Source organism: Dermacentor andersoni, chromosome 6, assembly GCF_023375885.2.
Source record: "Dermacentor andersoni chromosome 6, qqDerAnde1_hic_scaffold, whole genome shotgun sequence".
NCBI lineage: Eukaryota > Metazoa > Arthropoda > Arachnida > Ixodida > Ixodidae > Dermacentor > Dermacentor andersoni.
In genome coordinates this window covers 148,785,830-148,930,008 of record NC_092819.1, presented here as the reverse complement: position 1 = coordinate 148,930,008, position 144,179 = coordinate 148,785,830, and the positions used below count along the sequence as shown (strand labels likewise).

Genomic DNA, 144,179 nt, shown 5'->3' with positions numbered 1-144,179 from the left:
AAGGGCCCCTAGGCAAGAAAAACGAAATGCCAAACACTTTGCTGAGTAGACCATAAGTATGATGGGGCTCCCCTTGTTCTCTTCCGTCCTTCCTCGTTAGCGCCAAGCGACCATAATTATGGTCTACTCAGCAATATGAACCGACTAGCCCAGCAACATGTACTTCTGGACAAATAATTTGTCGTCAAATCTTTCTTTTTATTTCGAAGACAATTATATAGGCACTCCAGCCGCATTTCTGCCGTCGCCGTAGGCATCGTGGTGAGGTTCCGTATGAGTAATAACGTGTGATGGTGAGCCATCGAATGCAGTTGAATCGCGCGTGCGCGAACGAGAAACGCGGCTCAGTCTTGTGCGCGTGTGATACCGTGTTGGTTAATTTAGTTGAAATACGTTGGCGGGCTAGGTGGTTTGAATCCACGATGGAATGTGTAAGCGCGACTGAACAAAGACGTAGAAAGAAGCAGACACCCTAAACAGCGCTGCCTTCGTGTGTCTGTTTATTTCTACGTCCTCGTTGAGTCACGCTTATGTATTCTATCGTTGTTAATTTAGTTAGTAGGCGAACGTTTACGTTTTTACAGCCGATAAAGCTACTATCCTTACTTCTTACGGCTTTCTACTAATTTCCTATTGCAATCGGTGCTACGCCTTTCCGGCGGAACTGCGGATATTTGGTTAATGGGTTAGCATTAGCAGTGTGAAAGTGGAAAAAAGTGTATTAATATGAAGCGGTATGAGCCTTCGAATAGAAGATGCAGAAGCGAAGGAACCTGGGTTCAGTAGAAGAGAAGAAGGAAGATAGAATAAAATGGCAGACAAGATGGACGCCAGTTCCATAGCAATACTTTCCGTCTATTGTGTCCTTTAACTAGGAACGCTACATTATTTTGGCGCAGCCGACAGCGGACTCCAACATGTGGTTGACATTTTTCCTTGAGGAGACCTCCGCAGAGAAGATCATCTTTTCGAGATACCAAGCTGAAGATAAACCAGCGGGGGAACTACCTCGCTAACTCAACTCGGCAGAACTCGTGAACCTGGTTTTAGAGAAGGCTTCCATGGACACTGCTGAACTACGTCGGAAGGGTGCTGTGAAAGTGAACTTGCGTCTGGCGATCTTCGACGAATTAGTTCTTCAACCGATGCGACGAAAGGACTCTGGATCACAGTCGTCGACGGAAGAGGTGAGTCTCATTTTGAAAGCTCTTTGGCTACAACAAGATGAGATTTCGCAACAAAACCAGCTGGTGGCATCGCTTATAAGCTCTTTAAACGCTGAGAAGCCGGTGACTAAATTTGTAGAACCCGATGCGTTCGACGGCATGTCTTCAAGTCCAGAAGGTTGGTTTGAAGTCTATGAATATGCCGCTGGGAAGAACAACTGGCACTCTAATGAGGACAAGATTACTAACATGCGTAGTTAATTAAGCGGTGTTGCACGGAAGTGGTATGATTTGCACATTATTGAAGATGCTGGCAACTCTTGGAATCAGTGGAAAAAAAATTCTTGACGGCATTCGGAAGCAACCCAGTGCAAAGATGGGACGCCGCGCTTAATTTCAAATTCAAGCAAGGCTCCCTCGTCGAGTATTTCTTTGACAAACGCCGCCTTTTAAAGCTGGCCGAGCCTATGCTTCCTCCTTCTGCCGTAGTAGCACTAATAATGCACGGAGTGCGCATGCAAGTACTGAAGCAAGTGCAAATACGGTCACCTAAAACTATGGATGGGCTCCTGGAGTGCCTTCACGACATACCATCTACTTCAGAAGAAAATATAAGCACTAGCTCAAGCAGTCACTTCACACGGTCCGGTGCGGATTGGTCAAGCCGTAATCAGCGAGAACCGCGCCGCCTTGCAGGCGGCACAGGGAACTTGCGTTGGCGCGCTCCCAGAGGTCGGTTGAATAACGTGGACCGCAAACCTGTCCCTCTACTCTCGGATTCTGAAGAGGCTCCGACGACAAAAAACTGATAAACAAGGGTGATCAGTCCGACCCGATGACCACAACTGAGACTGTTTATTTAACTTGCTCTAGCCTACTTCACATTCCTGTCAAAGTGGGAAACAGACATATGATGGCTTTGGTTGACAGCGGTGCTTCTGTGTCTATAATAAATGTCAAGCTGCTAGATGCAGGTCACCTGCATAGTGGAAGAGTACTACGGGTGCAAGGCTACGATGGAAAAGTGACAATGCATAATCAGTGGGCCTCAGTAAACATCGAGTTCCAAGGTCATGAAATAGAGAGTGAAGTACTGGTGATAGATGGGGTGACGTACGACTTTCTGCTATCCAGACCAGATATAAAGAAACTAAAAATGAACGTATACTGGGACGATGCGGTTTTAGTGGAAGGACTATCAAGGCAAGAGACACAGCCGGATAGAAAAGATAACCTGCGAGTTGTCAAGTGCGCGGAGAATATTGCAACGACCTATCCTGAACTGGTATGCAAAGGAACCTATCCACAAGCGATGACGTCACACAAGGTGCCTTTCGAACTAACTGACAAGACCGTCGTCCGAAAATCACCTTATAACTTGTCAAGAGAGCGCAAGATTTGGTTGAAGAAGGAATTGCAGGAGATGCTAGACGCCAATATAATCCGGCCTTCGGTGTCACCCTTCGCCTCTCCCATACCTATTGCGCCTAAAGAAGATGGAAATTTCAGGCTGTGCACAGATTACAGGGTTCTCAATCGACAGACAGAACTTATACCATTTCCCATGCCGAAGATAGACACGATTATAGATCAGACAGGTGGTTGCCGAAGTTTTTCACGTATTGACTTGTGCAAAGGTTTCTGGCAGATCCCGCTAACCGAAGAAACAAAAATGTACACTGCTTTCATCACGCCCTTCGACCTGTACGAGTATAACCGGCTTCCTTTCGGCTGGAAAAGCTCGCCAGCATGGTTCCAGAAGATTATGAACGAAGTCCTGAAGCCTTTCCTAGGTGTCTTTTGTAACGTGTACATGGACGATATTATCGTCTTCTCCAAAACAGAGGCGGAGCATCAGGAACACCTTTCCCAGGTATTAAATGCCTTGAGCTTGGCACACCTCAAGGTTAATTTTAAGAAAAGTGCGTGCTTTCAAAGAAAAGTTGTGTTCCTTGGAAGAGTATTTGATGGGACTACCAAAAGCACGAAACAAGAGTCCGTCGAGAGGATATCCCAACTGGTGAAACCATATGACGTCCACTCATTGCGTGTGTTTTTGGGATTAGCAGGACATTTCAAACCCTATATAAAGGACTTTGCCATAAAAACAAGATGCCTCACGCGCCTCACGCAGAAAGAAGTTCCATTTGAGTGGGATGAGGAATGTGAGAGAGTCTACCGTGATCTGGTGCACAGAATCTCTGCTGACCCTATTCTACGCATACCAGATTTCACTTTACCCTTGAACTGAATACCGGCGCCTCACACTATGGGACAGGTGCAGTCTTGTACCAGAAATGTCCAGAAGCATCCGGCCGAGAAAAGCGACACGTAGTAGGTTACTACAGCTACACCCTCAAGCCATCTGAAGTCAATTACATCACTACTGAAAAGGAAGCTCTTGCAGTCCTTAAAGCAATTCAGTACTTCCGTACGTACCTAGAAGGTGCGAAGCTTACTTTGTTCACCGATCATCAGGCCCTCACTCATCTCTTGAATATGACCCAACCTAAGGGACGTATCGCCAGATGGGTGAACTACTTGCAGCAGTTCGATTTCACCATCTCCCACAGACCTGGACCCCTTTTGACTGATGCAGATGCATTGTCTGGACTGATGATACAGGCCAACAACGAACAATCGGAAGAAATCAATGAAATTAAATTGTGGGAAGGCACTGAACAATTGATTTTTATGGAAAGTCGTTATCAAGTCCCGTCAACGCTGGTTTCCAGGGTGCTTTATTTGTACCACGATAGCCCATAATCTGGAGGACACGACGGATTTTGGCGCACTTGTGTGGTAGAGCGTCGTCCTTTTGTGCTTGGAGACTCTGGTTCAATGGTAACGTAGGACAAGCAATATTCCAAGCCAAGCTTTCATTGCAAACCATCGTGGACATTACTGGTCATGGCTTCTGGCTGGGAACGGCTGCACTTTTCTTGCCGAATAGCTCACACAAACAAGTATGCGGAAACACCACTGGCGTGGTCTAAATATCTGTAAGCATACCCAAAACTCTAAATTGGCCCACCCTCAAAATACAAGTTCGCTCGACTCCAAGAATTATGCCTTACAGGTAAGTCTTTATCGCAAAAAAGTACGCGAATTTATTGCTGCGGTACCTGCACGAAGCAGGACTACACGCATTTATTTCATGTCCTTTTCGCACTTTTTCTGGTGAATATAGCTCGCGCCAAGTCCCTCGAATAAAAAGAAGTATGTGAAGGAAATTTTAATGAGAAGGAAAGCTACAGAAGAATAAAAATAGGCTGGAATGCATACGGCACGCATTACCAATTTATGACAGAAAGGTCTATATCATTGGACAGAAGTGTAAAATCATTCCATTCTACTGCCACTACCATATGCGGCAGAAAGTTCGAGGTCTATAGGAGGCTTGAGTAGAAGTTAAGGACTACGCAAACACCTATAGAAAGGAACTTCATAAGCACAACAATAAGTTACAGGAAAATAGCGGTGTGGATTATAGAACAAGCGGGTGTAGCCAATATTCTAGTTCACATTAGGAAAGACAAACCAAGCTGAACAAGTTATGTAATGCGTAGGGTGGGTTAACTCCTGGTGTATTGAAGTTATAGAATGGATGAAAACAGACTAGAGACGCAGTTAACAACGGGTGAGAATCAGGTGGTGCCATTAAATTATGATGTTTTCATATATAAATGGGGTCAGCTGGCACAAGAAAGGAATAGTTAGGGATCGATGGGAGAGTCCTTCAACGTTCAGGGGACATAAATAGATTAATGACGATGATATGGTGGCTAATTGCGATAGAACCATTAGATTGGTCCATCTAACGTTATTCAAACTATTAATAACGGTGAAGCGCTAACCATATTTTGAGTAGCTGCCAAAGAATGATCTGGTAAATTGTGTGCTTTAGGTCAACTGAATTGAAACAGCGTGCTGTCGCGAAGGCAGATGGACGACAGGGGTCGCTATAGGGGACCTGCAGAATAAGTACAAAAACATAGCTGCCTATATTAGGCCACACATCTGCGGCTTCAAATTTCATAGAGCGTCTTTGTGGGTGTTTAGCAGTGACTGAGTTAGCGTTCGCAAAGTGGATTCAAAGCAATCAAGATCTGAAGCAGTGCGCATTGCTGTCGAAATACGTGTGTGCAAGGTGCAACCTGTTTATCCAACTGTAACTGTAACATCAATGCATTTTACCGCACGGGTTCAGAACGTATTTTTCAAACATGATTCTAAGCACAAGTTTCTAGCGAAAGGCCATGCTTTGGACACTGTCTTGGCTTACATTTCGCTGTTGCAACATTTCAGATAGTGAATTTAATTCAAAAATTGTATAGTAAAATATGGGTAATTATTAAATATGGTGCCACACTACATCACAGTTTGTCAATCGTGCTTGGTTATACTAAAAATGAATTTGCACCAAAGGCTCAGCTCTCAGAATGAACATTAAGTGTCGTCACTTGCTAGTCTCGTCGACTTCAAATATCTTTGTGGATGTACCTATAAGAGAATCTTGTACGTTAAGATAAACGACACTTAGTATGATGTATCGAAAATACACCTACTGATGCACGTCTTACCGAGTGTATCATTATAGAGATACAAAATACTCAAACAATATGTTAAGATAGTATCTAAGATTAATCTATCTTCAATGCTGCCCTGCCCTGCAATAAGTAGCCTGTGATGCAAAGCATGTATTCATCCAATGCGATTTTTATTTCGTGTCTGAAGCCAAGTTACACTAGAGTGTACTTTAAGCTGGTCACAATATATAATCGTGTAATCATGAGGGGCGCTCTTGCGAAATGGAAGGTTTATGTCATTGTATGGAGTGAAGAGCCAACAAATAATGCAAAACATGTAATGCACAACATTCTAGTGGCAATGTTCCTTGCAATTTTGTATTTGTTATGCTACTTACAAGCTAATGTTATCGATTTATTTTCGTTTTTTATTTGTAGTACTAAGGCGAGTGGGCTAAGAATCGAACAAAGATCATTGACAACATCAGAATACCAAAAATACGTTCAGGTGAGCGGTAAGCAGGAGTAGTTTGTACTAGGTTATGATTAGAAACAGTACTGTAAACAGTACACGAAAAAGACGCAAGAACAGTAACGCGATGCTTACTATCAACTGAACTAATTCATTTGTGTCGCTGCCCGCTTTTATAGCAGACACGCATCTTCATGTCGCACATATGTTGCCAGACAAAAAGAAGCATTACAAGAAAAAAAATGTAAAGGAAAAAAAAGATCGCGCAAAAAAGAAACTGCTGCTTCACATAGCTATCTTCGTTTCAGCGGAACCATTTTGATATCAGTTAGGGCAACGGACGGCTCTATTGCGTAATTTCTCTCGCCACCAGATCACGGTATCGGTACAGTACCTGCATCTTCTTAATCAGGGGCTGGCAATTAAAGGTTCGACAGTTTTCTGGCAAATGCGAGTGCCCCTTAACATTGTGCTGGTGTTTGCTGAGGCATTCTTCTTTATAACATCTCCCGTACTTCCAGATGTCGACACGCCTGCAGGAGAACGGAACCTCATAGATGACGGCGCATATGCCTGTAAAAACATCGGGGCATTCTTCATCTCGCCATGTCTTCATGAGGTGCTTTCACTCTTAAAATACGCATTTCAACTTGTGCCAATTGCGACCCAAGTCGTTTCAGGCTCAGAACACCGAGTAAATTATGTGCCTTGCAGCAGCGTTCTTTAAACGATGGAGCAGGCCAGGAACGCACGGCGACACCGGCTTCGTTTTACGTTTGGTAATTATGGTCTTGGACTAAGTACTTACGAATTTCACTTTTAAATCCTCCACTTCAACTTGAACTCCCCAATTTAACTGCATCTCCAAGCTTGCATCTCGAATTAAGGTCCTTGCGTGAACTGTATGACAAGAGACATTAAACTGGTCTCACAAAGAAACAGGCAACCACAACAAGTGGCTCCTGAATTACCGTTCAGCACACACTAAGCTGGTTAAAACCTGCGTTTTGAAGCCGTGAGTAAGAACCGCCTTGGCATTATATTCTGTTCACCGATGGCAATGAAGTGTCGTCTAGCAGCTACGAAAGCTAGGAAAGCCAGGCATGCACAGTGGCCAATATGTACGAGTTCCATATGCTTTTGAAATTGTTCAAAGTGGAATGTGCCATTATTCAGCTAAAGATTACGGTTTTCACGTGTAAAAAGAAGGCAGTTATGCCTTAAGTTCATGACCTCTCCAATCATTTGAAAATGGTCGTGTCGTGGTACTGAATGCATTTGATATTGTCAGAATGGAACGCATTCGGTTGTATTTGCTCAGAGGTTGGCAAGGACACTCACACTGAAAGCACCTCACAAAGACATCTTGGGGTTGGCTTGGCTGCCTGGCTATTAGGCTGCCCTCTCTCTTCACGCAACACCTGGCGCGCCTGTGCCGCAGAAAATGTTCCCCTCTGCCAACTAACTCCTTCGAGGCGCAGTCTTGACGCGGCATCTCAACCAATATGAATTTAGATGCCGTTTTTCGCTTGTCCAGATAACAGACAGGGGGTTTTTCGCTCAATGGGCCATTTGATGCTTTCATTCTAAAAGACACCAGCACAGTGGTGTTTCTTCCTTTTGGAAACCTGGCTTCTGAGTCTGGTGTGCCATGAAACTGCTGTAATGCGGTCACTGTCTCGCGACCAGTGCAACTCCAAAATCCACCGACAGGTTCCTTCATGTCCTCAGCAGTTAGGTAGCGCCAATCGAAGTACCGATTCTCAGCGTATGGAAGCACCGGCGCGCCGCGTTTCGTGTGTCGGAGGAGACGCGCGGACTGTTCAATAAATTTATTTGAAGCCGAGAGTTGGAGCACTGGTTAAGTACCACCCCGTTTGTAGTGAATTTCAATGAACCTCTTTGATGCCAACTTGGGTCACTGGGTATGTGTTAGTATGTGTGTGCCGCTATTTAATGAACATCTTTTACCACAACTTGGGTAACTAGGCATGAACTACCAGGAAATTGCTTTATTATATTGAAGAAAAATTTCAGCAGAACCCATCTCACGATGGCTGTCGACGGTCATCCGTTTAGCATTAAAGCATTAAAATAACATAGTGACACAATGTATTGCCACCGTCGAAACAAATTATGTACAACGCACCATCCAGGGGCAGCTCTTTGAAGCCTACACGTGGACTCTGAAATGCCTGGCACGCCGGTAATTGTGAACGTTCACAAAGATGTTATGCGGCAGATGGGCTTCTCTTGCACTTCTATCTCGACAGGCTGCGCCATCTAGGGGAGTTGACGAGAAGAGTGCGAGTGGCTTCTGAGTGGGAGTGGCTTCATGGCACGCCGCTGCGTGCGAAGACTGAGAATTGTTTCCTCCCTTGCTGCACAGCCACAGGCACATGCACATACCCAAATTGGGGCTTCAATAGGAGTAGCGGTGGTGAGCGGAATAGAGCCCACGTGAAAAGGCTTCCTCAGTGACAGCAACCCAACGCTTTAGGAGGCTGCGCCACAAATGCACTGGGTATGTGCAACTTTTCAAAGAGTGCTCTCACGACGACGGCTTAGCGATCTGCGCCATGAATGCACTGGGCATGTTCCACTCCCAGGTATCCCACACCTACTTTTGGTACATTAACGACATATTTATTGTTTTGGAACACGACACAAGAGCGTTAACCGACTTAATTAGCGATTTCAATTCCTTTGACCCGCGTATTAAATTTAATGCTCACCTAGTCACCTAGTCAGATCAACTTTTGCGATACGACGGCCTACATAGAAAATGGAAAACTGAGAACGATACTTTACCGGAAGCCTATGGATAGCCATCAATATTTAGACTACAATGGTCGTCACCCGCGACACTGCAAGCAAGGAATTTTTGTCGGACCAGCGAAACGAATAAGAAAAATCTGTAGCGAAGACCAGGATTATAACCACCAAATAAATGACCTTAAAACAGCCCTAACTGGAAGGAACTGTCCGCAAGTTGTTCTCGATAGAGCTTATGGTGTCGAGTCAGGATTGGAGAAACAATCGGAAGCAGCGAAGGAACAGCCTACACCCGTATCTGACAGACCACCAGCTTTCATAACAAAAGATTCTAATGCACTCCCTTACCTAAACAACATCCTACGGAAATACCACCCAATATTATCAAGTAACGAGTGCCTGAGAAAAGCGTTCCCAGGTGTGCCGAGGCTTACCTATCGCCACAACAGGAACATTAAAGACATGTTAGTGCACGTAGAAGTCAGCCAACATCATTCTCCCGTACAAAAAGCATGTTGTCGCTCCAGGTGCAAAACCTGCAAGCACCTTCAAAGTGACGTTAAAATAAAAAGCACCACAAATAATTATACACACGAAGTCAAATCTAGCTTCACTTGCACAAGTTCGTATGTGGTTTGTATGGCTGAATGTTTCTTGATTAAGAAACAACATATAGGTGAAACGGAACAATCAGTTAACGACAAATTAAACGGACAAATCGCGCGGACACCGATAAAAAGCTTCCTAAAGCCGTCGCCGAGCATTTCAACCAACCAGGTCATAACATTGATAAACATACACTCTACATCTTACAGTCAAATTTCTGTTCTGAACGAGAAAGAAAATACAGAGAATTATACCTTATCCATAAGTTCAAGACATCGCAACCAATAGGCATAAGCGTTTCAAGACGTTTCAAGGCGTTCATAAATGTTTTTTAGGATATATTCGCTATGCTAAATTTCAAGCTGTGGGCAACAACGCGTAGTTTGGTTGCTTAGTGGCCTTTTTCTTTCTCTATTTCTGTTTTCTTTCCTTTTATTTATTTACTTATTTATTTATTCCATTGCAGTATTTTGTAATTTTTTTTCACGAGCTCCGGTTTCTGCCGCTCCTTGTATTACCTCTGTCAGAGACACGACAGGCCACGACCACCAGCGAAACAGGCAACAGAGGGCTGCTGTGCAAGCCGTTGACCCGCCGGCTGACACATGGTTGTTGACACCTGATTGACAGACGGTCGTGTCACTGGCCTTGTGCACAGCACTCCTTTATTCTCAATTCTACACTCTCGCCGCTAGCACTCGTTCGCTCGTTGCCGCACCCGCCCGCCTTACGCTCTCTCCCCCTTTAGAACCACACATATATATACTGTGGCGAGGAAAGCATATGTCGCCTTGAAGAAGACAACTCCACTTCTCGAAACGTTGCCTCCTGCTTTCGCCTTGTTCTCGTTTACCTCATCGTCTTGAATTTGCATCTCCCGCCTTCCCAGTGCCTTTCCTGGGTTTAACTCCACCTAGCATTTCCTCCACCACAGTCATGTCGTATATCAACGCTATTGTTGAAATTAGCTGTCAATTTCTAGTATTTAGTAGCTTAATAACCTGCCAAGATGGTCACCAACCAATTAAGATGTCAAAACAAGGGGAACAAGGCCGCTTTGCGTGTTTTACGCATTGTTGGCGCGATGTGCAATGGTGATGTGCCGTTGATGAATAACTCACAGCCACAGCAGGAATTGGCCATATCCGTAAAAATGCTCTTTAGATGTGAGATGACGATGTGTTGCGTTGTTATAGTGTCAACATATATCAGTACGACATAGGCTTTTATTAAGCAGAGACGTTTACTACTAATGTGCCTCGATAGAGTGTGAACATTCATCGACACAACTGAGTTTTATTGACCACTTGTCGACTACATATCGAATACTGAATTTGTATTATTTTGATTCAATGATGTCGGCCGCATTTGTCGAACGTGTGCGATTTATTGGATCCTGTGTTACTTTAGAAAAGCTTTATCAATCTGAGGCAGTATGGGTGACACATCTGTCTTAGTTACCATCCTAAGAAGCACCTTTTGTACCTTGTCCTTTTATCTTTAGGCAACACTCAACATTTCCAATACAACAATTACAATATCGTTCATTTTGGATAGAAGATCCATCGTCATCGTTACTTCGTAGTCATTCCATCGTCGTCATGCCTTCGTCCTTATGCGTGGGATCTGCGTGCTCGAGCACCATAAATTGATGCCGAGTGCGGCGTTTCCTGTTGAACGCGTGCCCGGCTTGTTAGTGCGCTTTACGTGCACGTGTGTATGCTCACGCAAGAAAACCGTGCTTTCAACGCCAATGAAAGCTTCACTTGAACCGATTCTCACAGCGTGTAACATACTCATAATATTTTCTTTATAAATGTAGCTCTTAATGTCCTCGAAGCACTTGACAGCCAAAGTCAGTGCGTAGAGGAAGCCCCATATTAGACCAATATGCACATATGTTAAAAGCGACATTTCCTGTGCCTGGACATGTAGAAAAGCATGCGTTGACCAGCTAGAGGGTTGGTCAACAACGTATCGCCTTCTACCTAGTATAAAAGCGGCATAAGGAAGTGGTTCGCTGTGCAGTGAAGCTGCATTGATAGCATGGTAATGTTCACAATGCCATATGGAATGCAGTGGAATGCCAATATAGTGCCTAATTTAGAACCTAGAAAAATATACTCAACGATGAGAATTTGAAAGAAGGAGGATTGTCGGTCAACATTAGGACATTTTCAAGCCAGCTCTGTTCACTCCTGCAGCGGGCTCTGCAATTGAACTATAGTTGTAACTATATTGTATCGAAATATCTTGACATATACACGTAAATGCCGATCGAGTATCGTATTGCAAGAAATTATTGTTTGTCTTGTGTCTGTATCTCAAATACTTACTGGATCAGTATCTTGTATGTGTATCACTCTGCAAATTATAAGTCGCTTTGCCTTGCACTGTATAGCAGGCTATATCTATATCACAGTGGTTGTTCTTTACAAAAGCAGAAAAAGAATTTCGGCCGCACTGGGTCCAACGCTCTGTGGGGGTGCAGTTGGGCAGTGAAAGAAAGGGGGAAGGGGGGCCTAGACACCTACTATATTTGCCCTGTCTTCATCGTCCTCTACTTTCAAGCTTTCTGCTTCCGAAGTGCTTCTGGTGCCGCTAACCTTAGTGACGTCACTGGCAGCAACTGAAATTGATGAATGCACTCGAAAATTCGCAATGCTAAGTTGGGACTGCAGTTTTCGATTTCCAGTTACATTGATTGTGGATAATAGAATTGACTTGATCAAGGCAACCTAGGTCCGCATACTTTTGCTCCAGAAATACCTTTTGAAATGCCGTGGTAACTATGTGCGTCCTATACTCAATTGCTATTAATGAGTTATAAGCAAACAGTGTGTTCTCGCATATTAGAATGGGGCCAAGGTCTCTCTGAATGAGCTGCAAAAGTTAACGAAAGATTGACGACCTCAACCTGTGGGAGAATGACAGAAAAGGCATGGTTGATGAGACGCTTCAACTATCGGTGACACTTTCCTGTTTATGCAGAAAGTAACCAGGTGACCTGTTTTGTAGCATAGAATCTAAGCGCAGGTTCACTTAGCTCAGCTCCAGCAGTATACAGAATGCCCGCGATGCACAAAGCGTTATCCCGGACACACTGCCACGCTTCATGGGTTGCCACACAAAGTACCCAGCTATTATTTAATGGGTGCGATTCTTTTAATGTCTCAAAGCCACAAAGTTGGTTCTCAGACCTCCTGAATCTTGTTGGAGCCCCATTGCCCAGCGTGACGATAAGTGCAGCGTTCGTTTTTCAGACTATAATACTCTTGTTACATGGCTTCCCCAAAGCAGTGCTTGGCAGTATCGAACACACATCTATCCTACATAGTATCTCAGGTAAACTTTAGGTATCTTGTAACTGTATCATGATACGTCTGTCAAGGCGTGTATCAGTATCTGTATTTTCGATACACGAAAATATGGATCGTGTTTCTTAACATACAAGATAGTGCTATCGCAACACCACCGTGAGAAACTATAAACGTTGGATGAACTCCGCTTCTCAAGCTGATACTGCTGCCACTAAGCCACTGGAATAAAACTAAAGACGGGGACATTATTTTATCTTTCCGTCAGAGCACTCCAGGTTAGCCCGTGGCGTTTTGTGCCAAAACAATATGTATGAAATATTTTCAGGCTGAACAATATTTCTCGCACAAGAAAAATCACCTAAGGATTTCGCATTAATGAATATGTCGCCAACGACCGCTTTACGCGAGCAGTAAGTAGGATATGAAAGGTCATTACAGCTTCAACTGCTCTGTGTATACACGATGCCTCACAAAAACTGTCGCTACCAGCAGTGTTGCTGCTGTACACCTGTCTGGTGATCTTCGAGCTATCACAAAAACGATAGAAGTCTGCTTCCATACCGATTTGCCAAGGCAATCGTCTCGACGACGCTCTAAAGGATCCGTTCAGTCCGTTAAAAACGTCTAGAAAGGGATAAACGGTCGCGCATCGTCCCAAATGTCCGGCAGATATGACTATTTTAAGGAGTTCTAGAACCCTGCCTTAAGCAGGTTAGAAAAATACTCCCTTAAAAGGGGATTTTGTAAGACCATCCCAAGCTTTGAAAGATACGGATGGAATCCTTCTACAATGCGCATTTTCATAGCCGTTCTCTTTTATGCTTGTTTCGCTGCTTCTCTCCTGTCCTTCTTTCGTTATCCTCTTCCTCGCTGCGTTCTGCCAGCAGGTGGCCTGCAGGTTGGCGCAATACACCGTGCACATACAGCAACAAGATCTTTTTTATTATAAAATGTATGACCACTAGATAGAAAGGGTAGCGATACGCGTTTCTTGGTACATCTTGTACGTGAAGCTCAGAAACTACTTAAATTAATCACAAGTCAACGTGATTAATTGGATATCACGTGCTGACTGAACGTAAAGAAAGCGAGATAATCGCCATGAACAGCCGCTTTCAAAACGCACTTGCAAACCACCTTTGAAATTTAGGGAACGGAATCAAAGCAATCTCCTCACCAATGAATTAAAATGCACATGTAGCTCACAATTAACATTGCGTAACCGCTTCAATTAATTAATTAATATACGGAAATATAGACTCTCTAGAGAAAAACTACACACATGTTGATTGTAGGAATAAGTTGATATTTTGAACAGAATAATAATGTTGCACTGAACAGTTTGAAATCAGGTACTAAGATGAGCAAGAAAGACCACACAGACTAAATGTGGGAGAAAGCAGCCACACACACGGCAACAAAATTTAATGGCCGCTAATATGCAATTAACACATCTATAAGTTGCACAAAATAAAAATAATTAGAATATATATATATATATATATATATATATATATATATATATATATATATATATATATATATATATATATATATAAATTTCGTCATTTCGCTTTCCTTTCCAATGGAAGTAAGCACGGAAGATCGCCGCATGTTCCAATGTTTGGGGGCTGCTTGTGTTTAATGAAACAAAATATATATGTCCCCTCACTGGGAGGTAGTACTGACCAAATAGAGAACCGACACTCACGGAAAGCGGTGAACACGTAAGTTGTGCTTCACAAGCTTTTGTTTAACACACACACTCAGACTGAAGAGAAACCGTGCACAAAAGGTTGAACCTGTGTGAGAAGCAGGCCGTGTGTAAACGGAGGAACTCAAAGCATGATGACGCGAGAAAGTGTTGACTGCCGCACAGGGAGTAACTTGCTTTTGATGATTTCGGCGACGACGGACATGAATGATACATGCAGTTAGGCGCTGATAACTACAGCGATTTGTAGACCTTCCTTCTTGTACAGTGGCCTAGATCGCATTTACCGCCAGGTAATTGTAATCATACCCACGTGCGGCATAGTTGGCAGCACCTCGGCGCGTCTGAAGTCAAACCCGCATGGACTCATTTCGTGCGGGGTTTTCTCTATAATTAATGTATAGCGGTGTACGCCGCGCCTTCTGCGAGTGATCCTTGACAAGAGCGTCGACGGGAGAATCCCAGGCTATGCGAAGATTGCAGAACGTCTCGTCGTTCCGCGCGAAACGGGAACGCGCAACAGGGCCAAAGCGGGGGAAAACTATTGCTCAACCACTATACTGTCACTTGAATGGCATTGTTCGTCCTCAATTCCTTTTTTATAGAGAAACCGCGTTGGCCCTATGATCCCGTTCATGTAATAAGGGCAAAATTTGGGACTTCTAAATTTTACCCGTGCACAGATACCAGGACTATTACCGTGTGGTGCGCAGGCTTGGAAGCGAATGGCGGACACAGAGCTCGATAAGAGCGTGGTAGCAAGCAACAGCGGACGGTCAGCCCAGCCGAGAGAGGTGTCCACTGAAGGTTTGGCCGCCGTCCATTTCTCTCCTCGAGTTTTACTTTGAGACGTCCAACACGCGGAAAGTGATGCAGAGATAATGCACAAGAAGAAAGCGGCTACAAGCACAATGTGTTAAGAGGAACAATGCAGAAGCTTCAACAGATTGAATCTCCTTCCCTTGACTTGTAATCCTCAGGATTACCAGTCAAGGGAACGGCACAAGATTAATTTTAGACAGCTTTCGAAAACCTCGATGTTTAAGCAATAAAAGAAACGTGCGCAGACGTAAACATGCTTCTTGAGAAGTATAGGAGATTCCAATTATAATAAAGGTGCCTTCATGGCGGAACTTGCAGCCAGAAACACCCGCTATACCTCCCCCCCCCCCTCCGCTTTCTCCCGTGCGCCGTCTTTCATGTCCCCGCTGCGCTCCGCGCTCACTCTCATTCTTCGTTGAGCTCATTTGCTCGATTACGCCAACGTTCAACGCAGGAACGGGCGCCTAAGAGCTGCGCTGTCTAGGGTATGGCGAAAGCGTGAGAAGAAAAGCGTAGGGCCGTGCAAGACGGGCTCTTCGGCGGCGATCGCTATACGAGGTGGCGCTGCAGTAGCACACCGATGTCTGTCCACCATTGCTATGCGGAGAGCGCGTCCACCTGTACCATAAAGGGAAACAAAGCGCTGCATGAGCGGAAGTCTGTTTGTGGCGGCTGCTGTGAATCGCGCCCATGCGTCACCCACGTGTTGCCTCTTGCAATCTCCCAATTAGCGAGGTAGTTGCGCCACATTTTGCTCCGTTTTCAATGTGCCGCACGATACAGATTGTCCGCATCAGCCAATATATCGAGAAATGAAAACACATATAGATATTGCATTAGGGAGTATCGTAATCATCGGTGATTTTTTTACTCCAGAAAGAAACGGTACAAGCTCGGCCGAACCCGAAGCCTGTACAATGTCTCGCAGCGTCTTCGTAACATTATGCTACGAGACGAGGAAATGACTGGGTAATGAAAGCCGACCCCGAGGTTAGGGGAGCAGTTTAACGCAGCGTCCCAAAGGGTTAGCTACCACGAGGCGAGAAATGGACAAACCGACACGCTCCCGCTCGTGAAGAAGGAATAAATAAATTAATTCTCGTGGCAGAATGGAAGCTAGGGTGCACGCACGTGCTGTAGCTCCTGCTATGTTGGACGTGACGTACACGTGTCCGTCGCGTTAGAGAAGGGTAATACAGGCCAACGCCTTTACACCGAACTGCTAGGGGCCTCCTGAATCGTTCATTATAAAGGTCACTTCATTGCAAAGGTCACGCAGCGCACAGCTCACAAAAGAACTGGAAGTTATTCTTTTGCTATAGATGTCATTCCGTTCTACCCTTACAAAAATTTATATATAACGTCTATAGACAGTCTATAGATGTCTATAGACTGTCTATAGACTTTCTATAAACTTTTTTGTAAGGGTAGAGGCGTTCGTTGTACAGGCGCTCGACCATAAAGAAAGAAATTTCAACAAAAGCGGACACTCCAATAGAGCCCAGCGGCCGAATTGACTGTAGCACACAAAGCGGATGGTATTAACACCTTGCGGTTTCGGTTCTGGGCGCGCGCGTTTTGAACACCAGTAGGTACACGCTGCGCCGGCTCCGCTGCACGGCGCGGCATTTATTTTCTTTTCTATTTTTTCGTTTCTGCTGAACCCCGCGTGGCCTTGGCGTGGAATCGTTTCATTATTTAGTAGAAATAGTTGCGAACGATCTTTGCAAGACTGCACCGAATCTGTCAGGTGCAATTTCATAAAGAAAACGAAACACGTCTTCTGAAATGATGAAATGTTTATTTTGCTCTATAGAAATGCTCGTTCCGGGCTTCTTCTGCATTCATCCAAAGTTGTGGAACCAGGTGAGCAGCCGTCGTTGCCGTACGAAGCTCCGCCGGATGCCATCAGCTGAAAGAAAGTAAATTACAAGCATGTATCATTTTGGTATATTGAGCTAACAGGAGTATTGCGTGTAGAGGCGAAACGTGCGTCAGTGGTGAATGAGCGGCATAACAGATAAATTCACTTTTACGTACACTTCGCAGCAAAGACTCCTCCCAAACAATGCCATAAAATGTGAAGGAAACATCCGATAATCAAGCATCCCTCCTTTCCCAGGCATTATTTCCTGCACTTTAAGAGCACAAATACACGGGTGACTGCGCGTTTCCAAAACAACTTGGCCTCAGTCGTATGCAGGGGTGGCTACACAGGCTCAGCCAGGCCATGTTACACGCTCGCAGATTGCCTCCTAGTCGCACTCAAGACAGATTCATGGATGCAAAGGCTGTATTCAGTCGCTCAGAATACGTAAATGTCAAGTTCTTGAGCTCTTCCGTGTTATCTTTTACGCGTCCTGGCGGCGGAAGCAACGCTCCCGCGTTATCACTCTCGGCAATCGCTCGTCGCGTTTTCGACAGGCGTGAGTACCGAAATAAGGTATATGTTGTTGCAGGGCTATAATATGCGTCACAAACTTCTCCCACTAAATTTCAGCACACGCAAAAAAAACTCACTATGGCCGGCTTGCTGTTTTGCTAACAGCTTCACAAACCCAGGAGCGGCGAGCATGCCTCAAAATATCCCAAAAAGTTACCAAATGAATTACAATACTTTTTCGGGTCAGAGAATGCGTCACGAACTTCTACCGCTAAGATTCAGTACACGCGAAACTAACTGCGGCACAGAGCCGAGCTGCTTTTCACTAACTGCGCCACTACGCCGAGCGCGGCCACTGTTCTTGAAAAGTACTTCAAAAAGTAGCGAAATTAGTTACAATAATGTCTGGGGTCAGAGAAGGCGCCAAAACTTGTCCCGGTAAAATTCAGTACACGCGAAACTGCGTCACACGGCCAAGGTGCTTTTCGTCACAAAGCCAGGTGCGGCGAGCGTGCCCAAAAACTACCGAAATAGGTTATAATTATGCTTGCGCTCATAGAAAGCGTTGCAAACGTGTCCCAGTACGAATAATTAACTCAATTTAACTAGGCTTGGACGGCGGAGCTGTTTTGCGATAACTGCGTCACTATATAGGTTCAGTTTTGTGCAGTATTATAAGCCTAAATGTGCTTGAAGTGCGTCGTAGACTGTAAAACAAAATTCCTCACCCTGCTGTAGTCCAGTAGTGCAGCTGTGCCCTGTCGAAATGCAGACGGAACACAAAAGAACGGTGGGAGCCCCAAAAAAACGGGCTACATCCAAAAGAGCCGGGTGGCCGAGCACACGAGCTTCTCATGCGCAGCCGGCCTCGCTCACTCCTGTGGCTTGTCTGGCGCATGACGTAGACATGCGCGTCTGGCGAGTCGCTAGCTTGTTGCTAGGCAACGCAAGAAAAATAAGTCGCAAAGTGTACGTTCATTTACACGCAATACGTTTTTAGTTTTAGTGGGAAAGAATACAAGAATAAACCGTTGTCTGTAAGTGTATTTCACATTCCTTTTTTCTAATGCTCGTGTCAACTAACGGATGGAGTTGAAACTATGTGTGACGTGTCCCCTCTTGTTGAAATTTTTTCTCTATGGCTCGACTGCGGGTGGCAGAGAAGCATGCGTATGGTTTAAACATCGCTATTCAGGGGAAACGCTTACCGCTATTGGAGCCAAATTTTAGACGTTGAAGGCAACCTCTTATCGCCCATAACCACTGCAGCCACTCTAGGAACCTTTGCAGTCTTCTCACAAATATTTCGTCATTGTATGACTAACGAGGAAATCAGGGCAGTCTTCGTGAGAAACTTTGGCAGGAGCGAAAGATTCTTAGCTCAATATCTCCAACGCAAAGACTTTAAATAGAACAAACGCTACGTTGAAAGTCATTTCTGGAAAGTATGCGCTTTTGACAGTCGAAAAAACCACATCGTCCGCCGACCCTCATTTGTAAGGAAAGTCGCATTACGTGAACGTCACCGTGTGCGTGCGATGTTGTGATACGTGCAGTGACCCAATTTGCAAAAAAAAAAAAAAAAAATCACGCAGAAACTTCTCTAGGAGTTGTCGTGGTATGCGTAAGCGTTGTACCTCTTGCTGATCTCTATGCAGCCTGGTGTCATTACCACCATTGCGAAACTTGATCCTGCCAGTATAAAGCTTATGCACTCTTATGAGTTATCAACTTTATCGGACTACATCCGACCCTTATAAGCCCGCACCTGCCCATACCAACCTTATCGGGCATGATCCCACCCTTATCAACCTTATAGGACTTGATCCGAACGTTATCCACCGTTATCCGTGCTTAATAGCATTATCGGAATTAATCCGAACATTTAAACCCTAATCGCTTTTTAGCACCTTATCCATCCGCGTCGAACCACTATCGACCGTGATGAGACCCTTATAGCCCCTCATCACTCCTTATCACCCTTATCAAGTGATTGACTGCTTATCTGTCTGTGTTGGACGACATGACGTGCATGAACCCTCATAGATCGGTGGAATTTTTGTCGGTGAAGGAACACCCAGCGTAAGGCACATCCGGCGACCACCGAATCGCAACGGGGATGTGGCGTGTTTGACAACAAATATTCGCAAATGCGGAGTTTTTCTTATGTGTACGATGTACCAAGTCGGCTCTGCATGTGGTTCTAGAGATGCATGGTTCTAGAAATGGAGCGTAACCTGCGTTCCACGTCCTTTGGCTCACTTAAGGAGTCACTGCCACTTTGACACCTCTGGTATTTAATTATTTAGAGCGCACTTTAGACGGAAGTTTCTGGTGGCAAGTTCCGCAATTAAGGCACCTCTATTTTAATTGGAATCTCTTATATTGTTTAAGAGGCACGCTTACGTCTGCGTACGTTTATTTTATTGCTTAGGTATTGCGGTTTTCGAAAGCTGCCTAATACTTTTGTGACGTCCCATTGACTGGTAATCCTTCGGATGGCATGTTGCCGCCGTCGAAAGGAGGTTGAATCTGTTCAAGCTCCTGCGTTGTTTCTCCAAACACATTCTGCTGTTATTGTTTATTAACTTATAGCCATTTTCTTCTTGTGCATTATTTCTGCATCATCTACCGCGTGTTGGACGTTTCAACGTTAAACTCGAGGAGAGAAATGCACTGAAGTACTAAAGCGCCAAACAGACGACATAAGAAGAGACACGGACGAGCGCATATTTAAGCGTTCGTCCATATCTCTTCTTGTGTCGTCTGTTTGGCGCTTTAGTACTTCAGTAACATGTACCAACTAGCCCAACAAAAGTCCTGAGAGAAATGAACGGCGGCAAAGCCCTCAGTGGGCACATCTGTCGGCTGTGCTGACCGACCGCTATTGCTGGCTACCTCACTTGTATCGCGCTGTGTGTATGCCATTCGCTTCGAAGCCTGCGCGCCACACGCGTTTAGTGCTAGGATCTGTGCATGGGTAAAATTTAGAAGCCCCAAATTCTGCTCTTAGTACATGGATGGGCTTCATGAATGTCCCATTTCTGAGAGTCCCAGGCAAAATCAGCGAAAGCAAGTTACTCCCTATGCTGCAGTGAACACTTTCCGCGTCATCATGCTTTGAGTTGCTCTGTTCACAGACGGCCTACTTCTCACACAGGTTCAGCCTCATGTGCACGGTTTCCCTTTAGTCTGAGTGTGTGTGTTAAACAAAAGCTGGCGAAGCGCAAATGAGGTTTTCACTGCTTTCCGTGAGTTTCGGTTTTCTACTTGGCTAGTACTCCTTTACAGTGAGGGACACATCTTACTTCATGAAACACAAGCGGCCCCAAAACATTTGAGCATGCGGCGATTTCCGTGATTACTGTATGTTTGAGCTGCAGTGTTGCAAAGTCAGGACATATGGCAATAAGTGCACCTACTGGTCATGAGTCAATGATCTAAATTTAACATCCTAATGTGTTTCGACAAGCAGAAATTTGGGTACATTGTTTCTGATTCGTGACCACAGGCAGCGCAAGGACCCATGGGCAAGAAAAACAAAATGACAAAACTTTGCTGCGTAGACCATAAATGTTATCGCTTGGCGCAAAACAAGGAAGGACAGAAGGGAACAAGGGGATTAAGGCGCTCCCCTTGTTCTCTTCTGTCCTTCGTTGTTTGCGCCAAGCGACCATATTTGTGGTCTACTCAGCAATATGAACCTATTAGCCCAGCAATATGTACTTCTGGAGAAATGCTTTGTCCTCAAACGTTTTTTTTTTATTTCGATAACAATTTTATGGACACTGCAGCCGTATTTCTGGCGTCGCCATAGGCGTCGGCGTCCCGGTGAGGTTCTGTATGAGTGAAAGCCTGTTATGGTGAGCCATCGAACGCAGTTGAAACTCGCGTGCGCGACTGAGGAACCGGGCCCAGACCTGTGCGCGCATGACACCGTGCTTGGTAATTTAAGTAAATACGTTGGCGGGCTAGGTGGCTTGAATCAACGATAGAATGTGTAAGCGCGACTGAACAAAGACGTAGAAAGATGCAGACAACCAAAACAGCGCTGCTTTCGTGTGTCTGTTTCTTTCTACGTCCTCGTTGAGTCACGCTTACGTATTGTATCGTTGTTAATTTAGTTAGTAAGCGAATGTTTACAAGTTTATACGGCCGATAAAGCTACTATCCTTACTTCATGCAGCTTTCTACTAATTTGCTATTGCAATCAGTGCTTCGCCTTTCGGACGGAACTGCGGATATTTTGGTAATGCGTACGCATTAGTAGTGTAAAAGTGGAAAAAAGTGGATATATATATATATATATATATATATATATATATATATATACCGTATAAACGCGTGTAAGGGCCGCACTTTTTTTTACAAATTCGAGGGCCTATTTTCGGGGTGCGGCCCATACACGCGACATACGAAAAAAAAATTTTTTTTTCAAGTAAAAACAGACCAATAAGTGAATGCGCGTTTATTTACAATAATCCTCATCAATCATCACTATTTACAATCAGTCATCATCACTCGCGGAGTCCTCAGACTCCGAGCTGGTGCTGCATTCTTCTGGCTCATCACCCCACAAGTCGTCGTCTTCAGTTCCGTCCAAATCGTTGGAAATCCCGGTCACTTTGAAGCTGCGGGATACAATGTCCGTAGACACCGAATTCCACGCGGTCAAAATCCAGCCCAGCACAGTCGCGAGCGGTGCCCTCTTGAGCCGCCCGGTCGGAGTCTCATCGTGATCGCCGTTTGCAATCCATTCCGAGTATTGCCTCCGGAACTCAACCTTAAAAGGCCGGTTAATGCTCACGTCCAGTGGTTGCAGCACGCCGGTGAGGCCGCCCGGAATAACGGCCATGTCTGTGCGGATACTGCCCAGTTGTTTTTTGACTCTATCCGTCAAATGACCGCGGAAGCTATCCAAGACGAGCAGCGATCGTTTGGCCAACATCGCGCCTGGGCGATTCTGCCAAACGCTCTTGATCCAATCGAGGACGAGCTCATCATCCATCCAGCCCTTTTCTTGGGCTCGAACTACAATTCCCTTGGGGAAAGCCTCATTCGGAATCCTCTTCCTTTTCAAAATCACATACGGGGGCAGCTTCCGCCCGTCTGCAGTGACGCACAGCATAACTGTGCACCGTTGGCGCTCCGCGCCAGTTGTCCGCACAGAAACGCTCTTCTTTCCTTTAAGCTCAACTGTGCAGTTCTCAGGACAGTCGAACCACACGGGGGTCTGGTCGGCGTTTGCTATTTCCGACAACATGTAGTTGTGCTCATGGCGCATCCCGATCACGTACCTTTGAAAGTTCAGCACCTTGTCGGTGTAGTCGGGGGGCAGCCTCTGGCACAGCGTGGTCCTTCGCCGAAAGGATAGGCCCTTCCTCTTTAAAAATCTCCGCAACCAGCCGACGCTACCTTTGAACTCCTCGCGGGGTATGCTTCTCGCACGCGCCAAAGCTTGCGTCTTCACGCGCAGCATGTCCGTCGTCAGAGCATATTCATTGTTCCGCACTTCCATTGCGTAGCGGAACAGCTCTTCTTCGAGCTCAGGATATTTGCATGGCTTGCCTCGAAAAGCACGCCTTTTGGAGCTGGTGGTCTTCAACGCATCCTTCTGGTTGCACCACCTTCGGACGCACTTCTCGTCCACGTCAAATTTTCTACCCGCCGCACGCTTGCCATGGTCGAGGGCAAACTCCACTACCTTCAATTTAAAGCCTGCCGTGTAGCTATTGATATGTTTGCCCATCGTGCTAGAATGGCAACGCTCGATGGCAATTCGTGAAAAATAAAGCAGAGCACACACGAGAGCCGCAACAACAGCGTGCGCCCACGCCAACAACGCTGCTACAACTCGCGTGCCTTCGACAGTCGCAAAACAAAGCCGGGGTGGCCAGCATGGTGGCCAGGGCTGATGATACCGATGACGATATGGATTGCGGAAGCTCGCGGCAGAAAGAAAATATGATGATGATGATGACCCGCGACATCGGCGCCATCCGTGGGCGGCATCTGGAAGCTTCCGTGCGCGCGCATTTTGAAGGCTAATCACACGTGGGTCGTGGAAAGTTCGGGGTGCGGCCCTTACACGGATATTTTTTTTTTTAAATATTTGCTTCGGGAAGTTGGGGGTGCGGCCCATACACGGGTGCGGCCCTTACACGCGTTCATACGGTATATATATATAGATGTATATATATATGTGAAGTGCGACTGCCGGTGTTATCCGAACCATATTGAGTCGCGCTTTTCTGGAAATGATTTAGATTTATCCAGTTTTTCATGGTCACTACAGGCACTGTACTGATTTGTTTCCGACAGGAGTCTGTGTTTGGACTTTTGGTAAATGGTGATGACCTGGTTACGCGTAGTTTGGCTTTCTCGCACTCTTTTTGCGGAATTCGAACATTGCGCTTGTCGGCATGATCACAACACGAGCAGTACCATCGGATCAGCAGTGCAGTAGCGGTGCAGCTCATTAGAGCAGCACGAGGAGGCCGGTACCTAGCAATGGCGGACAGGCTCGCTTAGCCAACCGGAAATGACGCACATGCATATTATGTAGTTTTTTCAGCCTATACCACAGGCCTATTATACAGGTATAACAGGAGTAGGAACAATAAATTAGCATACAGGCAAGTTAACATGAACAGTAGAAAAAGAAACACAACTAGAGCAGTCTATGTATTCGACAAGCTCTCTTCTGCGGCGAATAAAAACTCATTTATTGCCAAGGATCAATAATGAATTCTGGCGTTTTTTTGCGCACCGAGAAAAGCTACTTGAACGTGCACTGTGGCCTATTGCCATAGTGCACTGTTGCCTTGTTTTGGGACTTGAACTTTTGATTCTCTTTGGTAACATACGCAGGTAGTTATACAATCATACAGCATACAGTCATATAGTCACATTTGTTTCTAGCGTACTTTAAAATTTTTTGTCTAGTGATTCAGAAAAAGAGGAGGTTGCATTCGTGTTTTTTTTTGTGCAAGTATGTGTAGTTACAATATTTTGTTCAAAAAAAAAAAAAAAACATTCCAACATTCAGTACAAACACAAACAAACTACAAACAGAAACTTATACGAGTCCCGTGCAACTAAAAACTTTCTATACCCCGATATGTACGAGAGCGATATGTGCAAGCTATGCAAGTCTGTTAGCGCCACCCTTCAACACATGTTGTATACCAAAATAAGATGGCAGTCTCCCCAGAAAATCTACGGGCGCGGTGGTCGGCCGTGCTGCTCAGCTCAGAATTCCAAGACCAACTTTGGGCCGTCCAGCGAGTCAAGGAAGCCGCACGGGAGCAGTAGGTGCCAGTGGCCATCTAGGCGGCCCCAGGCCCGGGCCTCCCAATCGCCGGATTCCAAATAAATTTATCACATCATCACACAACATTCAGTTCTAATAGCCACTATGATTACATTAGGCACACAGATGCTCCAAGTTTATCAGTATAAGAATGAAGCCTTATTTTCTAACTTGCTATGAAGGCACATACCTGCATGAAAGGGAGACAGCACACGAGAGTGAAGAAACAGACCATGTACCCTCCACAGTTGCATTGGGAAACGCCGCCGCTCACAAGGGCATGAAAATCGTGTCAGCTCAGTGGTTTTCTCGCTGAGTAAACAGGGCCATCGGCATGGAATGTGCGATTCGCTGTCTCGTGGGCGGCTTGTGTGGTAGAGCGTCGTCCTTTTGTGCTTGGAGACTCTGGTTCAATGGTAACGTAGGACAAGCAATTTTCCAAGCCAAGTTTTCATTGCAAACCATCCTGGACTTTGTTGGTCATGTCTGCTGGCTGCAGGAGCGGCTGCAGCTTTCTTGCCAAATAGCTCACACTATACAGAAACAACTATGCAGAAACACCACTGGCGTGGACTAAATATTCTTAAGCATACCCCCAAAGTGTAAGTTGGCCCACCCTCAAATTACAGGTTCGCCCGACCCGAACAATTGTGCCTTACAGGCAAGACCTTATTGCAAGAAAAAAGTACGGGGATATATTGCTGCGGTAGCTGCACGATGCAGGACCGCAGGCATTTATTTGGTGTCGTTTTCGCTCTTTTTCCGTTGAATATAGCTCGCGCCATGTCCCCCGAATAATAAAAAAAATATGAGAAGGAAATGTGCATGAGAAGAACAGCTACAGAAGAATAAAATAAGCTGGAATGCACACGGCACGCATTACCAATTTATGACAGACAGCTCCATATCATTGGACAGAAGTATAACATCATTCCATTCTACTGGCACTACCATATGCGGCAGAAAGTTGGAGGCCTATAGGAGGCTTGAGTAGAAGTTAAGGACGACGCAAAGATCGATAGAAAGGAAATTCATAGGCATAACAATAAGTTACAGGAAGATAGCAGTGTGGATTAGAGAACAAGCGGGTGTAGCCTATATTCTAGTTCATATTGGGAGAGGGAAACGGAGCTGGGCAAGTTATGTAATGCGTAGGGCGGGTGAAATGGTGGTGTATTGGAGTTATAGAATGGATGACAACAGACTGGAGACGCAGTCAAGAAAGGGTGAGAATTAGCTGGTGCCATTAAATTATGATGTTTTCAGACATAAAATGGGGTTAGCTGGCACAAGAGAGGAATAGTTAGAGACCGCTGGGAGAGCCCTTCAACGTTCAGGGGACATAAATAAATAAATTATGATGATATGGTGGCTAATTGTGATAGAAGCATTAGATTGGTTCATCTAACGTTTCATAACGGTGAAGTGCTAACCATATTTTAAGCAGCTGCCATAGAATGATCTGGTAAATTTTGTGCTTTAGGTCAACTGAATCCATACAGCCTGCTGTCGCGAAGGCAGATGGACGACAGGGGTCGCTATAAGTGACCTGTAGAATAAGTACAAAAAACATAGCTGCCTATATTAGGCCACACATCTGCGGCTACAAATTTCATAGAGCGTCTTGTCTTTGTGGGTGTTTAGCCTGGACTGAGTTAGCGTTCGCAAAGTGGATTCAAAGCAATCAAGTTCTGAAGCAGTGTGCATTGCTGTCGAAATACGTGTGTGCAAGGTGCAACGTGTTTATCCAACTGTAACTGTAACATCAATGCATTTCACCACACGGGTTCAGAACGTATTTTTCAAACATGATTCTAAGCACAAGTTTCTAGCAAAAGGCCATGCTTTGAGCACTGTCTTGGCTTACATTTCGCTGTTGCAACATTTCAAATAGTGAATATAATTCAAAAATTGTATAATAAAATATGGTTAATTATTAAATATAGTGCCACACAACATCGCAGTTTGTCAATCGTGCTTGGTTATACTATAAATGAATTTGCACCAAAGCCTTATCTCTCAGAATGAACATTAACTGTGGTCACTTGCTTGTCTCGTCGACTTTAAATATCTTTGTGGATGTACCTATAAGAGAATCTTGTACGTTAAGATAAACGACACTTAGTATGATGTATCGAAAATACACCTACTGATGCACGTCTTACCGAGTGTATCATTATAGAGATACAAAATACTCAAACAATATGTTAAGATAGTATCTAAGATCCATCTATCTTCAATGCTGCCCTGCCCTGTAATAAGTAGCCTGTGATGCAAAGCATGTATTCATCCCATCCGATTTTTGTTTCATGTCTGAAGCCAAGTTACACTAGAGTGTACTTCAAGCTGGGGACAATATATGATTGTGTGATTATGAGAGGCGTTCTTGAGAAATGTAAGGTTTATAGCGTAGTAATAAGTGAAAGGCCACAATTAAGGCAAGAAACGTAAGGCACAAGATTTTAGTGACAATGCTCCTTGCAATTTTGCATTTGTTATGCTACTTACAAGCTAATATCGTGGATTTATTTTCGTTGTTTATTTGCACAACTGAGGGGAGCGGGTTAAGAATCAAACAATAATTTTTGACATCATAATACCGAAAACACGTTCAGGTGAATGGTAAGCAGGAGTAGTTTGTACTGGATTATAATTAAAAACAGTACAATAAACAGTGAATGAAAAATACTCAAGAACAACAATAACACGATGCTGACTATCAACCGAACTAATTCATTTGCGTCACTGCCCGCTTTTATAGCAGACACGCATCTTCATGGGGCACATATGTTGCCAGACAAAAAGAAGCAATACAAGAAAAAGAATGTAAAGGAATAAAATGATTGCGCAAAAAAGAAATAGTGCTTCACAGCTATCTTCTTTTCAGCAGAACAATTTCGATGTCAGTTAGGGCAACGGACAACTGTATTACGTAAGTTACCTCGTTCCCTTTTACGAAAAACGCTTAGGTAATTTCTCTCGCCACCAGATGACGGTACCGGTACAGTACCTGCATCTTCTTAATCAGTGGCTGGCAATTAAAGGTGCGAGAGTTTTCCGCCAAATGATTGTGCGCCTTTGACATTGTACTGTGTGTCCTAAGACTTCCTTCTTCATAACATCTCCCGTACTTCCAGATGTCAATACGGCTGCAGGAGAGCGGAACTTCGTAGATGACGGTGCATATGCCTGTAACAAACGCCAGGGCATTGTTCGTCGTGCCATATCTTCATGACGTGCTTTCACTCTTAAAATGCCCCTTTCAAGTTGTGCAAATGGCGACTCAAGTCGTTCCAGGCTCAGAACATCAAGTACACGAGGTGTCTTGCCGCAACCTTCTTTAAACGATAGAAAAGAGGCCAGGAACGCACGGCGACACCGGCTTCCTTTTACTTGTGGTAACGATAGTATTGGACTAAGTACTTAGGCATCCCACTTTCAGCTCATCCACTTCAACTTCTACTTGAACTCCCTGTATAACTGCCTCTCCAAGCTTGCATCTATAAATAACATCCTTGCGTGAACTGTATGATAACGGACCATAAACTGGTCTTACAAAGAGCAAGCAGCCTTAACAAGTGACTCCTGAATTACCGTTTAGCACACACTAAGCTCGTTAAAGCCGGTGTTTCGAAGTCGTTAGTGATAACCACTTTGACATTATATTCTGTTCACCAGTGGCAATGAAGTGTCGTCCAGCAGCTCACCAATGCCAAGGAATCCAGGTATGCACAGTGGCCAATAGGTACAAATTATATATGCCTTTAAAATTGTTGAAAGTGGATCGTGCCAATATTCAGCCAAACACTAGGGTTTCCACGCGTAAAAAGAAGGCAGTGATGCCTTACGTTCACGGCCTCTCCACTCATTCGAAAATGCTCGTGTCTTGGTGCTGAATGCATTCGATATTATCAGAATGGAGCACATTGTATTGTATTTGCGCAGAGATTGACAAGAGCACCCACACTTAAAGTACCTCACAGAGAGATTTTTTGCCTACTTTCCGGTATTTGGCTTGGCTGCCTGGCTATTAGGTTGATCGCAATCTCGCTGGATTAATTTGTGAATATAAATCAAAAGGTTATATGACGGTACCCGCTAAGTGGAGTATATAACCCTTGTATGCTGACCAAGTATGCCCATTCATGTTGTGTGTAACCAAAAAATTACTTCCTTGATAAAACCTGAAGAAATAAACGCTGCTCAGAGGCATCTCTAGAAAACGCCAACAGCTTTCTATAATGGTGAATTTGTTTCAACAGAATGTTTGATTCAGTTTATATTTTTTTATGTAGCTACTCATTTTGTGCGCTGGGTTGAGCTAGTTCCTGGCAAATCCTCCAGAATGAGCACAGCACGCTACGATTCCTTCGTGAAAGTCGTACCATGAAAGCAAATTAAACCAGCCGTTGTAAGGCGCTAAATAAGGAACGCCAGTCACCAAAGCTTGCCTTCACATAGATTCCAACCTGTGTGCTAGATATGAATAAATGTTTAAATTGCCGGTCACATTATAATGTGGAAGATACACAACAGAGACCTCATATCCCTTTTAACTAGTTTCAGTGCATTTTTTTTCACCTTTTTTCCGTACACATGTGACTATATCTATGACTTCCTCACCTGGGCTCCTAGACTAGTTTGGGAAGTCTATTTGCTCGGCGTAAGAGCGGTGAGGATGACGGCACGACGCGAGTCAGATGACGAAATCGAAATGAAGAAAGTGGAACTACCATGATGGCATCACCACCACGAGCACACACCAAGTGACCCGAACCGGTAGACAACGTGGATTATTAGGCAGGTCTAAGATGCTAGATAGGCAGACATATAAAAGTCGCTGAAGTACGCGAATAATGCTATTCGCATTAATACTTGCTGCACACGAGCACTCGTCGCTCCCTTTCATCCCAGTGCACAGATTTATGTCCTACAACTCAACCTTCGCAAAACTGTCACAACTTTACCTTCGCCCATTCCAAGGGTTATCCTAACCAGAAAATGGAAGTAAAATACTTAACCGAATGAGAAAGAAAAGCATGTCCCAAAAAGAGGAGGCAGCGTCAGTGCAACACCGGAGGATGCAATGGCGTCGTCGACGTGTACAAGCTGCAAGTCCAAACGAGAGCTCTCTGGCTCCAATTCCGCAGGTCTAGCAGAAGGTAGTTGAATCGGTATCAATAGATCTCTTCGAACCGTTGCTTCAAGCGAGCCGCGCGCTCCTGGAATCGAATGTATAGGCACGCTTGCCGGGGTGCACAGGGGCTTAGATTTTCAGCGCGAGTAAGGACAGTGCACTAAAATATCACCATCGGACTCTCTCATCGAAGCCATGGTGCGACATATAATCGACGCCCTGCAGCTGCAACTGCCCGGTATAAATACGTAAGTTGCGCTAACAGCGGCAAAAATTATGAAAGCTATAGACAGTGTTCTAGCTACACTGCACTAATTTCTACCTCTGCCCCCGAAGATGGCTGTGCTTCGCTGTCCTGTGAAGTGTGCGTGTACTCGTTGCACAGAAACAGTATGCTGTGGAGCCCTCGTCATCATCATATACAGCATACCACTACCTTCCTTCCTATTCACGTCCTTTCTCTGCTATTCCCCCAACCCTTTACCTCAGTATAGAGAAGCAGGCTAGAGGCACCATCTTTCTGCCATTAAAAATGATATCGCTCTCTCTCCTTAGTAAGCCGCGGTGATTTTGACGTCACCGCTTTTGTCACTCCGGACTGTTTGGTCCAAGGTTTACGACGCCATAAAGCAGTGTTCAAGCCTGCTATCTAGGAGGCGCTGGCTTAGCCCAGTGGGCGAGACACTCGGCCCCTTAGCGTGGGGTCGGAGGCTCGTAGCCCTCTACCGCAAATAGTTTTCCTTTCGAATTTATTCCGTTTTTTTAAATATAATTTCTTTATAGCGATTAGGGAAGCGTAGTTAAAACGGAGTCCAGAGTTTCCGCGGACAAGGAACGCGCGGATAGCAAAGGCTTCTGAGAGCGAGCGTGACGTGGCGTTGCGGCTATGCCGTCTCTCCTCACGCAACACCTGGCGCGCTAGCGCGGCAGCAAATGTTCCCCTTTGCCCACTAACTCCGTAGAGGCGTGGTCGTGACGCGGCATCTCAACCAGTATAAATTTTGGTGCCGTTTTACGCTTGTCCAGATGAGAAACGCCGGCTTTTTCGCTGAAAGGGCCATCGGATGCTTTCATATTAAAATACACCAGCGCAGTGATGTTTCTTACTTTTGGAAACCTGGCCTCTGAGCTTCGTGTGTCATGAAACTGCTGTAATGCGGACACTGTCTCGCGACCAGTGCAACTCCAAAATCCACCTGCAGGGCCTTTATTTCGTCAGCTGTTAGGCAGCACCAAACGCAGTATTGAATATCAATTCTCAGCGTTTGTTGGCGCCGGCGGGCCCCGTTTCGTGTGTCGGAGGAGACGCGTGGACTGTTCAGTAAATTTATATGAAGCCGAGAGTTGGAGCACTGGCTAAGTGACACCCGTTCTGTAGTGGATTTCAATGAACTTCTTTGCTGCGAACTAGGATCACTGGGTATGTGCCAGTATGCGTGTGCCGCTATTTAATGAACGCCTTTTACGACAACTTAGGTAGCTAAGTATGAACTACCGGGAAATTGCTTCTTCACATTGAAGAAAAAAATCAGCAGAACCCATCTCACGATGGTAATCCATTTATCATTAAAGCATTAAAGCAACATAGCGACACAACGTATTGCCGCCGTCAATACAAATTATGTACAAGGCGCATTCAAGCAGCAGTGCTTTGAAGCCTACATGTGGACTACGAAATGCCTGGCACGCGGGTAATTTCGACCGTTCACAAACGTGTTATGTGGCAGCTGGGCTTCTCTTGCACTTCTTTCTGGATAGGCTGCGCCATCTAGGGGAGCTGACGAGAAGAGTGCGCGTGACTTTTGAGACAAGAAGCATGGCACGCCGTTGCGTGCGAAGACTGAGAATTGTTTTCTCCCTTAGTGCACAGGCAGATGCACATACCCAAATTGACTCTTGAACAAGAGTAGCGATGGTGAGCGAAATTGAAGCCACGTTAGAAGGGTGCCTCAGTTACAGTAACCTAACGTTTTAGCAGGCTGCGCCACAAATGCACTGGGTATGTGGAACTTTTCAAAGAGTGCTCTCATGACAACGGCTTAGCGATCTGCGCCACGAATGCACTCGGTATGTTCCAACCTTCACAGAAGCTAACTTGAAGAGTGAGTATGTGCCATAGGTTGTCCCGCAAGCGAGGCAACAATTATGTGCGTTCATAGCCACCGGCATGCCATGCTTCTCCTGTCAGAGGCCGCACGCGGACCTCTCGGCAGCGCCACCAGATGGCTCGGTAGCTCCAGAATGAAGCGCGAGAGCGGAACCTGGATCGCGCGTGACGCGTTTCTAAGCATTTGCACGCACCCGCGTTCCATGCATTTCTGAAGCCACGCAGATGCTTCTCGGCGGCGCCGATAGATTGCTCCCAGTGTTCTCAGGGAAGCCTGAAGGCGGAGTGCCGCCTACAGTACAAATAGCATAGATGTTTCAACGGTGGCAATAAGTTCTGTCGTTATATTGATTCAATGCTAAACACATACCAACGACAGTCATCGTCGCAGGGGATCTGCCGAATTTTTGCACCTTGATCGGTAGCGTTGTTCAGAAAGCTTCCACCTTTCCACACTTTCTTTGTGTGCTTAGAAGATGGGGTAGTTCTTGGTGTCCTTCATGGAGCGAAGCAAGAATGACCCGTGCTTGAGTACCCGTGCAGTATGCAAGCCTGCAGATCTTGGTCTCTTCAGAAGCCGTGCTAATACCCGATGCGAACGCATAGTCCTCCAATTAGAGTAGCCATACTGGCCACTGTGGTCGTCGAATGTGAAGGGTGGCGGAGAGCGCAAAGTGGCGCTGTTGATTACCGATGCAGTTGTGGTAGCTTGCTCGGTGTTGGGCATTCTGACTCCATGAGAAGGTGTTGTTTGAAGCGTGGCTTAACTACAGGGAGCTCGCCAGCAAAAAGAGACTGCCCCACGCCGTTGCTGTGACTCGAAGAAGCCGGCCTTTTTTGTGCACGTCTATGCACAGAATGTTTCGTAAGCAAGTGCGCGGAATATAAACGGGAACATTTGAGCAAAAGTGATCTAATCTCTCAAGATTATCTTGTAAGTCGTCAAGTGTGCTGCCATATCCTGCAGTTACGGCGAGGCATAGCACGGAACCTTTTCTATGTAGCAGTGATCGACGACGTCTTTGTGCATTCTTTGCACAAAGGCGTTGTTTGCCCATTCCTGAATCTCACATGACGAGATATATTTGCTTTTAAAGTAAGAGAAGTGGAGAAGTATTGCATCTAAACATGGTAGTAAAGAAATGACCCCGGAAGTGCCACCTCTCTGCGATGAAGGTTATCGTCGAATAAACCGGTTTAGCACCGCAAGTTATGGTTGTGTTAAGCATTCTTAGATTCTTAGGGTACTTCAAGCACTTTCTGTGGGCTAAATGCGCATCCGTCCGTCCGTCCGTCTGTCCGTCTGTCTGTCTGTCTGTCTGTCTGTCTGCCTGTCTGTCTGTCTGTCTGTCTGTCTGTCTGTCTGTCTGTCTGTCTGTCTGTCTGTCTGTCTGTCCGTCTGTCCGTTTGTCCGTCTGTCCGTCTGTCCGTCTGTCTGTCTGTCTGTCTGTCTGTCTGTCTGTCTGTCTGTCTGTCTGTCTGTCTGTCTGTCCGTCCGTCCGTCCGTCCGTCCGTCCGTCCGTCCGTCCGTCCGTCCGTCCGTCCGTCTGTCTGTCTGTCTGTCTGTCTGTCTGTCTGTCTGTCTGTCTGTCTGTCTGTCTGTCTGTCTGTCTGTCTGTCTGTCTGTCTGTCTGTCTGTCTAAGCGTATTCCCGCAAACCATGGTACCTGGGCAGTCCATACGAGTATGGATAGTGCGTCGGGATTAGAGCACTGCACGGGCTTGGGACTAACCGAAAACCCGGGTCCGGCCCGGCTCGTGGGCTGGGCCAGACTGAGTAAAGTAGCTTTCATTGCGGGCCAGGGCCTGAAGTTTCGGTCTTTGAGTGGGACCCGGTTTTGAGGCGGTGGGCTCGGGTCGGGCCTTGATTGTTCTTTCGTACACTCTTAACCTGGTTCCACATAGGCAGTGCATACATTCTATATATATTTTCTGGAAGAACTGTTGTTTTAAGTTTTTATCTGGAACACTGGATTTGTTATGCTTGCTGCTGCTTCATTTACGTGGAACGGACGATAAGCAAATGAATCAGCTGCTCCTTCCAGTAACATTTATTTTCATGCGTCTGCGAAAACGTTCCAGTAAAGCATCTCACTATTTCGTTCTCTACTTTTATTTGCGTTCAATATTATACTATATTCAAAGTGTTATTTTGTAAACCCAGCAAAGTGGTGATGACATAATAACTATATTTGTTATTTTTCGTCGCAAAAGCAATGACAGGCTTCCTAAGCGAGGAACGTTCATGAAAACTGGCGCTGTTCACAAGAACAAAAATTCTGCATGGAGTTTAATTATTTAGATTCATCAGAGAAACATACTGTAAAGTGGCTCGTTTCACGCGGATTGATGTCAGTAGACCTATCGCCGTGGAACAATCCCGAAGGTTGTGCAATACCGGGCCGACCCGCGGCGAAGGTGAAGCAGAGAAGGCATTCTGTAAGAGTCCACGTAGTGGGCATGTCCATTTCGTCTGCTGTTGAAGTTCTTAGTGGCAAGGCTGGGGTGCGCGTCCGCATCAGCAAGTCTCCACAGCCAATCAGCACTTCAGCAGCAAACGAAATGGACATGTCCACTAGGCGGACTCCTACAGAATACCTCCGCAGGCTTCAAGGCCCTGAAAGCAAGAATTGCCAACATTCCAAACAGATTTTTGCAGATTGATGTAAACACTGCTGAAACATGCAGCGAGAAACTTACGAAGAGGAGGCTTATGGACGATTTTGAAGAGTGACATGACGTTAGACAGCCACAAGAACGACGTGATGAACTGGACAGCTATGTCCATGGCGCGGATGCTTGCAAAAATATTGGAAAGCTGCTCCACTGACCAAACTATAAGGAAGACGAGTTCTCCCGCCTTACTCCCCTTGCAAGCCAGATTCTGCGCGTCCCTGCGACTAGCGCAAGTAGCGAGAGAAACTGTAGCGCGGCAGAACGTGATGCGCGATCGCAGGACGTATTTAAAGACAGAGTCATTTGACAATTCGCTTTTTCTGCACAAAAAACATGTACGCGTAGGCAGGAAACTGAATTATGCTGCGAAAGACATATGGATTAAATATTTGCTGCGACATGACATAACAATAAACGTATACATTTTTGTTGTTTTTTGCTCTCCATTACGTCTTCCGATTAATAAACGCTGTGCACGAAGTCTTCGTTAACTAGAAGAGAGGGCAAGAATATTTTAATCGCGAGGAAAAAATACATGCGCTTCGATAAAAAGAAAGTTCGAGAAACAAGAGTCTGCGTTAAACGTCGCTTCTTTATATATAAGTTCGACTGTATTTACGATAATGGCTATGGTGTTGGGCTGCTGAGCACGAGGTCACTGGATCGAATCCCGGCCACGGCGGCCGCATTTCCATGGGGGTGAAATGGGAAAACACCCCTGTACGTAGATTTAGGTGCACGCTAAAGAACCCCAGGTGGTCGAAATTTTCGGAGTCCTCCACTACGGCGTGCCTCATAATCAGAAAGTGGTTTTGGCACGTAAAACCCCATAATTTTGTATGTACGACAAAGTCAATACATTTGGCTTTCATCCTGTGTTTCTCTTGCTATCGCAATCTGCTACTAAAGTGAGGACAGGTGCCAGAAACCATTCTGCCTCAATAAACGCTCCTTGTGCGTGCACTTCTAGTCAAATTTTTCCACCCTAACGACGTTTTGCAAAATTAATGAAGGGGAAAATACTTGTAAGCGAAGCATGGGCGAACAAAACATGGATTGTAGCGTTTTCAAACACCTTGCTCTCGACTGCACGTTCGGGCCTATGTCGGGTCTGATTTGTGGTCGGACCAGGCAGGGAGGGTAGGTGAATTTTTTTTTCCGGGCTGGGACAGGGCCCGGGTCTCGCTTTAAGTCACGAGGCCGGGTTCGGGCGAGTAAACCTTTACAATCGCCAGGCCCATGCCGGGCACGGATGGAGAATCACGGCCTGTGCAGTGTTCTAGTCGAGATGATAGGCTAAGGGAATAGGGTTCCAAACCAACCGTTACATCAACTTGGGTATGGAAATGTGTACCTATGTGTAGATCATTCTACCTATATGTGCTGTCTCTTCAACGAACCTCTTTGACGCCATCACGAGTCACTTGGAATGCCGGACCGGGTCTGTGACCTGGGCATCTGACCTGAGCATGCACTGCTCTTCAAGGAATCTTTTGCGCGTTTACTTGAAGCATTGTGTATTTTTCACTCTGTCTGTACTGCTCTTTAGTGAACCCATCTCCTCACCCTTTCGGCATTGCCGGCGGCTGCCCCCTGACGCAGAGCGTTGCCATTCATGGCATCGCTCTACGTGGCGTGGCGCGCGTCTGCGTTATGCCGGGTTATTCACACTTTGCAGATACGATGGCGCCGCCATGCGGATTTTCTCTGTAGCCGTACAACAGTGATGAGTTCCCAGTTCATGCAGTTCTCGCAGCGTTCCAGCGCTTCTTCCTCGGCGTTGGCGACAAACGATCGACGGACGAAAAATAACCACACGCTCGGGTGCTAAAACGCGATAATCGTTGGATATCGGTGAAGATAGGCCTGCACAATTTTTGCCAAGGTTAAGCTGTAGGATATAAGGAAGCACACTCAGAAGGGGAGCGACAAATGGTCATGTGAAACGAGCGTAAATCCGATTAGCATTCTTCGTACACTTCAGCGATTTCTATATATCTATCCGTCCAGCATCTTAGACCTACGTAATGGCCCAAGTTGTCTACCAGCTTGAGCCACTTGGTGTGAGGCCTTGTTCGTGATGCCATCATGGTAGTTCCATTTTCTTCAGCTCAGTTCCCTCATATGACTCGCATGATGCCGTCAGCGTCACGCCTCTAACGCCTAGCATACAGACTTCCCAATCTAGGCTAGGAGCACAGGTGGGGAAGTTCATTTGCTCGCATTTCATTTGCCTTTCCTCGGCAACCAGAGCACCATATTTGATTTTTTTTTTGCTTTCAAGATGTATCTTTAAAATCTAGCGACTATATAAAACGAATTTTTCATTTCGGCCGCCAATTTTTTAATGAAAATGACGAAATTGCAAATTGTAAGAAAACTGAACTATTCACACGTTTTATTTATCCTTTTTCCGGTGACTGCCTTTCAGCTGCTCACAGATTAATGTTATCCCTCACTGCAAGACGCGTCTGCATGATTTGCAACTTACTCGAATGTTATCGTTGTTTCTATCTGTTGTATAGGTTACCGCGAAACTTTGTGTAATCCGATCGCATGCGCGAAGCAAATAGTGTTGTGTTTTCAGGAGGGTATGTAAGCGCCACCGATTACGCAGGGACATTTTAGGAGTCATCTATGAAAGCCGACACGCTTGACACGCAGACGGAGTTTCGACGATCGCAGACTGTGGTCGCCGCTATCGTTAGGCTTTGAGTGTAACTTCCTTCTTTGGGCTCAGGTTCGCCCCAGAAAAAGTTGTTTCGGGATTCATAGTTTTGTTACTGTATTATTAACTCTTACTACAACGTGGCACTATAATGTTTATAACTCTGTATCTCAGCAATGAAAGAAAAATGATAAAACGATTCTGTAAAATGCGTTTTAAAATGCATTCACGTTTTCAGAGCAACATAGGCTACACCGTTCGCATGTGTGGGGTGGCCAAATCTTCAAGGAATGTTGAAGAAGAATTGCTGCTGGGTGGGGGGCTCAAATACCGGCGAGAACGTGCCGGTGATGCGGTTCTAATCATTCCCCGCAAAGCCTCATCAGCGGGAGCAACGGTAGCAATGGATGGTCGCTTCGTCGGGAAATTTCTTGTTCTTATCCTTTCCTTTGTCGCGTCGGCGTTTTTTTCCACTCGATCATAGTTAGACGCGTAAGCGAAGAAGTTCGTTTGCAGTGCAGCATGCGATTTAAAGGCATTTCACTAAAGTTAGGAATGCCTCTTGCCGCTTATATTGTTTTCCGCTTCTTTACCGCATTGCGCAAGCTAGGCAGCACGACTGTACGAGGGCATTGCGTTGCATGTTAAAGCTACTGAACTTTGCACGAACAGAAATTGTTGGTTTTATGTGGCCCGGTAAATCCTCGCACCAGATGTCGCGCACTTCATGCTTTTACATCTATTTTATGCCTGGCTTCGCACATGTTTAACTGTTGGTAGTTGCTTCATGCATAACCCTTGTTGATTCTTTTGAGCTGCGAGGTTTTCACCCTGCCTCGTTTGTAAAGGGTATAAATCACGCTGTGTCTTATCGGAATGATAACAAGCAAGGGCTTCGTTAACAACTTTATTCTTTTCGCCCGAGGGCATCTTAGATATCGTGTTTTTTGGGGAAATGTGTTTAGAAAATAGGTATTTCAGGGTGAGAATTGCTAATAGTTGCTGAATATGGCATTTTTGTTCTATTTTTCGCTGAAAAGTACGTGTCGCGATTGGGAAGTCATCACACCTCGATGCTGTTTGAGCAGACTTAACACGCCGAGTGATTTGTTTGTTTCACAACGTAGGTCCCTTCTTGCAAGTGAATTTCGTACTCAACTGAATTCTTTCTTATTATGCGCGCGCCTCATAGGACTAAACCCAGCCTTGCCGCCAGCGCTCATCTACTTTGACTGGCGCGGCTCTGTCTTTAAATATATCATGTAGCGCCTCTCTCTAGTAAAATTTAAAACAGAAAGGACTGAAAAGTTAGTCAGACTTTAGCTTTTTTCTTTTTCGAGCGGCTCCCTTGGGGAATTTAGAATTGCAACAATTGCAGCGGGAACGGCAGTTCATCGGCGTATGCAGCAGAATTGCATTGGTGGTACAGCGCTAACACCCGATTTTATTAACCCGCGCGTTTGGCGACTTCGTTGACTACACTCTAAAAACAAAGAAAGTTCTGGGCACTCTCTTTGAGGGAGTATTTGCTTGTCCCATATTTCGCTCTTTTCGAGAGTAGGTGGACCTTCTTTGAGAGAGAGTAGGGCAACTCCTCCTGACAGTTTCGTTACTCCACCGCAAGGGAGTGCTAGTACTCTTCCGCAAAGCTAATACTTCCCCACAGGGAGTGCTAGTACTCTCCCCAAAGGGGTAATAGTACTCCCCCAGACCGAGTGCTTCTACTCCGACCGAGTACTTTTCCTCCAAGCCGAGTGTTTCTACTCCCCCACACAGAGTGCTTGCACTCCTTCAGAACAGAGTGCTAGTACTCTTCCCAATAGTGTGAAAGCACGATGTAGATCCATGGTCACGTTTGAAGGGATTCGCAATAATTACATGTGGGGAATATTTGATTCCTTCATAAGCAGCTTCTGCACTTATGGTTGGTGAATGGGATGTAATCTGTAGTAGCCGAGTTACTCGCATGAAACATTTTCTCTCTTAAAAGGTCAAAATCTTTATGATCAGTAACAAGACTAACTGAATAATAATTTGAGAAACATACTGACAAACACATAAAATCATATTACAATGATGCCCAGAAAATTTAGAACACATATTGTAATAAAACGTAAGTATATTCTCTAAAGTTTCAGGAGTATTACAGTGTAGAAATAGCCTTTAATTTCAATTGGCGCCTTCTTTTCAAAAATAGAGTGTACAATTGAAAGTTAAACATAGAACAAACATGTGCACTCAAAAAGTATTGACATTGTGATCGAATTGAAATATGCGCCGCCATAGTGGCCAGCAAACGCATTTCTGGCACGAAACGCGTGCACTTATATGGCACAGGCTACCACAACATGAGCTGCTCTGCATGGGGCTGGTAATGTAGATAAATTGTGCAAGAAACTTTTTTGTGTGCCATATCCTAAGACCACAGCTCATTTGATAGCGTCCTGTACAGCGTATGGATGTTCCTGACTGAGAGTACAGTGCATTTAGAAATGTGTTGTATATACTGATGTAAGGCTGCAGGTCTAGCTAGCTTTGCTTATATTTCACATAAAGTTATTTATGTATGGGATGCACCCCATTGTTTCTAAGTGTGTCTTGTCATGGTTCTGCAGCAATATCCTGCCTGGTCTCAAACTGGTACAGAGGCGTATTACATTTCCTATTCGGTGGGCCTCCTCACGAAAGTAGTTTCCTGGTGCTGTTGGAATTAATCCAGTGCACTTTCTCACAAATAAACAAAATTAAATTTACAATATTGTCTAGTGTGTAGCAAGTGAGTATAAAACTGCAAGGAACATTGGCATTATTATCTTGCGCATCAAATTTCTTGCCATATATGGTAGCTTTTCATTCCCATTACGGTAAGAATGCTATACTTCTGAGGAGCAGCTTGCATAATTACATGATCAATTATTGTGACTCGCTGAATATGCAATCTAACTGAAGTATAGGATGGCTTCAGATGTGAACCAAAAATCAGATGTGATGAATATGATGCATCAAAGGCGACATAAGCATAAGTGCAGGCAGGGAAGTGTACGAAAAAGACAAATAAAAAAGCAAAACATAAATTGACAGTGGCAGAATCCTGTTTCACATATCCCTTTCATGCACGTGGATTTTGCATGCGACTATTCATACACTTGGACAATGAAGCAACTACCTCAAACCAAAGCTTTTTTCCTACTGGAGTGGTTAAGATGCGCTAAAGTAAGAAAAAACATTGCACTTCGCAGAATCTTCGTCTCAAATCTAGTACATATGTGTCTAGGAAGATTAATAATTCACTTCACTGCGCGCACTATCTTAAGTCCAGAAGAATTATGTCTACAAAAGCCATGAAACTAAGGGGCTTTTGCTTAGCACTATATGTTCACATCCGCCAATTGATGAACAAGTGTTCTACTCAGATGCTCTCAGTTCTTTGCATTGAACGCATCTCCACCTCTACTAGCTCTACTAGCATACTTCGTTGGCAAGTGGATTGGAAAAAACCACAATTTTATTTTTTTAAGTAATTTTCAATTTCAAGTGGCTCTCCGGCTTCTAAAACGTAAAGTGTGCACCACGGTGTACGCAGTTAAAGGCCTTCATTGCTCCGTGCTTTCGCTTTGGGAGGCACAAGCGGTTCTAATGAACTGGTTTCGTGAGCATGCACGTAAACGATAATGACTTCTTAAACATAGGATTCTCTTCCCCCAATGCTTCCCCTTTCTGGAACCTAAAAGGAAGCCATAATTCTAAAATTAGGTGTAAAAAATAGATAAAACGCAAGACATGAAAATCTGCCTGCTTCATGTCTGCATTTACAATACAGAATCACAGTGGTTTCTATTTGCACCCTTGCATTCACATGCTGTTAAATGTAAGCTATTAAAGCTGTTTAATGTAAGTAAGCACCTAACCAAGCATGACGTGTTGCTTTTTACAGTGAACACAGACACTGTGCTCATTGCAAGTATCTATAATGTCACTAAGCAAATGTGCAATTTCATTGTACCATTACATTTTTATCACGTAGATATATGTGTTAAGAGGCAAGACAAAAAGCAGTCACTTCTCACAACTAATCACATTGTTTAAAACATATTTCGAACTTTTTGATGAGACTGAGACTTTCTCCTATGTGTTTGTCTCCGCAGACGATACTTTATTTTAACTTTCGAATCAGACATTACATAAACATACCAGGTTAAGATGACTGCCTAGAGCATGTGACAATTTTCATCTTGGTGTGGCATACTGCATTTCGATTTTGTTGACATTTAGTCAAATGGTACACCCAATATACCCAAATTCTAGTTTTCTCGTCCAACTGCATGGCAATGTATTTTGATTCTTTGGCGTGCGCTCCTCTGCACTACGTGAAGTCGCGCTGGGCCGGCTCTTAGACATCCTTGTGTCCTTGCAGAACTGCCTTGCGTTATATAAAGCGGGTGCCTGAAAAATATCGTGTGCAAAAGTCAACACGAGCACATGGTGCAAACAACATCAAGACAGTCAACGTCATGACACTAAAAGAAAACCTTAGCTCTTAGTCTTACTACTGAAATGCATGCGAAACATCTAAATGACTGCAACAGTCAACTGTTAAACTAACTTTCATTTTTAGATTGAAACAAAAAAGAAATAACGGACAGTTCATCCTCGTTCGGCACCAATGTTAAAATACTCCTGCTAATAAATAGAATATTGGTCATTGTCAGATATCACAGGTCTGTCATTAGTCTGGTGTGTCGCAAACACTACTTGTGACACATCCTAAGCACGTGCCCAGTGTGCCCCCCCTGCACCATGCCTGGTTGTGCCACTGCTGAAGCCATAATTTCAAGATCATATCTGCGAACATGATGCTCAGTAGGGATGAAACGATGGTTCTCCAGTTCAATGGGTATGACTGGATGTGCCTATAAGAAAGGGCAACAAGGCTTGATATGGCAAGCTTGCCCACATTTCAATAATAACAAGAAAGTTCACTGCCCCTGCATCTAAGCTAACTAAAAGGCATGAACTTATTTTTATTTATGGGGTGCGCAATGGAGTTCATTTTGACAAACTCGACTACTGCTGAAGTTTCAAATCTAGCATTTTACATTCTTGGAGGCGTGTAAAAGTTGCAGTTAGACCGCAGTTATTAGTTTATTAGACCAACTCTTTGTTTTGTGTACGACCAACGACTGGTAACACGGAATTAAAGAAAAGTTTTATTTTGATACTTTATTTCTCTACTAAAAATATTAAAGTGATAAACACATTTTGATCTGCCATGTAGCATCAAGATCCACACATTAAGCTTGTAACCCCGAGAGGAAGGGTGATTTAGTTGTTCATATGACATAACTCTGAAACGCCAACTCATATTAGCAAATGCACAGGCATGTCCAAAATAATAAACCTATGCATAGCGCCCCTGCCATTGTAATTGCACACATCAGCCGTTATATTCGATGCCGATGCATAACTCGCTGCTTGACAACTCACCGAGTTCGTAGGCATATGCACCCTTTCATATTCGCACCGTGCTCGAAAACCGCAACAGGAGACATAAAATCAGACATATAATCACACCATTTCTATACAAGAGCAAAAACAGTTCAGCCTTAGGGCTAAACACCACGAGAGCGATTTAGTGCGCGACGGCTTCGAGCGACAAAACGGGCCGTCGCTTGAACAGATTGCTCGGTTTTGGAAATCTAGAAATCGTTGCTCGTCTCCCGGAAGTGCTATGAGCGATTAGCCAATAGCGCCAAGCCGGAACTGGATGTATGTCGCTCAAATACTACCGATTGTCACGCGGAACGAGTAAACGATTGAATTTTTATACGTGCAAGGATAAGAACCTACTGCAAGACCTTCGGAAATATTTTATGCTACTTTTTACAGTAAAATACATCAACTTGAGTTACTAAAGCACGCGTCACGCTAGTTTCAACGCGTGCTTACAGCCCTGATACCGGCAACACCGGGGAGGCGTCGCTAAAAATCGTGACGAGCAAACGCGACAGCCACCTTCGTCGCATCGCTTGTAGATGTCGCGCGCAAGATCGTTTATATATGGGGTTTATACGTTATTCAGCATAAAACATGGATTCCTCCTGCGTTTTGAGTGAGTTCAAAATAGCGCTCCCAATTGACATCTTGCAGCATGCAGCTGAATGCCTGCGGCAAAGTTTCTAACTAGCCCTGGTGCTGCACGTAACTTCCGTGGTCGCAGGTTACCAATGGGCGAAACACCGTCAAGCGCGCGGCTTATTTATAACGAAAGGATGCCGCCAGCAAAATAATGCCTTCTGGTATGTGACTCCTTATTTCTACTGCATTCCATACACAGTAGACTGCCAAACTGAATAAATTCAAACACACAAAACGCACGCTAAGTACGCTCCGCATAGGCTCGGAATCATGGGCTGGTGAACAGACCATTCCCCTCGCCTCACGTCTTATTGAACATACTGTGGTTCTGGCAGCGTTCGCGATTTTCAAAGCTCTTAGGGACAGCGGCAAGTGATAAAATCACATGCAGTTATCTTGACGACTGGCTTTTTCGATTGACGTTGAGAGACACAGCGCGCTTGCCTAGTCCTTTGTCAATCGCGTCAACTAAGTGCCACGGCGACTTCCTGGCGATAGCATGTCATATACGCAGAATGTGCACCTAAGTTAGAATTCACTTACCGTGAAGGATTTGTTACATCGAACGAATGACGAACGACTGTCGTGTTTTCGCGACGACGCGAGATGGCTGGCGCACGATCAACCTTGGATGGCCTTCGTTGCTGCTCGCTGGACGGGTCAGCTTTCTCCAGTGTTGCGTTCTTCCGCGACGTTGAGCGCGCGCGCGGTAGAGCAACTCCGAGTGAAAAAGTAGAGCGCTCGCTACGCGTTCCTTTGAACTGAGGCTGCCTGTTCTCTTAGAAGCAAAACGGTGTGTTCCTTGCTCAGCGTGCGTGAGTGATGCACCGCCATATTCGGGGTTTGCTTCCTACAGTTGAAGAAGATTACGCTACGTTTTGTTCTCGATTGCCGCAAGAGTAGAACGGGCGTTCTACTCTCGCTCTCTAAAGGGGAGAGTGAAAAGCACATTTCACTCTCTCCTTGGTGGCGGAGTGAACAATGCATTTCACTCCACTCGCCATTTTGAGGGAGTGAAACAACGCTTTGAAGAGTAAATCGGCCGCTTCACTCCTGCGATACCCTCTCTAGTTTTTAGCGTGTAGCGTACGCGTTTCCACCAATAAATTCGCATTTACTCTTCTTGAGGCGACTCTGACTGCAGTTATTCGGCAATGTCACATGTATTCATCGGCAGAAAAATCACTACGGCATATGCAGACATCGCATCGTGCGTATTTGTTTGTTATACGTTGCACTAACGACGGGCGCTTATTATTGAGGTACTGAAGCAGCATTACGGCAAGGGCAGAATTAAAAAAAGAACGATCGAGATATCGCATTACTCAACAAAATTTATCGGCTAGTTAACATGAGCGGGACGCACCTCTGTGAGATGCACCTGGCAGGTATGTGGACCATGTTATCCCAAACACCGGTAACATGGTGTTCACCCGCTCCCACAGAGGTCAGCGTCTTCCCTACAGCTGTCACCGCAGAAGAAGCAGTCTGGCACCCGAACAAAGAAGAAATCGCAGCCGCGATCTTCAGCCATCCTTGCTGCAAAGGGTTGTCGTCTGTTACTGCTCCCTCGCGTACTGTTGGAAGCGCCCGCTAGGTGTCTATCAGTGACGCCTCTATAGGCGGTGCAATAGTAGTATAGGCGGCGTCTGAGAGTTTGGCACGAGCAAAAGCTTCCTCTAAGCAGCTATATTTACCGCACCGCTTGAGTCTGTTCGCATGTTCGAAGGCCACGATACATTTACACTATACATGCACAACGTATGCTACGTCGAAGTACGCGCATTAAGAGCGAAAGAACTGAGTACTTCCCACGAGCAGCTGCGGCAACTCGGCCGCTGTATCCATTGATAAATTATTTGCTACTTTGTTCTATTTCTTGTTTTTAGCTTCTTGTTTTTTCTTTATTTTCAGCACACAAGTTATTTTCTTAGCTCTGCGCAATGAAACTTTTTAAATTCTTTTCCTTTTGATGAGATTTATTGACCGGCATACGGTTTTTGCTGCTAATGCGTAAAGCAGGGGATTTCTGCGGATCACCATAAATAAATGTTTCTTTATCTTATCTTGCACTTTAATGGCATCATCAAATCACCTACAGGTAACACATCAAAATCTTGGTTGTGGTCATAATTAAAGAATTCAAAGGAGAATGAAAGAAGAAGAGCGCCAATACGTCGCGTTCGCAGAAGAAGAAGAGGTTTGCCACCGGCTGCTTGCCTGCAACGAGCTCACTGCACTTACACTTTGGAGTATTTTTCGTTGTATCAATTTGGTCTCCCTTATCGACTTCTCAAGGGTGCTGAGGTTTGTCTTAGATCGCCATTAATTTGTGTACACCGGAGGCAAGATGAATCGTGTGCCGCGATGTTGCAATTTCATGTTATTGTTTGGTGGGCAGAATCTGCAATCGGTTGTGGAGTTTCGCCACTTGGGATAGAGTTTAGAAGAGCATTCTAGGATTTTATTATCAGAGTATAATCTTACTTCCGCAGGCTTCAGGCCACTTGCCCCGTTTCAGCGGTGCATGAGCCGCGCTTTGGAAGCAGTGACAGATACTGCGCAGGGCTCCAACCAAGCAGCGCATTTCAGCACGAAGCACTAACGGCGATTGTTACAAAGGCGTCATTGACTCAGCTTGAACGACACTGGCGCAGAAAAGATGCGGACGTCCGGGAGCCGACGATCTCCGGAGGCTGAATACTACGACGGCCGGCACAGACCAGATGCCCGATATGATGAGCTCGCTGGTTCTCAAGGACCTCTCTCGGGCCAGGCCTCTCCAACTGAAGCGACGGGTGTCGGAAGCGTTGGGCCCGCTTTCGGTCACGTCGAGAACTTTTTTACCGAGCCAACTTCGAGGAAAGGCGGTCAGCATGCAAGGTAGGGTCGAATGGCATGCATTTTATGCCTACTGATAAAAAAAATACAATAATACGACCGTAGTTCCGCATTGAGCAGGGTTGTTTAGACAGTGGTTCTCCTGTAATCGTGGAATATTTGGTAATTACTTGTTATACCTAACAAAAGCGCCATAAATGACAGATGGGTTCTCACATATGAGGTTTTCGATGGCTGTCTAAAAATGCGGCAAGCTGGAATGATGATAACCGCTATCCAGAATGACGTTTCAGCATTTTGATTGCTATACAAAATTGAGCGCAACTGCTTATGCGAAAGATCGGTATCCCCACCTTATGCAAGTAAATACGTGACTATTCGCTTAAATATAGATATTTGGTTACTCACGGTACCAGGAAAATTTTCGGAATGAAGTTGTGAAGACGTAGTCAGATACACTACAATTTGAGAGAAATTCAATAGTTAATGATGATGATAAATTGACGCGACTGTTGTCTATGTGCGTTTGGATTATATTGTGTCTAAAGGTTGTCCCTATAATTTTTGTTACCAATAGCAATAATTTCCTACTTGGGGTCATTGAGTCTGTTTATCTAGCCTCTTACCCCGACCCAGGAACTCAAATTGCCCAATAGCTTGGGAGACTAGGTGTTTCTCAATCCATCAAAACCAGCCTAAGACGAATGAAAAGTCCAGCTCAGAATCTTCTTGAACTATCACGAGGCAAGCGAATAATTTCCTGTCCGCCTTTCATATTGTTATGTGTGGAAGTACACAGATGAAAGATGCTATATAAAGGCTATTTACACTGATGTCAGACCGTCAGACCGACACTCGCTCGCTCCATGTGCACCGACCCACTCCGTCGTCGTCGTTCTCGCGGCGGCTCGTCCCTTGAGCATCGCTCGATGGTATCGTAATACTACCCCCAGGCGGCAAAAGCGCCGTCACGGTGCTGTTAAATATCCATGGCGCATGGAGAGTTGTAGGGTTTGAGCCGGGGGACGTGGACAATGTCACTGGTTGTCACAGCGGAGGACGTAGTGGGCGTGGCTAGAACGATTTCGTAGGTGACGTCGGTCACTTGACGGAGCACGCGATATGGGCCTGTGTAGCAGGAAAGCAGTTTTTCACACAGGCCAACTTTACGCGATGGTGACTGAATCAACACGAGGGTGCCGGGCACAAAACGGACATCACGGTGACGGAGGTCGTAGCGTTGCTTTTGTTTGCCTTGAGAGATTTGTAGACGAGCGTGCGCAAGTTGGCGAGCATGGTCAGCATGGTACACTGGAGCCAGACCGTCAGGCCGACACTCGCTCGCGCCAAGGGCACTGACCCACTTCGTCGTCGTTCTTGCGGCGGCTCGTCCATTGAGCATCGCTCGATGATATCGTAATAATAACTGGTTATTATTTGCAATTTTAGAAAATTGTACCCCTTTGACGAACATCACAATTTCTGACTTTTCAGTAGAGCTTTATATTATATTACTATATAGCCGGAGATATACTGCTGTGTGCGCGCTCGACTGCAAGGGAGAGCAACGACGTCACTACTTGGGCAGCCAGTCGCGTGCCTCTCTTTCTCTTCTTTTCGCGCATGCGCATGGGGTTGCGCCAGAACAGCTTTCGGCCTACAGGCGACAGACGGACGGCTACCCATATCGGCTACCCATGTATGATAACCAGCTCTGTATGTATTCGCCCCCTTTAATCCCGAGGTAGTGCGCAGCTCCGCAGGAAGTGGTTTCTCAAAAGCTTTTCTCATTGGATATTCCGTATATTCAAGTACACAAACTGAATTATTTGAGTGTGCATTTGACGTATCTTAAGACGCGTTGTTTCAATGTTGGTTAATGACGGCAACAACGAATAAACAAACGGGACACATTTCGTTCACATTCGTTTATTCGTTCACAAATATATATATACATATATACTGGACCACAACGAGGCTATCTCGCTTCCTAAATCTACGCCCAGGGGCGCATTTGCTTTGCGAATCCCACGCATATATTCTTTTTGGAGCTATATGTATATTTTTTCGCACCGTAGCTGGACCACGGCGTTGCCGGAACGGGCCGTGCCTTGTATACGTGTACTGTGACACTGTGTTTCTTTCCACAAGTTGCCGCTCTTCTGTCTTCCTTCTGGGCCCCTTCTCTATTGTGCCCCCCCGCCGCCCGATCCAACTTGCCCTCTCTCCCGCTACAACGGCAGCACGCGCACTGGTGCTGCGCAGCGACGGTTTTCTCCATCCTTGCCTCGAGTGAACGGGAGCCTAGCTTCCGCTACTTCCCGCCCCCTCACTCTCCGACTTACGTCCCCCTCCTCCTGTGTGATTACTTGTTTTTATTTCTTTTTATTTTTTTGTTTTCCTTTTTTTTTCACTGACCTTCTTGCTCTACATACATGGGACTCAGCCTTCCTCTTGCCCTGCATAGCTGCCAAAGGCAGCTGTAAATCTGCCAAAGCGCCGAAAATCAATCACTGTCACAACTGTCACTCTCGCTTTGATGTATCTGAGAACGACCGGGCACCCGGTCTGGTGTCTTCACTACCAGGGCCGAACTGCCATTTTTTTTGTAAACCCTGATGAATATCGGTCCACCGATCGAAACTGTTGAAATTAGATACTTGTTCTGTTTACTTTGTAGCACCACTCAATTTCTGTACGTTTGAAAGGTAGCCTAAAGAATTCCTCATTGCCTACTGTGTATATATATATACCCAAAACAAGTTGAATTCGGTGGCAACCCGCCATGGTTGCTCAGTGGCTATGGTGTTGGGCTGCTGAGCACGAGATCGCGGGACCGAATCGCGGCCACGGCGGCCGCATTTCGATGGCGGTGAAATGCGAAAACAGCCGTGTACTTAGATTTAGGTGCACGTTAAAGAACCCCAGCTGGTCGAAATTTCCGGAGTCCTCCACTACAGCGTCCCTCATAATCAGAAAGTGCTTTTATCACGTAAAACCCCATAATTTAATAAATTCGGTGGCTCATTATATACAACCGAATGGGTGACGTAAGCAGAGAGCATAAACGCTACGGTGGCGGCCGACGTTGCGGTTCGGCTTGGAATTCGTTATTTGTATTAGTAATGGCTCGTGATGAAGAGTACCCGCCGTGGTTGCTCAGTGGCTATGGTGTTGGGCTGCTGAGCACGAGGTCGCGGGATCGAATCCCGGCCACGGCGGCCGCATTTCGATGGGGGCGAAATGCGAAAACACCCGTGTACTTAGATTTAGGCGCACGTTAAAGAACCCCAGGTGGTCGAAATTTCCGGAGTCCTCCACTACGGCGTGCCTCATAATCAGAAAGTGGTTTTGGCACGTAAAACCTCATAATTTAATTTAGTGATGAAGAGTCAAGGTCAAAGTCCTTTCAGTATAGCTATTGCATGTTCCCTTGCCCAATAATATCATATTCTGTCGACGCAGAAGTTCCATCGATAGCGCTGGAGACCCTTTACGCTATTTAAAATATTATATCGTTCTCGCAGGTACCGTTCAACTTTCCAAGTTTTACCGCTATATATAGGGGGAAGGCAAACTCAAAAATAATTTTGCCCCGATGACGGCGCGGCTTTGCAACATTGCGTAACGGGTGGAGACGCTCACGTCCTTTATCGTCGGAGCAGCAGGGTGCCCGTTTGCAACAGCGCGTGTGCTGATCGTGGGTGAGTTATCGGAAGTTGTGACATCGTCATCTCGCAAGACGTATCCACAGCATTGTTCCCTTTTTATTGCAACAACAGGCTCAAGAAAGAACGCGATAAACGAAACCGTGAAATTATGAATGACCAAGCAGCTGGCAAAACAATAAGCGAGCGCGAAAGTATCGATGGCGACAAAGCGCGCATTTTTTCGTTGCGTATGTTCTCTTTATACGTGTTGCTCGGTGAATTGTCTCGTCCTGACTTCCAAAGCAAAAAAGCCTTGAAAATTTCATGCGTATACTACCGGCGCCCCGTGCTCTTTACGGAGACCCCTTTCAGGATGAAGCGTGCTGAAGGAAGAGCTGATGATTTAGACTTTCAGTCATAGTGACGTGCTTAATTCGGGCTTTGCTAAATTCTGAGGAAAACCACGAAAAGAAAGATCAAGTAGGGAGCCACCTCGTCGGACGCGCATCGTCAGCAGCAATCGTACTTCGATGACCCTGTGCGCCATCTCCCTGCCGCTGAGCTTGGTCAGATCACCCAGAAACCTGGCTGGAGACGTTCGAAACGATGCCAACCTACACTCACTGGAACTGTGAAAACAAGCGTCGTCACGTATATTCCTCTGGAAGATTCCTCGAAGACATGGTTCAAAAATTGGGAGCTCACTCTTGGGATCTGTTTCGCAGCAGCTTCCTGAACATGTTAACCAGCGTCGCTCGAAGAGAATGAGCTCAAGTTCTATTGGAAGTTTGAGTGCAGCTTTCTTACGAGAACATCACCCTCTTTGCAGAGGAAATAACCAATCTATTTCGCCACACCAATCCCGACATGACTAAGACAAATGACGTCTTCTTTTTCATTCGTGGCGTGATGCAAGAACATTTTGCCGTAACCATACGAAACACGCCAAAAACCTTTGAAGTTTCCCGCTGAGGCCAACAACATTGACAAGACACTGAAGATGCGGAACAGGAAGTACAATCCCTGTAATCTGACAACAAATTACGCCAACGTTCAAGCCGTAAGCACCGACGATCTGCATGAAACCATCAGAAAAGTCGTGCGAGGGAAGCTGCAAAAGTCGCTCCCTTCATCCCAGCGTCGAATGGCTTCAACCGTAAACATAGTCCGCGAACAGATCAAGCAGTGTCTGCGAGTTCTTTACCCACCGCAGCCTCAGCCGCAAAGTGCTGAGCTATGCCACCGTTTCCGGTTGTCGAGTTATCGCCGCAATTCCGTCGCCAGCCACCGCCGCTACTTGCACGCCCAACCATCACCCCGTGAAACTTCCCTCGGAAGACGGACGTTTGGCGGGCCCCCGACCACCACCCGCCTTGCTATCATTTCTGAACCCACGTGGGTTCAGTGTGAAAGCACCGTGCTCGCGACATGGAGGAAGACCACGAGATATATCCGACTACTTCGTAGAGAATGATTGGAGTCATCGAAGACCACCCTTTTTGAAGCCGCCAAGACCCTACCGCTCGCCGAAACGGCGGCAGTGCTCTAGCCCTTCAGGTGGAAGGTCCGTTAGCACATATCCGGAAAACTAAAAGCAACAACCGATGGATGTGGGGATGCTATTCATCAAAATGCCAAGATCCTCCTTCACCGCCTATGTCGCTACAGGAACAATCGCGACTACATGGCGATGGTACCCCACTATCCAGGGGATTTGAAGCAAAGAAAATGGCATGGAGACAGACCTTGGTGATGCGATGCAACATCACTGGGACAGCGGGATGCATCCGTGATCTGACGCTGCGACATATGGCAGAGAAAGGACTACCGACCTCGATGTGCTTCTCTACGGACACAGGAGCCGGCTACTCTGTCATAGTTGGACCCTTCACGGCCCAGTTTAAGAAAGTTAGAACTGGCATAGGACGGCCCTCAAATCCGTAGAGCTAGAGGAGACCTAATAACACATAGTGGAATTTGCACAGCGAGAATTACCACTAGTGATCGGACCTACCCTGCTACCTTATCCTGCAACAGTACTCTAGGGATCTGACCCTGGGCATGGACATCCAAAACCTACCAGGAGCAATTATTGACGTGAAATCCAAGTCGATAACGCTATCCAAAGATAATGCTGTCCTGTGTTTGAAGGTCAAGTTAGTTAACCCCCCCCCCCCCCAAAAAAAAAAGGAAAGAAAAGGAACAAAGCTGGTCGACCGCGATATCGGGGTCGCAACTGGAATTGTGCAATAAGGCGGTGGAAAAGCGCAGGTAATGGGGAAAAACTTCGGTCAGGAATTTGAACACTTGAACGAGGACATGAAGATTGCACGCATAGAAGTTGCACTAGTCAGCGATACGTTGGGCCTCTTGGATTCAGGTCAACTAATAACAACGGTCCGTATTACTGAACCACCCTTCGATATTAATCCAAGTCTTCCCATGCATAACCAAGCACAGCTCAAAGGTCTCCTTTAGTAATACAAGAACTGCTTCTCGCCTTCATCAGGGATTCGACAAACACCTTCTTATAGGCATCACATTATAACCGAAGAATGCGCTCGACCACTCCATTAAAGCCCCTACTGGAGTTTCAACGGGAGTGCTCCTGCGTGCAGCGCTTGCGCACTGGCGCCTCCAGGGGTTTCCAGCGTACGCGGTGCTGTTGCGGACGCCCGGCTAAAACTGCCTAGTGTCTTGTCCGACGTTGTCATGACAAGGTGGCGCTATGAAAACAATACAGGTTTAGCTACGCATGCAACCGTAGATAAAACGCTCACGTACTAACGTAGTAGCCTGTTGTATACATCCTAAGCACACTTGATGCTCGATAGTCTGTTGTTGCCCACTCTTGTTCGATGGCCTAAACGACCTAGTAGGAAGCGATATTGATGTTAGCGTAGAGAAGAAGAAAATAATCTGCGTCAGATAGTTCCTCCAGACCGCAAAACAACTCTGCAATAAGTCCATACGCTGCCGATGAAAATGAGGGGTTGGTACCACGACCAAAAAGAGAAAGCAGCGCAACGGGTCCTCTTGCATGCGCCTCTAGCTCTATTCCCGCCCTGAAGACGAACAACAAGCTAGCCGATGCTTTCGCTTTAACAAACGAGAGAATACACGTTACCGCAATTTGCACAAAACGTTGAAGGTGCGCCGACTCGTCCGGCATTTTCACAATAATGGCGCTCTTAGCTATAGAGGCAATTGCGCCACCTGGCCTAGCCTATACAAGTTGCACTTATCGCAAGGCATATGGTTTCATACAACAATTACTATAGGGAACTCTGGCGCTAGTGTCTTCGTCCTGCTGGCTTCAAACGGCTTTCCTGACTTTGCAAAGTCGTTATTTTCAAGAAAGTACCGCGTAATGCAAATTCAGTACACATTATTAAAATTGTCCGAAGGGAGGATTTGAACAGCGATGCTCTAGCACAGAAGCCCGATATTGAAACCATTACGCTAGGGACGCTTCCATGGACAAACGACATAAAACGCTTTTACGAATTTGTCGCGGGCACGCCAGTGCCCTGAGACACTTCAAGCGTTTCAATGTGGCAACCTCAACAAGCGGAACCGTTGCAATTAGTAGCGTTCGGGCGTGTTCGCACACTGCATCTTCTGCACTTCTAAAAGTATAGATTGCTCATCATCATCATCATTTATTATTCCCTTAAGGGTCCATTCAGGGACATTACATAAGTTTACGAAGTTTACAGAAGTTTACGACCATGAAGCCATACAAAGCACCATAAGCAAAGCCACAAGAACGTCTGAATCCGCAGGCACGATGATAAGGAAAATCCATATACCTCCCGTCATTCCCATGGTGGCTGAACGACTGCAGAGCTGGAGTTCCCTCTATCAATTATTGTAGGAAACTCTATGCCACAATGAATATTGTAGACCACACCAGGACATTTTGTCGACAACACCCACCACGCTTTGCCATGAGCAGTGCCTAAACCGATCTTTTGCAACGCGCAGCCCAACTACAGATCGATACAGCGGGGAATCAAGAAGGCAATTCAGCAGCGATGCCTCCCAGGAATGGGCTGCTCGATTACATCAGAAAGCCGAAATGCAGGCGTCAGTAACACCCGATGACTATTCGCCGCACCGTGATATGATATCTGAGGGCGCGCTGGAATCAGCTCAGTACGGTGGCCGCAAAGCCCTACCACCGAAGTTTTATCGTCCTACCGGTAAGTGTCTTACGTATCTGCATGCAGGATTACCACTGTTTTTTTTTTTGTTTCGTGGCTGGTTTACGTTTTGTCTCGACGCTGCTTGCCCGAAGAATACGTAGGCTAGATGAGAAGTCTATACAAAACATCTCAAACAAAGTCTACCGACGCTTTAGGTGCGCACTTTCGCTAAGCCAAATAATAGCACGCCTTCGTTGCTGATGTGCTATGGGCGGCATGTAGTTTTCACAAAAGAAAAAAGAAGTGCAAGGTGTTTCACAAGAAAAGCGAAAAATACCATCTAGGACTTGGTGAAGATGCAAGAACAGGCCGTTGTATACGTATAGACGAGATGTCATCTCTTTAATGGAAGCGCGGAGGTGTTGCTCTCCTCGGAAAGAGAGAGAGATAGAAAAAAAAAAAAACGTTTTTACGCAAACGTCCGGCCCTAACCTCCTCAGAGATGTATTAATGAGCCGACAGATCCTATTCTAGCAGATGGTCAATTGTAGTAACAAATTAGAGAGCATTTAGTCTGAATTTATTATGTTGTTATGCCCCTGTATATACCCGTGTAGTTTACCTCCATGCACTGACGTGGCTTCCCTTCTATTATAATATCCCTTATTGATTTCCTAAACAAAAATTATGAGCAATTCCACTTTGTGAAGGCGGATGACCAGCGAAGCTGTGTAGCACACGAGAAATAGGCGGCACAGAATTTGGAACAAAGATACTATCAGATTTATTGCCTTGGTTGGTGGTCATCGTGGCGAAATGTACGCGCACACATTTATTTTAATACATTTGCGTTCATTCGTGTAATACAATCGGTATATACACCAGAACACCGTGAATTCAAAGCGCGCCGCCATATTGATGAGCGCCGGTCGCGCCATCTATCCCAAGCGCCGCGAAGTAGCAGGCCTGGGCTGCCACGCCGGGAGATGCGACCCGGCGCGAAAGCGAAACTTGGGCTTTTTAGCTGGGCGGAAGGCGGGTTTCGCGTTTTTTCTAGCCTGTCATTTTCGCTGTCTCGATTCAATCAAACTTCAAGACCTCATGCAAGTCCGCAATGGCCAGACTGAGTGATGTGCAGACTGCAGAAGCGAATACATCGGGTAACCACGTAAGCACGTAACCTGTGAAGGATTTTACAGCACTGTGTTGGTGCCACATTTTATTAAAGCACGCAGAACATTGTCCTCTGCACTTTCAGTTTGGTCTTGTTTGTCATGGTCACTAGTGGGTTGGCCGCGTTTGGCAACCAACTGGCGAGGTCGTTTGACTGCCTGATTAGCAGACGCCTGCCCTTCACCACCTGCACATTGAAAACAATATATATGTTATAGTAAGAAGGGCTGTAGTTCTTTCCCATGTCATCACTGTTGCGAAGACATAAAGTCCCCTCAAAATGAAATAGAAAATGCACCAGGCCAATTGTATCGTGCAACCCCTTAAGAGTACAACATTAAGAACACAAGCCTACAGTACTCGAACAAGCAGCATGTGATGCTAAACCTGCACTCATTGGAAAATGAGGAACTACAGTAGTTATAATGTTCAACTACATGTGCAGTCAAAGCCCATATAACAGGGCGAGCATGACGGATGCAGGTTTTGTACAGTTGCACAAACCATGACAGGGCACATAAAATTACCATCCCTACTTAAAGCTGCATCATCAGGGAAGCCTTTGCTACAAGACAACAACCGCACCTGCATTCCAAAAAATTAGCCCCACCAGCTGCAGCTACCTGGTATCAGACCTGTTTCGCTTGTGCGAGGCCATATCGGATTGTTAGCGCTCCCTTAGAAAACAGTAAAAGAAACTGGTGAGAACGAGCAAAATTTTGTTACAAAATACAACAATAATTAAACACCTTATTTTCCTCGCCTTATGGACGGAAAAATTTTGCGCTTTGCCCTGCATAACAGCCCGCACGCAGTTAAGAGCTCAGGATGCTCAAATGAATTCGTTACGAATGACACCTGCCACACCAGCTCGTAAAGACAGGCGCGCTGCAAGAACGCCTTCGGCGACGAGCAGTCGTTGTTTACGTTTTTGTCGACGCATGCTACGTGACGAGCAGACTTCGTTTTACTTTCATTAGCAATAACGCTCACCAGATGGGCAACATACTATCGTTTACAACTTGTCGTTCACGCTTAATGGTCATGCCGTGCAGCAGCTGCAAGTATCGCTAACCGCAAACTCAACTGTTCCGCTTAACCGTCGGGAGCTCTGCCTGAATGAAAACACGGAAAGGCTTGCCTTCTTGTTATAGCCAAGGCGAAGCACCGGCGCGGGATTCTGCTCTGTGGGCTTGTCCTGAAAGTGCTCGGAGCAAACCTGCGTGTTACACATATTACGTTCGTAGGGCGCAAAGTTGAACGTGGCACCAAAATATACACAGATCGAATACTCACTCGTGCATTTTCACTGGGTTGGTAGTTCTTTCTATTCACTGCAGCTATCCACCGGTGGCGCAGCTTGTCATTCTTCGTTGCGGATGGAAATCGGTGCAGGCTGAAAACACCGCACCGGCACAAATCCCTACGTGTATTGTGCTCTTCGCAAACAGCGCTAAGCAACCTGCCCCTTTTCCGCTGGTTATTTTGGCATCCAAACACGACGCAACGATGCCCAGATGACTTCTTGTACTTTGGATTCGCGTGAACGGGCACATTTCCGCACTTTGGAGTCCTAGAGCTAGCGCTAGCCATGTCTGCTGGTCGCCGGCGAACACGCTTTGGCAGCCCAGAACAAAATGGCGCTGGTCGACCGGGCAATCCGGGTGCGAGAGTATGCGTTCGATTAGCCTGGGTGCGAGGCTAGCGTGTTCTGGTCTATACATTCGTGTTTTCATTTCGCATACGTTGAGGCAAAGAATTTGCGACAGAAATCACCGCACTGACTGGCAGTGGGCCAGTGCCGTCAGCGCCTTCGCACATGCGGGGCAGTATGCAGGGGCGTAGCCAGGGAGGGGGGGGGGGCTTATGGGGTTTCAGCCCCCCCCCCCCCGAAATTTTTTCGTGCTGTCCATGCACCGGCGACCAAAGCAACGCCCGGCGCCGGAAATTATTCTGGATTTTGTCTAGAATGTCTTTTTCACGCTCGAAAAGACAATTCACCGCAAAAATTGCGAACTCAAGCTGGATTCCGCGGCAACACCCATGCACCGGAAGTGACATAACGCAAGGAACCCCATCCGAGCAGAGTTTCAAGGGCGTTTTGATGGCGAACGGGCTCGCCGCGGCATCTAGCGGAGGCCGCGGAATTTACGGAGCGCATGGATGTCGATTCCGAAACTTTATGGGTATAAAGTTCTCAAACTTTTGATGTGAAAGGTGCATTGACATTTCCAAAGTTGTGCTTTAGATTTTCAATTCAGAAACTTTGTGGGTTTAATGTTGTTATAAACATTTCCCGCCAAGGTGCATTGACTTTTCTAGAGTCTTACATCGGAACGTACAACGAGACAGGCCAACTCAACACACCATTAGACAAGTTGACAAAGCACGCATCGAGGTCCGATGAGACGAAGCGTTGTGGTGGCTTATTTGTGCCGTCATGTCACACAAAAAAATATAAACATTATTTTTCACCTCCGCTCTAAGCATCCATGTCGAGACACTAAAGCCAGCCAAGGTAACTACGTTCTCATTTATTTTTTCTACTTCAACTTTTATTCGCGAAGACACTTTGAGCTGCTTCAATTTTATTGTTCTCGCTACCCGCGGGCTGTCAGAGCCAACCAGAGCGCATGCGTTTTTCGCGTGTTGCCCCCACCACCGCGCGGCGCACTTCGGTGCGCGTTCGTTTTATCTGGGCGAGTGGATTTTCGCCTGGCAGAGTTTTGGACGCTTTTTGGCTAGCGGACGAGAAAATGAAACAATGGTCGCTGGCCGGCATCACTGTGGTCACTCGACGGATTGTACCGCGTTTGCTTGAGCGCAACCTCTCCGGAAAGTCTTGCCTCGCCGGTTTGGGATACCGAGCAGCATGCGTATGGTTCTCAGTGGACCAAGGGTGCCACGTTTTCATCGATATTCCATCGGTAGCCACATTAGGTGCCCAAAGTAGGCATCCGATTGTAGCCAACATAATTTCATTTTCGTTTTTTTTCGTTTCGGTGCCCCCGCCCCAGAAAAGGAAAAAAAAAATTGCATTGTTGCGCCGGAGCGAATTGTCGCATCGTGAAAGTTCGATTTTGTTGCTTCTTCTTTTGCGGAAAGTAATGGGCCCCGGGACGCTTCAGTTGCCGGATACTCTTATTAAATTATTGCGATAGCAATTATATGGACACTCCAGGCGCATTCTTGCCGTCACCGTCGTCCTCATGTTTGGTATAAAGTCCAAGGGCGATAACATCGCGACCGCGGGCCGCATGCTGTATGTGCGAGTGAAAGCGCAGGGGAAGGGGGGGGGGGGGTGGAATGTGTGAGCCGTCGATGGTGGCTCAGTCTTGTGTGCGCAAAAGATAAAAGCGGGGATCAAGCGCGCCGCCTTCCGTCGAGCGCATTACATCGGGGGTAGTGGATGGAATGGGGTGGCATCTCGGATTCTGTGAATCTGTGATTGCGCAACATGTTTGTTGGCCTTGTTTGACGCATTATATACACAGATTTTTCTTAGATACGTAGATTTGCTGGAGACATATACGTATATATAAATATCTTTTTGCGAGGTTCTGTGCATACGTGCAGTGAAATTTGTTTCCAGTGACACTTTTTTGGCCTTTATCAAGCTGTATCTTCGCATTTGTACATTCCCTTGTATCTTCGCATTTCTAATGTACGAGGGCGAGTCAAATGAAAGTGAACCTACCCACCCCGTGCAATAATGGCTCGGTTCATGATATGCCAGGCATGCGAGTTTACAAAAGGGGCACACAAGGGTGAGGCTAAATGTTTTTTAATGCTCTCATACACTGGGTTGAACATGGCTGCGTGACGTAATGGATGCTGCAGAAGTTGAGCAGCGTGGTGCTGTGACGTTTTTGACAGCTGAAGGTGTTTCGCAAAAGGAATTAGTAACCGTATGGCTGCCGTGTACGTTGAACATTGTATTTCATTGGCCACTGTGAAGAGTTAGAGCAAACGGTTGAAAGAACGACGTGAAAGTTGCAAAGACGATCCAAGACCGGGTCAAGGCCTTTGTGGAATCACCCCTAACAAAATTCAAAAGGTTCATGAGATGATCAGACAAGAACGAGGGATAAGCATCGATGAACTGGCAGAGCGTGAGAAGTTCGGTTCACACCATAATTCATTAACATCTCGGTCATCGGCTCATGTGTGCGCAATGGATGCCCAAGATTTTGAACAACCGCCAGAAGACGGAGAAGTGCGGCGCTGCCTTGACTCATCGGATCCGGTATCACAATGAGGGTGGCGACTTCTTGTCTGCAATTGTGATCGGGGACGAACCATGGTGCCCTACTACGAGCCTGAAACACCACAGCAAAGCTTACAGTGGAAACATTCGAATTCACCATTCCCAAAGAAAGCAAAGGCCGTCATTTCCACCGGAAAGGTGCTGTTGACATCTTTTGCGATTGTCAGGGGTCATTACTGATAGAATTTGCTAAATCTTGAGAGTCTATCAATTGTTTCCGATATCGTGAAATGCTAGATCGGCTGCGTGTCGCAATCAAGAACAAAGAAAGTGGAAAAATGACGAATGGGGTCATCTTGTTCCACGACAATTCGCGTCCCTACATGGCTGATGTGGTTAGCACAAAAGTGGCAAAGTTCAAATGGAAAACGCTGCAGCATCCACCATACAGCTCACACCTGTCGCCTTGCGACTTCCCCATTTTAGGGTAATTGAATAAACAGCTCAAGGGAACCAGATTCGTTTAGACGATAGCGTGAAAAAGTCAGTTGCAGACTTTTTGAAGCAGCAACCCAAGGAGTTTTATGAGACGGGAATCACGCGACTCGTTAGTCAGTGGGACACAGGTCTAAATGCTCATGGAGACTACATTTAAATCAAATACTCCGTTTGTCACATAATCGCAATGGCTCACTTTCATTTGACTCGCCCTCATGTATTTTGCAAAGCTCTTGCTTTTTATTGAGACTATAATTTTGGCGCAATTACTCAGAATACACGACCGGTGACAGCTGCTCCTGCGCAATACATTGGAGCAAAGGACAGCGTCATTGAGAGTTTTCTCTGGCCGTTGCATATGTACAAAAATGTACAAAGTTTCATTAAAATATTTGTCCTCAGCTAATTCATTTCATGGCCTTTACATTTTTCATATCGACGGCATGCAGTGCGCAGCTGGTTTCGAACTGATATGTAGTTCTAAAGTTCGTGTGATATTTTCTTTACTTATTAAATAGAGAAAAAACATGGAAGCATTCATATCAGTTATTTCGGGCACAATTTTTGGGGACATACGAGTATATTCTTCTATAAAAAAATACACATCTTACTTGTTTTGACACTGCATAGCGTTCAATAATTCGTTTGTAGCATGTTTGGCAATGACAATGCAGTTATTATTCATGTATTTGATCCCTCGAGAAATTGTTTACGAGGAAGCTGTAGCTCGGGCTCAACTCCAACGTGGCCTATTCAAATACATGCAAAACGCAGAAACGCTTTTCTGAGATAACCCGTGGATCGCTTTTAATTCAATTTGTTGCATTTGAGAGGGAAAGTTAAATTCAATTGTTTGTTGAAAGAGAAATTTCGATTTAGGGCCTGAATTTTGTTTCAAATATATTGAAAAATTCTAACGTTCGAAAATATATATAAGCACGACGTTTATAAACTAATAGCTCTGCATCAAGAACAAATATCGTGGTTTTTTAAACGGCATCTATTATAACAGTCAACGCGGGAAATTTTCGTCTGTCAATTTGTATATTACGTGAATTGGTAACGTTGTGTACAAGGGTTCTGCGAAAGGCGTATTTCCGTAATACTAAATTTTTTTTTAGATTCACGTGTAACATATAAATTTTTCGCACTGTAGATGTAGTATTAGATGGAATTCACAGAAATATGATATCATTTTTCACTGTTGAGTTACAGAGTTCTAAACTTGATAGTTTCGTTTTCTGAAAATTTGTGATTGTGGCCAATTTTTAATAAAGAATTGACAACTAAATGAAAAAGCCGAAACCAACACTCACTAGAATTTAACTTGTCTTTTAAATGCAACAAACCTCGTCCAAGTTGGTGCAGTGGTTGCCTAGAAAAACGAATTCTCCTTCTACATGTGTTTAGATACGAGCACCCGAGCTAAAGCGTCCTCTTAAGGAGGAGGCCGAGCTGCAAGATGAGCCCCCCCCCCCCGAAAGAAATTTCTGGCTACGCTACTGGCAGTATGGCAATCTTGAATGAAGAGCGGCAACGGAGCCAGCTGTGGAAGAGGACGACGATGAAAGCGCGAGCACTGGCACGAGCCGTTGCTGATGACGATAGTTTTTTTTTGCTCGCACAGATTTGTTGACGGACACGAACAATGCACGGAATCCTAGCCACAAACAGCTTCGCTGTGAAATGCATGATGATCCGCTTAAGTATTGGCATGATAACAATCACTATGCTGGTAACAGCACTGTGGGGGAAGAGCGCGCAAATGTGTGCCCTGTTGTTTAATTCGTCGTCAGCGGCACGCAGATTAAGGAAACACAGAAAATTAAAATGAAAATTATAATCGATTTGTCTCATTTCTGCAGCAGACAATTTATACAAAAACAACAAATAGTGCTTACATCAAGCGTGCGAAGTGTAGTTTTGAACACCAGAAAGTTGAACCAGTTGATAAGAATTCACCTTAGAAAAAGGTGCGCTGATAAGTTTTGTGTCTACCTTCTTTCCCACCACAGGGAAATCTGTTATGGCAAATGTGTCAGTAATTTGTGCTGGATACTATATTTTCAACCTTTAAGAGTATCTTTGCTTCCCTTTGTATGAAATGCAAAAAAAAAGGTGCTGCAAGTACACTTACAGAATGTTCGGAAAAACCAGTTCATTATGATTTGCCAGAAGTAGTAGTTAGAAAAAAGAAAAACTTTTCTGATTGATGTGAGAATATTTATGGGACAATTCCAGTTAGCTTGTGCACTTATACGTGTGAAGATTACTCTGGTTAGCGCTATCCCTAAGATGCTAACTATGGTACGTGCCGGTTTTGATTGCCTGTTTTTTACCCCGTATATTTTGATCTTATTCCTTTCTAATCTTGTAATGCGAACAATACCAAGTTGTTTCATAAATTCTGTCGGCCTATACCAACGCGAAAATGTTTAAACGAATTTCAGAGCGATAAGTACAAATCATACGTTTACGCATCCGGGCACTTGCCACATCCGACATCGTTTGATCTATCCAGCGCTTGATTTCATCGAGATTTCTGCTGTAATGCTAGAATGAATTTAGGTTATAGCACTGTCTGCGCGACCACGTGGCATATTTGCAGTACAACCAAGATGGCGATGACGGGCAGCCGCTGCATTGCCTAAACTTTGTGTTGCCAGTTTCAAGCTACCGTCGGTATTGCGGTGCTAAATTTTTCACGCTTATTTCAAGGGTAATTTCTGGGACTGAAATAACGTTATCATTAGGTCTACAGATTATTGCATTCCATACTTGCAGGACTTGCTTATGTTTCAAGAAATAATCAGCAATACGCGCATAGCGTGTATTGCTGAGATGAGATATGCCGTATTTGCACGTAAATAACGCGACCACAAATACAACGCGTGAAGGAGCGGTCACTTTCTGCATTTAGGAAAAAGCAAAAAGCGAAAAATATCAGGAATAAAAAGCAAAGTTAAGCTGCAATGAAATAGCAGCATTGCATTTAGGCGGATGTCCGCGGGGCTTTATTCAACGTTACTGAGAACTGCTGTGGCGAAATAAATTGAGAAGACGTGTGCTGGAGTCTTTGTCACGGTCAGGGAGAACGACGTCGTCCTCCTCGACACCCACCAAGGTTATTCGACAAATAGCACTGAGATATACCTGCGACACAATCGAACACGGCAAAGCTTTTCGCGAACTGGGCGATGATCGAAGGCGCCACTTCAGAGACCGCTCGCATGGCGCTCCTGAACCACATCACCTATCGCCTTGTTCAAGGTTCCGACTAATAGGCCGTAACCACATTGATGCGGCACTAACAGCGTTCTAAATCGCGAGAAAAAAGATGGTGCTAAATGAGCAATGGCAACTCCAAGATTGCCTGCCGCTCGCGCGCGAGGCTAGGTGGCAGCGAGCGTGGGTAGCACGACGAGCAAGCAAAAAAGAAAAAAAAACAAGATACGCGTCATGTTTGTTCTAATGTAACGCCAGGCTAATTCTCAGGACAGAATTTCTCAAAAGAAAAAGAAGAAAGCTCGTGTTATGTTTGTGCCAATTCGGTACCTTTAGCCACATTGACGTGAATGCAATTTACAAACATAACACCTTTACTTCACGTGCGGATTCACGTGCGTATAACGGCCAACGCAATCTCAACACAAATAACAATAACAAAAGCTGTCGTCGGCCCTCTCGACCAATTCATATCAAATCATAAAACAAATCGAAGTCCAATGCATAGCTCCCACAATGGACGAACTACAGTTGCGCCAGCTCTCTTATCCGGTAGCCTTTATCGAAACACTCTTGTTGTTTCAAAGACGCTAGAGAATTCGCGTCTCTCGCTTATTCACGTGTTGGCACTGCTGCAGCTCGTCTACCTAGATCGTGGCCCGTGTCGCCGCCACGCAGCCCGTCGGAGTCTACAGGTGGAAGAATGTCGCCCCTCGAGAGCCAGTCGCGCACTCCGCGTTCCGCTTCCCCCAGGGAGCCCTGGATGAGCGGCGACTTTGGATCACGCACACTCCGACGCAGTGGCAACGTGACACCTGGCACTCCGCGCGGCTGTCGTACTCCTGCGGGCGAAACGAAAAAAGCTACGGTAAGTCGGCGGGTTCCTTCCTATTTGATTGAATAAGAAGCCAGATAAATGTTGCAATTACTCAAGAAACTGGCGGGCCAATTTAGCAAACATTGCTGCATTTCAACAAAAATGCGGAATTATAAAGAGTGACAGCCATGGGATAAATGCGTTAGCCATCAATAACATTGTGCATGATATGAGGAGTTCGCTTTCTTATTAATGCATTAGCATTATTAGTGTACTTCACGCACTTTCTAGGATCTGTCTGTCTGTCTGTCTGTCTGTCTGTCTGTCTGTCTGTCTGTCTGTCTGTCTGGCTGTCTGTCTGTCTGTCTGTCTGTCTGTCTGTCTGTCTGTCTGTCTGTCTGTCTGTCTGTCTGTCTGTCTGTCTGTCTGTCTGTCTGTCTGTCTGTCTGTCTGTCTGTCTGTCTGTCTGTCTGTCTGTCTGTCTGTCTGTCTGTCTGTCTGTCTGTCTGTCTGTCTGTCTGTCTGTCTGTCTGTCTGTCTGTCTGTCTGTCTGTCTGTCTGTCTGTCTGTCTGTCTGTCTGTCTGTCTGTCTGTCTGTCTGTCTGTCTGTCTGTCTGTCTGTCTGTCTGTCTGTCTGTCTGTCTGTCTGTCTGTCTGTCTGTCTGTCTGTCTGTCTGTCTGTCTGTCTGTCTGTCTGTCTGTCTGTCTGTCTGTCTGTCTGTCTGTCTGTCTGTCTGTCTGTCTGTCTGTCTGTCTGTCTGTCTGTCTGTCTGTCTGTCTGTCTGTCTGTCTGTCTGTCTGTCTGTCTGTCTGTCTGTCTGTCTGTCTGTCTGTCTGTCTGTCTGTCTGTCTGTCTGTCTGTCTGTCTGTCTGTCTGTCTGTCTGTCTGTCTGTCTGTCTGTCTGTCTGTCTGTCTGTCTGTCTGTCTGTCTGTCTGTCTGTCTGTCTGTCTGTCTGTCTGTCTGTCTGTCTGTCTGTCTGTCTGTCTGTCTGTCTGTCTGTCTGTCTGTCTGTCTGTCTGTCTGTCTGTCTGTCTGTCTGTCTGTCTGTCTGTCTGTCTGTCTGTCTGTCTGTCTGTCTGTCTGTCTGTCTGTCTGTCTGTCTGTCTGTCTGTCTGTCTGTCTGTCTGTCTGTCTGTCTGTCTGTCTGTCTGTCTGTCTGTCTGTCTGTCTGTCTGTCTGTCTGTCTGTCTGTCTGTCTGTCTGTCTGTCTGTCTGTCTGTCTGTCTGTCTGTCTGTCTGTCTGTCTGTCTGTCTGTCTGTCTGTCTGTCTGTCTGTCTGTCTGTCTGTCTGTCTGTCTGTCTGTCTGTCTGTCTGTCTGTCTGTCTGTCTGTCTGTCTGTCTGTCTGTCTGTCTGTCTGTCTGTCTGTCTGTCTGTCTGTCTGTCTGTCTGTCTGTCTGTCTGTCTGTCTGTCTGTCTGTCTGTCTGTCTGTCTGTCTGTCTGTCTGTCTGTCTGTCTGTCTGTCTGTCTGTCTGTCTGTCTGTCTGTCAGCGGCGTAGGCAGAAATTTTGTTCGAGGGGGAGGGGGGCTCACGCAGAGGCTCGGCCTCCTCCGTATAGAATTTGTAGAGGGACCAAATACATCATTAATAACTGTATTGCCATTGCAAAAGATGCTGCAAAGGAATTCTTGAACGCTGCGCACCGCCATGACAAGTGAAATATGTATTTATTCGTAAAAGAATATGCTCGTATGTCTAAAAAATTGTGCTCGAAAGAACTTATATCAGTGCTTTCATGTTTTCTGTCTATTTAATACGTATAGAAAATATCACACGAACTTTAGAATTATATCAGTTTGAAACCAGCAAAGCAGTGCAAAAATATAAAGGCCATGAAATAAGTTGAGGAAAAATATTTTAACGATACTTTGTTAACCTCCCTGCCTTTCTCTCATTTGCATCTCTCTCCCTGTATCATTCAAGAACCGTGTTTACATTTTTGTACATATGTAACGACCAGGGGAAAATCTCAATGACGCTGTTCTTTTTTAGAATGTATTGCGCAGGAGCTGCTGTCATAGGTCGTGTATTGTGAGTAATTGCACCGAAGTTATAGTCGCAACAGAGAGCACATATAAAAAGCAGGAGTTCTGCAACATATGCGAGGGCGAGTCAAATGAAAGTGAGTCAATGCGAATATATGACTAATAGCATTCTTTATTTAAAAGTATTATCCATGAGCATTTAGATGTTTGTACCACTGACTAACGACTCGTGTGATTCCCGTCTCACAAAACTCGTTGGGTTGCTGAATCAGAAAGTCTGTATCTGACTCCATCACGTCATCGTCCGACACGAACCTGTTTCTCTTGAGCGGTTTTTTTTTTTGTTTTCAAATGCTCCAAAATGTGGAAGGCACAAGGCAACAGGTCTGGCCTGTATGGCGGATGTTGCAGCGTTTCTCACTTAAACTATGCCAGTTTTGTGTTAATCACATCAGCGTCGTGGTGACGGGCATTGTCGTGGAGCAAGATGACCCCATTTCCGAATTTTCCACGTCGTTTGTTCTTGATTGACATACGTAGCCGATGTGGTGCTTTAAAATATCAGAAACGTTTTATAATCTTTCCAGGTTTAGCAAATGGCTGCTGACAAGTTAACAACACGTTTCCGGCGGAAATGACAGCCTTTGCTTTCCTTGGGGGTGGTGGATTCAGATGTTTCCACTGTAAGCTTTGACGTTGTGTTTCAGGCTCGTAGTAATAGCACAATGATTCGTCCCCAGTCGCAATTGCAGACAAAAAGTCGTCACCCTCATTGTGATACCGGATCAGGCGAATCAAGGCAGCGCCGAACCTCTCCGTCTTCTTATGGTGGTTCAAAATCTTGGGCATCCTTTGGGCGCACAATATCCGATAACCGAGGTGTTCATGAATTATGGTCTGACCCAAACCGTGACTGATGTTCACACGCCCTGCCAATTCATCGATGCTTATTTCATTCATCGGTGGTTCTTGTCTAATCAGCCTTTGCAGTTATGTAGGGGTGATTTCACGGTGGCTTTGGCACGGTCTTGGATCGTCTTTGCAACGTTTGAACCGTTTCCTCCAACGCTTCACAGTGTCCAATGAAATGTAATGGTCAACGTACACGGCAGCCATACGGCGACTAATTTCCTTTTGGGAAACATCAGCAGCCAAAAACTTCACGACACCACACTGTTAAACTTTTGGAGTCTCCTTTATGCCACGAGACCAAGTTCAACCCAGTGTACGAGAGCATTAAAGGGCCCCTCACCAGGCCGCATGGGAAATTTTGGTTATACGCTAGAAGTTGTTACGTGTCCTCTAAAGAGTGTACTGCCGCAGAAATTTTTCAAATCGACTCATTAATAGCAGAGATAGAAATATTTCACTGCCGCGAACCCATGATTTCAGAAGGCGAACTCCACTGTATATTGAGACTCTCTCCACTCGCCCCGTCCAGCCTCCGCAAGCGAAATTCCTTCCCTGCGTTCCCCTATGCCGGACCTCGAAGATCGTGTGACACATACGTCATGGGCACCGGCTTCACTTTTTTTTTTCTCCTCGCTTTTCTTTTTCGGCGCCGCGCACTTTCCCTGGCGGCGTTGCGCGCGAGCTGTTATCGCTTCGCGCAGCGCACAATTTTCGCGCTGTGCACAAGGACACATGACTAGCGCCATAATTCAGTGCTACACGAATACTGAGGCTGAACAAGCGGATCGCAGAACATGTTCACGTGCTGCAATACGGTAGAAAATAATGCCATAGTTCGGGTACCTGCGCACGTGACCGCACGACCGCGGGAACAAGCAGACGAAGCGGAAGCACATCTCTCTTGCTTCGGTGTGAAGTAAAAAAAAAAAAAAAGAACACGCAGACATTCAGTTTGTGTGCTTTATTATTTCTCTAAACTTTAGTTCGTCAATGCAAGCAACAGATCCCACAGAAAGCAGATGTTGTCTTGAAGAATTCTTGAATTCACATTTCACCACGAGCGACATCACACTGCGGACATCAGTACGTAGGCGCAGGAGCCCGAGTACGTCATCCTCCGGCTTAGAGCGCGGTGGCCACGACGAGAAGAGAAAACGCCGTTCAGTTTGAAATTTCAGATCTTTCCGCGGCGCGTAGCGATGTAATACTTTGCAGACACGATTGTTATCGCGCAATGTATGCTCTGCGCTTGTCAGACCTGGTCAGACCTGGCGAGGGGCCCTTTAGAGAACCTTTATCTCACACCTGCGTGCCACTTTTGTAAATGAGAGATGACTATGTGCAACGCGCATGTCTCGCACATAATGAACGGAACCGTTATTGCGCGAGGTGGGTTGGTTCACTTTCATTTGACCCGCCCTCGCGCATTAGAAATGCGAATACACAATGGAATATACAAATGCGAAGATACAGCTTGATAAAGGGCAAAAAGTTTCACTGAAAACAAAGTTCACGGCACGTATACACAAAACCAAGCAACAATACATTTAAATATACGATAACTCTCCCATAACTCTCCAACGTAACTAAGAAAAAGTCAGTGTATATAATGCATCAAACAAGGCATATAAACATCTTACGCAACAACAGATTCACAGATCACAGCCCCCCCTCGCTCCACTCCCCCTGATGTATCGCGCGCGACAGGAGGCGGCACGCTTCCCTCCGGCTTTTCTCCCTTGCGCACAAAAGACTGAGCCACCATCGCCGGCTCACCCATGCCCCCTTACGCTTTCACTCGCACATACAGCAGGCGGCGCGTGGTCACGATGTTATCGCCCTTGGACTTGATGCGGAAAATGAGGGCTACGGCGACGGCAGGAATGCGCCTAGAGTGTCAATATAATTGCTATCGCGATAATAAGTGTAATAAGAGGCTCTAAACTTCACGTGCTAAAGGCCTCGTGATAGCAGCATTCGCGTTCTGGACCTCAATCTCATTCTGATAAACACGCATGTCTGTTTCGAATACCAGCCCAGGTTCAAAAAGCAGCTAATTTCATACGACACTGCGCACTCCAAGCTGGTAAAAAGAGGAGTTGTCATGACTTGTCTAGAAGAAGCTCTAAATAAATCTTGCAACCACAAAGTAGAAAGCGGTTTCAATAACCAAATTTCAAGGCTACGCCTTGCCGGTTTCCCTTCACTCTTGATCTCAAGCGTCTGCGATAAGCTTCTTCAAAAGATAAAACAGGCAAGAGAGGGGACTAACAAAAAAAAGCCATTTGATAGGAAGAGATTACATGTGATTCCTTATTGGCACAGGGTATCCCACAACCTCAAGAAGGTGGCGCAAAGGCACAGTGTTAATCTTCTCTTCAGTGCACCGTGTAAGTTTGCCAAGATATGCCCTATGCTGACAAAAGAAAAACCCGCACCATGCTCTAAGAAACATGCAGCGCAATACACGGCTTGCAAAAGTAATGTCGTATATGAGATACCCCTAAGTTTCCAACATGTTTATATCGGTCAAACCGGACGGTGTTTTAATGAAAGCGCGCGTGAGCACAATTGGGCCGTAAATAACAATGCGGGGGGCCATCTGGTAGAATAGTGTAAACGTCACAATTGCTTTCCGAATCTTCGTGACAGGAGGTTTCTGTCACGGTCTAGAGATAGACTAGAACGGGAGATATTAGAAGTTTTCTACACTGCAAAGGCTGAGGGCACGTGCATTCCTTCAGTGGCGCTTACTGGAAAAGACATATATTTTCTAATGAGACAGGGAGGTCGTGATGTCACCATGGGCCATTCTGGGTTGTATCTATTTGAAATCCTGTTTCTTCAAAAATACATTTAGTTCGAAGTAGCGCCTTGTCCGTCACACATGTTCCTCTTTTAGTCCGCGTCTTCGTAGCGCTCTTTTCTTCAGGTATGAAAAACCAACTCGCCCACATCAAGCTTCTGCTGTTAACATTAAAAATAAAACACCCCCTATATAGCGCTGGTTCAATCTCACACAGGACCGGATACATTTTACGTGTTATTTTTTGTCATTGAAGAGCGGCACATACTCAGCGGCACACACCCAGCGACCTAAGTTGGCTCGAAAGAGGCTCATTTAAATGAGGCATGCACCTAGTGACACATACCAAGTGACTCACGTTATCGTCAGAGAGGCTCACTCGAGAGCTGCACGTATCCAGTGACCTAAGTCCTTCCAATGGTTGGTTCGAGAACGTTTCAATCAGCATAGCAGCCTGATGATCTATCCATTAGGCATAAACTATACCCAATGACACAAGCTGGTGGGAAAACGGTTATCGACCTAGATAGAAACGTACATAGACAACGGAAAGAGCGTGAAGTATCATGGGAACGCTAATCACATTTGAAATATTTTTGTCCCTGGCATATAGCAAAATATTCACTTTGTCCGCATGCGATTCAGCGCTGTTTTCGTCATGTAGCCTAGTTATTTGGTACGTTTTTGAGGCCCGTCTGAAACCGCGTATCAATGATTACAGGCTATGGAAGGGATTTTGTCACTACGCTTTCTTCAGGATATCGCGAGCTAATGCTTCTTGAAAGAACGCTCCCCTGCACAACTTCTGACAAGAAAATGTACAATTGTCATATCAATTCAAAAAGATGGAGGGATATGGAAGGCTTGAGCCGAATAATGACACTTGTAGTACGTATTCGACCGATCTTTGACCGCGAACATCAGCGTGCTGTAACAATGTTGACTGTTTTGTTGGGGTGAACGTGTATGCCGAGGCAATCCAAAAATGGAAGAGGAGAAAGTGGGTTTATTTTCACGTGGAAACGTGGTTACAGTTTCAGAAAGCATTACGGCAAGTGGTGCAGATATTGTGGCGCGCTGAACGAAAGCGTCTCAGTTGCTTTCATAACCTGATATTAAGCAAAGCAAAGTTCATATACAGTGAAACTTCTATAGGGCTCGCTTTATTCCTGTTGCCAAAATGTATTCGATGTTCCCTAAAACAATCAATAACATCTCGGCAATCCACTTATATTTCGCCATGTTTCTTTTAGAAATAGGATAAAAAAAATGAAAAAAAAATGTGCATTTGGAAACGTCCAATACAAAGGCTGCGATGCCGCAGTTACTGTCCAAGGACATCCCGACCACGTGAATATTTTGAGTGTCCCAGTAGTTTAGATTCATGGAAAAATCTCTTTGGCTGGATGAGTTCTATAAATACTGGAATATCCGGGTGGTCGTTTCAGAGCGCTGTGGCAGCGCTGCAAAAGTCACTGAAAAGAGCAATAAACGCTATCGCTAGAATAAGTAGGCTGCAGGTACGATACTGATGCAGGAACATAACTTTTTATCCAGTTATTCTTGAAATACAGCCTAAATTATGTTTTTAACCGCCTTCGTAGGACGGCGAGAACGCTCTCTAACGACAACCCCATAGTGCCTTAACATTTCGTCCAAACACCGATGTGTGCAAACACGTTCATCAAAACTCCTATTATCCGCGCATCAGCCCGCCATTTGGCTGTCGAGATCTCCTCGATCTACCGAAAGGATAATTAAGTATTGCAACTTTGACCTATTCAACTATATTTAAGTTTTTGACTGAGGCAAGAGTATTCCTTTCGCTTGTCATAAGTCATTCCCAGTTTCATTTGCCGCGAACTATATTGAAGAAGAAACCATATATTACAGAGAAACGCCACTAAGACGGCGCTAAACATTATGGTTATTTTAGCGCTTCCACCTGGTATAGTTTCATTGATTTTCTTTGTACTGCTTCCTAAAAAGGCTGCCTATGGAACTGGCATTATACTTTTGTTACGAGTGGTGCAAAATATCATAAGAAGCGCTATATTAGTTTTTCCTCGTTAGGAAATCTGACCTTTGGGTGCTGTTTCCATATTTCGTAGCACGAGATATTCCACAAAAAACTTAGTGCATAAATTGCCCAGTGAAGAATGGTCATATAGTGTGCAGCATGTTTTGTAGTCATTACTTATGATGCGTGTGCTGTACCGTTGAAACCAAGAGTGCCGTGTTTTAAGAGACAACAACTGCAAAGAATACCTCGCACAAGATGACGATCTCTCCAGTAAACTCATTTTGACTACGGATCTTATGTTTGGTAAATGAAAGAAGCGTTGCTGCAGGGCTTTTTACTCGCATAATTCTGAGCGCCGGGACGCTCGCCTTCGATCCAACGCGTCCTCTTCAGAACCTTCTCCCCGTTGATGCTGGCGCAATTCTCTGGTTGCTTGCGTTATCCGCACATTCCTTGTCCTCGCAAGCTCTCGACTGTGTTCTAGCTGCCCCTCCGTTAGGCGAAATCGGAAGCCACCAAGCATCTGAACGCCTTCGCATGAGCGCGAGAAATTCATAAGGGCGCCCTATGCCGCTTGTCGATACATGCGCCCGTGGGGTAATGGTATAGCCATATCGAAATTCTACAGTATCAATAGTATCAAAAGTGTACTATCAATATCGGACGTTGTGTGTTCCAATCCAGCCGTCGGATAATTTTAATGACGTTTATATATTTCCTTATAAAGCAATACTTTGTTAAAATCATGAGTCTGCAAAATCACGAAGCCGTTTGAAGCCAGAAGGACGAAGTTTAAGCAAATATATGTATTAACCGTCGCTCCCACGCTTGCTGACAAAATATCGCGTCAGAGGTTCGTCGGCTCACAAGTAGGTGGTAGTGTGCGTAGAGAATTTTGTGCATTCACAGAAATTCGCCTATTCAACCTTAAGTGCCGGTACGAGCTTTTTGGGAGAGGAAACAGATGGACGAACGCAACGGAGCAAAAATTGATCCAATGCGCCTAGTCAAACATTGTTTGGCATTAGAAAGGACATTTTGTTACACTACGGCACAGCATATGCATTCAGACATATTGACGTTTTACGAAGAAGTCGAAGAACTGTCATCGCTAATGCTTATGTTCACTTTGTTATAAGGCAATCTAAAATACCACAGGTAAACTTGCTTAGCGCACTTTTCTGAGCGTTGTTCTGTCCGTCTTGCACAAGAACGAAGCGTAGCTGTACCTTAAATCATTATTCGTTGCAACGACTAGAAGATGGACTTGTGCGCATTTATTCCGAAGAGCCGGCCAGTACTGCAACTAGAGGGCAAGAGAAATGACTGAAGTATTTCCTGACTTACCAATGGATGGGCTTACTAACTGGTTTTAACGTTATTTGCTCGTGCACGAAGTGTTATAAGATACAGTTTCACGCCTTCTATGACGCTTGTTGTTGCTACATGCGAGATATCTTACTTAACGAATGTACTTGAGGCCTTCGTGTCCCCAAATAGCCGAGACAAATGTGCATATCCAGGAAGCTTTGAGGATAGCATACAGGCAACCAAAAAAATTGCACGCCTGTGATATGCGCGAGGACAGAAGGCAGGAAGAATACATTACGTAGAGCGAGAATGTCATAAGGAGCCAACAAACATTTACACCAAGGACAACATAGGGGAAATGACTCAATAAGTGCATTAATGAAATGATAAATTATTGGAAATGAATGTGGATGGAAAAATAACTTGCTGCAGGTGGGGAACAATGCCACGTCGTCGCATTACGCATGCGATGCTCTACCAATTCAGATACCGCGGCGCCATTTCCCCATTCACACTTCCTGGATATTTATATTTCCTACTACAGCCCTTGGAGTGTTAGCCAGCGCCATTCCCATGTTACTCTTTTCCTATGGAACATCCTTTCTGCCGCAGGCAGATATGAATAATAAATATTGGGCCCCTCTGTTAACCCCATTTCTTCTCGTTTATTACATACGAGGGTCCCGAATCCGGCAACATTGATGCTTTCAGGTAGCACGTGTAGGCTTATTGACCTTGCCTTCACCCAAAAAGATAACGTACTCGTGACGCCTGCGGCAGAAAGGATGTTCCACCTCCGCTGCCAACATTTCTGAGGGGTGGCGTTGGCTAACACTCCCAGGGCTGTAGCAGTAAACATAAATAACCAAGAAAGTTGATGGGGAAACGGCGCCGCAGTAGCTCGATTGGTAGAGCATCGCACGCGTAATGCGAAGACACGGAATCGTTCCACACCTGCAGCAAGTTGTTTTTTCATCCACTTTCATTGCCATTAATTAATCATTTCTTTAACGCATTCATTAAGTACAACCCATTTCCCTTATGTTGTCCTTGGAGTCAATGTTTGTCGGCTTCTAAGGTTAATAAAAATCGGGCCCCTCAGTTAACCCCAATTTTTCTCGTTTAGAGCGAGAATGAGAGATGTGTTGCGTAATTTTAGTAAACACACCATGCCACCTGTCACCGTCTTATAGGTAGGATATAGGCTCTCGGTGTCCACCTGTCTGATCTCTATAAGGGATATTTAAGATTTCCATGCCTCTTTACCTTTTCCTCAATTTAGTTTCATTTTTTCTTTCTAGTAAAGTATTTTTCGAATGCTATGATATTATGTCATTTGATTTACCATGCGCTTCACTAAATGTCACAGTCCAAGGCCGCCAGTGGAGTCAGAGTCAAAAGTCGTTTGCACGTGCTTCACAGGAGACCGACGCCGCCAGCGCACCGCCGGCCAAGCCAGCTCAAGCTGCAGCGGCACAAGCCGACAGTCTGGCTTCCGACGAAGATGTGCGTACATAACGATTCTTTTCAAGGCTAGCTGCTTGATAAACTTATTGTTTTCGACGGGCCTGGTGATACGTAATGCTTCTGTTTCTTATCGGGGTATTACATTGCACTGTTTGATCAACGTTAGCTGAATTATTATATGGCATGCAAATTCGCGGCCTTTGTTAGTGTGTTGGCGCCTGCGCGACACGCAAGGGAGAGAGCTCTTTCACGTGTTCTAAGGGCCGTTTCTACTCCTATAACGTGTACAAACCTGGGAGCTTTTGCAATTGGCAAGAGGGCTCAGTTGAGCAGCGCACAAATAGCGTTGCTTGTATTGCAGTGGAAGTTTCACGAGCTAGCTTCTTTTCAATGTTATCTCTATTTTCAGAAGTATTAACAACTTCGCTTTCGACTAAAAGCTTATAACCACGATTTCTCTAATACTTGTTCTCAAGTCTAAAATGTCAAAATTAGAAACAACCCTACGTTTACTGTATCTTGCTATGATATTATGTCATTTGATTTACCAAGCGCTTCACTAAATGTCACAAACATTACAAACATTACACTGCCAGTGTGCCTAAAATACGATGAGCTTATGTTTGTTTTATTTGTTTTCTTTGCTAAGAACCCCCTTTTATATTGGGCTGCATAACACTTGCCGGTCACATCTGCACCAGCAATTCCAGTGTACCGGTGTTGCACCTACAAAAAAATAAAAAAGAAACAAAAGAAAATTACATGTAACCGCTGTATTTTGTCAGTATTAAATGACGGGACTAAAAAATAGAGGGTGACATCAAAACTTGGAAACAACCTATCTACTACGCACTGTGAGAAGGATAAGGAAATTATGGTCATTGGAAACGTCTGCGATGAGCAAGACTGCGCTATAGAGCTAATTTAAGCTGCTGAAATTGCTATTCGAGGTTAGGATAGGAAGGTTGATGTGGGTTGTGTAGTACAGAGCTGGCTTAGATCTATGCACTGTAATATTATTAGTAGTGTGCTTGGGTTATAGTCCTCACACACGATGTCAAACGCTGAATTCAACATTTTTTGTACATGATGCGCCATAATTCATTGCAATAATAAAACCTGTACTTATTATTTCGTAATGTTTGTTCGCGTTCTTATTTGCCGGTGATGGGTGATGGCAGGCGGGGATACAATCGGCGAGCTTAAACGAAACGCACATTCGTTCTAGACTACAGTATGGCCAACATCAGGGCACACCGAAGGCGAAGGCATCGGCGAAGCTGAGGGGCATATTTCTCAACATTCGTGGCAAATAAAATTCGCTTCCCTCGTGTCTTGTTCACCACGACGTCCAGGACGCGGCGATCCCTTTTGTGCTACCCGAGGACAACAGCGTGGGCTGGTTCCGCATCTGGGTTCTCTGCTCGGTGGCCGGCATTGTGCTCATTATTCCGTTCGGGCTGACCCTGCTGTCATACCGCGCGGCTTCCAGGTCTCACAAGTTTACGACCCACAGAGGCCACAAAATTTCTACGCCCAGGAGACACCCGACTGCCGCCAGCGGCCCGAACAGAGTAATTTGCTCCGATGCATCCTTGGCATGATGAGAAAGGTTTTGGTTCGGGCAGGATATCTTGTTTACCATTTGCTGTTTTCTTCGGAAAAGTTAGCAGAGGCGTTATATAGAGAAATATGTTAACATACTTCTGCACCGTAATTGGCATAATATTTTGACTAGGTTGTTGTTTATTAAACATTGGATCTGATGTCCCATTGAAACTTAACCTCACAAAAGGAGTTCATACTACTGAAATAGTTTACTAGTCAGATGACAGCGAAAAAGGCATGCCAGCTATGCTCAGAAATTTCGTGTTTCTCTTTTTCTGAACGACTCGTGGCTTTTCTAAGTAACTCGAGGCTTACAGGTGGAAGCACAAAGTTTTTAAAATGTTAGGATACAATTGTATTTTACAGCATAGTTTAGGTATTAAGTAAATGACACGTCACCTGCAATTTTAGGGCGACCGCGCTTGTCTGTTCTGTTCAGTGCAAGCCAAAAGCACAAAATGACGTACTGGCTTTACATTTTTTGAGTGAGACAAGTTGTCGCGTCACGCGTTCACACGCTAATAAACACAACCCTGCACCGACTTTTCGTAGCGTGCATATTGAGCCATGGTTTCATTTTGACCTGAAAAAGCAAAAAGAACTTGCCTCCCGAGTTCAGTATTGGACTGAGTCTTACCTGACTTACATTCATGACGTCCTTTCTATTTGCCGCAAAGTTGACAAAAAGGTGCCTGAAGCTGAAAAGCTCACCCGTATGTTAAAGGGAATCGTTGAAAATGCGCTTACTACGCTTGTGTTTACGGACATATATTCAGTACAGGAATTCATTTATGATTGTCGCCTGCTTCAAGCCCATTTCTACTTACTGGGCTGCAACCTCTAATTCGCTAGGTTCCCAGTCTCCAGGCCGCTTCACTACTTCGGACAGTAGTGCGCGCATCGTTCTTTGGGAGATGTAAGCTGCCTCTCTAGTTCCTCCTTGCATCCACAACCTAGATCCCTGCCATGTCACCGTTTTTCTCATTTAGATCATTGACCGTTAAACAATGGTGAGCGTCGGACCTTCCCTCGTATTTTACGGTCAACGAGCCATGCTATATCTCACTCGGCGCACCCGCTCAAGCCCGATGCCAGTGATCGACCGCGGTATCAAATCGGTTGAAACGACGCACTCCAGACGACAGAATCCCTCATTCTGCTGTGGAACAATCGGGTCATATCTCCCGTCATAGCCACAATTTTTGGAATTCACAACCTAGACCGACCTTTTAAACGATATCCCTCGTCCTTCCTGCGCTGAATGTCGCGCCGGTGCAAATTGAAAAAGAAAGAAATCTCTGATCTAACTTCTCCACCCACAAGAGCCAATCTCTCACGTTCGCCACACCTATGCGTTTTCCATTCGTCCCCGTCTCGTAGCTCGCCGTCGTGTGTGAACCGAGGCGATCTACTTCAGGTAACCAGCGGTTGCAGCTTCTAGGGGTGATGCCGCGATTACAACCAGATCAAAGTCTCTTTTTCTGCATGCCCTGACTCATCATGATAACTTGATCAGGGCGAAGGTGGATGGTATACAAAGAAGCCCATTTATCAGTCATGAATTCCAGTCTAGCCTGGAAAACATTGCTTAATGCATTACCAACTAGCCCTCCTATCCACCCTAATTGAAAACAATCTTGGAAAATAAATACTTTAGCCTTAGGGCTCATATGAGTGAGTTTCTAACTCCTGCTCCACTCGCTGTCATGCGCATCGACGATAGAACTGTAGCTGGTACTGAATGTGTACACCTCATATTAGCGTTACCGGACGCCATACTTATGTTTTGCTTTATGGCCAGGAGGACTGTCCTCGAAAACTTGTATTGGGAACTTGATTTTTTGTCGGTGCGTTCGACCCTTAGCGACTGCTTCGCTGGTGTTGTCCAATTCGCCCTACCGTGTGCTGTTGACCCCAGATACCACGCCGAGTTGGCTGCGTTCAACCGATCACGTTCGTCGACGTGGCCTCACCATGACACACAGTGAAATTTCACTCTGTCAACCGCTCGTGGATTGCCGTTACATCATGTCACCTAACACTACCTTTCTTTCCTCGCACAACGTTGCTTTCCCACACACGTCATTAGCATGAAGGAAAACATCACCTGCCCTCATGGGCATATTTCTGATCATGCCGTCAAGCACTGTCCCGTTGAATGTACGCACGCCAGCAACTACTACATTTTCGCCTTAACTAGTAAGACTCCGAGCTCTATCAATCTTTATTTATGTCTTACAACTGCAGGTGCAGATACTTTGATGCAAATTATCACTTCGGATCTTCGAGACCAACATACGCAGGCTCTAGGCTACCTTCCCACCCGCACCAAACAATTTTGATCTCAATGTCTGGTCCCTTATTAAACCTGCTGTTCGAAATCATCGCAAGCATACACGCGATACCAGCTCGATAGAAAGTCGGCCCTACCACTCCTTGCCTATTAAGCTCCATTTCATACAGAAGAAAGTTGAAGGTCCTTGCCCGGGACGTGAATGAACTGCTTCGTAGCCTTCGTAATACCTGTTTCGTACTCGTTGAAGAACCCCTGGTGCTTCTTTGTCGATATCGCCATTTTAACAATATCGCAAGCACGTCTGCCCACTGCCGTGCATAGATGCTGCTCTTAATGCCTGGACGGTGCAAAATATTTACCTTTAGTAGATATTAGCTCCGGGCTTTGACAGATTGCAGTGGACAACATCTACTGTGAAAATAGTGTTATTGTTAGTCCTGACAGCCTCTGTCAAGTCCCAGTGATGTTCTTTGGTTTACGCACTGCTCCGACTACCCTTGAACGCAGGATGCTCTGCTTCATCGGTTCAAATTGGCTATATACCTTTGCTACCTGAATGATGTCTGGTCTTCTCACCGACTTTAGCTACGAACCTCGAGCGTCTTTCCACATTTTCTTGTTCATCGCCGGTTAAGGATCCAGTTCAAATATTCTTAATGTCACTTCGGTCTGCTGGAGCGCAGTTGTCTCGTCGATTTTTGTGGCGTCACATCCTGAGATTGGAAAGATTGCGCTGGGCAAGTATTTCCCCACGCTGATCGGTGCTAACGACATTGGAAGCTTTGGGGCCTAATTTTCCGGCAGTGCCCGCCTCGAGAAAGACGCCGGTTTGCTAGGGTCTTTAATAAGCTACTGCGTTCCCTGAGCGTTCAACGCAACTACTTCACCGCTCTTTCTGGATCATTTTGACGTGTCCGCTACGACCGATGTGTTCCCTGGGCCAGTGACCATAGTAATGGTGTGGTTTTGTCCCAGCGCTAAAACGGATGCGGACGAGTGATTTCGTAAGGTAGCCGTCTTCTTGCACCTGAGGAGTGCGCATAACCCATTAGTAAATGAGGGTGCTTGCTCTCGTTGGGGAAGTGGGGAAGTTTTGTCCCTTATCGTACGCGCATCCGTGACCACACCGACCTCTGCTGGCTTCCGTTCCTACAACGTTCTGCTTGACCTGTCAGACAATGCAGTCTATAACTCATACTCAGTGCTATACAAGCTTAATCAATATGTCACGCAGCCATCCAATAAAAAGCGGAACACCTAAGGCTTCAATTCTCTCACCGACTTTATTTATCACTGCGACGATGAAGCAGCGCACATTACTGAATGAAGTACCTGGGCCTAGATAACGTAAAACTACTCTAGCCTGTTTATTATTCCAAATGGACCATTAGCCCTAGGTGACAGACCAACAAGGCTCGGGCCCATCCTATATTGGCTGCCTCCACGCGCATATTGGCGTTGCCCGAATCAATGGGATCATCCACGTAGGGCTCATGGCCAATTTTGAATAAATTTGGATAAAAATATTTTTTTCCTATCCCGGCCCGGGCCTAGATAATAACCATTACGCTGACGACATACCCATTTGGTCCAGTCAAAGATCACCTGCATGAAAAAACACATTCTTGAATGCAGACTAGATATGATGTTGCAATGCACCGAAACAACAGGAGTGGAATGTTCCCCTTAGAATTCAGGATATATCGTCATTACTGGAAACGTATGCAAGCCACCTTGTATACGTCCGGGTATACAATTCCGGCTTTACAAATAGTCATTCTGGTGAATAACAATATTTCCTCTAAAAAAAGAGATTGGCACTTGCCGGTTACAAATTATGGCGTACATCAATTTTTCAGGCACGTAGAATTCGAACTGCTATCATGTCACTGATAAGTATGCATATCATACAAAGCCTGTAATTTGGTCAAATGCACGTAAGCGAAGGTTGTTTTTCGTTGAGTGTGTCCGGCGTTTGGGTTCACTCAGCCGCGTTTGATAACAGCGATTCTTTCTTTCTCTTTAAGGTGCCGCTCATATACTACGATGACAAGAGCGGCCGACCTCCGAACTGTCAGTCAGCGAACTACTCTGACGTGAACGAGCTGGTTCTGGACTTGCCTGTGCCACGGCCAACCCAGCCTTTGCCGGACAAGATGTTCCGCAAAGTGTTCTGCGTGTTCAATACGATGTACGTATATTGCAGAAGAACAATGGCTGAAATGAAACGTATAGCACCTCATGAGCCGCGAAGCTGGCCGAGTGTCTCTAGTAGAAAGAATTCAATGGCAATTAAGCGGTAAATGCGAGAGATATGCGTTAGCATTAAGTCGCAGCTCTTTGAGGTCACGGATCCTTGGTTTAAGCTAACCAATAATATCGGTGGGTCCACCGACCAAGACTGTTGGGAACTGAAGATAATCGCGAGGTTATGTTTCTTGGCCTTCTAAATACGTGTGGTTCATTGGAAAATCCAGGGTTAGTTATAGTAGAAATCAGGCACATACGCAGGATTTTTTTTCGGGGGGGGGGGGAGGCCGGGGGGGGCAACCCAAGGTAACTTTCCTATGCACATGGGGAGGGGAGAGTACTTTTACAAGAATAGACGTGAATAATCCCCACCATTCGCCATGAGGACGCGTAAACCCTCAAAATGTATTTGAAATAACGTGTGTCTCACACATACGCCATTGAGATACATCTCTTCTTTACTTGGTAAAGAAAGAACCACATCAAATGGACTCGGCATGAAAGATATGCGCAGGAAGAACCTTGCCAAGAACAAGTTAACAAGCGAAAGTGCGAAATCAAGATTTCTAGTAGCGTTCTTTTAGTTAGCTCTGCAATAATTATAGAGAAATGTATATTTTCGGAACAATCACAGTTCTTTTGCATCCCTCGTTTACTGCTCTACCAAGTGCCAAAACCGACTCGTGTTGTTATTTGGGAAGTTCCGTAACGATGTGTGGTCACCAGTCCCATACAACCGCGTAGAGCGCAGGACGCTGCTTTTCTAGACGTACTGACCCCACCGCGCAAGGTTAGCGTCATTCAAAACACACGGAATTATTCTCCACTTCCGGCGGCGTTTTCTCTACTTCTTTTTTAAATAAAAAGATGTTAATCTATAATTATTTTCACAAACAAGTTTCGCTTTTCCTCCCTGTTTGGCTGTTGCCTTGGCTTTCTCTCTTAGTAGATCGCTAATTTCTCATCTTGCGACACATGTTTCCAGTTGCCAATTTTACAGGAAAAGTGCTGTACAATTAGGGGAAAACCAGACGAGCTAGCGGGTGACAGTCATATTTGCTTGGGGGTTCAACCGTTATAGCAGGGTCTGATAATGGACGCTGTTTCGCAATATGTTATTTTCCACCTTATCTAACCCATATCGCGGATATATGGTTCCCAATATCTGCCAGCGTCGCGGCGAGCCGTCACTCGAGAAAAAAATGAAGCAAAAGGAAAATTTAAACGCAACTGTCGTTTTCTCAGGCCACAACACGTTCCACGAGCATACAGACCAGCTGACTATGAACCTAACCCCTTTCGGAGTCCCTGGATCAGTCTAAATAAAGAAGGTTGAACTAGCGAAGCAACAGAGATGCGCGTGATCGTTGAATACATCGCGAAATAAAAATTGTGTTGGGCATTATAAATAAAATTAAATATTATAATTTAAACAATAAAGTAAGCCCTGCCTGCTGCAATAGATGATGACAGCTGAATTAATCTTGAGTTAATCGCGCGGTCACTGAATTGATGAGAAAACCGGCCTCCACACCCCAGGAGATGCTGATAACTACCGCCATCCAAAATGAGTAAAAAAAGTGACAACCGTTCCATGGACTCTGCGAAGATGGAATGGCAGCGAAAGCTGACGACAGTCAAAGCTCTCAAACGAAAAACAAAGTGTTTCACCTCCGCTGTGGGTCGGCCTGAAGATAGTGCAATATCGGGCCGACCCGCGGAGGAGGGGAAGCAGGCGGTAAGAACACTCCATACGTGGGCCGATCCCGAAGATATTGCAATACCGGGCCCACCCGCGGCGGAGGTGAAGCAGGCATTAAGAACGCCCCATACGTGGGCCGATCTCGAAGATATTGCAATGCCGGGCCCACCCGCGGTAGAGGTACAGTGTACTAGAATTGGGGCAGTGTGCTCACTGCCGTATCCCTGCACCGCGTCGCCGTGGAGCACTGAGCGTCGACTGCTCTGGCGCCCGCCAGAGGCGCTGTCGCCTGTTTCTCCTGAAAACTTCCCCTCGCTTCGTGTAGAGTGTGTTCTGTTACATCGACGTGCCGTCGACTGAAAGTCCCGCCGGCGTTTTCAGCAGTATCCTCTGTGCTTGCTCTGTGCTTGACGCTTCACTCAATGCGCACTGTGAGTGAGTGAGAATGGCAAGCCGCCGTCGAAATTACTACTTTGCACCCGGGTGCAGAACAAGCTACAGTCGCTTGAAAGATGCATCAAAGGCGTCTTTTTTCAGCGTTCTTCGTGTTGAAGAACGGCGAAAGGAATGCGGGAGGAACCTCAATCATGCAGATAAGACACCGGCTGTATCTTGCGCGGTCTGTGAGTTGCACTTCGAACCGCGATTCATAATTAGAGACTTCGTGCACCTTATAGATGGCAAAGAGCTGCGCATTCCTCGTGAGAAACCACTGCTATCAGAAAACGCTGTTACCACGATTCTTCCGAATTTACCACAGTACCTGACGAAAACGACACTGAAGCCCAGGAACAAAAGGAAAAGGTGTGAAAATGACAAAGCACCCGCGAAGAAAACAAGCCGATGCGCACTGGACAATAACCATTCGTAGTTTTCACCGGCTGCTCCCGGCGCTTCCGGGATAGACCATGACTCGGCGCAAGAGGAGGGCGTTATACGGCAGAGCGTCAACACTGTTTGTCGTTTCTTTTTGATTTAAAGACTCCTTTCAAGTATTGGAGTTCACATCAACTCCCCGACCTTGACGGAGTGCTTTAATGCACATCTACCAACCTAAAAGAAGGCGTTCTCACGTCCGATAAAGTAGTCGTGTTCCTCTGCGACAGACAACCCGATGTTTACTGCAAGGTATACATGAGGGGGCAACAGATTAGGAACTCAGCCTGAAATCTCAGGAACAAGCAGAGAACGTGCTGAAAAGCGTGCTCGGGCAACGTGATATAGACGGGGCAACGTGAAAATGTTTGCTTTAGTACAACACACTTTTGCGCTGCATGCGCCTTACCTGTGAAAAAAATAAAAACGAAGTGGTGGGTAAATTCGGCGTGGTGGTGCTGGAAACGCGGATGTGCGGTCGTTGTGGCGAAACCAAATTCGCAATTTTATCGATCGGCAGGAGAAAGCACTCGAGTGTCCCTTGCTATGGCGACTGCAGCGGCCGTATCAAGCTATTAATAGAACAGTGCTAATAGCAAGGTTAGTTCATTCGTGCTTCCGGTAACAAAACATCGCCAACCATCTGTAGATCAACCGCAACAATAGTCATTTAGTTCAGTGCACAATGCGAAGGTGCACTAAAAGAAGTTTCGTGCGTTGCACGTGGCGATCTGCTGCTTGAACGCCGAGATTGTAGAAAACATGAAAAACTACCCACCCTAACGTCTTGCAGAAGCATTCCTGTTACAGTAACCCGGCACCGACCAAAGAACAATATTCCTGGCGTCGTTTCTGACTACAACCCGCTAAACCTTGCAGACACGGAACTTTTTGAAGGGTGGAAAGGTCAACAAGTTATCAATGTTCAAAAAATAAATTTAAGACGGGGCAACACAGAGAAATTAAGAAAGCACATAATTCCAATATTTGCATCCAGCGAATCACGCGAGGCGATAGGCACTGGTTACACAAAACTAAGAGTGAGCCCATACCTTCATAACCCCCGCAGATGCTTCAAGTGCCAAAGGTATGGCTACAGCTCCTATACATGTGAACAACAGTTAACTTGTGCCAGGTGTGGTTCCAAAGTATACATATTTATTTATTTATTTATTTATTTATTTACTTATTTACTAATACTGCTGTCTCTATTTCGAGACACAGCAGGAGTGGATACAGATTTTAGTACATACAAGAGAAACGACACTAGAAAAGAACAGATCAACAAGTGATATGACTAGGCAATCGCTCAACAAACTCTGCAAGTCAATATGTGCGAAGCGAACCATCCAAACTGCTCGAGGTTTAAGTTGTAAGCGGAAAGAAAGAAAACTTAAAAGAGTCAATATGTGGCCTAAAAGGAAAGATGTTTAGCGGATGGCTTCGTCTGGTTGAACGTGAACTCGAAGATATAAAAGAGAAGGGTGCCTGAATGCCGGATGGCGTGTGAATAATCTTATGCAGCAAGATGATACGTCCATGTGTGCGTCTATGTTTGAGCGTCTGTAACGATAACATGTGGGCATGTGATGAAGGTGACAAGCTGCGATCATAACGACTATAGATGAATCTGATTGCTTTTTTTAATTGATTCCAAGTGGTCAATAGCACGCACACAATGAGGGCACCAAACAGTTGAGGCGTATTCTATAGTATCGGCCGAAGTAGTGATTTGTAAGCAATTAGTTTGCATTCCTTTGTTTCATTTTTTAAAGTACGTTTAAGGTAGCCAAGTTTCCTAAGCGCTTTTCCAGAGATGTGGTTAACTTGAGCATGCCATGTTAAATTATGCGGAAAAATAACACTCAGGTCATTTGGTACATAACGAGGGTCTCGAATCCGGCAACATTGATGCCTTCAGGTAGCATGTGGGGGTTTATTGACCAGTTGCCTTCACACAGAAAGATCACGTACTCGTGACGCCTGCGGCAGAAGCGATGTTTCACATCCGCCGCCAAGGTTTGTGAGTGGTGGCGCTGGCTAACACTCCCAAAGTTGGTTCTGGCAGTAACACAAAAATAACCAAGAAAGTGGAGCTTCCAACTGAGCTACCGCGGCGCGGTAGCTCAGTTAACGGCGATAAACATAGGGTAATTAGGAATGCTGAAGCTAATTAAAGTTAATTTCCTTTCCTTTCCTTCCTTCTTCTCCGCCCTTAAACTGGCTCTCTTAACTACTACACGCAGAGACAAAGCAACAGCGCGCGCATGCGATCCCATAGATGAGATGAATATATATATATATATATAGAAAACTATCAGTCATAGCTCTCGTAGTATAGCCCTCTGGGCCGTTTCCTTTTTTTTTTCTTTCGAAAGTAGTCCTATTAGGGTTATTATAATTACACGAAGGTATTTCGCCCTCGTCAGCAGCAATCCTTGAGACAGTTATTCTGGCGGCTAGCTTCCCACGCTATGCGTGCCGCCATTGCACCTGGTTAAGCTTCTCCTAGACGCTAGAGTTTTACTATGTCCGCGCAACCTTGAGCGATCGGAAAGCGCGTTTCCCCCTCTTGGCCGGCGGGGACGGGAGGCTTTGTTCCGGCCGCAAAGCCCTCCACGTCTCAGTAAGGTGCCTGGTGGTGGTCTCGTACAGACGATGCCCTCTCGGTGAGCGCAAATTTCCCCTCATCTTTTAAGAGGTTCAATACTTACAAGCATTTGTCTCGCAAACCATATTTATTTCAAGGAAATTTTCCACGTCTCAATAATTTCTCTCGTCGTATTCGAGTGCTGATTGCCGTGTTATAGTTTGTTAACGAAGCTTTCCCTCTAGTCTAAATATTTTAAGGCAGTTTTCCTTGTCTCTAAAGCCGCTCGAGTTCGCTCTTCGCTTCGGGCAGCCATTTTTCCAAAAAAGTATGCCTTCCAACCACGGAGCAGGAGCTGTGGCGCTTGAAAGTAGCCTGGGGCCTGACGAACCAACCGACTGAGCTATCTTTCCGGGCAACATCGAAGGGTCACGAGTTCGAATCACCTGTTATGTTCGTTTTTTTTTCGCCCCTTTTTCTTTCTTTTTTTTCTTTCTTTTAATGTCTTTTCCTTTATTTTATCACTGTACGGGAACCCTCCTAAAATAAAACAAAAAGAAAGATATATATCTTCAATTATGTATGGCCTCACATGTGCAGGTCATAAATACCAGGTTCTCTAGCCGAGTGCCATCCGTGCGGTATAACCGAGCTCAGATTGGTCCACCTTGACTGATCAAATAGGGCACCACTGTATATTAAATGAGGCGTACAACTCCTGCGGGACCCGCCGTGGTTACTCAGTGGCTATGGTGTTAGACTGCTGAGCACGAGGTCGCGGGATCGGATCCCGGCCATGGCGACCGCATTTCGATGGGGGCGAAATGCGAAAACACCCGTGTACTTAGATTTAGGTGCACGTTAAAGAAACCCAGGTGGTCGAAACTTCCGGAGTCCTCCACTACGGCCTGCCTCATAATCAGAAAGTGGTTTTGTCACGTAAAATCCCACAATTTATTTTTAAATTTAACTCCTGCGGGGACGGTAGAGTATCCGCCTCCCGTGCAAGAGGACCGTGATTCAAATCCCGGGCCGCACAATTCTCCACCGGAAAATACCAGAAAAAAACAACAACCGTGTGATGAGAAAATTGCACAAACAGGCCTGGAGTGCGGCCTGATCCCGGTGACCAGAACCGGTAACGCACTCTCTCACCAGAGCAGGATTGGCCACCCTGGTGCAGTACTTGGCCACAACCTCCTATATGAACACAACAATCAAACCCCGGCCCTCAGTCCCCAGCAGCTGCGAAGCAACTGACCACGGCGGCGGTCAGACCTGCGACGCTGCAGGGGGTGCTAAGAATCCCTGGCTCCGGACAGGCCGCCATTGGAATATGAACCTGGCAACGTTTAACGCTAGAACGTTATCTAGTGAGGCGAGTATAGCAGTGCTATTGGAGGAATTAGAGGGCAGTAAATGGGATATAATAGGGCTCAGTGAAGTTAGGAGGACAAAAGAAGCATATACAGTGCTAAAAAGCGTGCACGTCCTGTGCTACCGGGGCTTAGCAGAGAGACGAGAACTAGGAGTCGGATTCCTGATTAATAAGAACATAGCTGGTAACATACAGTAATTCTATAGCATTAACGAGGGGGTGGCATGTCTTGTTGTGAAACTTAATAAGAGGTACAAAATGAAGGTTGTATAGGTCTACGCCCCTACATCTAGTCATGATGACCAGGAAGTCGAAAGCTTCTATGAAGACGTGGAATCGGCGATGGGTAAAGTCAAAACAAAATACTGTATACTGATGGGCGATTTCAATGCCAGGGTAGGCAAGAAGCAGGCCGGAGACAAGTCAGTGGGGGAATATGGCGTAGGCTCTAGGAATAGCAGAGGAGAGTTATTAGTAGAGTTTGCAGAACAGAATAATATGCGGATAATGAATACCTTCTTCCGCAAGCGGGTTAGCCGAAAGTGGACGTGGAGGAGCCCGAATGGTGAGACTAGAAATGAAATCGACTTTATACTCTGCGCGAACCCTGGCTACATACAAGATGTAGACGTGCTCGGCAAGGTGCGCTGCAGTGACCATAGGGTTATAAGAACTCGAATTAGCCTTGACTTGAGGAGGGAACGGAAGAAACTGATACATAAGAAACCAATCAATGAGTTAGCGGTAAGAGGGAAACTAGAGGAATTCCGGATCAAGCTACAGAACAGGTATTCGGCTTTAACCCAGGAAGAGGACCATAGTGTTGAAGCAATGAACGACAATCTTATGGGCATCATTAAGGAGTGCGCAATAGAAGTCGGTGGTAACGCCGTTAAACAGGAAACCAGTAAGCTATCGCAGGAGACGAAAGATCTGATCAAGAAACGCCAATGTATGAAAGCCTCTAACCCTACAGCTAGAATAGAACTGGCAGAACTTTCTAAGTTAATCAACAAGCGCAAGACAGCGGACATAAGGAACTATAATATGGATAGAATTGAACATGCTCTCAGGAACGGAGGAAGCCTAAAAGCAGTAAAGAAGAAACTAGGAATAGGCAAGAATCAGATGTGTGCGTTAAGAGACAAAGCCGGCAATATCGTTACTAATATGGATGACATAGTTCAAGTGACTGAAGAGTTTTATAGAGATTTATACAGTACCAGTAACACCCACGACGATAAGGTGAGAGAGAATAGTCTAGAGGAAATTGAAATCCCACAAGTAACACCGGAAGAGGTAAAGAACGCCTTGGGAGCTATGCAAAGGGGGAAGGCAGCTGGGGAGGATCAGGTAACAGCAGATTTGTTGAAGGATGGTGGGAACACTGTCCTAGAAAGGTTGGCCGCCCTATATACACAATGCCTCATGACGTCGAACGTACCGGAATCTTGGAAGAACGCTAACATAATCCTAATCCATAAGAAAGGGGACGCCAAAGACTTGAAAAATTATAGACCGATCAGCTTACTGTCCGTTGCCTACAAAGTATTTACTAAGGTAATCGCAAATAGAATCAGGAATACCTTAGTCTTCTGTCAACCAAAGGACCAGGCAGGATTCCGTAAAGGCTACTCAACAAAAGACCATATTCACACTATCAATCAGGTGATAGAGAAATGTGCGGAATATAACCAACCCTTATATATAGCCTTCATTGATTACGAAAAAGCATTTGATTCAGTCGAAACCTCAGCAGTCATGGAGGCACTACGGAATCAGGGTGTAGATGAGCCAAATGTAAAGATACTGGAAGCTATCTATAGCGGTTCCACAGCCACCGTAATCCTCCACAAAGAAAGCAACAAAATCCCAATAAAGAAAGGCGTCAGACAGGGAGATACGATATCTCCAATGCTATTCACAGCGTGTTTACAGGAGGTATTCAGAGACCTGGAGTGGGAAGAATTGGGGATAAAAGTTGATGGAGAATACCTGAGCAACTTGCGATTCGCTGATGATATTGCCTTGCTTAGTAACTCAGGAGACCAATTGCAATGCATGCTCACTGACCTGGAGAGGCAAAGCAGAAGGGTGGGTCTGAAAATTAATCTACAGAAAACTAAAGTAATGTTTAACAGTCTCGGAAGAGAACAGCAGTTTACGATATGTAGCGAGGCACTGGAAGTGGTAAGGGAATACATCTACTTAGGGCAGGTAGTGACCACGGATCCGGATCATGAGACTGAAATAACCAGAAGAATAAGAATGGGCTGGGGTGCGTTTGGCAGGCATTCTCAAATCATGAACAGCAGGTTGCCACTATCGCTCAAGAGGAAAGTGTATAACAGCTGTGTCTTACCAGTACTCACCTACGGGGCAGAAACCTGGAGGCTTACGAAAAGGGTTCTGCTGAAATTGAGGACGACGCAACGAGCCATGGAAAGAAGAATGATAGGTGTAACGTTAAGGGATAAAAAAAGAGCAGATTGGGTGAGGGAACAAACGCGGGTAAATGACATCTTAGTTGAAATCAAGAAAAAGAAATGGGCATGGGCCAGACATGTAATGAGGAGGGAAGTTAACCGATGGTCATTAAGGGTTACGGACTGGATTCCAAGGGAAGGGAAGCGTAGTAGGGGGCGGCAGAAAGTTAGGTGGGCGGATGACATTAAGACGTTTGCAGGGACAACATGGCCACAATTAGTACATGACCGGGGTAGTTGGAGAAGTATGGGAGAGGCCTTTGCCCTGCAGTGGGCGTAACTAGGCTGCTGCTGCTGATGATGATGATGTTGTATTATTGGGCTAATCAAAAGCCACTAAGGTCAAATCAACAGAGCCTAATCAAGGATAATTAAGAGTACCCTGACATTTGTTAGACCGAATTAAACATTTATAATTATTTACAGATAGAAACGCGTCCTTTATAACTGTAACCAAGGCTAATTATTTATTAAGCAAATACCGTGATTATAAAAATAACTAAGCCTGAATAATTAACGAAATAATCACGTTTATTTACCTAAGCTAAATTTTACCTGAGTTCTCTCCTAAACCGCTCCGAATGACGTCAGGTTTATTCACGCTATGAGGGGAGCGGGGAACCAGAGCTCAGTACTGCAAAAAAATACGCAAATACTCCACTGCAGTTATCAGAGCGTACATAAGCCTACCCCCTAATTTAGTTTGGCCCACCTCCAAATTTCAAAATGGCCCACCTTTAAATTTCTCCAAAGTTCAAGTTCGCCCACCCCAATATTTTAAATTCGCGCACCCTAAAATTTATGTTGGCCCACCCTCCATTTTATTGTGGATCACCCCTCAATTTTAAGGTGGCCCAACCTCAAATTTATGCTGGCCCACCCCTACTGTAGGCTACCCGTGCATTTCTATGGACCTTTTGTATCTCTGTGGTTGTTCCCTCTAATCAATTTTTTAAAAATTCTTCCTCATCGCTTATAATACCACAAATTATCTACATTCACACGATTAAAATCATGAAATGTCGCAACTTCGCACATTACGCATCTTTGTGCAAATACAAGGCGTTGCACTTTTTAGCGTGGCGGACAGACCTTGCTGCGGTATTCGCCAAAGAATGCTTACACATTAAAATATGTTGGGAGGGCCTATTAACTACCGCGCATATGTTGGTCCTTCCAGGTTTCCAGTGTATCAGCGTACCGAGTGCGGTTTGCGAGCAGGCTCTCTTCTCGACAGCTGTCCCGCCTGTCGCGCCTCATTCTGGCCTGGGAGGCAGTCCGGCAGCCTGTCAGCCATGTCTGTTTATCTGGCCGCCAATAGATGGCGCTACAAGCGGACGTGATTCCCCTTGCTGCCTGTTGCTGGCGCTCTAAGCAGCCTCCGCAGAACACAGGCCACGCGCTCGCGTGTTCCCTTTCATAAAGGACCACCCTGTACGCAGCAGACGACGGAAGCCAGAAGCGTTCTCGGCGGAATAATCGTGCGCTTTGAGCTAGCTGCTTTATTCTTACTAAAGAGGAAAACTATTCGCTTTATCAAGAACATTAGGTTTAGTGCCTTCATTTCAGTTTCTTAGACAAAACGTCAAGTTTGCGACAGGTTACGACGGCAAAACGGAGCCATCCGCGCCATTTTGTACGCATCGCACCTACGTCATGCCTAGAAGAAGATGGCGGAATGTCCAGAATAGAGTCCCTGATCGTCTTTAGTACTGTCTGAAGCCGCCTCAGGTTCATTTCGAAATTTGTGACAAAAACTACAAAGTCATCCAAGCATACGAAACAAGTCTGTCACTTCGGTCCTGCCAAGACTGCGTCACGCTCTGGAACGCTTGTGGCGCAAAGTCCGAATGACATCGCCTTTAACTCAAAGAGGCTGTTTGGCATAATAAACGCGGTCTTTTCTTCATTCCTTTCGTAGACTTCAATTTAACAATGGCCAGGCTTGAGATCCATCCTCGAAAAGTACTTAGCATTGCAGAGTCCGTCAAATGCGTCGTGAATCCGTGGCAGGGTTTAGACGTCCTTCATTACGTTGTTCAAGCGGCAATAATCGATGCAGAAGCATATAGTTCCATCCTTATTCTTCACTAAGACTACAGAGGACGCCCACGGGCTTTTCCCCTGCTGCATGATGTCGCCACGCAGCGTTTCGTCGCCTTGTTGCCTTGTAGCTCCTCGTTCTCGCGTCGACACTCCGTAAATTCTTTGGCGAAGAGGTCGAGCGGTTCCTTCGGTTATCATGCGATGCTTTGCAAACGGTGTTTGCCGTATCCTCATTGACGTAGAAAAGCAGCCTTTGTATCGTCGGAGAAAACTTTAAAGCTGTTGCTTACTGCTTATGTGGTCGCCAATAGATGGTACAATAGATGGTTTTATTGTTTGTGCTCGCTACTACTGTTTGCGACTTTAATTTTTCTACATTCACTACCATAGGAGGTCCAGATTCAGTCTCTGACTATCGGACCTCCTTCTGTATACAAATGTTTTGTAATTCATTTAATGCCTAAATAAAACCACTTCTGACTCTGACTCTCACTTAAGGGAGGCTTGGATTTAAGCTGAAGGCTCATTCGGGAGCTATAGTTGTCGAGGTTGATGCAGCAGAATCCGAGAGGGCAAACGCATTGCTGGTTTCCAGAATTTCCTCGATGTATGCCATCGTGCGGCCCTTGTTGATGTGCATTGAACTCCTTATGTTTGTCAGCTTCACGCTCGCTTTTCTTTCCTGCAGTCGAGCTATCCCCCTTGCGACACACGTTTCACGATCGAGCAGTAGGCGTTGATCGCCTTCGATGACGCCGTCTACTTCTGCAGGTGTTTCAGAGGCGACGGAAATGGCAATGCTGGAGCTTGGTTGGATGCTCACTTGGACTTCGCGCACACTCAAGGGATGGTGACTGCGAGAAGTCTTCGGCGGTATCGCTTGATCTTCGGACAGTGTTATCGACTTTGACTTCAAGTCAATGATCTCTCCATGTTGGTTCGGTCATGGACGGTAATTCTTGTCGTGGAGATTCCGGTCGGTGTTATTAGGTGTCCTCCAGCATTCCAGATTTGAAGGTGTTCCAATGCAGTCTTTGCTTTCTTCAACTGGGCGCCAGTGGGTCCACTCATGACAGAGTAGTCGGCTCCTGTGTCCACTAAGGCGGTGACTGCGTGGTCGTCGATAAGCACGTCGTGGTCGGTTGGATGTCTTGCGTTGCAGTTTCTTCTTGGCGTCGGATCACGACTATGTCGTGTCTACCTGTGGCTCGACCATCGCGTCGTCAGGTCGTCTTTTGTCGGCGAATTCTTTGCTTTTATGCTTCCTCGGGATGGCAGCGTGTCGTTGCTACGTCGTCGAGCTAGATCTTGAAACGTCGTCGTCGACAACGGATGATATTCGGCATTTCGACGTACGGCAACCACACCTCCATAAGTTGCTGCCTTTAGTTTCCCATCTATGGGCTAGCAGAACGACGCCGGGCTGGGCCACTGTATGGTCGGCGCTGCGGCGACAGGTAGCGGCCTGGTGAAGGCGAACGGGACTGTCGTCGAGGGCTGCACTGAGTCGTGGTTAGGCAGTTCACGATGTTGCAAGCTAATTCACTTTGCTGCAGTCGCGGAGCGTAGACGGCGAACCCTTGTAGTCCCGTTTAGCGCTATAGGCTCCGACGGTAGACGAGGCCCGCTACGCTGCAGTGATAGCACAGCGGACGGTGGTGGGGGAATGCCAAACGTCGATCTTTCTTGGAATGCTGCGCTGGGTGACGGGTGGGCGTGCTGGTGGCGGCGGCGGTGTGTGATGTAACTGTCGTGTTACAGGGCCACGGTGCGGGCGCAGAGGGGTAGCGTGAAGGCGCGCGACGGCAGCGCAGGTCATTGCTTCGGGCTGAGGATGCAGCGGTTCAGGAAATTGCAGTGATTACTAGAGCTCTTGGCGGACGATGCCAAAAATTGAATCCGCCTGGGGCTGAGTCGCAGGGAACATCTTAGTTCTTCGCGCACAACTCTTCGTATTGTCTCCCGCCAGTGGTCTGAGCAGAGGGCTTGAAGTGCCGTAGATTCTGGCATTCATCGGCATTTGAATTGCCTGGTGCGCAATTATAACGTCTTCTCAATCGTCGTGGTCTGGGAAAGAAACTATGGGCGGATTTTGGGCGGGTTGCGCGTCAGTCCGGCGAAGAGTTTTTTTTTTACACCGCCCATGAGAAGACGCGCCTTCTTCCCCTCAGACATTTGCGGGTTGGCGTGACGGAAAAGACGAGTCATCCCTTCCGTGAATACCACGACGTTCTCGTTAGGGAGCTGCACTCGGGCTTGTAGTAGATGTTCGGCAGTTCGTGTTCTGACTACGTTTGTGAAAGTCTTCAGGAACTCGCCGCAGAACAGGTGCCATGTCGCTAACGAGTACTCTCGATGTTCAAAATAAGTCCTGGCGGAGTCTTCTAATGAAAAATAGACGCCACGCAACTTGTTTTCAAGATTTCACTTGTTGTAGGTTGAAATCTCCTGGAATGTCTCGAGCCGTGTCTCCGGGTCTTCCGAGAAAGATCCACGGAATGTAGGCAGCTCCCTGGGTTACTGAAGCACTACCATTGATGGCGACGTTGTTGTCACCATTGCTACTGACTTGGTGTCGATCTTTCTGGTTTACTCAGGTAGAATACCGTGCTCCGGGGGTAAGTTTCGTAGTCTGCGGCTTGCTCGATGATCCGGGGTGACACAGGTGTTGTTCTCTGGTTTCGGGCTTGGATCGAGGCTTTGCGGGGGCGTCCGGTGCATGAACGCAAAAGCACTTCCACCAGATGTCGCGCAGTAGTGACGGGGAAGAACACAGCAGCAAAACAGTGAATAACATAACTTCTTTCATCGGGCGGACCTGTACCCACAAAAGCAAGTACAGTCAAAACACAGCGATTAAATGACAAGTTCAAGATCAAGTTACAACGATCATGTCAAGCACAACGAGCAAGTTACAGTCAAAGAACAACGCAGTCGGCGATCGCTGGAATCTTAGCGGTCCAAGCGCGTCGGCTTTTATACATGAGTCGTCGAAGGTTCCAGAGTAATCGCGGGTGCCCGCTGTCTTCCATAAAGTACCACACAACTTGCGTCTCGTATACAATCAGATTACGCAAGGTTCAGTGACGACAGACAACGGTTAGCACTATAGATAACATTAAAGAAACTTCCGATACATGCAGGCGTGTCTTGCGTTGAACGACAACGTTGAACATTTGTTAGCTGGTGAAAAGTGCTCAACAGAGAAAGATAAATGAGTACACGTGTCAATACATCGCCTTGGTCCTCGTGATAACTTTGCATAGAGGTTTCACACTATGCATCCACCTGACTTGGAGTTTGCATTTCGGCATAGCTTATGGGCAGTGCAGTGCATAAAAACAAATATCGGATGAGAATATAGTTATTTTGTGGTGAATGAGCTTAAACATTGCATGATATTGCACGTTGCATAAGGATGCAAGTAAACACTACGCATTGGCTTTAGTGGTGAAGCGTTTATTTCACAGATTTACTAACGCTTCGCTTCAAATAGATTCCAACGTGTGTGTTAGATCTCCATTTTTTTCTGTTTCGTTATTGCTTAATTAGTGGACGATGGTACCCAATATGTTTAATTAATGTATGTATGACTGCGCCTAATAAAGTGCTTTGACACCCAATGTTAATGCGAGACATCCTTCTCCAATTACAGTCACATTTATTGCGAGCGGGAGCTGATACGTCTGATAATTCTATTGTTAGTGCAGCCTATCACCCTGTTTTCGTGCGCTGATCCGGGTAATAGTGCAGTTTAAAATTGTGATGCAGGGGCGACTCCGTATGTACCACTGTGTATGGGCACTGGGACTCTTGGGTATGCGCTATTTGTTTTAGTTCGCTTTCGATCTTATTTCTCCATTACAAACAGTGTATATTACCTATTTTAAATATAAGCAATACAGCTGATATTCTTTACAACCTCTACAATCTTCATACAATCTTCATACACTGCTTCGCATTACGCAGACGTGAACTGTAGTTCAGGCCAGCGATTCTTTAGCTTTAATTATGCATATCAATATAAATAGCACACGTTCCACATCAAGGTTGCAAAATTTCAGTGCATCGATTATTGCAGAAGCCTTCTATTGCATGTTTCATATCGAATTTTAACCACACAGCTGTCTGGCCACACCAGTTAGTGACAAAATTAATAGCACCCCTAGCTGCCGCTCTCTGGTATAGATAAAGATGCCAATCTCGGATGCCGTGCGTTATTTTGTTTTCTGGTAAAGCCTACGTTCGTGCTTCCATGCATCACCTGCTGTCTGCACTCGCAATGTCACATCAGTTTGTGCTGCTACCGGTGCATCTTTTCCCTATGCTCTGTACCGCGCAATTGTGCAACAGCTATTAGGCAGCACCCAGCAGCGAGCCCTTAAATAATGAAGAAAGGCGCATAGAAAACTTCCCGGCTATACTAAATGTTCACGTTGATTTTGGACATCTTTCTGGTGTTTGTCGTCTGGGTAAGCATGCCGCAGATATAATAATTTCTTTCACAGGGGTAAAATTATGCTGTGAAAAACACATCTGAGACTCTTATTGTAACCATCCAATCACAAGGTGCCGATCCTCCATTATTATTCCCAGGAACCTGAAAGATGACTGGAGGAACTACTGGGACATCTTCCCGTTTGACCACTGCACGGACATCATTGTGTACGCTATGTACATCAATCCGTTTGGGCAACTTCGCATGAAGCGTGACATCGTCATTGACGGCCGTCTTGGTCATCCGTTTGCTGTGGCAAAACCTTATCATCGAGGGATACGTTCAAATGTGTACATTACGTACGGCGGCAGCCGCGCCGACAGCCCAGCTATTGGCAAGAGCGTGAACGATCGGCAAGCCATGGGGCGGATTGTCAAGCACCTGCATTTGCTTGTCAGATACAGGAACTACAGAGTACGTATAGCATACCTGATAAAAGCGCCCATGGTAGTGAAACAGCGATTTGCAAATGATCCACACAAGGAAAAATACGCGGCTCATCTTCAGAGGCGGCCAATGGAAGGATAACCCGCGATGTAACAAGGGCTAACTCGAAGGCCTTCAATTATAATGCGTTCCTGCGCACTTGTTTCAGAGTAGTGAGCACTATTTCATCGACCCTGTTACGTGTGCCTAAGTGTCATTAGTCGGCTAGAAATATGGTTGAAGAAAATGAAAAGGCCTAATCTTATGTTACCCTGGCGCCCTTGTTGTGCCGCAGACACCCGCAGAAACTTTTAACCTCGTTTAAAAAAGCTCAGTCAAATATGATCCGCTGCCAACATGCACAACTGCAACTATTGGTAAATGCACTTACTTCAAAGTTGCCCTGCCTCCACGGCATAACAGCAATACGGATCCGCTATTCTGAGACGTCGCATAAGCGGGCGGGATCATGCCGGCACGTCGAAGCTTGTTGAACCGAAAAATATTTCTATTCACTTCTTCTGGACGCAACAGGGATGCCTCGTCCGTAAGAATGACAGATAAAGCTTTGGTGAGTACGAGAAAAATGCTCGCTAACCGCGCTTTTTAAGCCGCTCCGTTGTAGTTACCGATTCAGTGTTTATTTTGAAGCAGCTAGGCGCGTCAGTATTTCCGTTCGTGAGCGTACCGTAACTGTAATGAAAATATCCGAAGCATCACTGTTTTTCACACGCTACCTTCTTTTCACCTAATTATCGGACGGGCGCATGTGACGTTGCGACTAGCTACCGTGGCCATATCTGCAGTGCCGTAGATCTTAAAAGAAGGAAAAGAGAGAAGAAATCGAGGCGGGGTTAGAAAATATATACCGTGGGACTTAGCATCCCGACGCTGTCGTGGATTACGAGGGACGCAGTAATGGAGAGCTCCGGTATAATTGCGACGACATGGGGTTTATTAACGCGCACCCAAAGGATGACGCAAGCGTTTTTGTATTTTCGTCGGAATGCGAGAGGCGGGGCCTAGGCGCTTAAGCCATTGGGCTACCGCGGCGACTGTCCTCAAAAAAACGATTCAGCTGTTTGAGAACGTATAACCAGGCGTGATTTTGCCGGTGTATCGAAGCTGACAATGGCTCCATTCCTAGCCTTGCAAGTCGACGGCTCCGACGTAAAATGAACCTTGAATAACCGCGATTTCTCCATTGTGTCTTGTGTTACATTTGTACATGTGTATGATAATCACCACCGCAATGAGCACTTTGTGCTATCTGGAATGCCAGCAATTCGCGTATTCATGCGGAAACAACATTTAGTTATATAAAAAAATAAAAAAAAAACATGCCCACTGTATTAAAGTACACGCGCTGTATTAAGCAGGCACGACGCATTGCGCTGTGTGTCCGGCAAAGTAAGGTGCGCCAGCTAGTGCTTGCAAGCAGGTGAGATGGACTGCATGCTTGCATGCCTACTTATCTCGAAGGAATGATTGAATTTGGATTTAGGTGTCGTGTACACTAGTTGAGGGCCTCTACATTAGTCATATAATCTGCAATCTACCTGCACAGGTATTAAAACATTTTTCAAAGGAGAATAATTTATTTACAGTACAACAAAGTGTGCACCATAGTATAACTAAGTTCTTAACGCAGAATGAGGACTTATATACCAATTTCTGACAGTAAAAAGTAAAAGACAAATTGCGACAAGAATTACAAAAGCAGATAGGCAATGTTCGCGCGGGCAGCATTTAAAACGTGAAACAAGCATAACGCATCAACTTGCATGAACTTCCCGTGGTTGCGGCGAAGAAAAGTTGGGCCTCTCAGTCGATTGCTTTCTCGTTCACTAAAAAAAATGTTTTGTTTATAACGAAAATTATCTAAAACAGCACATAAGTACAATATTGACACGTGTACTTCTTTATCTTTTTCGGGTGACCACCTTTCACCACCTAACAAATGTTATCGCGCAGCGCAGGACACGCCTGCATGTATTGGATGTTTTTCGGATGTTATCGATGGTTCTAACCGAACCTTGTGTAATATGATTTCATGTATGCGCGACGCGGATGGTGTATAACTTTCTGGAAGACACACGTGCACCACCGATTGCTCTGGAAGCTCCTGGTTCTTGTTCGGCCCTTCTTCGGCCACCTCATCAGTAAATCTGGAATCCGCCCCCAACCCGCAGAAGACAGCTGCCATCGCAAAGTCCCAACAGGCCGTTGACAAGAAAGGAGGGCGTAGATTCCTTGGCATGTGTTGCTACTAAAGGCACTTTGTCAAGGACGTTTCACGCATCGCTGAGCCGCTGACACATCTAACTAAATGTGATGTGGAGTTCAAGCGGGAAACGCCACAGGCCGACGCATTTCAGGAACTCAAACTACGCATATGCAGCCGCCACCAGTACTTGCGCACTTCGACGAGGACGCCGATACAGAAATCCACACTAACGCGTAGGCTATCGCCTGGAACGGGCGATAGCCTACGCTAGCCGGTCACTGTCAAAAGGGGAAGACAATTATTATTCTACGAGTGAAAAGGAATGCCTCGCCATCATTTGTGCTACAGCGACAATGCCGCCCTTACCTATATGGCAGGGCATTTAAAGTTGTGAGCAACCATCTCGCGTTGTATTGGCTAGCGAAATTAAAGGGCCCTTCAGGACGGCTGGCGCGGTGGAGCCTGAAACTGCAAGAATATAACATGACTGTAATCTACAAGTCCGGACGAAAACATTCTGAAGCCGATTGCCTATCACGCACCCCCATTGACCCGCCGCCGCAAGATGACGAGGGTGACGGCGCCTTCCTTGGAATAATAAGCGCGGAAGCCTTCGCTGAACACCAAGGAGTAGACCCGGAGCTAAAAAGCCTCGTCGAGTATTTGGAAAGGAACACCGATGTCGTCCACAGGGCATTTAAGTGAGGATTGTCTTCGTTCTCGCTACAAAACAGCCTGCTCGTAAACAACTTCTCACCAGTCCGCCTGAACTACCGTCTTGTTGCTCCCACAGCGCTGCGTCCAGAAGTACAGCACGTCCTACATGACGATCCCACTGCTCGGCACCTCGGATGCTACCGGACGCTATTGAGGATACAGGAAAGGTACTACTGGCCACGCCTGACCGCCGACGTCGCCCGATACGTCAATTCATGCCGAGACTGTCAGCGACGCATGACACCGCCTACAACGCCAGCAGGATTACTACAGCCGTTCGAGCCTCCTTACCGACCATTTCAGGAGATCCGGATGGGTTTGTTGGGACCCTTCTCCGACGTCAACATCCAGAAATAAGTGGATCGTCGTGGCGACGGACTGCCTAACACGCGTCACTGAAATGAAAGCTCTGCCGAAAGGCAGTGCAGCAGAGGTGGCGAAATTCGTCGAGAACATCCTGCTGCGACATGGTGCCCCAGAAGTCCATCACCGACAGAGAAGCAGTCTTTACAGCGAAGCTCACCCAAGCCATTCTGCAACACAGCCAAACAAGCCACAGGAGGACAACGGCCTACCACCCGCAGACCAGTGGTCTTACGGGGCGCCTGAATAAGAGGCTCTCCGACATGCTAACAATGTACTTCCACGTAGAACACAAGACCTGGGATGACGTCGTGCCCTATGTACCTTCGCTTACAACACGGCGCTGCAAGAAACAACACAGATCACGCCATTGAATCTGGTTTATGGCAGGATATCGACGACGACTCTCAACACTATGCTACCACCCGTCGCCGACGAAGGGAATGTTGAAGTCGCCACGTATCTCCAGCGCACAGATGCCCGAAAACTCGCCCGCCTGCAGATCAAAGACCAGCAGAGAACCGACAGCCGACACTACAATCTTCTACGGCGTCCCTGCCGGGTGCACTTCTCTTGTTACTGTCATCTATCGCTGTCCACAGTTCCGTCATGGTAAACGGCCGGTCCAGTTCTTCGTTGTCGGGTCCTTCGTACCTCTCGGGCACCGGGTACTGGCCGTTCTCTGTCTTTAAGTACTTGGCCTTCAGGTCTTCCAGCAGCCTGCGGCCGTCTCCCTTGTACATGTTCAATACTTTGGTGAGGTTGCGATTGGTCGCAGTTTTGCTACTCAGCGGGTCGATCAGATGCCTCAAGAGGCACCACGTCTTCCACGTCGAGAGCTTGCCCTGTAGGCCGTCGCAGGTCTTCAGCCAATTTTCCTTAGATAGTTTGGCCGCGTGCTCGGCGATCTGTTTGTTTAAGACTGCTATGCGCTTGGCCAGCTTTCTGTTTTGTCTCTGACGTTTCCACCGCCGCGTTAACGAGTGTCGGGCCGCCCACATGTGGGTCAGTCTGGCGTCCACGTACGGTGTCTGCGACGTCGTTGCGATTTCTTGGGTAAATTTATCGAGGGCCTTCTGGTCCCGCGCCCATTCGGTGTAGGTCTTTTGGGTTTCAGCTTGTCCCGATTCTTCCTCGGACGCCTCTTCTTGTTTTTGGGTAAACTTTCTCATCTTGTCACAATCCGTGATCCGCGCCGTCCCCAGCACAGCCCGATATCGGGAGCCTCGGATCGTGATGCCGATCACGCTGTGGGCAGACCCCAGGTCCACTTCTTCGCTTCTCCAGGAGACGTCTAGCGTGCCTGATAACCACGACAGGTCTGGCGTGGTGTCCCTCGCGGCACTGTTGCCTCTTCTCGTGGTTACGTCCGGCTCGTTCAGGAGGGCCATCTCGTGATCCTCCATTGCTTTGGCCTATGCTTTTCCTCTCTTGGACTGAAACTTATAGCCACACGTTGTGTGAGGGGCCTTAAAGTCGCCGAGGATCAGGAGTGGTCTGGTCCCGGCAACCCTTTCGCCTGGCTCACGATGCGGTCAAATTCGTACTGCCGTTGTGACGGCTGGCAGTACGCGCTCATTACAAATAAATTGCCCGAGCTGCCAATTTCTCTCGCATGAATTTAGACCAGCGTGTGCTCGCACCCACCCTGCGCCGTGACATGTTGAGTTGCCGCCACGTTGCTGCGGACGAGCACCACCGTTCCGCTCTCCGTGGGGTCCGTGTAAGTGACGTACCCCGGGAGTCTTGGTTTCCCGTTTGTTTCTTGTCGACTCTCAAGAGGCGATGGACGCCGAAATGAGCCCCGCGAGCAGAGAGGAAGCGACGACCGCAGAGACCGCGACCACGGCAACGACGCAGATTCCGCGAGAAGGAGAGCTGACGGCCATTTTGGCCGCAATTTCCCAAATTAATGAAAGGCTAGGCAAAATGGACGCCCGACTCGAGGCTGTCGAGAGTCAGCCTCAATCGCGATCGGTGAAGCACAAGCGCCTAGCGCCAAAAGTAGCCTCGACATCGGCGTCCCTGAAAAAGGAGCGGTCCCAAAAAATCAAGCGCGCGATCGCTAAAAGGCGCAATCGACTCGAGACGTCCGGAAAGGATGATGCAGAAGCCAAGTAAGAAGCACAAGAAGGAAACCGAGGGGGATACCACCGTAATTTACCAATGGAACTGCCACGGGATTCGCAACAAAGAAGAGGAATTATTATTACACATCCATTAGTAGTGTGGCACATATAGAAGACCACATTGTTCCCCAGTGGAGGTTAAAAATCAATTGAATTCGTGTGAGGCTTGTGGTGTCTTCTTTATGATACGGGTATGCGAGGTGCTCTTTTATGCACTGGTGATGAGAATAGTTTTCAGTTTGTATAAATAAACAACGCAGGATCGAGACATGGTGAGGCAGACTCTGTTTGAATTTTCCATTTCAAGGCAGCCTAAGCTGCGCTGTGAAGCGGCCCCTTGAAGAGCTACTTCTTGGTTTCAATTCGAAGTTGTAGTGAACTGCTGGGTTTCGCAAACAATGCGTGCCTCGCCATAACGACAGTCGGTCGCTTCCGTTGCGGGAGGGGTTGTGCCATATCGTCGATAAAAGCTAGTGAGAGCACCAATGACAAACTTCATCGCGTGCACTTCAGTGGTTCTGGATCTTAACCACGAAATTTTCTTTCATGTGATTGCTGCTATGGTAATCGTGAGGTATATACAGGGTGTTTCAGCGAACACTTTTAAAAATCTTTAAAGTTGCCGGTGGCAGATGTCACAAGTTTAGTTCATGAGCTGGTCTACTCACAGCGGCGGACAATACTTGCCAAAAAATTGAGATTCAAAATCGACTAATTATTCAACATCACTAATTACGTTTTTTAACTAATTACAATATGACCCATATTGCAATTTACAAATTCTAGCCGTAGAGTTCACAAGGCGGATTCACTTGGAACGAATTTTCAAGATGACACAAGTTTCGAGATATAAATTCCGGAACGTTGCGGAGAAATGCATTGGCGTTCCAGTTAATTTATTAAGAAAATGTCGTTTCATGCACTGAAGCACACAACTGGACCTGTAATGCTTTGGGACGTTACTGGTCTTCCTCGGTCGCGGGATGTTTTCTATTCACAAGACGACCTTGAAACAGAGACCGAAGGCTTTCGTTTAAAAACTTAAAGAAGGAGGAAAAAACGCAATGTGGACTAGCTAGAGCTCATAACCTGCAATACCACAGGTATACTTGCCGCTAATTTTTTCGGGGCCTGCATTCGTTGGATGACTGACGCACACATCGACGTAAACTGAAAATAATAGCTCCTCTACAAGCCGCTATTTCGATTTTCAGTAAAACAGGCAACGGATCCTAACAATAACTAAAAGTGCGATCGAGAGGCTGTATCGTCGCTCAGAATTCTTCACAGCGGAAAACAAGCTATAGTGCTTCATTTCCCACTGAATAACAACAGTTAGCGACTTGCGAGGTGACGGAGTTCCGCCAGAATATTAAGCATACTGAGGACAACCCACTTTTTATGCAACGTACAAGTTCCCACAGCAGACTTGCTGGTGAGCAGGCCGAAAGAACTTAAAAAAATACAGCATTAGGAAATGCTTTGATAGGAGAAATAAGACACCTCACCTCGCAAACAACATTGTTTTTTTGTCGAAACAAAATTCTTTCGGCCAATGTTATGCAGTCACTGCTTCCTGCGCAAGCCGTCACGCTTTCCTTGTGGTATTACAAATATTAGATAACCATCTTCATGCTTCTTGCTGCAGTTATATGCGCAACATTACGGCATAGCGCTAGCACAGAGAGCAGGAAACACAGCGCACAACGTTCGCTACGCCGAGCTAAAGCGCCGAGGCAGGAGAAAAATGGCGCGGACGAAAAAGAAAAACACAAGGAAAACGCAAGATACGCGCGTTTCCAAGGGCTACTGCAGGGAGACCAATCGTCGTGCAAATAACGGGCGCAAGACCGCTTCTCGCAGGGGGACTCGCAAGGGGAGAGGAGGAGGAGGCGAGGAGGTAGCGCGGCGGCGGCAGATTTCAAAGAGTGGCGGTACTTTCAATTATCAAGGGACTTTAGACGGCGCGCTACTCTGGCGCCAGCTCGTAGCGGTCGTCGTCGCAGAGCACCGTCTTGCGCGGCACTACGCATTTCTCCTCACCCTTTCGCCATACTCTCCTACTCTACTTTCCTCCTCATGCTTTCACTGTAGCCTCCTCTCCTGCTTTGTTCCTGGCGCTCTCTTTGCTATCGCCGTCTTTCATCACCCGCTGTGCTCCGCGTTCACTCTTTCATCCTTCGCTACCCGCCGTGGTTGCTTAGTGGCTATGGTGTTGGGCTGCTGAGCACGAGGTCGCGGGATCAAATCCCGGCCTCTGAGGTCGCACTTCGATGGGGGCGAAATACGAAAACACCCGTATGCTTAGATTTCGGTGCATGTTAAATACCTCCTGGGTGTCCAATTATTCCGGAGTCCCCCACTACAGCATGTTACGTCTCAACACAGCCAAAGGCATTAATTAGACGTTTATCACGAGACGCTTATATTCATTAGGGTATATCCAGAAGTCAACAAGGCGTTGACGCCGTTTGTTAGCGGGTCAAGAAAAGACCCCTCTACCTGAACCTCACAACCTGAACTAATCGATGAAAAGGGCAACGTCGAATGCTAGTGTGAGAACGACTTTGCACTGGGATTCCCAGGTTGCTAAATATGTGGGGGCTAAAGTACGAAATCGGAGGCGGAGTTCAGCGGACTGGTGCGACATCATGAGCGGGATATTGCGAGCGATACGGCGACTGTGATTAGGCGCGATACAGTCATCTGATTCCCTAGCCTAGTCACCTAGGGAAGACTACGGCATTAAAAGCCGAAACTTTTGGTTCAGTGTGTAGTACTGATATGGCCTGATGGGAACTCGGACGTTCAATCTGCGCCTGCATGGAGTGGGCTTCCGTATCTGGAGCCAGTGCAAATAATGTAAAACAATACACTATCCTTCATCCTGCTACCGGACATACTCGTCGACGGGCTTGGTGTTTTCGTGGCCGCAGTGACACCTCGAGCCGCATCAGGCTTGCCTCATAATTAGACAGTGGTTTTGGCACTGAAATTCCCATAACTTAATTAATTTAATCATCCATCGCTCTGCTCATTCGTTAGGGGTTACGCCGTGGGAGGCCGAGGCACCTCGATGCTTAACGCAGGAATGGGCGCCTACGAGCTGTGCTCTAAAAATAGGCGGGGCCTGTGACGCATACGTAACGTGATCCTCTGGTTCCGATAAAAAAACGCGGGGGATACATTTCACATGCAAACGCTAGACGGAAGAAGTGGAGAAAAGTTCATGTCGTCAGTGTGGCTCGCCTTTTCAAATCATAAGATCGCGACACTATGCTATTACAGAACCAATTCGAAAAATTCTTGCGGTCGAACTTTCCAGAGAGGGCACCCAACAACTTCTAGCTTATAACCAATGTTTGCTGTTGGGCATTGCGAAGCGGCCTTTAAAAGGTATGTGTGTTTCGGAGATAACGAGCGTGCTAGGGGCAGGTGAACATTCGAAGTTTCACATACAAAGAAAGTATGGGACACTTTGCTTTTGTATTCAGAAAAGAACTATTCGGTATTTTTGGTTGTTTGAACCGAACCGAATAATTTCAAGCATCCGAATATTAAAGTCTTGTTACTGCTCACCTTGTGCTACATAAAGTATTGCGAATTATCACAAACGAAACAACGAGAAATGTTTGGAAGGAATGCAGAAATAAAATGGCTAATGCGTTTTCTTTTAGGGGGGGGGGGGGGGTTTCGCGGAGGCTGCCTGCACGAGATCTTGTGAGTTTGGCTTGTAGTCTGTCATGTACTGTTTCTCTCAGTGCAGTTATGTACAATTTTTATTTGTTGTTCTACAACCAACGATAGTTTTCTTCGCAATGTGCCCTTTCATGTGGTTACGGCACACAAGAAGTCCAGCGCATTGTTTTGGTTTTCCTTTTCCATACCATGTCATCATTTCTAGCCAACTATTTGTTTCGCGCTTTTGTAAAGAGCATTCTTTAAAAAAAAAAAAACATTCATGCTTAGAGAGCTTGTTTGCACTCGGGTGTAAAATTGTTGTAAGGCTACTTGTGCAGTTTTAATAGGCAACGAATGATCTCTTGCTTTAAAATCATTATTTTCCCCTCAAAACTGCATTCTTTTGGACAACTCATTAGAAATGTGTTACCTAATAATAAATAAACAAATATTCCTTGTTGTAAGTAGGCATACGCGTGGCCGTTTGACTACTGGATATTCGATACTCACTATTCGTATTGCATTCACATTTGAAGGAAACTATATTCGTTAATTTCTAGAGCTGACGTAGTGAAAATGCGTTTTGTGTCTCGAGTAATTTTTGATTACGCAAAACAGAGGCGCGCTAACTAGAACAACAGTGTTTGTCAAGGAGTGTGGCTCGCCTGACTATCAAACGAGAAATTGAAAGCGAATAATCCACGTGAAATCATACAGAGGTGGCAGGGTAAGCTTCGTGTTACAATGGGACTCAGCCTACTTCAAAAGGGTGTACCCGTGTACCCATAACCCATGTACCCGTACAATTGCGAATGATTCAATCAGAAATCTACCGTAGTTGCGCGACTCTACCGCGCCACCGAGTGTAACGCACGGTTAAATATATATATATATATATATATATATATATATATATATATATTACCTCCCAAATTTCCAATGAACAACTTGGTGCCGATTCTACCACGCACAAGCAACGCAACCTGAGTCGACGCGTACCGAGTTGAAACGATATTACGCAACCTACAAAGGCACACATGTCGTGCACACAGCTCAGTCTTTGTGTCGACATCTCCTTTTCGCTGTCTACCAACCCCAGAAAGTCATCTTCACTTCCATTTAATGCATTAGAAATGCTATATTTCCGGAGGCTGGAGTAATCATCGTCTGCGGGAGGGCATTCGACGTGGCGTGGATCCACCTTGCCATGTCTCCGGATGTCGCTTTTCTTCAGATGACGCATTCGATGGCAGTGTGGGTAGCTACTTGCATTGAGGTTCTTTTTTAGTAAGAATCGGTTTCATTTTTGATTTTGAGTAGAATTACGATTATAACGTGCATGCGAATTTGGAAGCGCCTTAAGGCAAAAAAAGTGCGCGTACGGTAAGTGCAAATACGGTAATGGCTTACCCGACAACCAGTAGAGTACATGACTTGTTCTTTCGAACCGTAGTCGTTGTTTGCAGGAGCATGTCGCAAGACCAGAAATTTCGATGCCCATGTGTTTGCCACTGTCTGGGCGTGAGTAGCTACAGGTTCCATATCCAGATTTGTCTGCGAAAAGTTCCGTTATCTGCAATGTGCGCCCGACTTCCTCTTACGTTCGTCGCATGATTTACGAAGAGATAGTCAAAAACGCAGTCATCGGTGCACGCACATTGTTTTCTGAGTGCTGAACCGAGCGAACCTATTCCAACGATGAATACGAGAACTATGGGCAATGAAGTTAAGCAAAGTGGTGGCCAGCCGGTTGTAGGTAAACTGGTGCGTGCGCGATTCGTTACGAATACAAAACGCGCCCAATTTCTGCAATTGATTTAATCACTCTTTTACAGGGCCTTAATTTAGACTGGGACCACCCGATTGATACCTGCAACCAGAGAAAATGGTACTTGCTCTTTAAGTTTCTCGCATACTTCGAACGACAAGATCAGATACTACTCACGGTTCCACCGGATCCCGATATTGTGAAAGAACTCCGACTTACGTTATTGATGTGGTCACCGTCTATGCCATGGATTGAGTATGTCATCGTCGCTACACACAGGTACCGCAGAAATCATAGCTGAGCCACGGCATCTTTTCCTAACGCGGAAATCGTATAAAAAGAAGAGTGGCTCCTTTGCTGGGCTATAGTACATTTGAACCGTTGTCAATGCGTTCCCTTCAATTTAGCAAAGTCACTGTAGTGACAAAGCGTTGGTTCATTTAAAATATGACGGGCAGGCGCTGCTTACTGTTTAGTTCAAAAGCTCTATATAAACAATGGTTGTTTGTCCCCATTGCGTTATTGTGACACCGCTTAACCCGTCTCTGCCAGTGCTTTCTAGTATATACATAGCTTAGAAGAACTTCTTGTTGGGCGAGTTGTTGCATATTAGCAAGCAGTTTTACAACTGCGCAAACAAACGACCACATAGAGAGAGCACACAAGGACAAGCGCAGAACACTGGGGTTTTACGTGCCAAAACGCAGATATTATGAGGCACGATGTGTATCAATTTCGACCAGAGTGGGTTCTTTAGGGTGCACCCAATGCAGGCTAAAAAGGTGCTGTCTTTTTTTTTTCTGTCTTTCTTCTTTTTTCATCTTGCCGCCATCTAAATGCAGCCGCCGTGGCCCGGATTTGAGCCTGTGCGTCACCACAGCGGGCGCCGGGGTTTTCTCAAGCAGCCTAAAATTGCTAGTTTCTTTCAAAATATCCGTACCTATGTAGACTTACAGCTGTTTCTCTACTAGATATTTCCAGATGTTTCGAGATATTTTACTTCTTTCTAGATATTAAATATGCGGTGACAAGTTGGCAGATCTTTACGCATGGCTGGTCCTGGGGCTCCATACACTCGAACGGGTTCACCTATCGATGCCAACTGCTAGATAGCCAACATTCAGGCAGTAACCGCATGTCCAAGGTTAAATTCAAACTCGTAAAAATGTACCTACGTCTACATGCTAAACGTTGACGTAATTTAACGTCGAGTATATAGAATCTCAGTAGTGGAGTAAGCAAAGAATGAACAGTTACTCGAGCCTATAGGATGCAGTAACCAACACCGCACTGCATTTGAAGGGTAGGGAATTACTTTGTTGCCTGCAAAACACACAAGTTCTGGTCGTCTGCAACTAACTATGCTAAGGCGACAGGAGTTTACCGTGTCATGGGTCTTTTCACGGGTGTCACTATTCACAAGATCAAAAGATCTTTGCTGCAATCGCCATAACATATTGCGCCATATTTGAGCTCGAACTTGCTGGCTGGGCACTACGTGCATAATTTATAACATTTAAAGGCGTAAGAAGAAATACTCCTCTATCCACTACAAGCCTCTTCGTCGGTTTAAGCTTTAACTCTCATATTGTGACGTGCTGGTGGCGGTCATGAACACAGTAGCAAAACGTTGAACGGCGAAACTAACTCTTTATGCTGCGAACCTGTGCCCAGAAAATCAGGCTACACTCAAAGCACGGCGTTAGTGGCGAACACAGTCGGCGGTCGTCGAAAATCTGACCAGTGAGTCAAGGGCGTCGGCTTTTATACAGGGGTCATCGAATGCTCGAGAGTAATCGCTGATGCCCGCGTGTCTTTCAGAAAGTACTGCACAATTCGCGTCGCGTATATGCAATCACATTACGCAAGGTTCAGCGGAAAGCCGTCAGACGAGAAAAATAAAGTACACGTGTCAATACTTCCTCCTTAAAAGAATTGTCCCGATGCTACGAACACGAAAGTGAAAACAAAACCACGCATAATAAAAAAAAGCTACACAACGCCAAAGCAAAAAAAAAGGAAGTCCCTAAGCCCGTCAGCGGGCGTAGAAAGCACCACGTAGACGACTGACTACACGTCGTGCGCGGTGCCGCTGTGATTACGAAATGGCGTCTGGCACGGCTTCATAGTTTAGTGTGCCAATATGTCGGCTGATCCTGTAGGGTCCGAAATAGCATCGTAATAGTTTCTCGCTAAGTCCTCGTCGGCGTATCGGAGTCCAGACCGAAACGAGGTGCCGGGCTTGTAATCCACGTAGCGTTGTCGAAGATTGTAGTGTCGGCTGCCGTCCTCTGCTGGTTCTTGATGCGCAGGCGGGCGAGCTGTCGGGCTTCTTCGGCGCGTTGTAGATAGGCGGAGACGTCGAGATTCTCTTCGTCCGTGACGTGCGGCAGCACGGCGTCGAGAGCCGTCGTCGCGTTCTTTCCGTAAACCAGCTTGAATGGTGCGATCTGCGTTGTTTCTTGCATCGCCGTGTATAAGTGAAGGTTACATACGGCAGGACGGCATCCCACATGTTGTGCTCAACGTCGACGTACATTGCAAGCATGTCGGCGAGGGTCTTGTTCAGCCGGTCCGTAAGATCATTAGTCTGTGGCTGGTAGGCAGTTGTCCTCCCGTGGCTTGCCTGGCTGTATTACAAAACGGCTGGGGTGAGCTGCAGTGAAGGCTGTTCCTCTGTCGGTGATGAGGACTTCTCGGACACCATGTCGCAGCTGGATATTCTCGTCGATGAATTTCGCCACTTAGGCTGCGCTATATACCTTTCGGCATAGCTTTCGTTTCAGCAAAGCAGGTGAGATAGTCGGTAGCCACGACGATCCACTTATTTTCAAATGCTGACGACAGAAAGTGTTCCACCAAATCCATCCCTATCTATTGAAATGGTTGATAAGGAAGCTCCATTGGCTGTAGTTATCCCGCCAGCCTTGTCGGCGATGTCTTGCGTCAATGAAAGTCTAGGCATGTTTTGACGTGGCCGGCGACATTGGCTGTCAGGCGTGGCCAATAATACCTTACCTGTATCATCGATAGCGTCCGGGAGAATCCTAGGTGCCTAGCGGTCGCATCGTCATGTAGCGCATGCAGAACTTCTTTACGCAGTGCTGAGAGAACAACAAGAAGGTAGTTGGCGTGGACTGGTGAGAAGTTCTTCTTTACGAGGACCTCGTTTTGCAGGGAAGACAAAGACAAAGACAATTCTGGCCTAAGTGCCCTAGGCACAACGTCACTGTTGCCTTCCAAATACTCGACGAGGTTTCTTAGCTCCTAATCTGCTCGTTGCTGTTCAGCGGTCTTCCGCGCTTATTGTTCCTAGGAAGGCGTCGTCATCCTCGTCGTCTTGCGACGGCAGGTCAGTGGAGGAGTGCGATAGGCAGGCGGCATCGGAGTGCTTGCGTCCGGATTTGTAGACGACGATTATGTCAAATTCTTCGAGTTTCCGACTCCATTGTGCGAGGTGTACTGAAGGGTTCTTTAATTTTGCCCGCCAACATAAGGCGTAGTGGTCGATTAAGACTTTAAAGGGCCTGTCTTACATGTAAGGGCCGAATTTAAGGTTAGCCAAATAATGGAAACGCATTTCTTTTCCGTCATAGAATAATTGGTTCGCGCTTTCGACAGCGACCGGCCAGAGTAAGCAATAATCCTTTCAAATCCGTCGTTCATGTGGACTAGGACGGCGGCGAGGTCTAGGCTACTTGCATCGGTGTGGATTTCGGTGTGGGCGCGTTCGTCGAAGCGGGCGAGCACTGGTGGTGACGCAGGGGTTGTTTGAGCTCTTGGAAGGCTTCGACTTGCGGCGCTTACCACTTGAAAAATCGACATCTGATTTCGCGAGAGAAATTAATGGCTCGGTGATGCGCAAAAAGTTTTTGACGAGGCCTGTGTGATAAGTACACGGCCCCCCCCCCCCCCCCCCCCCTAGCCAAGCAATTTGGCCACTAGCTTCTTCTCGGTGGGCTGTGGGAAGTTAGAGATAGCTGATGTCTTGTGCGGATCAGGGCACACTCCAGATTTGCTGAGACGTGGCCCAAAAAAAGAAGTTTGCCGTAGGCGAAGCGGCACTGTACTGATTTCAGAGTGAGCCCTGATAACTTGATGGCCTCTAGTACTGTCCCAAGCCACCTAAGGTGATCTTCATCTAAGTAGACTAGACAGGTCTGCCCCTTCAACCCTGCTACTGGTAACAGCGTGCCAATCACGCACTGGAACGTTGCAGGTGCCGAGCCCAGTCCGAATGGCATTACCTTGAACTCACAGAGGCCGCCTGGCGTAATGGAGCCGGTCTTATCGCGATTCCTGTCGTCGACTTATATTTGCCAGTAGCAAGTCTTTAAAGGGAAGCTGAAGAGTCTGTCGAATTTAATAAGACGCTCATATACGGATGCAGGAAACTTATAAACCATGAAGGTAAAATTTTGGGGGGGATTTTTCACTTAGGAGCGACGCAATCGTCGGTTAAAATTGCGCTGTAGCTCCGCCCCCCGTCGAGCGCCGCGCGCTGCTGCTGACGCTGACGATGCGAGCGGAGACCGGAAACGGCGGCGTAGTGACGTCAACACTGGTGCTCCGCTCCTTCGCAGCCTCCGCGGCCGTGCCTGACCGGGCTTATTTCTACGTGCGTACCATCCTAATCTGCTTCGCTCGACCCTACATTCCTTTATTTGTGTGTATATAGGAATGGTAGTTGACGTGCGCAGCATCAATTGAACTTGTAGGCCGATCATGCCGGCGTTCTGTGCAGCCTACGCTTGCACGAACACCAGCGGCCGCGACGATGTTCCATTAGTTCCTGCAAGACAAGAAGCTTTCAGCTAAGTGGGAGGCTGCTGTGAAGCGAAACAACTTCAAGCGCTCAAGAACAAGTGCTGTGCTCTAACCACTTCCGTGACGATTACTACCGGAGTTTATCAATAATGCGTGCTTTGGGTTCTCCTCAAAAAAATAGCACGCTGAATGGAAGGTGCATGTTTATCGCCCACCCTTGACGCAGGTTTCATCGCCAAGCGCCGCGAATTTTCTATTCGCACGTGTGTTGTGAAACAGCCTGCATGCAGCTACCATAACGCAGTGCAAGCGTAAAGATTGCATGTGTTGGAAAGCCTGCTCACGCCAAGACGCTATACTCCCCCTTCTCTCGCACACATAAGAAACCGACCATCTCACGTAGCCGACGGAATTCGCCGGTTACGAGTAGCGTGCGGATGGCGCGCTGATGAAGGTTCTATACTACACGTGCTACAACAGCCGGTAAACTTTTCCCGCGTTTACACCGTCTGTGTAGATTGCCGACAGCTTTGGGGCAGCGCACAAATGCTGAAGATCGCATCACCGCTTACGTTCTACGAGGAGGCATGCAGGAACATAACACTACAGTTGTTTGCCCGGAAACGTACTCACTGGAACGCTGAATGCAGCTTAGCAAAAAACATACTCGCCAAAGAACATTTCCAACACAAGGAGATGCTAACACTTCGCCTTCGTTCGCGTGGAAAGCAGTGCTTGCACCAGCATTTTTTGCTTCTTGGAGAGGCCGGCTCTTCGCAATCGGCTCGTACATGTAGTATGTACAAGTATGTACGTACGTGTGGTATGTACAAGTATAAACCCTTACAAGTGATCTTGCACGCGACAGCGACAGCGCTAGAAGCGAGGCGATGGCTGTCGCGTTCACTCGTCGTCTGCAAGCCGAACTCCACGCGAGCGACGGCTTTGAGCGACAACTTCCCGGAATGAGGGCAGCAATATACGTGCCGAAACTAGCGTGACGCATGCTTTATCAATTTAAGTTGATGTATTTTACTGAAGAAGGAGCATAAAATATTTCTGAAGGTCTTGCACTAGGTTCTTATTCTTGCACGTGTAAAATTCAATAGTTTGCTCGTTCCGTGCGACAAACAGCAGTATTTGAGTTATGTACATCCAGTTTCGGCTTCGCACAATTGGCTAGTCGCTCATAGCATTTCCGGGCGACGAGCGACGAGTTCTAGATTTCTAGAAACGAGCGATCGAGCGACAACACCGAGCCATTTGTTCAAGCGACGGCCCGTTTTGTTGCTCGAAGCCGTCGCCCGTCACCGTCGCGCGCAAAATCGCTCTCGTAGAGTTTGGACTTAACGCCGAACTCCTCAAGGAAACGCAAGCTCCAGAAAATTTCCATGACCGTCTCAGCAAAACACCACCAAACTACTTTGCACCGTGCTTCGTGTGTAGCGGCAGCAGTCGGTCTGGACGAACACCATTGTTGACGTCACGAGGCGCCCGACCAATCACAGGCGGAAACGAGGCGCGCGAGCTGGGCGTGTCTGCTGCTGCACTTTTCGTCGAAATAAAATATGTTTGCGCTTTCTTTCGGTCAATTTCGATGCGATATCCGAATTCAGAGGGTTGAAAACCACGGCGTACTGCTCTTCACTCATTTTTTCTGGGAAACCTTTCAGCTTCCCTTTAAATCCATCGATGAGAAGTATCTAGCATTGCAGAGCAGGTCTAATGCGCCGTCTATACGTGAGAGGGGGTATCCATCTTTCTTTGTCATCTTGTTCAATGAACGATAATCGAAGCAGAAACGCAAGGTTCCGTCCTTTTTCTTCACGAAGATTACACGAGATGCCCGCGAGATTTCGACGGCTGGATGATGTTGTCGCGCTGCATTCGATCGAATTGTTCCGTTATAGCTTTACGTTCTCGCGTCGAAACTCTGCAAGGGCAATGGCGGTGTGTTCCAGCAGATTTTTCGCTTATATCCGATGTTTTGCAACTGTTATTTGTCGAATTCTCGATGACGTCAAAAAGCAGTCATTTTATAGTAGGAGAAGACTTTTCAGCTGTTGCTGCTTACTCATGGGGAGACTTGAATATATGTGTAAGTCTGGTTCGGGAACTGTGGTCTGCGTGGGAGATGCGGAGTATCGGAGAGATCATAGGAAATCCTCCGACGCTGACAATGAGGTTTCACTGCACGGCACTACGCAATCACAGTGGTGACGCGCACGATCTAATGGCGTACACATGATGCGTCTTGAGCCGTCCTACGCCCAATAACGAACATTGAGAGTTTACGTCCTGTGCTCTTGCATTTTTGCTTTCTTGTTTTGCATGCAGAATCAGTACCATGATTCTTGGGAGGGCATTGTCACCCGTGCTTAGTTACCGCGTGAACGTCTTTCAGCGGCTTAGAAATGTTAAATGTTATCTGCCAGCGCAAGATACGCCTTTCTACGTCAGTAGTTTTTCGAATATTATCGTCGTTTTTTTTGTTTTTTTTTGTTCTTTGTCTGTTCTTTACTAATAGAATATTTGAAAACATGCAGAGGTAAATAAACATGAAATTGGAGCATATGTACGGTAATCTTTGACCACCGCATAATATAGACATGCAACATGAGAATCGCGTAATTGAGCAGGCTACGTTACTTAGGTAGCCGTGGTTTACAGGCTGTACAGCGGTTATCCTCACACTGACAAGATTCGTGTGTTTGCGGACAAACTACTTCATTGCTTCTAATGCTTTTTTCGTGCCAGTGACAAACAATGGTTCATAAAGTACTTTGTAATGAGAGAATCTTGCCAATTTTAGGAATACTGGGATGTCAGCATCATTTTACATATAGTGTGATAACGACTGTTCATTCTTCGAAAACTATTCGAAAGTATGCGACATTCGATTCAATTTGCTTCTGGCACTAGTCGATTCGTATTCGATTTGGTCTCAAAAATCACTATTCGCACACCACTAAAACTAATGAATGTAGGAGGCACCATGATAGAAAACATCTTTTAGAGACTACTAAGCCAATGTGAGTGACAGAGCAAACATTGGAACCTGACAATAGACTTCAGATTATAAGGAGGAAATGCAGTTTGGCAGGTCACATAAGGAGTAGGACAGACGGCCCCTTATGTATTACAGCGAAGAAAGGGTGCGAAGACATCGTTAACTAACGGCAAAAAAGACGTCCGACGTCAGCGATAAGCACGCAGGTCAGAACGCTTGACTTCAACTTTGCCAGGAGGGGGGATATGCAGCCTTGCCCGGAAGGCGATTAGATTAGCGTCATAATACTCGGAACTTTGTAGGTATACTATGGAGTCATTATTACGCAAGAGAAGAGAAATTGCTGCAGGGAGATAGCTCTAGCAATGGCCACAAATAAGCGATGGTCGCGATCATAATGCCCGTTTTCATCGCAATGCAGGTTGCGAGCTCAGGGCCTCGTGTGCTGTACCGGTGGTCTAAATGAAGCTTCAATGGCGTTATGGGCCATCCGAAAAATACTAGAGCCGAGTTTTCTACGTCGAGTAGCCTACAGCATAGCGGTGAGTATGATCTCAATATTAGGACGCTACCAAGATGGGACATTGATGTAAGATTTAGAAAGCGATTGTCACTGGGAAATTAATCGTCACAAATACGTGCGACGATTGAAAAGGCAAATTGTTTCTCTGTGGCCTATAATTGGCAACGAAGATAATAGCAGTATCGAGGTAATATGGCAAGTGTTCAAAGTAACTGCCTAGGATCCACAATAAACACATTCATCACCCGTTGAATTGTTCAAATTCTGCCTGATGTATATATGTTAAGATAGAGCTTTTTGATAGCGGTTAGGATAAGAATTTTCCCTCGGTTCAAGGTCACCTGTCTGTTGCCCGGTTCACGCAGCAATCATGCATGTTAGTGCGCTCTCCTCCGAGGCATTTTAACTGAACACTCACCCAGCGTCCTCAGCACTGCACTCTGCATATACAGCAAACTCTGCGCCCAGCAAACGGTGAAAGATCTATAGATGGAGGCACGTGCAGGAAGGGTGCATCTTGCTGTCAGATCCCATGCACTTTCTAGAAGCCAACCGTCTTCTCTGGTCGTACAGTTATTGTAAATAAAATTGCTCATTCGGTGCCTATTTCTGAAATTATACGAAACTTTAATGTGATTAGCATTTTATGAAGACTTGAAGTGGTCAGTTTCCTACATCTTCCCTTGAGTAGTTCCGCGAACGTAGGCGATCACGAATCGGTGCGTTGATGCCTAGACGGCCCAGGTGTTCGGCTCGCGTGCCGTCTCGCTCGAGCGCGGGTAGCATGCCGAGGTGCAGCTTCGTTCTACTGAGCCTGTGACGGCTCATCATAGCACTATCAGGGTACTTCGTTCAATTTTTGGGGTCTGTCTATATGTCTGTCTCTAACCGATGTCCCTGAAACTTTGTTTGCTCGGTAGTCTAGATGTATGGCCTAATAGATAGAACATGATGCTGTTGGGCTGAGGGAAGGGCGTTCAAAACGAACCGTCGAACCAACCTGGGTCACAGAATACGTGACAGTATGCGTAACTCTTCTATCAACCTACTGAACTCGAACAGAGATCGCTGGGTATATGGCACTGAATACCCGCCAGTACTTATTGAAACTCTTTCACGCCAGCAGAAATTAAGTCATTCGGAATGGACTACTGGGTACGGGCCGCCCCTCAGTTAGAATGAGGCTCCTTTAAAATTTGTCTGGTGCTGCTGGGTATTGAACCCTGGTCATTATATTTAGACAATCTTCTCTCAATACATTTTCACACACGCACCACGTGCGAACTTCACCGTGGCACTGCAAGGTAGCGCAGCGTGAGAAACGCGAGACAGGAGCCGAGCTGCACACACGCCTCATGCATGACGCTCTGCAGCGTTGCAAACACGATGTATTGCTACATTCTATCAACTTTAGTTGCATTAACGTGGACAATAATCGTGAGATGCGATGTGCCGGAAATGTTTTAAATTTAATTAAAAAATGAAACCAATGAAGCAGCGTGTCGGTGCACTGGGTTTTCACCTGACTTTAATGATTGACCATCCTTCACGCAGCTCGGTGCGGATACTTACTTCGGCGATTCGAAGGAACTTTGGACGCCCGGAATACCATTGAGCCGCTTCTACGATCTCGCACAAGGCACAGTGAAGATGAGCTACAAGCAGGTGTGCAAGTTGCCCACAGTGAAAAAAACGGACGAATGTGTCCTGTCCATAGCAGCGAGAAACGGTTCGGGATACAAGGTGACTATGTGCATTATTACTGCTGTGTGCGCGCGTCGACGCGCGTTTAAAGAAATAACCCACAGACGACAAACTGTTTCATTTTTCTTGAAGCACTCCCAGCTGATCTTTTCCGACTTCGATCTGTCGTTGCTCTGGCGCTTGTTCAACTCCTGCCGTAGGAACAAACTAGCTCACACCATCACTGTGACACTACTTATAAGCTCTGGCGGAGCCATCCATCTGGGATGTTTGCATCAATAATTTTGACGCTTCACAAAGGCAATGCGACCACAATGTACGGTATTACACTGAAATTATACAGGTGTCTACTTCTTGCAGACCCTAATATGTATATCAGTAAATATGCTTAGCCCGACACTTCGAACATATAAATTGTTGAGCAATAGAACTCTTGAATATGGACATATAAGTTCCATGCCAACATTAATTTTATCAAAATATGCATGGGCCATTTCGTTTGTTCACGCAGTTCACGCGCACGCACGTCATTTGTATTCGTAACTCGGTTGATCGTTCTGCAGCAATAACCGACTGCCTTTGATTTATTGCATGTTAGGTTGCAAGATATATTTAAGACTTATACGTTACGTGAATAGCAAAGATTGGAAGACTGAAATCTAAATAGTCTTGGTTCAAAATTTCGTTCTCCATTCAAAACAGTAGTGAAGAAATTAGGGTTTCCAGTGCGACCGTACCTTAAACGCAACTTCTTGCTTTCATTTTGTGTCGCCACATTGATAACTTATAGCACCGTAGGGCAACAGATGCAATCAATATATTAAAAGCATTTTTGCTCTCCTAAAAAAATACATTAAATACTTGATGAAATTTTATTTTTTTAGATGGCGGCTTTTGCTGGGATGGAACAACTGAGGAACCGCCTTGTAAAGTCGTACTACTATGAGATGGCCCAACTTGCTGTTGTCATCTACGACATTGAACTGGATGACTACGAGGGCTTCTGCGAAAACACCAAGTGGCCGCTTATCCGTGCTCTCTCAGAACCTTTCAACAAAAGTCTTCGACACCTCTAAGACAAAGGCGTAGAGCATGTCAGAAGCCATAAGCCATAGGCCTAGTACCCTTTGTGAAATGAATAGAATATAGGCAACTGTTTCGATTGTCGATATGACAAATGCCATTCCTTGATTCAAGTTTTCGTCGCCACATCGGTGGTTAAAACAGAAAGTACACCTCAATCACTGCTCGTTTCTTCGCTCAGAACCAGTACACCTATTCACAACGTACATTATGGACCTGAATATTTCTCTTGGCATATGGACGGGCTTTTGCAGGGACTTAATGAAACAGCTCATAACAGTCGGCTTTGTCTGATGACCATATAGAGCTCGATGACCACGAAGTTGGGCTAGGCTGTTAGGTGACCTTTAATCCGCATTTTGCGTTGCACTGTGGTACGCCCTTGATGACGAGGAAAAGGCGAAGCGGTTGACAGCTGACCCCTACCCTGGGCGGCAGGCACGTTTCATAAAGGAGGCTCAAAAATATTCGTTTTACTTTAACCCTGTAACGCCCAAACTATTACATATGCTACACTGAAGTTGATGCATCAAAAGTCTGATTGAATCAAAGAAAGCTTTAGGCATAACCAATAGCAGAGATTTTGATACGCTGGGACAAGTTTGCCACGCACGGATAGTTAAGCGAACCACTCATATAAATAAATATTCAGTAGACTAATAATGTTCTAAGTGACGCAACGTTTAATTTTTCTTTGTATTACGTTACCCTCCAGTGCCAGAAATGAAGGTGAACAATTTGTTGTAATTTTCCATAATTTTTAATGTTGATTAAAATTAGTTTCGGCATTGTAGGATTAAAGGACGATTCCTTAGCAGCAAGGAACTTCTTTGCAAGACAAAAAGCTAGGCATCATTTTGATGCCGGTGACGATGTAGGTGCTACCATCGACAACAGTTATTTCGTCGCAGTGTGGTAGACTTTCATATCCACGGCGCCGACCCAGCCTACTTTTTATTTATTTATTTATTAACTTATTTGTTTATTGATTTATTTAATTACTTACTTATTATACCCCCAAGGTACGGTTGTACATTGCAGAGGGGAGGGGCAAGGTAAATATAAAGGCAAATCACACAATAGTTGATTATAGAAAAAAAATTATAAGTAGAAAGAAGCAAAAGCTTTCGAAGAAAGCGTCAAAGCTAAATACGTGGAAGTCAATAATTAATAGAAAGAACAAGGAAAAATAAGGAAGGAAAGCAACAACATGGAAAACATCGTGTACAAAATAATAAGAATGGTAAATAGAAACTTGTAAGCGTGGCAAAAATACATGGTGTAATAAAAAAAGAAAGCAAAGAAAAAAGAACATGCCATATAAAAATACAAGCCATAAATTAAAATTATGGCATAAGAGCAGTTATTATACAGAACAAGCAAACCCAACATTAATTTATAACATGAAACTTTGAAGTGTGGGTTTAAAGTTATTGGTGTCAGTTATGCTTGTAAGTAATGCGGGTAAGTTATTCCAATCTTTGCTCATTTGGGGAAGAAATGAATATGAAAAGCCGACGGTGTTGCAGTGCGGAATGTTTACCTTTTGGCGGTGGTCAATGCAAGATGAAATGTATGGTGGCGGTTGAACAAACATAGAACGTAAATATGCGTTGTGGTAGTAGATTTTATGGAAAAGACATATGCCGAACAGTTTTCTACGGGTTGATAACAGCGGGAGGTGTAGGAGAGATCTCATGTTAGTGACACTCGCAGTTCTTTGGTAGTTGGTGAGAATGAAACGGGCTGAGCGATTCTGTATTGCCTCTAGAGACTGTATGAGGGTGTCATGACCAGGGTCCCATACCGCTGATGCGTACTCTAGCTGTGGACGAATGTACGTTGTGTACAATAAGAGTTTTAGCGGTGATGGTGCTAGAGAAAACTTCCGACTAAAGTATCCCAGTGTACGAGTGGCCTTAGATGTTATGTGATCAATATGAGTTTTCCAGGATAGATTGCTGGCAATGTGAACCCCCAAGCATCGATATGACGTTACACATTCTAGTTGGATGTTATTTAGCGCATAGGTGGGGCAGATCACGTTAGTACGAGAAATCGTCATAGTCTTACAATTTCTAATGTTTAATTCCATGCGCCACGTACGACACCACTCGTTTATGTTATTGAGATCCTCCTAAATTAATTGAATATCTGAGGAATTAGTAATTTTACGATACAAGAAGCAGACATCCACAAATAGACAAATGGTCGAGGAAACGTGAGCGGGCAAGTCATTAATATAAATTAGGAATAATAAAGGACCGAGCACGGACCCTTGCGGGACACCGGACTCAACTGGAGCAAAAGGTGAGTTAGCGTCATTGGTGGTTACAAATTGAACACGTGATGTCAGAAACACGCGAATCCAATCAATAACGGAGGGGTCTATGTTTAGAACGTTTAATGTATGAAGAAGCAATGCATGGTTCGCTTTGTCAAACGCTTTGGAAAAGTCGAGAAATATACAGTCTGGTAAAAAACCATAATCTAAATTGGCATGTAGGCCATTAGTGAAGAGGATAAGCTGAGTGTCACAGGAGAAGCTTTTATTGAATCCATGCTGCATAACTGTGAAGAAGCTGCCACTTTCAAGAAAATTAACTAGATGCGTGTATATTCTCCATAACTTTACATGGTATAGATGTAAGTGAAATAAGTCTATAGTTCTGTGGATCATGGGTTGGTCCAGTATTGTGAAAGGGGATTACTTTGCCAATTTTCCAATCTTACGGTATGGTGCCAGAGTTGTAAGATTGCGAGTAAATACATTCTAGTACGATTGAACAGTATTCCACTGTGTTTTGTAAGAATATAGTATTAATTTCGTCTATTCCACATGATGCTTTAGGTTTTAATTTTTGTATTATGGCTTTGATACCGGTTGAGTCGAAAACGATGGGATCCATGACGTGGTAGTTAGTTGAATTTATCTCAGGCATCGGATCAGGGATCTGAGGTGATGAGAATGACTGAGTGAAGGTATTGTTGTGCACAGTAGAACCGTTCGCTCCGCGACACCCCTCGATCCCGGCTCGCACGATTATGGTGAAAGGGCCCGACGGCCTCGCGAGGAGGGTTCTCGACAGGGATGAGTTATGGCCAGCGCGGGAGTGCCTCGTTCGTGAGAGGTTTCAGCGATTAGCAATGATACGGCTCTCACCTGTCAGCAGCACAAACTGGCGTGTCCAAGCCATAGACACGCTCAGTATGACCCGGTCCGCTCAGTGTGACCCTCTCAGAGTACGATCGGCATCGGCGAAAAGGGCGACCTACCTCCGGATTGGTGGGACCTGATGTCACTGGCCTCCTGACACCGGATTGGTGGGACCTGATTGCATCGACGGCATGGTACCGGATGGGGGGTAGTGACTAAACAAAGATCACACATGGCATAAAAGGAGCTACGGACGGCGGGAGTGGAAGAGCGACTACCACTTTATCATCAACTTTTCTGTATTTCTTTGCATTTTCTTGTACTTAGGTAACTATATCCGTGTTTGTAGAACGTCCTGAATATCGGACCCAGCCTCACGTTCACTCGCTTCTCCACGAGGAAGGAAGATCCCACGTCTTCGAACCCCGAGGCGCAACATTCGATGGCAGCGGTGGGATAGTCTGCTCAGCGCTTCGACTTCGGCATGGTGAGTGCACGACTTTTTCTCCTTGAGAGTTGCCAGGCTTAACGTGGTTCTTCCTTGTAGCAAGGGTGTTAGAAGCTTTGTTGAAAGGTACCTTGCTTCAACACTTATTTGCTTGAGAAACTTGTCGGCAAAAGACAGGTAGCCATGGATCGGAGGAAGTTGCGCAGAACGGACCTAAACGCGATATGCGGGGCATTTCGGATTGATTGTGGGAAGCAGGTAAAGAAGGCAGAAGTCGTCGATGTGATAGAGGCAAGCAGCAGAGATGAGAGAAGATCGTGGAGGCTTGGGAGGATATTCAGGGACATAGGGAACGCGAACGCAAAAAGGAAGAGAGCCACAGAAAGCGAGAGCAAGATGAACGAGAGTACAAGAGAAAGCGAGAGCAGGAAGAACGCGAAAGGGAAAGGCTGGAGCGAACGCGGCAGTTCAGAATACAGATGGAGGAATTGGACAGGGAACTCCAGTATTTCAGGGCGCTGCAGGCACAATCTAGGCTGCATGTATTCCAGGACGGAGAAAACATAGAAAGTTATCTTGAATTATTCGAGAATGTTTGCACAGAGGTGCAGCTGGACCGTGACTGTTGGTCGGTAGGGTTGTTGGGAGTACTTCCCTGTAGCGTGTCCGGTTGCTTAGCTCGCCTTTCTGATACCAACTTCAAGAAGTACAATCTGGCTAAACAGGCATTGTTGCGCCATTTCGGCATTTCTGTGGAGAGCGAGAGACAAAATCAATGTAACCAGTATAAGATTTGTCCTTTTGAAGAACCTGAGGTTGCGCCACTAAATGAAGAGCACGAGAAGTGTGAGGTGGCGAAATCCGCAGAGACAGAGCACGTCGAGAGCGAGGCCGTTGCCGGTCTACAGAGAAAGGCCATGCTGTAAGGCGTCCCTTGCGAGGACGAGGCTTGTTCCAGTAGCCATGAGAAAATTAAGGAGGCGCTGGAGACCTTCCTCGTATCGAGAGCACTTAGGCGACTTTCCGGAATCGTCTAGGATAGACCCAGATACGGTAGCGGCCGAGCCAAGAGAAGACCCGACGCGGCAGAACGGAGAGGAAATAGTTCAAGGCTCCAGCATCGGTGACTGCGCAAGGCAGTCGTACACTGAAACCGAGCGAGCAGCCATCCCGGAGAGCCCTCTTTGCGGGGCCGAGGCTTCTTCCAGCAACCCTATGAGGGTCAGTGTAGGGCTGGATACCTTCCTAGTGCCTCAGCACTTGAGTGTCTCTGCGGCATTGCCGCAAATAGAGAGCGCAGAACAGACAGTGGCGATTTCGAAAGGCGTTCTTTGCGGAGACGAGGCTTGTTTCAGTAACCCTAACAGTTTAAAGGAGGCGCTGAAAACCTTCCTCGTACCACCGCACTTGAGCGACGTTCCGGAATCGCCAAAAGAAGAGAATACCATGGTGGCCAAGCACGGCAGAAACCCGACGCTGAGGATTTCTAGCGGCCCATTCGGTGACCACCTGGCAGCGACAAATTCGTTCAGGCGGCGCAGGATCAAAGAAGCTGAGCGTTTGGCGCAGAGAAAACTCGCGAAAGTTGCCACATCGCAGCGCGTGAGACCGAAGAAGAGGCCAGCGTTCAGTGCCGAGAAGGGTTCATTTGGCGAGTCAGAAAGCGGAAGCGTCGCGACAGGCTGATGACGACAGGAGAGGGCACGTCTCTGCGATAGAGGGTGCGGCCGAAAAGTTCAACGGCGCTGAGACATGCACGTCGAACCGGGTCGGTAGAATGGTCCCTGAGGTGGAATGGGCCGCGAGAGCGAGGACGAATAACTATTCCCGCGTGTACGGCCTCCTCTTCAGGGACGAGACAGCAAGCCGCGAGTACGTGGAGTGACGGTTGACAGCAGAGAGAAATCTAGGTCTCGCACCTAATGTGCTCAGCATGGCCCAGAAGCTGTTAGTCGGCGACCCAATCGAGCGCGCATGAAGAAAGAGGAATTATAGAATTGAGCGCTTGCATAAGCTTTATTTGTTGTTTCTTCTTCTAATTAGTACGCGAGGCAATGTTCTTTAGTTATTAGGAACGTCTAACTGTTCATTTGAATAGTTCGCGTTAGAAAAGCAATTTTTTTCGAAGGTTCTTGCTCGCAGCTAGAGTGTAGTTTTTGCTTTTTAGGTTTTAAATAGCACTCTACGATTTAATTTAGTTTAAGGTAACGCAATCAGCAGAGCCCAGTACGTTTCGCTTCAGAGGCGCTGGTACTGGCACGTGGCACTTACCGAACGAGTAACGCGGCACGCGGCACTGATCCCGTTGCCCATTTCACTCGCTGTGACGGATCCCGTGGTTCAAAGGGTTACTGTTTTCTTTCGCTTCGGCAGCTTGTGAATCACGCGCTACGTGGAATTTTTGGTTTGGAAGGGCGGATTGGAGACGCGGGACACGTTGTCAAGGGAGGATATTAGTTCTTAGAATTTCAACCTCGCCGTACCGTGACAAAGCTGACAACGGTCTTGGGGCCGTTTCAAAGGGGATGGCCAAAGGTGGCTGAAACTAGCCGACTCATGAGCTAGTCTTTTGATAAGTATTTATGCCTCAATAGGTAACATAGTTTTGTGTGTGTTTGTGTGTGTGTGCGCGCGTGCGCTTTAATTATTCTTTTTTCATGTACGTTTTAAACGATCTCCATTTGTTTATCGTTTGCCTCAGAGCTGCTTGAGGTGCGCCTTCTTTGAAACACGATGGAAACGAAATTCATCAAAACATTGGTCACACTACCATTTAGACTTTGTTTAGGGCCTGAAATTTAATTTACTAATTAATTTGTTTACGTTCGTTTGAGCAGTGCTCTTCTGTGGCTGCCTTTCTGGCGCTCGCTGGTTCTCACCTCGGGATTAATAAAGGGAGAGGGAGTATTACCTGGCATATCTCGGAGGTGGTTTGGGGCGCTTGCTTTGTCGCTGCTCGGGCGCTGTGCGGACTTGGTCATTAAAATGCCAGTACTGAGCCTACGACCTGCAGCCAATTTTCCCTCCAAGATGGCCATTGGACGTGATCCTCCCATCGAGCCCGGGACTTCGAGCCGGAGCTGCGCCTGCTGAGCAGCCAACGCCTTTTCAAGGGGCACCGATGAGCTGCCCCCTTTCGAGCCCTCTTCCTGGCGGTGGACGGGCTGTTGTGACCGGCCGTTCACCCCGCGACACCCTTCGGTCCCGGCTCGCACGATTATGGTGAAAGGGCCGACGGCCTCGCAAGGAGTGTTCTCGACACGGATGAGTTATGGCCAGCGCGGGAGTGCCTCGTTCATGAGAGGTTTCAGCGGTTAGCAATGATACGGCTCTCACCTGTCAGCAGCACAAACTGGCGTGTCCAAGCCAGAGACGCGCTCAGTATGACCCTCTCAGAGTACGATCGGCGACAGCGAAAAGGACGACCTACCTCCGGATTGGTGGGACCAGTATGACCTTCTCAGAGTACGATCGGCGACAGCGAAAAGGACGACCTAGCTCCGGATGTCAGCGGCTTCCTGACACCGGATTGGTGGGACATGATGTCATCGACGCCCTGGCACCGGATTGGGGGTAGTGACTAAACAAAGATCACACGGTATAAGGAGCTACGGACGGCGGCAGTGGAAGAGTGACAAATACTTTATTATAAACTTTTCGGCATTTCTTTGCATTTTGTTGTATTTACGTAAGTATATTCGTGTTTGTCCAACGTCCTGAATGTCGGACCCAGCTTCACGTTCACTCACTCCTCCACGAGGAAAGAAGATCCCACGTCTTGGAACCCCAAGTCGCACACTGCGTGGCACCTGATCGATATCCGGTACACTTGGCGGGACCGCAGCAATACGCATCGTGTAGCAGCCGACGAGCACTAGTGAAAGCGTTTGTTTAGATTCAGGTGTCAAAGTGACTGTCTGCCGGCAAATATTTAATTGCCTACCCAACTAACAGCAAGAACCACTGATTTTCGCTGAGTTGTGCTAATGTCTCGGGATCGACCGTCACCTAACTTCTAACTCGATAGGCTTTGATAGCTGCCACTTAGTACAGATTGAAAAAGGTAAACATTGCTCACTCGGTTAGCTCAGTTTGCGATAAAAATAGACATGTTTGCCTGAGCTGGTCCTTTTTACTTGTTTGCCGCTAGTGCAGAATTTGGTCTGAAATTCGCGATGCGTGCTGTCTTGCGTAACCTCGTCAATTAGTTTCTTTTTTTTTTGCGGTGCACTCGGCTAACATCAGACGTAATTATTTGAAGCAAATTACTCTCATTGAAATATTTAATACAGTTAATGCTAAGTATGGTCTGAACGCGTTCAGTCTAAGAAAGGGCAGGGAGGCCAAGAAGTGCCAGTGCTCCTTCGAAGTAGTCAGGTCACAAATGAAGCGGACTTCATTCATGGAATTTGAGCTCGCAAGTGCAACAAGGAGAAAGTTCGTTTTGAACATGTAGAATACGGCCCTCATCTTGAAGAATAATATCGTTAGTCGTGAAAGCCTGAACTTGCAAAATGCACTGATATACTTTAATTTCGGCTAAAATTCGATAGCTGCATTTTGTTAAATTTTGTCAGCTGTAAAAGACTCTCTTCATATTACTTGCGTATTAACGCTTCTTGCTAAATGCCATTGAATTGGCCTGCAAGGGATAAAACGATCAAAAACGAATAAATGAAACCGTGACAAGCTATGACCTTAATATCAATTTCATAACGCACACTTTATGTGAAAAGCACAGAAGAACTGCAAATAATGTTAAACAGTTGTGTACTGTGATGTACAACATTTGTAAGAACCACATGCTGAAATTTCGAGCGGTATTTACAGAAAACAAGACCTCCTTATTTAGGCATGTATTTTGATTGTTATTATGAGTTCATTTGTTAAAATATTTGTTTAAGTATTGTTTATTAACTTTTTAGCGTTCTTTGCTCTCCAACTAATGTATCTCACTTCCTCAAGATTTACTGAGTAGAAATGCATGCACAACATAAGTAAAACTGAATGGAATTCACCGTACAGTCTTCTTAATGCAGATCAATTAATAATCTCATGAGTGATCTACTAGCCAAGAGGTCCAGAAATGAAAAAAAAATACTGCCAATAATCATTTGCACGTTTTTCTACGACAGGATCGATGCCTGCGAGAGCGAGACACAAACTTCATCAAATGTCTCTGCTGGGGTCAAGGGGTGCGGGGGCCGAGAGGCTAGCCCCACCGGAGCCGTCTTCCAGCAGCTTTACTGGTGTCTGCGAAGGGTGCTCGCGATTTGTCTGACAGGCTCTTTCCCGGATTGGTAGTGGTGCGATGAAACTACGCAGGACAGAGGGCATGATCCTGGGGGGGGGGGGGGGGGGGGGCGCAGATGAAGTGTCTTCTGGATTTGTTTATCCTACATGTCAGTTTTGCAGCAGGGCGCACAACACGTCGACACTGCGAACGCACAAACGCACCTGACTTTAAAATGCTCGGGGTGATGGGAAGGACACGACGTACTCTCGCCTTTGTCCCGCACTACTGGTCCCGCATGCGACTGCAGCGCCACAGGGCAACGCTGCTTGCGGTGGTGCCTCGCCATGTCAACTGGTTTGGAAACTCAATCTGTTTCCGCAAACGATGTCAAGATATACTACCCTTGCATTCCTGATGTTGAGGGCCCAGAAACGAAAGATAATTTCAAGTAAGTGCAGGTCAAGCACCTGCACTCTTACTGGCGCTTTTTGCACATGCTCTTCAGTTCCTGTCACATTAGGAATGTTTCTTTTTAAAGTTCTTTTTTTCACTTTCTACGTAATAATGCAAGAGCTGGGGTGCACTTGCCTCTACATCGAGTTCCAATAAACTGCAGATGTCAAGAGGGGTGCTGTTGTGATCCCTCCGACTCCACCTGCATGTCCGTGGAAGTACTGGCAGTCGCGAATTTGCCCACATATGCAGCTGTTTTTATCAGTTCTATTATACCCTTCGTTTACGCCATCGCTGTCGCAGAAACAATCGCACAAACGCGCACGCGGGCATGAAATACAGCGCAGATCCCCATGCAATTGCATAAGGCTCATTGCGACGTCCAAGAACGTGCGAACTAAATGAGATCAGACAGATAATTCCATGCCGTTAATAAGTGGCCCCATGTGCGTGTCATATACGAGGAAGAGCATTCCATCTGAGATAGTTAACTGTACCTGGAGCTATCTGTTATTCTTTAATACAGTGGCGCAATGTGAACGACAAACGGAAACATGTATGTGAAATTGTTCAGTACAAGCGAACATGTAATGCCACGTGGTAATTTCATTCACTTTAATTGAATAATTGTAAGGGTAAGTATTGCACATAAGAGTCGCTGCTTGGACAACACGCAGTTAGCAGACGGAACACCAAGCACAAAGGTAAGCAGTTGCTGAATTTATAATGTTTGTTGAGCCAATGATGGTGCCGATATGGTCGGACAACATTGTTTTATTTCACGGGAACGTGATCAATTGCGCTGAACAAATTGCCAGGCCGGTAAAATTGACGAGTAAATTAAAAAGGATGACTGATGAATCGTGGTGTGCTTTAAGGGGATTTTCTTGCATTGTGGGAACACTTGCTTTGTATGTGATGAATGCGAGGAACGCCAAGTAGACAGAATAAATGCGCAAGTTCGAAGCATTTACAAGCTCTCTGCCCGGCGCTACGTATGGTTCGTTACTATATCAAGGCTTCACTTCAGACCTTCTGTGCTGAACTTGGAGTACCAAAACCCGAAAGCCTTACGCCGCATAATCTTTCAAATTGTTTGAAGGTATACGTCTTACGTACTCGCGGACAATCCAGTGGCTCATTTTTTAAATATACAATGGATATATCAAGAGAAAGCTCTTCCGTAATCGCATTCCGCGAACATTCGTGCTACCTTTAATGTACGGTAATTAGAATACGTACAAGGCTACTTTTAATACACGCATAACTTCCAGTCATGACGTATGGAAGGGGGATTCTCCGCAAAAAAGAGGTAAAACGTGCGTTCTGAAGCTGTGCAGAAGCGAACGTGTGTTCAAAAGGCGTTCAGAAGCGGTTCTAGGCGTTCAATATGTTATCGATAAAGTATTGAAGCACAATGTACGGAAAGCAAACAAAAATCGGGGTTTTAAAAGGGGAAGATATGTGAAACAGCCAAGCACGAATGCATTGGAAGTTGTGAGTAATAATTTGACTGGAGAAGTATCTTGGCAAGATTCAGCATGGCATTGCGGTAAAAATCTCAGATTGCCATGCTGAGGTGTTAGGCACGATATACCCTCACAAGGAGGAGGAGGAGGAGGAGGAAAAACGTTTATTAAGCTCTAGAAAATTTGATGAATTTGAAGCTAAGATGGTGTCTTCCATCTTCTTAGCAATGGCTGTCTGCCCCTAGTCCAGGCCTCCGCTGGATGCCGCTGCCAGCTGGACCCGTCGGATCAGCCCTAGTTGCACGTCCTGACAGTCGCTGGAGAGCATTCCTTCCCATTGCTCCGCATTCGGGTTTGGTATTATCGGTGCCGCATTTGTTTTCTGGCAGGCCCACGTTATATGGTAGAACGTGGGTGTTTCCTGGCACCACGGGCATTTGTCAGTGTACTGTGTGGGTTGCATTTTACTGAGTGTGTTTAAGTTCAGATATGCACCCGTCTGTAGCAGCCTCCAAGCTACGGAGTCCTATCTACTGAGAAAGCTATGTGGCGGGGGGTACCGCTTCCTGCTGCCCTTATAGTGGTTTAGGATAGCCGAGTATTCTCTGGGGACTTGCTCGGTTTCCTCGAGGTCATTGGAAGAGGGTGCTCGGTATGCAGTGTAACCTCGAGCTACCCTGTCGACCTCACGGTTGCCTTCCACGTCCGTGTGACCCGATGTCCACACTATCGTGTGTCTAATTGATTGTTCTTTTTCTGGGTCTTGTGTGTGGTGATCTTCAGAGCGGAGTATGCGGAGCGCTCTGTGACCTATTCTGCCTAACATGTAGTTTCGGCATGCTGTTTGGGAGTCGGTTAGTATTATTAAGGACCGCCTAATCCCTCACAAGCTTTTTTTTGTCGACAGTTTGCCTGACGTCGCAAAAATAATAACAGGCGTGTAAATAGCTTCTTTCGTCTGCGTCTTTCCACACGTAACATTTCTGATGGAGGTCAGCGATCCCCGTCCTCACTACGGAACTCCGAAGTGGTCGGCACACCGAGCTTGTCACCATGCCTCCCGGTGACGAGGCGCCTCTGCAACGGCTTCGGCTTGTCCGACTGCTCCAGTCGCCACGGTTGCCCCACATCGTGACCCAGGTGTGTTCTCTGGCCTGGAGAGACAGGATGTCGACGGATCAAGCTCTATGAACATGCCAGCGCTAATAACAGGTGGGACCCAACGATTATGCTTGCCAATGTCATCTTTTATCTCGGCGGCACCCCACGCGTGTGGCACCAAACGCATGATGACGAAATAACCAGATGGGACAGTTTCAAAGAGAAGCTACGGGAACTGTTCGGCGACCCCATTGGGCGCAAGGCTGCCGCGAGAAAGGCTCTTGCGTCTCGTGTTCAGTCACCTACAGAGACATATGTTTCCTACATCCTCGATGTCTTGGCTCTATGCCGTAAAGCTGACGATCATATGTCCGCAGCAGATAAAGTGGCACATGTGCTAAAAGGCATCGCCGATGACGCTTTCAATTTGCTTGTTTTCGGCAACGTCTCGACTATCGACACCATTATAAAAGAATGCCGTCGCCTTGAACAGGCTAAGAGCCGCCGTATCTCACACCACATTGCGCAGCTACCCAACACTGCTGCTACGTCGACATGTGAGGGTCGACCGCGCCAGACCACCACCTGCGACGACGTCACCCGTATTGTTCGCCGCGAACTCGAGGCCGCCTGTTCGCCAGCCTTCTCCACGAAGCCTCCCGATCCGCCAGCAACCACCACTGCGATGATTCAGGCCGTCGGAAGACAGGAATTTGAAAACATGGGTCTGAACACCGTGTGTTCCACGTCTCGACCCAGCGTTCCCCAGTTATCTAGCGGCCCTCCTCGTCCTGGCAGTACTTTTCTGCCACATCTTGCCGCAACCTGTCCGAATGGCGAACCCCTGATGACAGGCCGATCTGCTTCCACTGCTGTCGCATCGGCCACGTCACCCGTCACTGCCGCAACCGATGGCCGCCACCTCCTCGGACTTACGCCGCCACTTATTCCCGCACCTTTGGACCTTCTGTACCCTATGCCACCTGCCATGAACCCACTGCCGCTGATGCCCCTGCTCCGAACCTTCGCTACAGCCGCTCGCCCTCACCTCGACGCCACCAGTCTCGTTCGCCCCAACCCCGCCGCTTTTCTTCGCCGCCTATCGCCTCCCGGACCCAGCCGGAAAACTAGGCACTCCAGCTTCTGGAGGTGAAGCTGCATTGCCAACCCTGCCCTCAAATCCTCTGCTCACGTTACCTACTAACTGAAACCTTCTTGAAGTTGACGTTGACGGCTATCCTGTCACGGCACTCATCGATACAGGAGCACATCTTTCTATTATGAGTGCTGCCTTCCGACGACGACTGAACAAGCTCCTCACCCCAGCGTCTGCACGCGTCGTCCGCGTTGGGGATGGCGGTACGGTGCCTATCATCGGCATGTGTACGGCACGTGTCAGCATCGCCGGCCGCCACACTCCTGTCCTCTTCACCGTAATTGCTCATTGCCCCCACGACCTTATTCTCGACCTCGATTTTCTCTCCGCCCATTCTGCTCTTATTGTCTGCTCTGCCAGTACCCTTCGCCTTGAGTTACCGATGCTCGCAGAACCTCCTGACGCACCCCTATGCCGCTTACGCTCCACCCGCTTTCTTCGCCTGCCGCAAAAGTCCATAGCCTACATTGAACTGTTGTCTTTCCCACCAGTTCCTGATGGCGAGTACCTCGTCACTCCTCTGCCCGACATCCCAATACAGTATGACGTCACCGTGCCTCACAGTATACTTACTATTACTGAGAACCACACTCGCATGCCTGTCTGTCTCTTTGGATTGGCAAAGCAAATTCTACCGCAAGGTATTTGCCTCGCCACCATTGATTGTCTCGGCGACCAATACGTGGCAGCGTTATCGACCGATGGTTTTCGCGAGCTTAGCATGCCACTCGCGCCAGCCTCGGGCATCGATCCCAACATAAAGAAAATGGTTGCGACGGACCTGTCCTCTACGCAGGCTGAAGATCTTTGCGAAGTATTGTCGTCCTACCACGATATTTTCGACTTCCATGATCGCCCTTTAGGCCAGACGCTCGCGGTCAAGCATCGCATTCTTACTGGCGACGCTGCGCCTATTCACCGACGACCATATCGAGTTTCTGTGTCGGAACGCCGAGTAATTCAAGATGAAGTGAACAAAATGCTCGATAAAAACATCATTGAGCCTTCATCGAATCCCTGGGCGTCACCTGTGGTGTTGGTTAAGAAGAAGGACGACACGTGGCGCTTCTGTGTAGACTACCGTCACCTGAACAGCATTACAAAAAAGGACGTCTACCCGCTCCCACGTATAGACGACGCCCTTGACTGCCTGCACGGTTCCAGCAATTTCTCGTCTATTGATCTTCGTTCGGGATATTGACAGATTGCTGTTGGCGATATGGACAGAGAAAAAACCGCTTTCAGCACACCTGATGGCCTATACCAATTTAAAGTAATGCCGTTTGGATTATGCAACGCCCCTGCCACCTTTGAGCGTATGATGGACTCCTTGCTCTAAGGTTCCAAATGGTCCACATGGCTCTGCTACCTCGACGACGTCATCGTCTTCTCGCCAACATTCGACACGCACCTTGAGCGTCTCACAACTATACTTGATGTATTTCGAAAGGCGAAGCTGCAACTTAACTCGTCCAAATGTCGTTTTGGCCACCCACAAATTACTCTTCTGGGCCATCTCGTTGACGCGTCTGGAGTACAGCCTGATCCCGAGAAATCTTGCGCTGTCCGAGAGTTTCCGGTTCCGAAGACAGCCGCAGACGTTCGAAGTTTTGTAGGGCTGTGCTCGTACTTTTGTCGTTTTGTTCCAGCTTTTGCGACAATTGCTAGGCCCCTAACTAATCTTTTGAAGAAAGGCGTACAATTCTCGTGGGGTTCTGCAGAAGCCGCCGCCTTCTCTCGTCTCGTCACTCTTCTAACCTCACCACCCATTCTCGGCCATTTCGACCCTGATGCCCCTATAGAATTACGTACAGATGCCAGCGGTCATGGCGTAGGTGCCGTCTTAGCCCAGCGTCAGCGTGGCAAGGATCGCGTTATTGCTTATGCGAGCCGCCTCCTAGCACCATTGGAGCGCAACTATTCCATTACGGAACAAGAATGCCTTGCTGTCGTCTGGGCGGTTGCGAAGCTCCATGCTTACCTTTACGGTCGCCCTTTTTCCGTAGTCACTGACCATCATGCTCTCTGCTGGCTCTCATCGCTAAAAGATCCTACACGCCGTCTAGGGCGATGGGCTTTGAGGCTACAGGAATTTTCATATACCGTGGTGTACAAGTCAGGCCGCCTGCACCAAGACGCTGACAGTTTGTCGCGTTACCCTGTATACGACTCTGACTCCTCTAATATTGCCAGTGCTTCTTGCGTATTCTCTGTATCCCAGCTGCTTCATTTCGCCGACGAGCAACGCCGTGACGCCTACATCAGAGCACTCATAGCCCGTTTTGAACACTCCCCGGCCGATGCTGCTCTACGCCTCTTCGTCATCCGCGGCGGTACTCTGTACCGTCGTAACCTTCATCCGGACCGCTCTGAGTTCCTGCTTGTAGTACCTAAACACCTCCGCTCCACCGTTCTAGAAGAGCTTCACGACGCACCAACGGCAGGACACCTCGGCGTGTCTCGAACCTAGGACCGTGTACGCCGCCGTTTTTTCTGGCCGGGCCTTGCCCGTTCCGTACAACGTTACGTCGCCACTTGTGAACTTTGCCAACGACGCAAGAAGCCTTCCCAGCTCCCCGCTGGTTACCTGCAGCCGCTCGACATCCCTGCCGAGCCCTTCCATCGTGTCGGCTTGGACCTTCTCGGCCCATTTCCGGAATCTACGTCAGGAAACAAGTGGGTTGCAGTCGCGGCGGACTACGTGACCCGCTACGCCGTAACCCGTGCTCTTCCGACCAGTTGTGCAACTGACGTTGCGGAATTCCTCCTACATGATATCATTTTGATGCATGGTGCTCCGCGTCAATTGCTTACAGACCGCGGCCGCACCTTTTTCGCCAAACTCATTGACATCATGCGTGCCTGCCCAATACAGCATAAATTTACCACCTCCTACCACCCCCAAACTAACGGCCTCACTGAGCGTTTGAACCGCACCCTTACAGACATGCTATCCAAATACGTTTCCGACGACCACCGTGACTGGGACCTGGCTCTACCTTACATTACCTTTGCATACAACTCTTCCCGTCTCGAAACTGCCGGCTTTTCCCCCATTTTACCTCTTGTATGGCCGCGAACCGACGCTACCACTGGACACTGTACTTCCGTCCGCCACCGCTTCAACTAGCCATTATGCCCGTGATGCAATCGCCCATGCTGACCATGCTCGCCAACTTGCGCGGGCTCGTCTACAAATGTCTCAAGACAAGCAGAAACAACGCTACGACCTCCGTCACCGTGATGTCTATTTTGTGCCCGGCGCCTTCGTGTTGCTTTGGTCACCATCGCATAAAGTCGGCCTTTGTGAAAAACTGCTTTCCTGTTGCACAGGCCCATATCGCGTGATTCGCAAAATGACCGATGTCACCTATGAAATCGTTCTAGCCACGCCCACTACGTCCTCCGCTGTGACAACCAGTGACATTGTCCACGTTGCCCGACTCAAGCCCTACAACTCTCCATGCACCTTGCATATTTAACAGCACCGTGACGGTGCTTTTACCGCCGGGGGGTAATATTTCGATATCACTGAGCGATGCTCAAGAGACGAGCCGCCGCGAGAATGACGAAGAAGTTGGTCGGTGCCCTTGGCACGAGCGAGTGTCAGCCTGGCTGCCTGGCTCCAGTGTAAATAGCGTGTAAATAGCATCTTTCGTCTGTGTCTTTCCACACGTAACAATATTTTTGCCGCTTAGACCTGAAAATGGTAAATGACAGTAAGCAGTGCCTCCTCACAACCACTCGAATGCCGAATCTGTTGGGGCTCCGGTTAATGCGATTACAAAATTTTATTGCACTGCTTTTACACAATATTAGTGTACTGTTATTACATGTGCTGTATAGCTAACTTTAAAACAAACCTGACGACAGATAAGTACTTCTTATGAGTTGTGAACAGGAAAAATTATTGTCCAATCGAACGGCGCTGAGTGGTCCTTTGAGTTTTGCGCTGCGAGTAATGTACCCAGTGGCGTAAAAGCGGGAGGGGGGGGTGGTAGGGCTGGGGGCCGTGGGCCCGGGTGCCAGGTGCCCAGTAGGGAGGTGTGATATATGTCTGAACTAGCTTGACCGAGCGTAAATGGTAAAGAATGACCCGGTAAGCAGCAGCACGAGCTCATGTACGAGGTGTGTAGCGCCGCAGAATTGTCGGTTGGAGCTTTAGCAACATCGTACGTAATAATTGCACGAATGTGCGGGCTAAAAAGTTCAATTCGCCATGTGGTCGCTAAACAACTTGCCTTAGCGGAACGTTGCACGTGCGGTGTGCTCGTGCTGTGTGCTGATGTCCCACCACGGTTTGTGTGTCGTATGTATACAGTGTTCCATTTATCAATTTTGTATCGTTTGTATTAGTGTGTAGCAGTTTCGCGGTGTTGAATAAAACTTATTTCCTAGTCATAGCTAACCGCCTCTTCGTCTATATTATTGCTGTCATGGTGGCGTTTAACAGGGCGGGGTGTTGAGCCGTATTCTCTTTAACCTAACTTTCGTTGGCCTTGCTAAAATATCAATGTGCGCTGATAATATTTGCCCTTGGTCTTCTGCGGTGATTCGTCTTCAAATGCGCGCAAGTATTCATTGGGCAGCCATCCGAACTTGTTCGTATCTCCACAAACAAGGCCTGAGTGTGTCCATAGAAAAATGCGCATTAATTATGCTCACGCGCACACCCATGGCACCATACCCTATTTCGCTCAGTGGCCAGGGTATCAAATACCAGAAGCCTCACCACTCCTTAGGTGTGATTATTGACAGGAACCTCTCATGGAGCCCCCACTGCATCTACCTGAAGCGGAGACTAATTTCGATTGTACATATAATGAGGTTCCTGTGTGGAAAAGCCTGGGACACGTCGGTACGGTCCATGCCGCAGCTGTACAGAGCACTGTTTCTGGGCTTCTTACGGTACAGCCTGCTGGTTTTGGCCAACACATGTAAAACAAACATTCATACCCCCGAAAGTTTGCAAGGCCAGGCTCTATGCACATGTCTTGGAATACCACGATGTACCTCGACTCACGCAACAATCATGATTGCTAGATACTACTTGGCTCCAACCTATATAACGATTGACAACCTTAGAGCATACATTCGAGATCTGTGTCGCGTACCCAGTCACTAAGTTGCTGCTTTGTCAGCTCAAAGACCTCAAGCCACATTTTCTAAATTTGTTGCGACACATCAAGGCTACCTTCCGTCGGGATTTACACCAGCAGCAAGACCACTGTTACTCCTCTGGTGCCTTTGAAAGCCACAAGTACGCCTCACGATTACCAGAAATTACGAAGACTTGTCAATCAACAGTGGCTCTACGTCAGTTCACACTGTCATTACTGAATGAGGCATATGAACAAATAACGCACATTGACACTGATGGATCTGTCTTAGCCACCAGCTCCACAGGCGTTGTTATCATCCCGGCCTTACAAGTCACAATTACGTTTGAAGTGTCCCATATAACGACCTCTACGGCAATAGAACTTGAGGCTCTACTTGCCACTGTTAATTACATCGCACAAGCCAAACCTCAAAGTGGGTCATTTCTTGTGACTCCAAGGCAGCCCCTCAGAGTCTGCAGTAAGCCTTACGAAGCACAAGCCATGAACAACTGGCGTTTGAAACCAAAGAGGTTCTCCATCAAGCTCTCATAAACGGACATAACATCATCTTTTAATGGCTTCCGGGGCACTGTGGCATCGTCAGAAACGATGCTGATGATGGCGCCCGGTCAGTCCACAAAGAAACCCTGACACTTCCCATACCCTTATCAAGGACAGACGCTGAGAGGGGTAGTTTGCTTGCTCAAACCAAGACGGGAACTTTGTGGAGCACCCCTCTTTTCTCCAACTGCCGTCTCCACCGGCTGGATCCTACAGCTGCAGATTCTATCGAACTTCTCCCGCCGCGATGCAACTTGCCTGTGCCGCCTCTTGTTAGGGGTGGCGTTTACGAAAGCCTACTTATTCCTCATTGGAATGACCCAAACACCGATTTGGGACTCAAGCAAATGTGAAGAAACGGTCAAGCACGTGTTGTGTTTTCGTAATCTCTATTAGATCGAACGCGGCACCCTTCGGAGGTTGTTAAACTGTTTAGATAGCAGACAATTTTCAAGGACCAAGATTCTCGGACCATGGTTCCACGTGTCGCAGGCTTACAAAGCGACGCGAGCACTGCTACACTTCATGAAATCTACTGGCCTCAGTGAGCGATTACAGGCGTGAAGTTATAAGGAATTAACCGCACGTATTCACCCCGATAGTACCTTCTTCTCTACCTCTTTCTTTTCTTCCCTTAGACCCCTTCCCCGGCGCAGGGTAGCAGATCGGACCTGCGTCTGGTTGACCTTCCTAACTTTCCTTCCTTTTCCTCCCCTCCACCTCCTCCTGTTGTTGTTGGTCTCAGACTTATTCTTACATAAATCTTAAATTAGCGCACAGTGTTTGTCCTTGATAAGGGTATGTTGCAAATACAGTGTCCTGTTGCAGCTACACAGAATTTACAGAAAGGTTAATTTTGTGAGGATATCTCCCGATATTCTATCAGGTTGTGTGTCTTTGTGACCACTAGGAACTCGGTAACGTGCGAAATATGACAGATAAGTAATAAGGACATCTTTAATAAGTGCTTAGTTAGCAATTATAAAGTAAATATTGCAATTCAGGAATTGAGGACATAAGGTCATTTTATTAACTCATCAAAAACCTCTCCTAACAAAATCTTCTTGGGTGCTAGAGCTTGCAGTACTTTGGCACACCACGGGGCCCAGTACGGCAGTACCAAAAGAAATATGAAATAGTGCACCAGTGACATCGATCTCTCTATCCTCTCCATTGCTTGTGCAGACCAACAGTAGCGCAACGTTTCGCTGGCACGGGCTTCATTGCGGCCTTCTCGTTTTTTGTATGGTGACGCCAGGAACGGACGCGGAGCATGCTCTATTCTGTTTCCAATCTTCTGGGGGTAGCGCAGCTCAGATGATCACGTTTGCAAATAGCAGCAAATAAAGAAAGGCTTTATGCATTAGAATGAAGAGAACTCGCCATTGTCATAGCATTGACGCCCGCGCAGCAAGGAAGCAAGTGGCAGTTTCTGATAGGGTGAGTAGATCACCATCACTGACGCGCTATCTAATTTTCGGTTGGGTTCTGGACTAGCGACGGCCAAAATACTGCACGCCGTAGTACCTACGACGATTTTTGTGAAGTTGCTCTTGGGCAACATCAAATTGCCGGGCTTCCATTTTGCAATGCAATATTGCTTCTAAAACGGCTAATTAAAATTTTATCTGTATTGGCTGCCAAACCTTACAGTCTGACAGCAGATGTGCAAGTGCGCTTATGACAAGTTATCAGTGCAGCAACCTGTGCTACTTGGTGCAGAAAATCAAACAGCCTGTATATCAGGTACATTAGCGATCTTTACGAACGGAAGTGAAGCGGGGGGTGGGGTCCAAGACGGCTGTGCTGGTGCTCAAACATCACTCCCCCCCCTCCCCTCCGACTCCCCGGAAATTTTCGATAGCCTCGCCTTCATGACTACACACGTAGGGAGGGGCGGGTGACAGGATACCTTTGGGCCCAGGGTGCCAGACGACCTAGCTATGCCACTGAATGTACCATAGCCGTACGTGCTGCCCGAACCAACAAGCAGCAGCAGCTTACGGACCAACGCCGCATGCCACCAACGCGGTGAGGCCCTCTCCCCTTAAGCTGCGCCTGGCGCTCTATCGGGCCAACAGGTGTTTCTATTCGCCCGCTGTGCCAACGCCTCCTGATTGCACGAGGCCTGTGTACTTTAAGCCATGACGCCATGCTACCTTGCCCGACCACCACAGAATCATGGGGATGCTCTCAAGTAAGCCGCAGTGATTTTGACTCCGCAGGCTTCGTCACGCCGGGCTTGACAGTGGAAATTCCGGTTCAAGTAGCATGACGTAATAAAGCCGAGCGCCCAGGCCTGTTCTCTAGCAGGCGTTGGCTCTGATCCATGGAGGAGCGCTCGCGCCGACAGCGAGAGTGACGGTGACGTACGTCACGGCAATACTCTCTTTCCTCACACAATACCTGACCTGCTATCTAGGCCACAGGTGTGCCCTCTCGTGCGCTCTGCTCTATCGAGGAGTAGCGCGTGTTGTACTATCACAGAGAATGGGAACTTGACGTGGGGTCTCAGCCAACGGCATTGCGAGTCTATTTTATTAGTTATTTATTACAATACTCTCAGGGCCAGCAGGGGCGTTACAGAGGAAGTGGGTGAAAAAAAAAGTACAAGCAAGAAGCAAGAACCGTAATGTAGATGCCTGTTCAAAGATATGCTTGGTGCTGGCAGTCTTGAAAGATGGCGTGTCTTCAATGAAGGCAATAAGAGGCGGAAGGTGGTTCCACTCTGCGCCAGTCTTAGATAAGAAATAATTAAAAAGAACATTCGTTTTGCAGCTAGGAATGGCAACTTTATGCAGATGATCAACACGTGATGATATATATGATGGGATTGACGAAAAATACTACTGTTTTAGTGTCTGGTTAAGAATGAAAATGCTGTGGAAAAGACTAAGGCGTGCATTTTTTCTACGAAGTGCAGGATTATTTAGACCAAGTTTGGATTTCATTGAAAAAAGACTAGCTGTGCGAGTATAATTCGAAAGGATAAAAGGAGCTGAGCGATTCTGAACAGATTCTATAGCTTCGATTGAAGTGAGTTGTACGGGGTTCCATATGGATGATGCATAGTCTAGCTTAAGCCGTATTAGTGTTTAATACAAAAGTAACTTCAGGTGGGATGAAGCCTGAGAGAAGCTTCTGCGCATGTAGCCAAGGGCGCGGTTCACATTGTTAGTGACATATTCGATGTGCATGCGCAAGTCCAGGTTGTTAGTAATGTGAACACCAAGATATTTATAAGATAGGACCACTCTCTAGTGTAATCTTGTAATCGAACGTCTTGGACGGATTAGATTGGCGGGAGATTGACATTCTTTACACTTAGGCGGGTTATGAACCATGCACAATTGCTCACACCAATATGTTTTCAAGATCACACTGAAGGGCGCAACTATCGTCAGGGTCATTTATTGCACGAAATAGAACACAGCCATCAGCAAAAAGCTTAAAGGAAGACTTAATTCCAATCGGAAGGTCGTCAATCTAAATTAGAAATAGTAAAGGACCCAAAACAGAACCTTGGAGAACACCAGATGTTACGGCACATGATTATGATAACGAGTAGTTAGCTGGTACAAAGTGAGAGCGGTTAGTCAAGAAACATTCAATCCATTTGAAAAGATTAGGGTCAATATTCAGGGAACTAATTTTAAGAAGGAATAATTGGTGTGACCTTGTCGAAAGCCTTAGCAAAGCCTAGAAAGATACAGTCGCTTAGCAAACCACTATCTAAAGACGATGCTAAGGTAGTGAAAAAATTTTTCTTGCCCTAAAGAACTAAAAACGACAAGAACTAAAAAATGAGTTGCTTTCAAAAAAAGATACAAAATTAGAATATATAATGTGTTCTAGAAGTTTACAGGGAATGCTTGTTAATGAAATAGGCCTGTAGTTACGATGAGAATTAGGATTACGCTGTTTGAAGAGTGGAATCACCCTTGCTACCTTCCAATCAGCCAGCGTTGTGGAGTGTTCAACAGGTTGGGTGAAAAGGTGCACTAAGTATACGCTGGAATAAACAGCAGTACTTTAAAAGAACTGAAATAATGTTGTCAAAACCGCAACGAGACGCTAACTTCAGGCCCTGTATTAACTTCACAATACCTGTGAAATCGATGACAATGGGGTACTTGGGTGGAAATCACGCTTAAGCACTTCTGGGGCCAAATAAAAAGAACAATAAGAAAACTATTCCGCAAAGTCACCCTTTAAGGCAGCACAACATTCATCACTTGTCATAGTATTTCCAGTGCTATCAGAAAGTTGACTGACATTTCGTCCTTTGGGTTTAATAAGGATCCAGAATTTAGATGGATCTGTGGAAAGAAGTGAAGGCAGTGTGTTATTCAGAAAGACATGCTTGGCTTCTTTGATAGTGACACGTGTAGTTGTTTATCCTTTCTGGGTGATCGCTTGTCACCGCCTAACAAATGTTATCGCACAGCGCAGGACGCGCCTGCATGTATCAGAAGTTTCCGAAATGTTATCGATGGTTCCATTCGCAGTCTGTCACCGAACCTTGTGCAATCTGAACCTTGTGAGGAGCAGTGTTAGGAATTAAAGCTAACAGGTTAGATGTACCGGAGGCAAACATAGTAGGTATTGAAACCAGCTATGTAAAATTGAACTGCATGCATAGGTTCAAAAAAGATTGGCTGACTGCGGAAGTCTATCTGATATTGGATAGGGACCAGACCAATCTACTTTGGGAAAATCGAAGTCACCTAACAAAAATAAAGGCAGTGAAGCGCATCTCGTAACCAAACCATTCAATACATCACGTAATTCGTCGCAGAAAAATAGTCTCAAGCTCGGTGACCTATAGCACACACAGGATAATGCACTTTCGTAGTTAAGGTCTATGCGGACACAGCGAATTTCAAGGGCAGTAGCGACGATGACGATGTCTGATACGAGGTAATCGGCAACGGCAATCAGTACACCACCTTCGTAATTTTCAATCCGGTCTTGGCGGTAGATGGTGTGATTTTTTTTCACAGTCAAATAATTTGTATTGCTGATAGCCTTTGAAAGCCAAGTCTCCGTAAGCCCCACCACATCGGCAGCGCATGAGTCAATAATGGACGTTAAATCATTACGTTTATTTACAATACTCCGGACGTTAGTAAGCAGAAACGATGAATTCCTATGGTCAAAATTGAGCAAGTTTTGGCTGGGATAAAGACACATCTGCGGCAGCGTGGCTAGTGCTAGACGAAGGCCCGGCTTAACCGCCGTCACGGCTTGGGCCTAATATACACACGCTGTCTGTGTCCGCTTAGGAAACATAACACTCATTGCCAATATGAAGCTTGTTATACCGCACTGAAAACTTTTTGCCGTTTTGCGTACCAAACTCAAACAACTTTTTCCTCACATTTCTTGTCACTTTACAGAAATCTTCACTAACGGTTACTTTGGAGGATCTTAAGTTGTTTTTTGAGCCAGGAATAGTTTCCCCGAGTACAAAAGACAACAGTTGAACAATAACAGGTCGACTTTTGTCGGGAACAAAACGGCCAAATCATTGGGCGCGTAATATGCGTTCATCGTTCCCGTGAAAACCAAAGTTAGATGCGTTATTTCTTCGGATTCACTCACGTCTCTTTAGAATTGTTGGTGATACTGTAGAATATTACATTCTGACGGCGTGAGCGATCTTCGAATTCGTTCAGTCTCTGATGAAGTGTCAGGACTTGCGGAGCTACAGTGAAACTGCAGTGCCTCAGATGTGCGAATGCTTTCTTCAACTGCATTAAGACGACCTTCAATATCTGCAATCTGCTGTTACATTGAATTTTGGGCTGCCTTGACTTTATTGAGTGTGGTCTCAACTTCGTCATGCCTAGAATCCATTTTCTCATGTAAATACTTTATAAATGAAACTAGCTCTCTGTATTGCCGGGAAGATTCCACCCTAGGAGGTCCGTGATTCAATTCTACATCACCGGACGTTAGAAACCACTTCGCGACGTGACCGCATTCAGAAGACAGAAGACAAGACTTGTGGGCATGGAAGTACTACCAAAAAAAAATCGTCAGATTTTTTGCAAAAATGTTAAGGAGATGAACCTACCTGCAACATGAAACGAAAAGGTGTTTGATGCATGTTCGCAGTTGCCGTACTTCCGTGCCCACTAAAAAGATTCCAGGGGCGCCGACTTCTTAAGTATTGTGCCGAAGATGATGCGTCAGGCGGTGCCGATGACACAGACATGGTGAGGTGAGGAACGTTATCTTTAAAAAACGGGGCCATCCCCTGGCAGCGAAGCGGTCCGGCTGACGGCGGAGCCAAGCGCTGGAAGCTGTCATCCGGCATCAGCAGCAATGAATGCAGCTGCGTAGTCGTGGCGCCCAGAGTATAATACCACGAGGCAAACAGCATGAAGATCTGCACCAAGAAACGGAAAGGTGTTTCATGCATGTTCGCAGTTGCCATACTTCCAAGCGCGCGAAGAGGTTTCGTGGGGCGCCGAC

General features: G+C 46.3%; 1 protein-coding gene across 1 annotated transcript; it reads left to right on the top strand.

Moving 5' to 3' along the window:
• Positions 1–63,353: 63,353 nt before the first annotated feature.
• LOC129382770 (uncharacterized) lies at positions 63,354–119,158 on the top strand. The gene is made up of 7 exons (XM_055066951.1): positions 63,354–64,432; positions 74,844–74,927; positions 76,244–76,462; positions 80,820–80,983; positions 116,128–116,248; positions 117,784–117,972; positions 118,818–119,158. The coding sequence occupies exons 1-7, from the start codon at positions 64,268–64,270 to the stop codon at positions 119,007–119,009; spliced, it is 1,134 nt and encodes a 377-aa protein (XP_054922926.1). The 5' UTR covers positions 63,354–64,267; the 3' UTR covers positions 119,010–119,158.
• Positions 119,159–144,179: the final 25,021 nt, after the last annotated feature.

What these genes read in the sequence shown, in the direction of transcription:
- LOC129382770 (XM_055066951.1), top strand. Translation starts at nt 64,268, where the DNA reads ATGTCGCCCCTCGAGAGCCAGTCGCGCACTCCGCGTTCCGCTTCCCCC. An exon ending in CCGCCAGCGGCCCGAACAGA is followed by an intron (nt 76,463 to 80,819) that starts GTAATTTGCTCC and finishes TTTCTCTTTAAG; the next exon opens with GTGCCGCTCATATACTACGA. An exon ending in TTCTGCGTGTTCAATACGAT is followed by an intron (nt 80,984 to 116,127) that starts GTACGTATATTG and finishes ATCGCAATGCAG; the next exon opens with GTTGCGAGCTCAGGGCCTCG.